Consider the following 144179-nt stretch of genomic DNA (forward strand, 5'->3'; position numbering starts at 1 on the left):
AACAGTGGACTCCTCCATTGTAAACTACTCTCGACTAAAATAGATTGGTATTGAATACTTCGCTCACACCTTGAAATGATGATATTCCCCTAGATTCATCAAATGCTGGGCTTATGTCAACTTTGGTGTGAAGGGAGTTTTGTAAGTGAGTGAATTTTTTGCCTGAATTTGGATATTTATTTATCCTCATTTTTTCAAAACAGTATTTGTAACTATTATAATTCTGTTATTGAAATGAAGTGTAATTGTTGGGATAGATATGTAATGACACTTTTTTTGTGGACCATCTTTTCCCTTTTGTCAAGTCCCAAGAGCAGGATATAATGTGATTGCTGTATTTTTGGGGTTAAATTGCTTTTCTCAACATAATTAGTCGATTAAACATTCTCATCTTTCATAGAAGAGCACATGATTCTCAATAGCCTAGCAAAGCTGCAGCAGAGTTCTCATATCTATAATATCTCTAAGTGCTATTGAAACCAAGCCTATGTAAAAATACATTGTTTGGGTTTCTTTGTGGTTTCCTAAATAATAATTTTTCCCCTTGAATCGCCAACATTGACCAGTATGTGTCATTATTAGGAAAGGGCACCACATGCACAATGGAAACCTAGGTTTGTGGTTGTTAATGGTTCTAAGAATTATTTCATTGTTTCTGTTACTGCTGGAGGCACCAAGAGAAAACTGTTGACCTGCCTCCTTCGTGACTCTTGGCTGCTAATTTATATTTTCTGTGCATTTTTCTAATTTGGATATTTCAAGCTGGTACCTAAATTTGGCAACTGTCTTATAGTTAGATTTAGTATGTTTCTAAAACTGTCTTTATTTTGATACATTTCCCATGTATGTAATTCAATTCTGTTTATTATTTGAAAGTCTGCAACTGAGGTATGAACACATTGTCAGACCTGGAGTTTTCGGACACATCCTCCCACAATTGATATACAGAAAAATAGCTAAACAAGAATCCAGTGTCTGTGAGTTATGACTAAATTGTGCTAATTTATCCATGCCAAACTGGAAGAGTACCAGTGCAAACTTCCCTCACTCTCACCCATGTATACAGCAAGATAAACATACTCTCTCCCAGCCCTTGGCTCAGGTACCCTGCTGATAAATGCCCAAACATCTCTTACTTCAAAAGTCAGAAAGAATTCTCACATAACCTGGAAAGAGTAGAAGGCAAATTAGAGAATGGAAATCAGTGCAGGACCTGACCTTTGGTGAGGGAGCAGTAAAGGGGAAACTGTGTTTTACTGGAATGCACACTCTAAAATGGACAGGTCATTTGAGATGGAAGACAATGTGCTGAGGGTTAAAAGAGTGCATAGTGGACGTTTGGCTGACATATCTGAAAGCAATAATCACAAAATTTCTCTGCAATTCATTCCCAGACCAATACTCCACCTGTTAATTTTGAGCTAGGAGTGCCTGTGGAATCTGTGTGTTAGGGCTGTGGCTGATGTCACAAATTTATTCCCAGGGATTTGGAGATTGTTTTGGTCTGTGGTTGGTACTATCTAGAGAAGAGATCTGCCTGGGTCCTCTCTTAATATTAAATCTGCTGGCATATGTGTTGTGGATTAGCTTAGTAACCCAGGGCTTTAGTCACAGTCTTTCCACATCCACGGTATAATTGCTCACTTTCTCCATAAAGGAGAAATGGGTCTCATTCAGAGCCATCTTCATCTAGTTTCTAGAATCCAGGGCAATTTATTGTTGAAATCAGATTCTATAGCCCAAGGATCTGCAACTTTCATAGGCAGGATTGAAATTTCTTATTGTCCAAAGCAGAGGTTTTTGAAATGCCCCATGCTTGCCTTTGAGTTCCAATGCCTTATTGCAAGAGTTCTTGGAGCAGAGATCTGCTGAACAATAGGTGAATTTGAAGCCTTTCCATCAGCCTTGATTACCACATGCTAATGAAACAATAGTTGTGGTGCTGACCCAGTACTACACTAAGGACCCAACTGTGGCACTGCACGCTTCAACAGGTTCTAATGTGTGACATCAATAGATTTGTTTCCACTTTTGTTTTTGTTTGCAGAGAACCTGAGGGAACCCATTATAAAATTTTGACTTTTCCGTGGCAATAGTAAGGACGAATGCACTTTCATGAGAGTGTATTGGAACCATTCCCTATCCACATATCCAGCCGGCAGCCCAGAAACCATTTGGAAGCCTGTATTCCAGCAAAAATTACTAGTCCTAGCACTATCAGAGCTATGATAAGCATTTAACCAAAATGACACTGCTAACTTTACTAGAATAGGTTGTATTCACCACAACAAAAACCATACTAGCAATCATAGATATAACAGGCAACAGACACAGAAGGAATGCATGGCATCATTACATACCAATAACAATCCTCACAGCATTAATACTAAATGTGCACAGAAATGATTTCACCTACAAAAGCTGTTCAAGTCTATAATAGATAAATGATAATCCTTAACCCATAGCGATAGAGAGATATAATAAAGTTAAAAGAACCATTCCAAATTTTCAAAAGACAGGAGTCTCCTGAAAGAACATCCAATGTATTAGACCACCAAAATTTACTAGAACATGACTTGAAAAGGGAGGACATAAAAACACTGAAGGAAATCTTGAGTCTATGAATACAAATGCAGGCTAGTATAAATGGAAAGAGAAACACTTTAGATGAGCCAAATAGAATCAGAAAACTCAATGGTGAGAATAGCTAAGCTAAAGACAGTCCAAATCGGACTAGATAATGCAGAGGAACAAATAAGTGACTTCAAAAGCAGGATAACCGCAATCACTCAGTCAGAACACGACATAGAAAAGCAAGTGAAAACCAATGTAAGCAATGCAACTGAAACCTGGGATAAGAGAAAACATACCAGTCTATGACTCATAGGGATCCCACATGGAAAAGAAGAAAGACAAATGGTTTGAAAAGGTATTTGAAGAAATCAGACTAAAATTTTCTTAAACCAAAGATAGAACCAGCTATCTCAACACAGGAAGCACAGAGCGTCCAAGCATAATGAACCCCAGTAGGCCTACAACAATATATATCCTAATTTAAATGGCCAAAGTTGATAATAAAGAAATGATTCTAAATGCACCAAAATAGAAACAAGTGCATTACAAGAGAACTTTCTAATGTCTTCAGCTGATTTCTCAATAGATAGATTGGTAATTTTTTCTTCCCTCTTTCATTTTGTGTTGATCTCTATTCCAAGAACTGATGAAAGGCAGATTCCTTCAGTCTAAACAAGATGAGTTGGCAGAGATTCTAAAAGTGTTCAAGTTCTTGGAAGAGGTCATCATAATCAACACATCTCAAGGGGCTTTTTCAGACAATACAAGAGACCATGCACCAAGCCCTGTTTATACTTTTCTCAGGAGTGGGCCAATGTATTAAGACTTGCTGTTCCTTCACACTAAGCCAGCCATGCAGGTATACCCTCAGTCTGCTACTGCACTTGAATTAGAGCCAGGTCCAATTTTACCAACACTGTAGGGAGAACCTGAGCCTGCTACTGCAGGAGACACAGCACTGTGTCCCATTTCACCAATCTTTCAAGGAGGCCCTGAGCCTAATCCTGCAGGAGACTCAGAGCCAAATCACATTCCACCAGCTGTGTAGGAAGACCCCCAAGCCTTCACTTGCAATGGATCCAGGAATGTGTCCAATTCCACTAGCCTTGTAGGGAGACTTTGAGCCTATTCCTGCAGGAGAACCAGATCTCTGTCATATTCCACCATCCCTCCAGGAAGATGCAGGGCCTCCACCTGCAGGAGACTCAGGAATGGGTCCAATTTCACCAGTCCTGCAGGGAGACACTGAGCCAAATCCTGCAGGAGACCCAGGACTGGGTCCCATTCCATCAACCCTGCACTAAGACCTTGAAGTGGGTCCAATTCCACTAGCCTTGCTGGGTGACCTACAAGCCTGATCCTGCAGGAAAATTAGAGATATGTCATATTCCAGAAGCCCTGCAGGAAGACTGAAAACCTGCTCTTGCAGGAGACCCAGGAATAGGTCCAAATCCACCAGCCTTGCTGGGAGAGCACAAACCTGATCCTGCAGGTGATACAGAGCGAGGTACAATTCCAACAGCCCTGCAGGGATATCCTGAGGCCACTTCAGCAGGAAACACATGACTGGGTCACATTCCAATATCCCAGAAGGGAGACTGTGAGCCTGCTACTCCAGGAAACCCAGGACTTCGTCCCATTCCACCAAACCTGCAGTCAAACACTGAGACTGCATCTGCAGAAAACAGAGCGGGTCACATAACACCAGCCCTGTAGTGAGACTACAAACCTGCTCCTGGGGGAGACCAACCCCTTCCCAGAGAACATGAGCCAGCTCCTGCAGAAGAACAAGAGTTGTGTGATATTCTACCAGCTCTGTAGGTAATCCCTAGGCTTGCTCCTGCAGGAGACAGACATCCCAGTCCAATTTCATCAGTCTTTCCAGGGAGAACCCCAGCTTCCTCCTGTAGGAGAGCCAGAACTAGATCTCATTCCACCAACCCTGCACAGAAACACTGAGCTTGCTCCTGCAGGATACCCACAGCCAAGTCATATTCCACAAACCCTGCAGGGAGACACTGAGCCTGCAATTGCAAGAGACCGAGGACTGGGATGAATTCCACCAGCTCAGCAGGGAATCCCTCAACTGCTCCCATAGGAGACTAAGAGCCATCAGTTCTGGTGGGGTCCCTAAGCCTGCATCTGCAAAAAATGCTACAGAGTCGAGTCACATTCCACCAGCCTTGCAAAGAGAACAGAACCTGCTGCAGCAGGAGACACAGAACTAGGTCCCATTCCACCAAACTTGCAGGGATACCCTGAGCCTTGGACCAAGGAATGGGACAAATTCTGCTAAACTTCTAGGGAGACCATGAGCCTCTCCTGCAAGAGAACCAGAGATGGGTCATATTACAGTATTCTTCCAGGAAGACCCAAGGCCTGTTCCTGCAGGAAATGCAGGAACAGGCCCAATCCCTCCAGACTGAAGGTAGAGTCCAAATCTGTTCTGGCAGGTGACCCAGAGATGGGTCCCATTCCACCAGCCCTGCAGGGAGACTCTGAGCCTACTTCTACAGGAGACCCAGGAATGGGTCCCATTAAACCAACCCTGAAGGGAGACACAGAACCTACACTTGCAGGAACCACAGAGACAGGTCACATTCCATCAGCCCTGTAATGACCCCTGAGCTGGGTCCAATTACACTATCCTTGCAAGGAGACCCTGTGCCTACTCCTGAAGCAGAACCAGTGACGGGGTCATGTTCCAACAGCCCTGCAGGAAGACCTGGAGCCTGCTTCTTCAGAAGACCCAGGACAGGGTCTGATTCCACCATCCCAGCAGGGAGAAAACTAGCCTGCTCCTGCAAGTGACCAAGGTCTGAGTCATATTCCACTAGCCCTGTAGAAAGAACATAAGACTGCTGTTACAGGAAACTCAGAGCCATGTGCCATTCCAGCAACACTGCAAGGAGACTCTGAACCTGCCCCTGCAGGAAAGAGAAACCCAGTCACATTCCACAAGCCCTGCAGGGATACCTGAGCCTGCACATGCAGGAGACCCAGGCCTGGGGCCAATTCTACCAGCCCTGTGGAAAGACCCTGAATCAGCTCTGGCAGGAGACTAAGAGCCATGTCACATTCCACCAGCCCTACAGGTAATTTATCAGCCTGCTCCTGCAGAAGACCCACAGCCAGGTCACATTCCATGAGCAATGCAGGGAGACTTAGAACCTACACCTTCAAAAGACCCAAGAATTGGACCAATTCCAATGGCACTGCAGGGAGACCATGAGCCGTGTCCAATTCCACTAGCCCTGCAGGAAGGCCCCGAGCCTACTCCTGCAGGAGAACCTGAGATTGGTCATATTGCAACAGCTCTAAAATGACCCAGAGCCTGCTCCTCCAGGAGACCCAGGACTATGTCCCATCCACCAGCCCTGCAGGGAAACCCTGAGACTGTTTCTTCAGGAGAACCACAACTGGCTCACATTTCACCAGCAATGCAGGGAGACTTAGAGCCTGCACCTTCAAGACACCCAAGAATTGGACCAATTCCAACAGCACTGCAGGGAGACCATTAGCCAGGTCCAATTACACTAGCCCTGCATAGAGACCCCGAGCATGCTCCTGTAGGAGACCCAGCACTGGGTCTCATTCCACAAGGCTTGCAGGGAGAAACTCTGCCTGTTTCTGCAGGAGACCAACAGCTGAGTCACATTTCACCAGCCCTGAAACAAGACCCCAATCCTGCACCTGCAAGGGACCAAGGACTGGAACAAAATTGACTAGCCCTGTAGAGGGACCCTGAGCCTGCTTCTGCAAGAGAATCAGAGATGGGTCATATTCCAACAACCCAGCAGGGACAGTCTGAGCCTGCTCCTGCAGGTGATACAGAGTAGAGTCAAATTGCAAAACCTTGTAGGGACACCATGAATCTGCTGCTGCAGGAGAAAAAGGATGGGGTCTCATTCCACAAGCCTTACAAGGAGACCCTGAGCCTGGTCTTGCATGAGATCCTGAGCTGGATCCTGCAGGAGACACAGGACTGGGTCCCATTCTACCAACCCTGCAGGGGAACCCGAACCTGCACCTGCAAAAAACACAGAACCGTGTCACATCCCACCAGCTCTGCAGGGAGACTGTAAGACTAGCCCTACAGGAGACCTAGAGCCAGGTTACATTACCAGTCCTGCAGGGAGACCCTGAGCCTGATCTTGTAGCTCCTCCTGCACCTACACACACACTTCTATGAGACCCAGAGCCAATTCAGGCATCACCACCCCTACGGGCTGAGATGCCTCTGCAAACACCAACACTGTCATCTAATTCTCAGAATCAACCCACTCCCAGACCCGAACTTTACTTCCCTTCTCCTGGCATCATTTTTGTTTGTTTTTTCTGTAATTTCCTTGTTTACTTTCATGTCATTTAGAGTATCATCTATTTTTATGTTTTAAGTTTACAATAATAAAATTTAGATATTTTTCCATTTTAAATTGTGCAATTCAGGAGCATTAAGTGCATTCACAATGCTGTGTAAGCATCATCACTGTCTAGTTTCAGACTGTTTATTTCCTCATAATAAAACCCGGTATCCAAAGCACACATTCCTTTTTCTCCCTCCCCCAGCCCCTGACAAGCCCTAATCCTCTTTCTTTCTGTGTGTCTTTCCCTACCCTGTATGTTCCCTATCAATGAAATCATACAAAAGGTGGCTGTTTGTGTCTGCTCTCATATTTTAAAAAGGGAGTGGTGTTTTAGGTTTTTTGTTTTTTTTTTTTTTACTTGAAGTAGCATTTTGGTTATTTGAAAGGGAAACCCAGGTGGATTAAACATGAGATGTACAAAATGAAAATTTTTAGTAACTATGTGCATAATCTCGAGATAGGCACTGCTATTATATGTGTGAAACCAGAGCCAGAAGGGAGATGCTTAGCTCTCCCTGTGGCAAAACATAACCTACAAAATAAAAAATAAAAATATTCAAAAGCCATGAAAGTCAAACCACAACCTGGAAAAATCATTTTTCATAACCTAAAGTCAGAGAAAGGTTTCACAGCCCTGTGGTCCAAAAACTTCTTGAAACACTGTGTTCTAAACAGAAACAGAACAAACACATGCAATTCCAACAAGAGGAAATGCAGGTGGCCAGTGTATATTAGAGGTGCTTGAACTCTCAAGTGAGGATGCAACAGATGTACACACTTTGGAGACAGCATTGGTCACCATCACACTGGCAGGGCTTTAGCTTGGTGACAACCAGCTCTAGTGACAACATGAGGAGGCAGAGGCCACAGTAGATCCCCTGGAGGGAAGAGTGAGCAGACACTCCTCTCTGGGAGAACAGTATGCAGGATGAATTACAGTTCCACAAGTTCACCCCTTTCCGAGTAGTGCTGATGCTTAGTGTTGATCATACTAAAATTCTTGCACAATTTTTCAAAGATGTCTTTTCAAGGATGTTCATCCCAGTTCTGGTTTAACTGGTAGGAGATTGGAAGCAACAGTAATGTTCATGGAGAGGGGGTGGGATTCATCAGTTCTGGTTCACATGGAGGAATGATTGTTGTGCAGCTGGAAAAATGACTGCTAGGTCTTTACCTGATGTCAAGGAAGCCCTCAGTTTGGATGCTTGTTAATCCATCATCTACATCCCAGATGCCACCTATGACCACATATGTGTCAAATCATCATAGATGTAAATGAATCTTGTGGTGTGTGAGAGACAGAGGCAGAGAGAATAAGAGAGATAGAGACTGAGAGATGTTCACCAAGCCATTCATGACGGTCACTTCTGGGGGTGGGATTTGCAAATCTCTGCACTTTTCCTTTAGGCAACATTTCAAGTGTTCATAATGTATCTATATTGCTTTACTAATTCTAAGGTATTTAAAGCATATGTTACTTGAGATTCATTCATATTGAATCCACAGCATAAAGTTTATTATTTTTATTTAAAGTATTTGTTACAAGTACAATCAGCATTTATGAGAGTAAAATGATAAATTCTAAAGAATTAAGAATCAGATAAAGAACAAAACCTTTTGGTGACTCAGACACAGGCCAGCAAGTTGGCAGCAAATGGCAGGGTGGGACAGGTTTCTCTAGAAGGTTGTGTATGTTCTGAATCAGCATCCAATAGAGGCAAGGAAAAATTACAAGACATGTATGCTGGAAACTACAACAGCTTGTTGAGAGTAATTAAGAAAGACCTAGCCCTATTTTAAAATTTGAAGGAGCCAAAGTGACAGAGTAGACAGACTCACAGCTTGACCTCTCCCACAAATACACAAAGAATTACATCTACAAAAACATTGAATTGCACAGAAACCTCCTGAACTCTGGCAGAGTGTCTCTCATTTTGAAATACAGGAAGATTCTCACAAAATATGGTAAGGAATAAAAAGAAAAAACACAAATTCAGTGCAGGACTGATCCTGCAGGGAAAAAGTAGCATAGGAAGAAAGGCACCCTCACACTGGGACACAACCTCTCTAGCTGGGAGATCAGCTAGGAAAGAAGCAGAGCTTCCAAGTTTTGGAGGAGACAGTGGCAACTGCATGGCAGGCAGAACTGGGGAATACTGACACAGAGGGTCCCTGTGATGACCAGCCCTAGACATGAACTAGCAGGGATGAGCCAGGACTGGCTACTGGAGTCAGTGAAGAGCCCAGGCACAGGGCTGGGTCACACTGCAGAGAGGCAGCATCAGGAAACTAGAGGGCAGTGTGAGCTCTGGCTGTGTGTGTGTGTGTGTGTGGAACAGAACAGACTGAAACTCTCATAAAAAAGCACCAATGTTGGTATAATGGGGGAGGAATGATGCATGGCTGTGCCAAAGTCACTTTCTCCACTTGGCTCCATTGTTGGTGTGTTCTCATGAGAAGAGAAATGGGGCTTGGTCATAGCCAACACTGCTGCACAAAGGCAGAGCTGAATGTTGAATCCATATCCTGTGCCATTGCAACTTCACAGGCGGGACTGAGATTTGTTTACAGCCCCAGGCAGAGAGGGTGGATTTGCTCTCTCTGGTCACTTTGTGGATCCACACCTCTGGGACTTACAGGCAGTGAGTGGAGTTGTGACTCAAGAAGGGTGGCCAGTGAGGGTATTTACAACAGGGTGGTGTATGGTTCCATATGTGGATGCGGGATTGGGGTTTGAGCTGAACCTGTAGTGGACCACAAATTCATGTGTGTGACTACACACTTGCTAAGGCAGGTCCAAGGGACTGACACTGCTGGATCTGCACTGATGTTTCCTGGGGCTCAGAACCTGAGGGGCACCAGAGTAGGTGGCTCACATTCCCATAGCTGAGGCAGGGATAAAGCCAACATCAACAAATAGTACTTTGTAAGACTGCATAACAAGTGACAGACAACACCACAGAGGGAACTCCCCAGTGGACACCTCCTGCCTATTTTTCTTCACAACTGAAGTGCTCCCACCCTGCCTACTACACACCACAGCTCAGAAACGGGTCTAGAAGAAATACATAGAGCCAGAGAAATATAAGTAAATAAAGAAGCCGAGGAACCACTTTCAATTAAAAGAACAAGAGAAATCCCCTGAAAGAACAATCAGTAAAATAGACTGATAGTCTACTAGACTTCAAAAAGGGAATGATCAACGCACTGAAAGAAATAAAAGAGACTATCAATAGAGACAGAAAACTTTGAAAAGAAAATTTAAACTATAAAGAAGAGCTAGTTAAAAAGAGAAAATTCAACTACAGGCAATCAAAAGCAGACTAGATAATGCAGAGGAATGAATAAATGAGTTAGGAGACAAGATAAAAGAAATAATCCAATACAGCAGACAGAAAAGCCAATAAAAACCAATTAAAGCAAGATAATATACAGTGTGCCAGCCTATGCATAATAGTGGGTCCCAGAAGGAGAAGAAAGAGAAAAGGGGATTGAAAAGATAGTTAAAGAAATTATGACTGAAAACTTTCCAAACCTTAAGAAGGAAAGAATTATCCAAGTACAGGAGGCACAGAGGGTTCCAAACAAGAAGAAACCAAACAGACCTACACCAAGACATATTATAATTAAAATGGTTAAAGTTAAAGATAAAGAAAATATTCTAAAGGCAGTGAGAGAAAAACAAAATATTAGTTACAAGGGAGCCCCATAAGCATTCAGCAGATTTCTCTACATAAAAACTTCTGGCCAGAAGGGAGTGGCAAGTTATATTCAAAGTCCTGAATGAGAAAAGGCTGCAAACTAGGATATTCTATCTAGAAAGACTCTCCTTTAGAACAGAAAGAGAGAGAAAGAATTTCACAGACAAGCAAAACTAAAAGAATTCAGCAGTACTAAATCTATGCTAAAAAAAAAAAAATTGAAAGTTCTAATCTAAATAAAACATAAACAGGAAGCTATAGAAATTAGGAAACCATAATTGGAAATGCAATAAATACAGTGAATTGCAAGGGAAAACATGAAGATATAAATTAGTCAGCAAGTCAATAAAGACAGCAAGAAAGAAAGAGAGAATATCAAAATCATAAAAGGTGAAAGAGGAGAGCAAGAGAATATAGATTTTGTTCCCTTTCTTTTTTTTTTTTTCTTTCTTTTTGTCTTCTTTCTTTTTAGGATGCACTTGAGCCTACATGACTAACAACTAAAACGAAACAGATGAAGTAAGAGGTTACCATACTTGAAAGACAAGATAACCACAAATCAGAAGTATATAAAGAGTCATAAAACCCAAAAAGAAACCAAGCTTATAGAAAAGAAATTTATCAAATGACAAAAATAAAAAAAATTAAAAGAAAGAAACAAATAAGAAATACCAAATCAACTGGAAAACAAATTTCAAAATGGCAATAAAACCACATCTATAAAATAACTACTATAAATGTCAATGGACTAAGTGTTCCAATCAAAAGAAAAAGTGAAGGAGGAGGAAAGATGGTGGAGTAAAAAAGTTGCTCAGAGCTCACCCTCTCCCAAAAATTAACCAAGAGTGACATCCACAGACACACCCACCACCCAGAACACCTGCTGAACTTTGACAGAATATTGCCTTCTTCAAAAGATAAAATTTTCCACAAATCTGGTAGGAGAAAAGGAGAAAAGAAGAAAAAGGAAAATAGTTCAGGACCATTCAAATGAGGAGGGAGCTGCAAAGGAGTAATAGCATTAATACACTGGGTCTACCCAACTCCAATGGCGAGTTCAGCAAGATGGAGAGGGAACATCTGCGGCTCAGATCTGTACAGAATAAACTTTGACTGACAGAACTAAGTTAATTGGGCACAAAGAGCCCCAATGATCCCCAGCCCTAGACTTGAACCAACAGGGGTGGGATGGGACAGGATGTCTGAGTCGAGCAGAGGACTCGGGCTGACTGTACAGAGGAAACATTGGAGGACTGCAATGTTCTGTGTGCCATGGCTGGGAGAGTATACAGATTAGAACAGCCTGGGTCCCCCATAAAATCAAAAAAAAAAAAAAAAGGCAAAGCAACACTGCTGGTGTGCCCTGGGGGGAAGGGGATCTGTAGCCTTTGTGTCCACAGACCCACAGTGCCATTATTGGAGACTTCTTGGGAGAAGAGGGTCAAGGCTCAGCCATAGCCACCATATTTTCTGGTTCATGGTTCCCAGGTGAAGGAGGGGTCAAAACCCGAATCCCTACCTAGGGGCTCCACAACCTCATAGGTGGCACTGAGATTTGTTTACAGTCCCAAACAGAGGGGACCATTACACACCGATGCCTCTCTGAATTGGCTCTTCTAAGACAAATGGACAAGAAGCAGTGTTCTGGAACAGAGCAGGGTTGAGAGCTAGTGCAGCTGTTTTCTCTGAGTCCACCTATGAAGCATGGACCTAATGCGGCAGGGGAGCTACCTGCCAACAACCTTGCATGAGTGTGGTGCTGGGACCAGGCATCTGGTGGGGGTGAAGACCACCCACTTACTGATGCTGGGACACAGACCAGGAGCACGACTGGAGGGCCTCTGGAACCAGCAAGTGGAGTTTTCACAGCAGGATATGGGCAGGAGTGTGAAAACCACAGGAAAAAAAGGAGCTCCTGCTCAATAGCCAGGGCAGACTCGGGCCACCAGAACACCAGCCACACCACCAACAAAGGGGATAACAGGCAAAAGGCATGGAAGGAAGACTTGGCATCCACCCATAATTTAAAAACAACCTTATGACAAAATTATTAAGAGTGCATATTCTTGGAGAAAGGCCAACTTAGTGGAGTAGAAGGATACTTGTATCTTATCCTCTCCAATAAATACACCAAGATTGACATTCACAGACACACCCATCCACTCAGAACATCTGCTGAACTTTGATAAAACATTGCTATCTTCTAAAGACAAAATGTGCCACCAATCTGGTAGGAGAAACGGAAAAAAGAAGGAAGAAAATGCAAAATGGCTTGGGGTTGGTCCTTTGAAGAGGGAGCAGCAGAGGAGGGATAGTGCTGGTTGACTGGGTCTCCCCTTTCCAACGGAGAGGTCAGCAGGATGGACAGGGAACCTCTGAGGCTCAGATGTGTACAGAACCGCCCTTGACTGACAGAATTAAGTTACATGGGCACAAAGTGTGTCAACAACCCCCAAACCTAGAAGTGAATCAGGGATGGGAAGGGACAGGCTGCTGGATCCAGGCAGACTCTGGTTGACTGTACAGAGGTAAACCTGGGGGACTACAGTGTGCTGTGGACAAATGCTTGGATTGTATACAGAGCAGAACAGCCTGGGCCCCCCATAAAATAAGAAAAAAAATAAAGCAAAGCAACATTGCTGGCTTGCCTGAGGGAAGGGGAATTTTGTCCTTTGTCTCTGCTGACCCACAGCAACATAACTGGTGATTTCTCAGAAGAAGAGAGATGAGGCTCAGCCACAGCCATCATACCCACCCAGGCAGAGGTGGGGTTGAAACCTGAATATGTACCTGGCAGTTCTGCAGCCTCATAAGTGGGACTCAGACTTGTTTACATCCCCAGACATATAGGAAGGTTCTGTCCTGGTGCGTCTATGAACTTGCACCTCTAAGATAAATGAACAAGGAGCAGAGTTCTGGCAAAGAGCAGGGACTAGGGCTGGTGTGGCCATTTGCCTCAAGCCCACCTACAGAGTGTGGAACAGATGTGGAGTGGGGAGTAGCACTGAACAGGGGAGCAACCAACCCAACTACTGTGCAGGACTGCTGCACCTGGACATGGCATTGGGAAGGGGCACACCCTGCCCACCTACCATGCAGGAGAGCAGCACCAAGATGCAGCATTGGGAGGAGATGTGACACGTCTACCTACAGGCACTGGGAGCAGCACAGACCAAGGGTGTGACCAGAGGGTCTCTGGAACCAATGAGCTGAGTTCATGAAGCAAGGCAGGGGCAGGAGCCATGACAACCACAAAACAAATAGGAGTCCCAATTCAATAGCCAGGGTAGGCTCTGGTTAACAGGTTAATGGCCACATCTGTAACCAAAGGGATAACAGACAAAAGGCACAGAAGTAAGACTTGGCAACCACACTTATTTAAGAAAGACCTCTTGATAAAATTATTAAGGGCACACAATCTCCACGGGAACATCCTCACTTCTTTTTCTGTTCCATTTTCTTTTACTTTTTAAATGTTACTTCTTAAATATTTTTTATATTTATATTTATAATCCCTTTTAAAATTTTCTTTTAAAATACTTATATTATCTTTCAATTTGTCCAATTTCATTTTTATCTTTGTTTTGTTCTTCTGTTTTGATTATACTCTGTTCTCAAATATTTTTCTTCCTTTAATATTTTAAAAATTCATCCCAACTCAATTGTTATCTTGTTTCAATATGTTCCTCTGTTATTGATTATACTGCTTTTAAAACTAATTTCTTTGTGCTTAGTTTTATTTCTGCAACCAATTTATATAAATAAATAAACTTCTAAAGGACCACAGTAGATAATTGATACTCCATAAGCCATAGTGCCAGAGAGATATAAGCAAGATGAAGAAGCAGAGCCACCTCTCTCAATTAAAAGAACAAGAAAAATCCCCTGAAAAACAATCAATGAACTAGATATTGATAGTCTACTAGATGATTTCAAGAAAGGAGTGATCAAAGTACTGAAGAAACTAAGAGATTGTCTATAGAGACAGAGAATATGTCAAAAAACGAAATTGAAACTCTAAAGAGGAGCCAGTGTAAATTGGAAAACTCATTTGCTGGGATGAGAGTTGAGTTAAAGGCTGTAAAATGTAGGCTAGATAATTGAGAGGAATGAATATGTGACTTAGAAGACAGGACAACAGAACAGCTGAGAGAAAACAAATAAAAACCAATGAAAGCAATATAAGAGACCTATGGGATAACATAAAGCATGCCAACCTACTCATAATGGGGGTCCCAGAAGAAGAAGAAAGAACAAAGGGGATTGAAAAGGTATTTGAAGAAATCATGACTGAAAACTTCCCAAACCTAAAGGAGGAATCAGATATCCAAATAGAGGAAGCACAGAGCGTCCCAAACAAGGAGGACCCAAACAGACCCATACCAAGACATATTACAATTAGGATGACCAGGGTTGAGAATAGGAAATGATTCTAAAGGCAGCAAGAGAAAAACAAAGAATGAGATACAAGGGAACCCCCATAAGATTTTCAGCTGATTTCTCTACACAAACAGTACAGGCCAGAAGGGAGGGGCAAGGAATATTCAAAGTCCTGAATGAAAAAATGATGCAGCCTAGGATACTTTATCCAGCAAGGCTATCCTTTAGAATAGAAGGAGAGATAAAGAACTTCACAGACAAGCAAAAACTAAAAGAATTTAGCAACACTAAACCTATGCTAAAGGAAATATTGAAAGACCTACTCTAAATAGAAAAGAAGCAGGAGGCTACAAAAAGGAGAAAACCATAATTGGAAAGGTGATTGCTACAATGAATTACAACAGAATAAACATGAAATCATAAAACAGGACATCTAAATCATTAAGGGTGGGGGAGGCGAGCAAGAAAATATACAGGGTTCTCTATCTCTATCTCTGTCTGTCTGTCTCTCTCTCTTTTTTGTTCTTGGTAGGATGGGTTTGAGCTTATATTACTGTTTTGTTTAAAACAGATATAGTAATGGGTTAATATATGTACAAAGTAGGGTAACCACAAGCCAAAAATTTACAATAGAGTCACAAAACTAAAAAGACACAGAGATAATAAAAAGGAAAATTATCAAACCACAAAAAGAAAAAGAAAGGAACAAAGAGGAAATACAAAATCAACTGCAAAACAAAGTTCAAAATGTAATAAACACATATCTATCAATAATTATTATAAATGTCAATGGACTAAATGCTTTAATCAAAGGACATAGAGTGCAGAGTGGATAATAAAGCAAGTATCTACAATACGCTGTATACAAGAGACCCACGTTAGGGAGAAGGACACACATAGTTTGAAAGTGAGAGGATTGAAAAAGATATTCCACAAAAATGGAAATGACAAGAAAGCAGGAATATCAACAGTGATTTCAAATAAAATAGACTTTAAAACAAAGATTATAAAGAAAGATTAAGAAAGACATTTTATAATGATTAAAGGAGTCATAGATGAATATATTACACTCATTAACATATATGAACCCAACATAGGAGCACCTAAATACATAACAGATAAAAAGAAAATACTAACAGATAAAAAGGGAAAATTTGATCAGAATACAATCATGGTAGAAGACTTTAACTATCCATTAACATCACTGGACAGATCTTCCATACATAAAATTAATAAGACAACATAGAAATTAAGTGATAAAATAGAACAGTTTGTCTTGGTTAATAATTTCAGAACATTATATTTCCCTAAAATAGAATATACATTCTTCTCAAGTGCACATACCACATTTTATAGGATAGATCATATACTTTGGCACAAGTATTTGGCACAAAGGAAGCATTAACAATTTGAAGACGATAGAAAATATTTGAAGCAACTTTTTCTGACTACAATACCATAAAACTAAAAATTAACTACAGAAAAATAAAGGAGAAATAAATGACAGCATGGAGATTAAACAACATACTACTTTAAAAAAAATGGGTGGATGATAAAATCAAAGAAGAAATAAAAAAACACAGTGAGACAAATGATGATGAAAACACAACCACACAGAACATATGGGATCCAGAAAAGGCAGTGCTTAGGGGGAAGTTTATAGCGAGAGAATCAGGTCTACCTCAAAAAAGAGGAACAACTGCAATAAACAATCAAACTTACCTAAAAGAATTAGAAAAAGAAGAGCAAAAAATAACAAAAGTAAGCAGAAGGAAGGAAATAATAAAGATCAGGGAGGAAATAAATAAAATAGAGATATTAGAAACATTTGAAAAAATCAAGCGAAGAGATGGTTTCTTGAAACAGTAAACACAATTGACAAAATTATGCTCTATGCTGGAAATTGACACAACAATGCAAACTGACTATAACTCAATAAAATAAAAATTAAAAAAAATATATTAACAAAAGAAAAAAGAAAAGGAAGTTTCTAGTCACCAGACTGGAGGAGGGGACTGCACCCAATGTGGGGTCACACCCCATGGGAAAGCCTGGGGTCAGGATGGGAAGAGAAGGCTGCTGTGGACAGGATCTGTCACAGGGTTTCTGCAGGAGGGGAGGGTGAGGCATGTGAGCAGGCTGAGGACTGGCCATTTGAGTAAGTTCATGGGCTCTGGGGTGGAGGGGCTCCCCCAAGTTTCTGGACTTGACTCTGGGTGAGTTGGGCAGGTGGACAGTGGCTCAGTGTGAGTCCAAGTCCAGTGGAGGGGGTAGTGCGTTAGATCTAGAAGGACTCCTTCTGGGGTGGGAAGGCCCATAATGGAGGCAGGAGGCCAAGCCCAGGTGACTGAGAACAGGGTGTGTCCTGCATAGGCCTGCAGGGCAGACGAAAGCATCCAGTCTACAGAAGGTGGAAACATGGTCCATACAAGGGCTCAGCTCAGATGTCACCCCCTCAGAGGAGCCTTCCTTGCCTGCACAGTCTACAGGGACAGCCTCCTCCACGCACATCTCCAAAGCAGACACCTGCTCCATCTCCTGCATAGCATTCAGGAACCGGGCCCCTGCTCCACGCCCAGCCACGGTTCCGCTGCCCTGAGGAAAAGCCCTCACAGGAGCCATCAAGCCCTTCACGACCTGGGCCCCACCTCTCTGTCTCTTCTGCCACCACTGTCTCCACCTGGCCCTCTTCTCCTCCACTCCTGCACTCCCCCAGCCCTGTGTGCTCTCCAGAGCACGTGTCCCTCCTAACATGCTGTGTATGCTCACTGTGTCTTATCCACTGCATGCCTCCCACCCAGGTCAGTTTCCAGTGCACAGTAGGGCTCAGTAAGTAGAGAATGAATGACTCTTACCATCACTGCTGGGAAGACCATTGTCTGTGGCCTACAGTGATCACACATCCGTCACACATTCGCTGAGGTCCTACTGTGTGTTGGGCGGGTTCCATATACCGGGCACAGCAGGGAGTGAAGCAGGCAGGTCTCCATTCTCATGCAGCAGACAGCCTGGTGTGGGACACAGAGAAAATTAAGTAAAATATACAGAATGTCCGGAGGTGATATGTTTCATGGAGAAAAATAAGGTCAGGGAGGACATTTGAGCAGATTCCTGGAGGTGTTCAAGAAGCAGGCGGAGAGAGATCCTGGCTGAAACAGCAGCCAGCGCAAAGGCCCTGAGGCCACAGTGGGATGCGCGTGGAGGGTCTTAGTTATCCGTGTGAGTTCTTAGTCCTGCCTTGAGTACGTATGTTGCTTTTATTAGTAAACCTTGATTTCACCTTTAAAGCAAATTAAACTGCATCATCTGCATAATTTAGCCAATTCTGTTTCAGGTGTTGTGGGCACAATGGCGGGCTAGTTACTTGGGTTGGTAAAGAATTACCAGCGTCGGAGAAGGGTCTAGGAAAGTTTAATAGGGACACTGCTATAGGCAACATCAGGCCACACAGGCAAGAGGTGCCTACACGAGCGCCAAGGTTGAGTGTGTGGGGTCTGTTATTGGGGGGGGTGCTGTTCACACAAGAAGGAGGGGGCTGCATGATCAATTCATGCACAGGTACCTGGTTGGTTGTGAGATCTGTCAGGGGCTTCTCTGAACAACAGGCTTTACCAATTTAATAAGGGCAGGATGTGAGGCCTCTCTTCCTTGGGCAATGAGTTTTCATAGGGTAAACACACAGCAAGAGAAGATGTTTTATAGCTTGTGGAAATGCAGGTGTGCAAAGGGTCCTGCAGTGTGGAGTGGGAGGTAAGGTGCCACTGGGCTCTAGGCACACAGAGAGCCCAGGGGTGAGGGTGTATGACTCTAAAGAGTGCCACCTGGCTTCACACCAGGGAATTTATGTGAAAACAGGAGAATCTTGGTTGTCAGCACGTGTCTACTCAGTGACCTCCCTAAGCCTAGCTCTGTCAGGCACCAGGTGGCTGTGAAATGAACATGAAGGTCCCCACCCTGAGGACCCCAATGAATGAACATCTTGACATCCTCAAGCCCCTTCCCCTGCACCAACACCCCACCTCATCTGGGTCTCAGGCTCTGACCCTGATATCAGTGGCACCTTTGTTCCCTATATCCAGCTCTTCTGGACGTCTCTGTGATGAGCTGTTCCATGTCAGTGAGCCCCAAACTGAGCTCTGCCTTTACCCCATGAATGCTTCCTCCCTGTGAAGCCCCTTGTGAAGGAGCCATCACTAGCAGGATCCTTCAGCCCTGAGTCTCTGCATTCCCCACCCCTCCGATTTCCCCCAGCCCATGATCCCCTCTGGAGGTCCCTATTATCCTCTCCTTCCCACTTCAGTCTTGGGCTGCACACCAATTCCCTCTTCACAATCTCCCACAAGAGAGGTCCAGGTCCACTTGGGGACACTGAGGTGACACAGGCGGGTGTTGCTGGGAATGAAGAGAAGGATCCGGGAGCAGAGGAGAGGCAAGGGCTCCCAATCCACCAGAACACAGGCTAAAGTGGGGGCAAGACACCCATAAAGGGTGAGGCAGGCATCACACTGCAGCCCCGCCCTCTGCTCCCCCAGGGTGCCCTGTGTTTCCTGCTTTGGCCTGGGGGACTTCCCCACTCACTCTCTGTTAGAGGGGTGCCCATTCATTCATTCACACCCTCATTCAACATGTACATGGGTCCTGCTCAGTGCCAGGCTTCAGCTGGATGACAGCTCATCCTTGGTGACACAGCTCAGATCTCACCTCCTCCATGAAGCACTTCTGGATTCCCACCCCTTCTGAAGTTCCTCTGGCCTCAGTTGGGACCACTAGGGCTGAGACCACACTCTGATTACCTCCCAAGTCTGTGATCTCTGTGAAAGCCCTGGGCCCAATGTGGAAAGAGACTCAGAAAAATGGGGCCAAAAGGGGCTAAGAAAAATGTTACTAGTTCTCTATTACAGAGAAGGGCACTGAGCAGAGAGAGGGCAGTGTCCAACCAAAGCTACAGAGGAGGGTCTCAGTGAGCCCTCCCTTGGCCCTGTTACTAGTTCTCTGTTACAGATGAGGACACTGAGCCACAGAGAGGGAGCAGAGCCCTGCTATAGTCTTGGCCCCACTGCCTGTGTCCTTTATGAGTAGCTCCATGCTGCCAGCAGGGGTGTGGGCCTGGAATGGAGGTTGAAAGCAGCCTGACCCCCAGGACCCCTTCATACACAATGTCAGTCTCAGGAAACAACCCTCAAGACCTACTCTACACCCCTGGGATTGGGACCTGATTGCTGTTCCTGGAAGCTGGCTGGGCTTCCCTGTGAATTGGCTCAGGAGATGCTTGGGACAGCCACAGGGCCCCTGAGGCTCCCTGTCCCCAGATGAGCAGCTCTGGTCCCCTTTACTGTCCCTGGCAGAGGCCTGATGAAACGAGGTGTTGGTCGGGCAGCCAGCTGTGGAGATGAGGAAATGGGAGCAACATGCAGGTACATTCAGAAGTTCAGGTATTAACTCAACAATCATTGATTCACGGTTTGCAGTGTGGCCGGCCTGGGGCCAGGCCTGGGTTTCCAGTAGTGAATAGTCAACCCCTTGAGACTTCTGGGAAAGCAGTGCTCGGAGAAACGGGCCCTCAGTGCCCCCCTCCTGCTCCCCATGAACAATCACACTGAGATGAGGCTGCAGCCATGGGTCCCAGTGGAGGGTGAAGGGAGGAGGGAAACCCAGAGTGGGCACTGACCATGAGCCTGGACACTGGAAACAGATGGCCTGGGCTCTGTAATCTGGGGTGGTCACCTCCCCTGTTCTCTCTGTGCCTCAGTTACTTCTGCAGAAATGGGTGATAACGCCTGTCCCTGCCCCACAGATTTTCATGGGGAGACAGTGAGCTTCCCTTATGCTTGTAGGACAGTGCTTGGCTATGGGTCAGAATCCTGCTCACCTCACAATAGTCTGTCCCACTTTAAAGATGAGAAAGCCAAGGCTAAGGGGGTTATGAGACCAGCCTGGGCTAGCCCCCTTCTCATGCTCTGCTGTCCAGGTCTCCTGCTTTTATATCATACCTCTGCCCCCATATCCACCCAGCAAAGTAGGTGCTGAGAATCTGAGCAAATCAGAATATGAACGGAGGAACACCCTGTCCCCAACTTGGGATCTTGGGGCGGTGGGCAGGATGGGGATATCCGGCTCCCCCAGACTGTCCAGGAGGCCCAGTATGACCGTCACCTCATTTCCACTCAACACGGAGTAGGTGTGTGTCCAAGGGCCAGAGGGCGATGGAGTAACCCAGGGTGGGTGGATGCTAGGTAGGTGTGGGTGGCACAGAGTGGCCCCTGGAATACAGTGTCCAGGCAGCCAAGGTGTGGGGAGTGATGGTGCCCAGAAGGGGCAGAGGAGAGTCCAGCCTGGACACCACCACCTTCTGGACCCTGATCTGGGGTGAGAATTGGGACAAGCCAGGACCCTGCTAGGACTCCTCATCCAGCAAAGAGGTGAGGAAAAGTTAATGAGACAATGGAGGCTGACACCACCGTGCTCCCTGTGTGAGGGCACTGCTTCCAGGATCCTGGAGGTTCCTTAGACCCTTGTGAAGTGGCTGCTGTTTCCAGCCCCATGTGGGCAGAAGAACTGAGGCAGGGAGGAAAGAGTGACTCAGGACAGAGCTAGGATTCATCCAAGAGTGTGTGCTGGGCCTCTCGCTGAGAGCAGCTTCTGGGCATCATGGACTCAGGATGTGTCTTGTCCTCCCTCTTAAGGCTCATGGCATGTTAGGCAGGAAAGGTCCCAGTGCCCATACCTGGGCCTCTCTGGGTGATGCTGACATGTGGGATCATGATGGTCCTGGGAAAGGAGAGAGAATATGGGCTGGGCGTCAGGTCTGCATCAGAACGTAATGATGCCTCTAATGTTGTGTGACCTGGAATCTCCCTGACCTCTCTGTGACTGGCTTTCCAGCCCTGACTCAGAGGACTGCTGTGCTTGGCATACATTAGGACCTCAATCAGAGGAAAAAGCCAGCCCTTCCCCAGGAACCTCTCCTAATACATGCCCAAAGCTAAGCCCATGTGCCACACATCACCAGAGCTGATACTTGACAAACAGGGCAAGTGAAATCCAGCAACTCCTCCATCCTGCCTGAGGCCCTTCCCTCCTCAGTGACAGTGGCTCAGAGCAGGTCTCTGCATCCCAGAAGTCTGAACTGAGCCTTGTGACCTGGAGGAGTCCCTGTTCCACACAACTCTGTTTCCAGTTCCTTCCAACAAGACACAAGAGCACATGGTCAGTCTCTTAACTGCAAGGTCCTCCCTTTGCAAATTCCCCCATCACATCCGGGCTAGAAGATGTGAGTTCCAGGGCACATGTACATCCAAATGATGACTTCAGGGAAACATCCCTGCCCACACTGCCCTCTTCAGAGCCCACCTTCTAAAAGAAGGGGTAGTGACCCACGGTTTTGCACAGTTTTATCAGAACAAAGCCCTCACCCACTCACCATTGGAAACACGCGAGAAGCAGAGATTCCCAAGTGCCTGGACCCCTGTCATCCAGAAAGCAGAGGTTAGGGTAGCAGACAGAAGGGGAGAAAGTACTTTCAGACTGTATATCTGATAAGGGGTTAACACCCAAAACATATAAATAACTCTTACAATTCAACAGCAAAAAAACAAGCAATCTGATTTAAAAAGAGGGCAGAGGAACTGAATAGACATTTTTCCAAAGAAGGCACACAGATGTCTAACAGGTACATGAAAAGTTGCTCAACATCACTCACCATCAGGGAAATGCAAATCAAAACCACAATGAGATATCCCCTCCCATCTGTCAGGGTGGGTGTCATCAAAATACAAGAGATAAAAAGTGATGGTGGTGGTGTGAAGAAAAGGGAAACTTCTGCAATGTTGGTGGGAATGTAAATTGGTGCCATCACTCTGGAAAAGAGTAAGAAGACTCCCCCAAAATTTAAAATTAGAACTTCCATATGATCCAGCAAGTCCACTGCTGGGAATAAATCCAAAGGAAATGAAATCACTATGTCAATGAGACAACTGCACCCTCATGTTCACTGTATCATTATTTACAATAACCAAGATATGTAAACAACCTAAGTGTCCATCAACAGATGAATGGATACAGAAAACGTGACGCATATATATGTATATATAATGGAATCTTATTCAGACATTAAAAAAATGAAATCCTGCCATTTGTGACAACTTGGATGGACCTTCAGTGAATTATGCTAAGTGAAATAAATAAGACAGTGATAGACAAATACCTATGATCTCATTTACATGAGGAATCTACAAAATAATCCGAAACCAATAGAAACAGAGATCAGGTTGGTGGTTGCCAGAGGTGAGTCAGGGGGTGATTGAAATTCGGGAAGATAATCAAAATGTACAAACTTCCACTTAGAAGATAAACAAGTCCTGGGGACATAGTGTACTGCAAGGTGACTGTAGTTAACAACACTGCGCTGTGCATTTGATAGTTGTTAAGAGAGTACCTCTTAAAATTTCTGATCACAAGGAAAATAGTTTGTGACTATGGGTGATGACAGACATCAAGTAAACTTAAAGCAGTGATCATTTCACAATATGCACATGTAATAAATCATTATGCTGCACACCTAAAGCCAACAAAGTTATGTGACAATTGTATCTAAGGAATACTTATCCCAGGAAGCGGGGGTGCAAGCCTGGACTACCAAATGCAGGAGCTGCCTTTGCCCTCCAACAGCAGAGGGTGGTAATTGTGACAGGGAATGTAGGTCCCTCAAAGCCTAGAATGTTAGCTGTCTGGACCTTCACAGGGAGAGTGTGCAGACCCTGCCCTGGAAGACGGTGGTCATGGCAGCAACGACGGCCTGCCTGTGTGCAGGCTCAGCCCAGACAGCTCCTGTGCTCTGCTGTCACCGCATTTACTTCCCTCCCCACCCTCAGAGGGAGAGGCTTCAATGTTGCGATTTTACACATGAGAAAACTGAGGCTCATTTGCTTTCAATTATTGACCAAGTGGTGGGGGAAGCTTTGAACCCCAGTGTTCGGATTTCAAAGCCACATCTCAGCCCTGATTTTTACAAGGTGGAGTTCCAGGCACTGGGGACCCTCCACCTTCCTCACTTGTAGTCTTACTCCAGGGCTGCCATCCCCGAGGCGTCTGGGTGAACACATTTAATCCGCTTAATCTGCACCAGCTGAGCCCTTGGCTGCCAGTCTGTTGTCGCTGCCTGACACCAGCTGAGGTTTTACAAGTAAATCATCCCACCTGCCCTGCCAGCCCACCTGCCCTGCCATGTGGGGCAGACCCTTCCTAGCCTGGTCATTCTAAACCTTTAGCTCACACATTTGCACAACTGCATCGAAAGGGCCCTACTCCCTGTGTGGAGGTATCGACAAGGGGAAGGGAGGGGAGTTTTTGGTGGCCGCTTACTGTGAAGGTGACACATGACAGGGACATATTCATGTCCATAATTGCACTCAATTTGAATCTAAGTACATGGTCACAGCGAGGGGTAAAAGCTGAGGGGCTACAAGGCTGCTGAGAAAGGAGCTTGACTATTGAATTGTAAATGTGTAATTTAATTTAAAAATTAGCCTCCTGGGGGATAAGAATTTGCCCTAAGGCCAGAATGGGCCACCTGACAAATGGGAACCCCTCAATTCCAGGATGTAAACATCTGAGCATGGAGGGGGCTTAAATTGGGGTGCTGTCCTCTCAGTCATGGTGCACCTGCCCACATGTGCACCAATGAACTGCAGTTCTCACACATCAAGGCACCTCTCATGCCCTGCCAAGGAGGTCCAGGTCATAAGGAAGGGATGACAGACTGTGAGGTCACACGTGTGCCCCAGCAGGTGTGAATTTTGTATAGGGCAGAGCCCCCCACTCTCACCTCCAGGAGGGGTGCTGGAGGGAGCAGGAATCCTGAGCCCCTAGGCTTAGCAAGCATCCTGGCTGAGGGTGGGGAAGCTGTCCACTCTGAAGTCATAAGTCAGATGGTAGATTGGGGTCCCACCCCCACAGCTCACCAGTGAGACCGTCTAGTCTGTTTTCTCTGTAAACTGGAACCCAGTCACCCTCACCCTCAGAAGTGGGGGCAGCCTGTGTAAATTACAACACAAAGCCCTGGGCTGTTTCAGGTGCCCGGGGGTGTCCAGCCCCCCTAGGCCGGGCAGGTGGGAGAGGAGATGTATGAGTTAGCAGGTGTGAGAGCAGGGCTGAGACTTGGCTGAGTGCATGCACTCTAATATCCAGGAACTGCGAGCTACCACTAGCAAATCTGTTCACTGAGGCCATGTGTACTCTCCCTTGTCATTTACAATCCCCTGTTTGAACAGAGGCCTCTGGAGTCTATTAGCCACATTGTTGCCTGTCACCACACTGTTGCAGGTCCAGGGTCTCCATTTAGCCAGCTTGAAGGAATAGTCAAACTTTTTCTTAAAACCAGTGACAGAAAACCAAAGTGGCTTAAAGAAGCAAACAGGGCAGGAGAGAATGACTTAACTAACTGAGACATCCACAGGGAGATAGCTTCAGGCAGTGCTGTACCTGGTGCTCAGTGACATCAGCAGAAGTCATCCTTCCCCACCTCTGGGCTCTGCCACTGGTGTCATCTTCACATGGCTCTGCCTTTATGAGAGCAAGATAGTCACCAACTGCCACAGGCTGACATCACCACCCCTCAACTCCCAACTGAAATAGAACTTCTCTGCTCCCAGGGTTCCAGCAACTAGGCCTGACCTCCGTGGAGCCTGATTGGGCTGGTGCCCAGCCCTGAGCCAATCACAGTGGCCAGGGAGGATGGAAAATGCTGATTGGCCAGATCAAGGCCATGTGACCATCCTCTCCGGGAAACCTGTGAGCTATTCACCTGTTTTCAGGTTGGGAGAGTGTGATGTCTCCCAGAGGATCCTGCTACTAGCACAAACTGCAGGTGGCACAATGAGCTGAAATGAGCCTGTCTGCTTGGTGACAAGTGACAGGTCACTTAGTGGTTCACTGTTCCATGGAAGGAGGCTTGTCCACACAGTATTGGGGCTTCAGAGCCAGAATGTAGTAGAAAAGCCTCCCAGTCTCCCAAAAGGTGGGAAAGTGAGCAGTGACACAGGAAAGACACTCCTCTCTGTGGCCCTTGGCTTTCTCCTTGTTATAGTGGAGAGTGCAGTGTTGCCCCTGACAGCCCACTTCCCTGCTGGGAGGCCTTTGCAACAGGTGGAGAGTGCTTGGAAAAGCCCACTTATTCTGAGGAAATGTTATTGCTCCTGTTTGCATTATTATTTTCATGTCACTTGTGAGGTGGGCCCTGAGGGGTCCCTGATCTGGGGGCACAGACACCCACAGAAACTTGGCCCACTATTACTGTTCATTCAACAATGACTTACCGAGCACCTACTGTGTGCCAGATTCCCAGGGTAGAGCAGTGGTGTTGACAGCACAAGCCCCTGCCTCACCTCATCTCTGCATCCCAGGTGGGGTCAACAGAGTGGGAGTTCAGGAAGCAGAGGTCCTGGCCGAAGCCTTGTGGGAACCCCTGGGTTTTTCTCTGTGCTGAGGGCACTAGCAGCACACCGATTGTGGGACTCAGTACCCGCAAGACCCAGCATGATGGGTAAAGGAGAGGGGCATTTCTAAAAGCCCATCCTCACTAACCCAAGGCTCTGGAGGGCAGCTCCACTCTGCTCAAACCCAGGGGGCATCTTCCACCATCCTGATCACCCTCTGGTATTACTCCCCGCTCAGATGCACTTTTCACTGTGGCAGCTACACTCAGAATATGTGTTTGTTTCTCTCCTATGTGGTTAAGTGGACTTCAGATACATAATAGTGATGGAGTGGCTAAGCGTCTGGGCAGATTGCTGGGTGACCCGCGGAAATTGCTGCAAATGGTGAGCTCCCTTCTGCCAACCAACGGACCAGGGCCCACCACTGTTCTGTCTGTTCTACCTCACTTAATCTGCACAGACACTCTGTGCAGGACCTCCTGTTATCCCCCATCTCTGCTGACCTTGGGTGGACAAAGCTTGGGTTTGAGAAAGTTGCCCAGGTCACATGGTTGACAAGTGGAGAGCTGGGGATTTGCACCCTGGTCCCAGCAGTCTGGATCATGGAAAGGCCTGGGTGGGGCAGCTTATTGCCAAGGGAAATCCTGCCCAAGCCTCTCCCATGAGAGCCCAGCCAACAGCACATCTAGCAGAGTCAGCATTTCCTGGACCAGATGGACAGAACCTCAAAACTTCTTTGCAAACAGATTGTTTCCATGTTCTATTGCAAACACAGAAAGGCCACAGGCCAGGGAAGGATAAGGCCAAGAGTTATTTCATTGGGGAGAGTGAAGGACAAGTGTGAAGACACACAGCACTCCCAGCAGGACTCTCGGCAGAGCCTGCCACTGGGTGAGCAGCTCCCATGACTACTTACCATAACACTGTAAGGTTCATGCCTGTACAAGCCTGCCTGTGAGAAGAGCAAACTGAAGCTCAGAGAGGTGTGGGGACACTCCAAAGACAAACAGATAAGGTGGGATCATCACCACCATGCTGTGCTGGGACAGGCAGTCACCTGTCACACTCCTCATGCATGGCCTGCTGGGAGAAGTGAAGGCCTGACAGGAGCACAGGAACACTGTGGTGAAGGTGATGTTTCTACCTGGGACAGATGGTACCGGGAACTCTAGCTGATTCTTCATTGTGCCTGCTTTGAGTGCCAGCATGTTGCAGCCTCATGTAGGGGAAGGGCTGTCTCCTTTCCACAATGGTGGACAAGGAAAAGCATGTACACACTGGCATCACCATAGACCACCGGCAGGATCAGGATCTGGAGCTAAGAACAGAAACTGCCAACACCTCAGGAACTGGTGCAAGAGGAGGACCTGAGTGCCCCCTGAAACATTTCTAGTTTTAAAAACATACTTAATTAGGGGGAAGTGATAAACAGTTGATCCCTTCAAAATATTCGGTTATCCAAGGAACAACAGCACCTCAGCATTGTAAGAAGATTAAGTCAGTCATCAATAACCATCACTATAGGTATGAGTAAACAGTGTTAGGAGATACAAAAGGGTCTCAGGATCATGCAGGTCAGAACTGAGAACCGTCCAAAGCATGGGCTGCATGATAGCCTCTCTAAGCTACCTGAGGCTTGGTCTGCTCCTGACACAGGGCAGATGGTTTTGAGAAAACTACACTACTCAGGGGACCCCAGGGAGTTGAAAGAGTTGAGTTTGGATTCCTGATCATCTTCTAAGTTTGGAATTTTGAGATTCTTCTGCACCTGTCCTTCCTCCAGAACAGAATCTGATTCAGGCGGGATTCCAAGGACTGAGGCATGTGCCAGGCAAGAGAGCAGGCATGGCTGAATGAGAGCATCGCCAGTTCCATCAACAAAGAGGCCAGGGCACTGAGATTTCCAGTGATTTAGCATCCTGGCTGGGAGGGGTCATGTGTTCTACAGTGAGTACTGAGTATCCTGCACCGCCCTCGAGGACCTGCAGGGGGCGCGCGAAGCCAACGTGTCTTAGGTGGCAGTGCGCATACGCAGTTCGCGTCAGCAACTAGCGTCTTCTCTGGGGGCGGAGCTTGTTTTCCTCAGGACTGAGAGGGCGGCGACAGGGAGGCTCCGGGACAGCGCTGCCTGCGTGTCCGCGGGAGAAGGACGCTCCCCGCCCGCTGTCTGAAGATACGCCGGTTTCCCACGGCCTGAGCCCGCTTCCTGCCGGGGTGTGTGTGGACCTGACCGAGCTGGGGCCCCGGCCGGCTGGGCAGGAGGGGACGGGTGCGCTGGCGGGCCCACTTCGTCTATTCTCCTCGCCCGCAGGGAGCGGGTGAGTGTCCGCGCCCCTGGTCCTCACCGCCCGGGTCCCCCTCCCCCGTGTGATCGGAGGTGTGTACACAAAGGGTCAGGAGCGGGGACGCGGGTGTAATGGGAAAGGGGCTGAGAAAGTACTGAAAGGGTTAAAGAGAAGTGTGTAAAATCACATTATGTTAATTTTTATATTTTAAGTGTGTCAAAGTCGGAGTTTATCATGCTTTTACTTTCTTGTCTTTAAAGGAATGCAATCATTTATTTTATACTTAAAATATGTTTCTCAGCTTACCTCGTTTTCAAGTCAAAATACTGCCACGGTTGACATTTTCTCATAATATAGTGACAATCTTAAACATGTGTGAATATAAACTCATTGAAAAAATCTTGCAGCATTCCATGCTGAGTAGTCTTGTTAAAAATAATATCCGGGCCATTACTAAATCATTACAAAAATATAAATTTTTTTGAATCACTTTTAGAACTTCCACAAACAGTGGTACTTTTAAAACACCAACCACTGCATAGTGCTTAAGACCATTTAAGATGAAACATATTCAAACCTAAAACTTTAGAATACTCAAAAGGCAGGATGTCTGCTTTTTCATTGCAAATACATGTTTTCTTCATAAGTGCAAAATACGACAGTATTCAGCTAAATATTGTATATATTTATTCAAAAGGTGAAATTAGAATATAATCTCCTTATTTTTTATTTTAAGGCTATTTCCCATAAAAATTGGTATTTTTATCTGTAGGATCTTAATTGTCCATTCATGTTTTTTCTTTTGGTTTATTTTCTTTAACAGAGTACATTCTTGTGTCTTTTTAGAGTTTTTAATTCTGCTAACTTATTCCCAGAGACATTCTGAAACTGATAGTAAATAATGGGAGAGGCCTTATAGTAACTGTGCATCTTTTATGTCAGCACAGTGCGCTTGCTGATATGATTTTACATTACATTATAATATAATTATTTTATTTGATTTACATATATACTAATACATATTTTATATATGTACACACATATATGAATATCTACTAAATGCCATTAATTTGCATGGGGTGATAGCTGATAACATGTGATCTTTCTGACCACTGGCTATTCTTATGTGTGTCTAACGTACTTCTTAGAACAGATGCTAGAATATCACACCTCTCATTATACAGTATATTAAAGGTTATATTTTATTTTACTTACTTTTAAACACTTTTTATTAGGTAATAGTCATTTTACAATGTTATGACAAATTCCACTGTAGAGCAAAATTTTTCAGTTATACATGAACGTACATATATTCATTGTCACATTTTTTTTTTTTTTTTGCTGTGAGTTACCACAAGATCTTGCATATATTTAAGATTCCACACATGAGTGATCTCATATGGTATTCCTCTTTCTGTTCTGCTCAACCTAGAATAACATTCTCCAGGAGCATCCATGTCTCTGCAAATGGCATTATGTTGTCAGTTTTTGTGGCTGAATAGTATCCCATCATATAAATATCCCACGTCTTTATCCAGTCATCTGTTGAAGGACATTTTAGGCTGTTTCCATGTCTTAGCTGTTGTAAACAGTGTAGAGAAATCAGCTGAAAATCTTATGGGGGTTCCCTTGTAACTCACTCTTTGTTTTCCTCTTGCTTCCTTTAGGATCATTTCTTTATCCTTGACTCTGGTTAACTTGATTAGGATGTGCCTTGGTGTGGGTCTGTTTGGGTTCTCCCTGTTTGGGACCCTCTAAACCTCATGTGCTTGGATATGATTCCTTCTTTATGTTTGGGAAGTTTTCAGTCATGAGTCCTTCCCACACCTTTTCAATCCCATTTGTTCTTTTTCCCCTTCTGGAACTCCTATTATGCATAGATTGGCACACTTTATATTACCCCATACGTCCCGTATATTGTTTTCATTGTTTTTTATTTGTTTTTCTCTCAGCTGTTCTGATTGGGTGCTTTCTGTTGTCCTGTCTTCTAGATCACATATTTGTTCTTCTGTATTTTCTAGTCTGCTTTGCACAGCCTTTAGGTCAGCTCCCATCTCAGCCAATGAGTTTACTAATTCTACATGGTTCTTCTTTATAGTTTCTATTTCATTTTTGACATATTTTATATCCCTAAACCCTATTTCTTTTAGTTCTTTCAGTACTTTGATCACTCTTTTTTTGAAACCTTGTTCTAGTAGGCCATCAATGTCTTTTTCCTTGATCATGCTTTCAGGGGGTTTCTCTTGATCTTTTAATTGGGAGTGGTTACTCTGCTTCTTCACATTGCTCATATCTCTCTGGCACCGTGGCTTAAGGAGTATCAGTTACGTACTTAACCTGGAGATGGTGTGCCCTTAATGATTTAATCAAGAGGTCTTTGTGTCTTCACCCTGCTTCGCGAACTCAGCTTGCTGTTTCATAGGCCTTCTGTTGGTGCCCTCATCTGTGCTGCTCTCAGTGGCTGTTGGCTAGCAGATTGTGCCCCCTCCTAACACTAGGTCAGGAGCTGAGCTCTTACCCAGTGGGCGGGCAGGTCACTCCCCCTCCTGATGCCACAGTCAGATGCTGTGCTCAGGGGGAGGCAGGTGGGCAGATCACACCCTATCCCAGCACCGTGGTCCGGTGCTGTGTTCCTTCCAGGAAGGTGGGTGGCTGCCCATCTGCCCTCTCCTGGTGCTGGTCGCTCCACTGCTCTGTGCAGCTGCCTGCTCTGCCTCGAGTAGGCGGTCTGTAGGTGGGCACGGGGAAGACTGCAGAACAGCCCCACCTACTCTCTGTGCCAAGTCTGAGCTCCTTGTTTCTCTTGGCAGCACAAGTTCTCTGAGGTGTCAGGGTAGAAAGATCCTCTCTGCCTCAGGCTATAAACAAGTCTCAGTCCTGCCTAGGAGGTTGTGGAGCCCCCACGTGCAGATAAAGGCCTCAGCCCTGCCCCCGCCCAGGCACTATGCACAGGAGGAGATGGTAGCTGTGGCTGAGCACTGCCTCTCTTCTTGCGAGATGTGCCAGTAATGGCACAGGTCTGAGGAGACAAAGGCTACAGCAACCCTCCCCCCAGGGCACATGCCTGTTTACAGTTTTGTTTACCTTCTGAGTTAAAATTTACCTGACAATGAGATGTATAAATTAGGCTTTTGAGGTTCATCCTTGTATCAGTAGTTGATTCTTATTTATTGTTGAATAGTATTCCATTGTTTGAATATACTATCATTTGTTTTATCCATCCTCCTACTAATAAATACTTAGGCTTTGGATATCTTTTTTTGCAAGCAAACATTTTTTTAAAAAATGCAAATATAATATACATGCTTAAATGTGAACACATCTTAAGTATACAGCTCAGTGATTTTTCACAAAGTAAACACATCTAAGTAACCTTCATCCAGTCAAGAAACAGGACATTGCTGTTCCACTTTGGGTTTCTTCCCAGATACTACGGCACCCCTTTGATGGATTAACCATCCTAAATTCAGCCACCATGGATTGGTTATTTTGCTTTTGAAATTTTTGGTCCCGTACTTTCCACTCAACATTATGTAAGATTCATCCACTAGTGTTTTCTGTTAACTAGTATATTTATTTTTATTGCTTTAAAGTATACAACTTGTATGCATGTACCACCACTTATGGTCATGTATTGCTGACAAGTGTTTGGGTCATTTTCTATTTGGGGGTATAACAAATAGTGATTATGAGAATTTTCTGCATGTCTTTTGGTGCTCAGATGTAGAAGTTTCTGAAGGGCACACACATGGGTTACCCTTGGTAATAGGGTGTGTGTGTGTACATATATATACACACACATATACATATATAACTTTCATTCAAAAATCCTTTTCCCAAAGTATTTGTAAGAATTTATATTCCCACTGGCCATGTGTAAGAGTCCCCATTGCTTGTTGCACTCAATAATGCTTCATATCACTTAACAACTAACTATTCTAGTGGATGTCTAATGGTGTTCCAAGTGTGGGTTTAGTACGTATTTCCATTATTACTAAAGAGGTCAGCCTCTTTTCATAGCTTATTTGGATTTTTGTGTGTGAGTGTGTGTGTGTGTGAAGCACCTGTTCAATTTTTTTGCACATTTTAATATAGAGGTTCTGCCTTTTTCTCCACTGGTTTTTGTTCTTTATATGCCCTAGATACAAGTCTTTTGTTGGATAAAGGTATAGCAAATATATTTTCCCACCGTGTGGCTTATCTTTTCACTTTCTTAATGGTATCTCTTGATAAAAATAATTCTTAATTTTACTGAAGTCCAACTTAAAACTCTTCTTTTATGTTTAGTGCTGTGTCCTGTTTAAGAACTCTTTGCCACTTCAAAGTCATTAAAATATCTCCTACACTATTTTCTAGATGCTTTGTTTTGGTGGGGGATTAGGTTATTTATTTTAATGGAGGTACTGGGAGTTGAACCCAAGACCTTATGCATGCTAAGCACACATTCCACCTGAGCTTTACCCTCCCCCAGATGCTTTGCTTTATGTTTCAAATTTATTAGATTTATAATCTACCTAAAATTACTGTTCATGTATGGTATAGGGTTTAATTCAATACTGTTCCATTGGTCTATATATCTAACTTTAGGTAGTTATCACATAGACTTAATATTGTTTTATAATAAGTCCTTTAACATTGTTCTTTAATATCATCTTGGCTATTGTTGGCCCTTCACGCTTCTCTATGTATTTAGAATCAGCTTGTCAAGTTCTACAAAAAAACAGTAACAACAATTAACTTTTGGGGATTTTGATGTGCACATATAAATATTTGAATCAGTTGAAGGGGAACTGACATCTTTAAAATGTTGAGCCCTCCAATCCATAAATTTGGATTATCTCCCCTATACTTATTTTTATCACTGCTGTAACAAATTATCACAAATTTTGCAGCTTAAAGCAACACAAACTTATTAATTTATTGTTCTGTAGGTCAAGTCAGGAACAGGTATCACTTGGCTAAAAATCAAGATGTCATCAGTTTTATGCCCTTCTGTAGGTCAAAGGAAGAATATATTTCCTTGTCTTTTTCAGCTTCTAGAGTCCACCCACACTTCTTTACCTATGGCCCTTCCTCTATCTTCAAATCTAAAAGCTTTACAGCTTTCTAATCCTTCTTCCAAAGTCATATCTTTCTGACCAGAGCTGGGAAAATATTCAATTTTTAAGGACTCTTGTTGTTAGACTAGGCCCATGTAGATAATCCAGGCAAATCTCCCTGTCTCAGAGTTCTTAACCTGATACATCTGCAAAATCCCCTTTGCCATGTAAAATAATATATTCACAGATTTCAGGATTACAGCATGGATATAGGTAGGGGTCAGTGTGGTGCAATATTCTGTTTATCAAACTGTTTAACATTTGACACTTTCTGACAAACGTACAAGATAGAAGATCCTGATCATGTTTAGAATGCTTCCTCTGCAAAATATTGGGCACTGAGTTTATTTGAAAGGACTGAAAACAATATTACCACAGGAATGGTTTCCTAATTCTACTGACATTTACTTACTTTATAGTTAAATACCCAAAATGGTCAGCCAGGAGTGGGATCTTGGCAAATAAAGTAAAAGTATTATTCAAGCATTTATCACTGAATTTACTAGCTAATTCTATTTTAGAAACAGACAGAAAATAAAACAATTTAGAGTAAGTCTGCTTACTTATATATTAAGTGAACATAAAGTTTTAAAAGCATGTCTGAATATGGGATAAAGAGAGCATCATGAAATGTAATGTTAATATTTAGTACCTGCAAATCTGAAACTCCCAATTTATAAACAAGTTCATGCTGTATAGCACAGGGAACTATATCCAATACTGTTTTGTAGTAACTTATGGTGAAAAAGAGTATGAAAATGAATAAATGTATGTTCATGTATGACTAAAGCATTGTGCTGTACACCAGAAATTGACACAACAGTGTAAACTGACTACATATATATATATATTTGAAAGGACTATATATACCAAGAAAAAAATTAGATTGATAACCAACAAAAAATCTGTCAGGAATATAATGCTAGAAACACTGAGACACAAAAGAAAATCTCAGGCATACATCTGTTTATAGAGTCATAGAAAAAATAGTGCCTATGCAAGTCCCTGATAAGCATGAGAAAATAGGAAAGGCGATATAAAAGTTCAAAATGCTTTGCTGTGTAAGAGCTGCAAGACGACACAGACACAAAATTAAGTGGTCAAAATGTTTATATAATTAATGATAACAAAGTAATTGAGGACATCATTTTAAATGAGATAAAAATAGCTGCTCAATTTTCATATTACTAAGCAAGTCATTTCTGTTTGCAGTAGGTTCATATTATTTTTATATGTATTTGTATTTTATAAAGACATCAACTTAGATCCTGGCTGATAACTGACAGTGGAGCAACTGATTGATATAAATGGGTATCATAGGCTTATCAGATTTCATATGCTTTAAATATACATTAGTTATTAGCTGTCAGGAAGAGTTCAATTTTCATTTATTCTAACATAGTTGTGTCACAGGCAGGTTACTCTGTATTTACAATGGAGGATCATGATAGATATAAAGATATCAAGCCTTATTGATCTTCATAGGGTTGCTTTTATAAGAAAAGGAGAATAAAATAGGAAAAATCAAAAATACTACTTTTTTAATAGTGTTCTAACAGTTTTATCTTGATTTTTATTTTTTTACTGAGTTATAGTCCGTTTACAATGTTGTGTCAATTTCTGGTGTACAGCACAATTTTTCAGTCCTTTATGAATATACGTATATTTGTTTTCATATTTTTTCACCATGAGCTACTAAAAAATCTTGAATATATTTCCCTGTGCTATACAGTATAAACTTGTTTATCTATTCTATATATACTGTCAGTATTTACAAATCTTGAACTTCCAGTCTGTCCCTACTCACACACCTCCCCCCTGTAAAATACTATTAAATCAACATATATTTATGAAGAACTATGAAAAATGGGAAACTATAAGTTGTTTCTTTAAATTGGAGCAAAGAGAACTCCTTTAACTGGGAAAAGAGTTAAAATCTGGCAAGTTTTATGATTTCATGTTCACCCCTGACAGCTTTTCTTTCCTCATTTCTCCTTCAATCTTTCTTGGGCTTTCTAAAGAATTAAATTAAAAAAAAGAAAAAAAAAGTAAATTAAGAAACAGCTTTGCATCTAAAATAACCTCCTAACTGGAAAGATTGTATACTTTGTGAAAAATTTACAGCTACCGACTTATGATCTATGTCTCTGTCCACACTGCCTTACTTGTTAGGAAGGGTCTTAAAAAAAAAAAGTAAAGAAAAATAGCAAATTATTATGGCTTTTACATTTTAAATTCTTTTCTATGAGTTTACAATCTGCTCTATCATGAGTTATTAAGATAAACATTATCAGCTATACTCTACTTTCCTATCATGCACATTGTGACTCTGAGAAGCTCACACACTCTAACTTAACATCTGCAGGTGGTGTACAGGTTAATGCAGTTCTTTTGACAATATATGGTTTTGTAGTCTAGTTGTCTAACTACTACATAATGGAAAATATGTAGAACTACTGGTACCACTGCCCTCGGTCTCTGTCATTTACCTTAAACATACCTGGAAAAGTAGATTCAAAAACTCATTGGCAAGAACATTTTTCACTCTCCAGATCTGATATTCTTCGAGTTAAGATGGCCACTCTGAAAGAGAAACAATGTTTAAGATTATTTTAAATCTTCATTTTCTTATATTATTTGAATAAAATCTGTTTTATTAAACTTGCAATGGTCATTTGTCTGAAAGAAAACTAATGATTTAATGTAGATGCTATGTGTTCATCTAAAAGTAGGCCAGCAAAAATAAGTTCAAAAGTAACCAAACTCTGAAGTAGTGAGTCATAACGTGGGCAATTTATCACCAAAAATCTTCCTCGAGTAAGACCTGGGAAATAACTCACAGTATCTTCTGGTTCAAGGGGAAGTTTACTAACAGAACCAACAAAAGGTTCTGGGTAGAGAAAAAGGATTATTTACTAACTTTGAAAGAATTCTTCCAAACTCTCTGGATTATGCCGTTTGACCCTAACAATTTTCTAAGATCTTCTTTAAAACATCTGGCAATATTATTAGACTTCTTAAGAGATTTAAAAGAACTAAATATATATAATAAATGAGTATCTATATTAACATTTCCTCAAAATAAAATTTAACATTACTTTCAAAAGTTGAATAAAGCAGTATTTTTTTGGGGGGGAGTCAGAGTGTACCAAAAATTACATTTATATACAGTAGACAATATTACTTGGGAGGCAAAAATATAACCAAATGCTTCTTACTTCATGTTTTGAACAATCACCTTAACAATCCTAGATGAATAATAATGTTCTTAGCTTTTATTACTTAATTATATTTTTATTATCTAATGATTTATTATTTAATGATACTTAATAATATTTACTATTAATGATATTCATGTATTCATTCAATATATAATAACATTTATTATAAGAAAAGATTTTAAAGCACTGTGATGGTAATTATTGGCTTTCAGGATGCAACTTCCATTAAAGTATATTAATACCAATGTAATGGTACAAAATAATGGGTAATATTGTCACAGTCTATTCACCAGTGAATATGGGTAATAGGTTTGGTTGAAAGGTCCAAATTGTATTCTAAATTTTTACCATTTCATTATTATGGTTACACGGAGATGAAGCAGCTAAATGATCTTTTTTTTTAATGTTCAAAAGTACAGCCATAAGAAGAAACTCGGTCTTACATAAAAATAGACAGCAATGATAACATCCATACTTATCAAACACCCAGAAAAAAGGCGATGGAAATTGTATCTCTACATAAGGTATTTCCTAAAAGAAACTTTCCTATGTTTCTGTTTTCATATATACCAAATAGAAATGGCTACCTTAGTTTTGGGCAGAAAAGTAAATGAAGACGGTTATCTGAATTGCCAAACAAAGATCAAGCCCTGAAAAATTAATTTCTATTATTTATTTCTATTGAGTGTCAGTTAATAAGACTATGATGATTTCTTCTGGATTTGTGATTGAAAAAAAAATGTTACTTATTTTTCTATGCCTGTATAAGACCACTATGGTCTACACCCTACAATCTGCTACTTGGTACATGTCAGCATTTGAATAGAAAGAGTCAAATTAACTCATATGTGTCTCACATATATGGATTATCTTCAGTTTCACAGGAATACATAGACATTAAGGCAAACCTATTATAATATCTTTAATAAATGTTGTGAAAATGAAAAAAAATTCAAGGCTTTATTCTTTGTAAAGTACATGCTTGTTTCTGTTATTATACACTAATTCTGGCTGCTATTAAAGAACTTAGTACAGACCTTCACCAATATTATTGAAAAAAAATTTTTTTTAAACTATATACACCACTCAGATTGAGATAAAAAATAATTTCCATCATCCCAGATATCCTATGGTCCTTCCCAGTTAAATCACCCATCTCCAAAATCACTATTGTAACACATTAACATTAGTTCTGTCTCTGTTCTAGAACTTCATATAAATTGAATTGTACAATGTGTTCTTTTATTCTGTGGCTTCTTTTGCTCAATATAAGTTTTGTCTTACCATAATGTATTAAAATGGGTGAAGTAAAGATTATAAACTACAGATGGCAAGGGCTGTCTCTACTTAATTTTTATAAAATGCCTAGCTTATAAAATATAATGTTTTTATGTAAATAACACTTAATGGAGTTGTTTAAAAGTGGAATGGGCTTTCGTTAGGGACAACTTGGAGGTATTGTAACGACAGGTCCAAATAAGCATTTAGCAGGGATGATGTAGAAGAGATTCAAGTATGTATACGTAAGGTATGTATAGCAATTCAGAATATAATGTATTTTTAGAAAAGAATAAATTAGTCTCTGCTAGACTCACCTTTGTGGTATCATGCGCATTCTATGTGTCTTCTACAATGTTGGATACATCCATGTGTAATTCCTTTAAAACCAGAAACCCAAATCAGTAGTTAGGAAGGAGAAGGTATCATTATTATAAGCCAGTAGCTGAAGTATAAAGTATTTTGGGTCAACTTTTTTTTTTTTAATTACAGAAATATATTGCTTGATTACCTTAAAGATTATGACAATTTTCCAGTGGTTTCATTTTTTTTTTACATAATACATTCAGTTTATTAAATTTTCTAAGGCAAATTCTCTTCCCAATTTTGCATCTTTGGCTATGAATATTTTGAGTAGCATAATATAGAACCTGGAAGTAGTAAGAAATCTTTTTCTCAACCTCTTTTAAAAAATTCTTCACTCTATGTTCCTGTTGGAAGTTTACATGCAAGAAGATGTATACAATCAGACTTTACCAGGGTATCATCGGTGCAGTTGTCCTTCCAGACCTCTAAATGTGCAACCACGTGTCTCTCAGTTCAACCCTAGAAAGAACTCCGTCACCGTCAACATCAAATACCTTGAAGCAAACTAAAGAAAAGAAACTCTTATGGAGGGAAATTACTTTCATATTCTGAAGTATAATACATTTTATTACAAGCTGCCCTAGTAAAATTACTTAGTTCCTCAAACAACTACATTCTGGATTAAGTTCTTACTTGGAGGACACTGTGTCCTTAAAGTCCTTTGAACTTGTAGGCATTCCTGTACACTTCACAAGTCTCTCTCCTTATATCATTAGCCAGCTTAGAGAACTCTATCATTCACCTAAATCTAAAGTTAAATTTCTTGCAAACTGAAAAAGGGCCAAGTTACTATACAATATCTCACAGGTTTTGAGAAGGTAATTCAAGCTTTTAAATTAATTTCTAATATTTAAAACTGATCACTTCACAGTTGATTCTTACAATGTGGAAAATATTCCATCTACATTAAGAATCAACAAAAAGCTGGTACAATAAGCCCCCTGTATCCATTGGTTCTGCATTCACAGGTCTAAAGAGTAGATCAAAAAAATATATATATATAAAATATATATATATATATATATAACTTTCCCAGAAAGTTCTCAAAAGCAAAACTTGAATTTGCTATACACTGACAACTATTTACATATCATTTACATTTTATTTACAAACAATTACATTGTATTAGGTATTACAAGTAACCTAGAGATGATTTAAAGTATACAGGACGATGTGCATAGGTTATATGCAAATACTGTGCCATTTTACACAAGGAATTGAGCATCCATGGATTTGGTATCTGAGGGGGTCTCAGAACCAATCCTCAGCAGATAATGAGAGATGACTGTATAAAGATTTTGCCTCTCCAATGTAATTAATGTGCACCGTATATTTTTGCCTAAGAACAATTTCAAATCTTCAATGAAGTTTATATACAACAAGCTAAAAATCCGAAATATCAGCACTTTGCTAATTAACATCAATATCAGCAAAATTGCTAGTTAGTCTAGTTGGTTAACTTCCACTAGTCCACTGGCAAAACATAAACTTAAAAAAATTTAAGACAATAATTAAAGTCAATTGAGAAACAAAGACTTCACCCTCTTTAATATCAGAACTTTAATGTGAACAAATAATCTATAACAAAGCCAGGTTAGAGTAATGGTATACTATCAGGGAAGATAAAAGAAATCTAAATTCTTAAGATTAAATAATTATCTACTTCACACACCTGTGTAACAATTATGCTATTAAATTAACTGAGTGCATCACAGTACAACATTACCAAAGAATATTGAACTATTAAGTATCATACACAAAATATGCAGTATTTGTGAAGCTGTATTTTAGAAAGATGCAGCGATAATGACCCTAGTGAATATATAAGAATTAAGTTCCAATTAAATGTAAACTGCTGCATTTTCCTAAGCAAATATGGTTAAGATTTATTAATGTAATATGCTTATAAATTAAGCTACAATATTTTAGCTAGGTTTAAAAGATAAATTCAGTATTTAATAAAATTGTTTTATCATAAATATAATTTTGCTAATAAAATATCAATATACACAGTAATAGAAAGTAAGTTGGAATTCAAGTTAAGCAAGATATATTTTCTATATAGGCTACTAGAAAATATTTTCTATATGCTTAACATTTTCAAACACATCATGAATGTTGTAGTTCATTTATCATGAATTGTACATTCATCTGGAAAATCAACCATTATTAATAACAAAGATCTTAAATTACTCCACAGTAAAAAGAACAGATGATTGAACCTTTACACTGACCTCAGTAAAACCTCAGCAAGAGACTGCTATTTGCCAAAAGGATGAAAATTCAAGCTTTAATCAGATGATTTTTTACATGAATGGATGCTAATTTTTTTCTCTGTATAGCTTCCAAATTTTGTGATATTTAACACACTTACATTTCTGTCTTTCAGCCAGAGGTCCTCTGCAACAAGCTGATAACCCACAGGATATCTCCTTAAAATCTATGTGGCTGTCATGATTTTCACCAAAAGCATTAAATAAACCTGTAAAATAGGAACACAGAATAAATCACAGCCAACAAACTTCCTGTTAATAATGACACGCTTATGAAAGGAGGCATGACTCGCATAAACTAACTTAGTTTTTAAAAGTTATCAGTAGTTTCCACTGTCTTAGGAAGTTTTTTCTTTTCCCCTGGCATAATTATAAACAAAATTTAACTTCCTAGAAGAAAATACTATCATTTAATGTTTGGTTTTGTCTGCCTACCTGTCTCTATCTTTTATTAATTCCAAAAGTCAAAAGTGATTGTAGAATGTAAAAAATAAAAATATATTTCAAAAATTTAACTGGAAAAAAGCCAGAGACCACAATTATCCTAATTTGGAAAGACTAAGGAGAGAAAGGAAAAAAGAAGAAGGAAAGTTGAACTCTATCAGAGATATACTGTGTTGTTATTAACAAGCTTCATAGAGCTCCTTCATGAAGCAAAGAAAACACACTATATTATAAGAGAAAGAAATTCTGTACTGCAGTCTTCATTGTACCACTTAATCTGTATAAATAAATATATTAAATTTCAGAAATAAAGGGCAATTTATAATCTAATCCTGTGGATTTTAAACTTTTCATAAAAAACAAATGGAATCATTTTGTTTTCAAATGAAATGATTTCTCAATCTCTAATTCTAAAAAGGTAAAAACATAACTGCTCTGCTGAAGTGGAAGCCCTGTCTGTTTTAGCTCCCCTAACAAATATTTCTAAAACACACTAGAAACCTGAAGAATACAGACTATTTCAAGAATCTAATTCTGTGTCCTCAAAGAGCAGAAAATTGAAGCTAAGAAGTAGTTAAATGACTTGCTAAAAGAAATTTTTTTAAAAAGGTCTGAATCAGAAGCAGAACCCAAGCTTTCACATTTCAAATACAGTTTTTGTGATTATCACCCACAACTACTCCTTGTAAACCCCAATATATATATATATATATATATATATATATATATATATATATATATATATATAGTAGTGAAAAGTTTAGAGCTAAGTGGGGACCTTAGAGATGGTCTAGTCCATTGGTTTCTTAATTTTTTAAATTTGGGGGAAGGATACAGCAGTGGAACCTTCTATATAAAAGATACACAATACACACTCCTCATCTGAGGAAGAGGTGGGGTCATGTGTGGAAGCTAGAGCTTTGCCTATTCAGTGTCCACCACCCTGACCCTGCACCAGATGCTGAGGCACCGCACTGGAGCACAGTTTCATAATGATTGTCTTGGTCAAACTGATTTTATATATGAGAATATTCAGGTGCAGAAAGGTAAACCAACATACACAAGGCTCCAAAGGTGGAACAAGGCTCACGTGTTTAGCAAAGAACATTTGTAGAAAATAGAAGGATTCCCAACTTCAGTCAGGGATGGACGAATTGGTGGTGAAGCCAATGGGCCAAATGTCTCTAAATCAAATCATCCAGTTCGGGATTGAGCCCTCAGCAACCAATAGCATTTCTCCAGATGAATGATGTCTGATTCTTGCACTAACAATCAAATCAAACAAGATTATAAAATCTCACTCTTCTCTTCTGGACAATTAATTAGTTCATCCTGATAATGTAACTACTAAAGATACATTTTAATTTCCCAGTTAAACTGTTAAAAAAACTACCTAAAACAAAAACTCTGAAAGACAGATATATTGTATCTAAAGTGGCATGAAAATTAAATTCAAATTAACATAAAAGAGGCTTTAAAATGGGAAAAAAATTTGCAATTTCCCATTAAGCAAGCTGTTTAATTCCATCATGTAAAATAATAAACTAAGATATTTATTTTTTGCTTCCCACACTTTTATCTGTATTCACTTTGGTGATTTTAATCTCTATCTTGGATTTGAAAATTCTTGATCATAGTCTACCCTGGCTACACTGGTAACACACTAATAGCAGAAACTATGTTTGATTTATCCTGTCACTATTGTAACCACTTACACATTTAATACTTATTAAATAAATGTACAAATGGGATAGACCTAAGCTTCTCCTTCTTGGCCCTAAAATTCTTACTACCCCTCCTATAAATGCAGAAGCCTCCTCTGTAGGACAGAGTGTAAATGTATCTCCTGAGAAGGATTCCCCAACAAGGGCTGTCTTTACAGCGTGCTTTTAGATAAGATGTTTCTATGGGACATTTCAATAAAAGGATGAAGGACCTAAGCTTCCCAGTATGGTGGGAGTTGTGATGGGCATGGGAGGATGCTCACTTGGGAGGATGAGATGTTAAAGACACTAACAGTGAAAAGGACAGGGCAAGATGAAAGGCGATTGGGATACAGGACCACAGAGATGTGACATCTACTTCCCACTGTCATCTAAGTGATACCTACTTGAAAGAAACATTTCTACAGTTAAATTCTATAATGGGGGGTTATTTAAATGAAGCACACATATTCTCAATGAGTAGATCACATAATTTTTACAGATTCAGAGTGCATTAGCATTTTCAGAGTACTTTTTACATCAATAACTAGTATTTATAAATTCCTGTGTGCTAAATAAGTGTGTGAAATTTTTTCCATTTTGCTTTTAGACTTACTACAGCTTAACCTATTCACTGCACTGATACAGAGTAATTTTTCTAATGAATAAAAATGATAATGTACAAACTTGTTAAAGATTCTTTAATTTCTCCATCACCAGATTTATGAACATTTAGGCCTATGTGTCAGGCCCCGTTTCTTACCAGCTTTTTCACCAACACCTTACATTTAGGTTATATTGCATTACCCAGAGGTCGGGAAATGTTCTTTCACACATCCACGTCTTTATTAGGTCCTGTGTCCTCTGAGGAGAAACCTTCTCCCCACTTTCACATCCTTCCATTTTACAGCCTAACCACTAATCCTTCTGTGAACACCTTCTAATGCTTTCCAACCTCACCAGCTACCCCAGGGTCTTAGTTTCTCTCTTCCGCAACTGTCATCCACTGTATATAGTATCCAATATTCAAGTGAAGTATGAGTCCTCATTTACAGGTCTGTGGCCTCTCTAGATTACAAAGTATTTGGATTCAGTAACCTTGTCCTTTTATCGCTGTTGCTGCTAGAATTCATTTCATAGGACCTGATACATAGTAACCACACAATAAATACTTGCTGAATGAAGGAATGAATGAATGAATGAATAGCCAAAGCAATCTTCACAGCCAAGGCTTCCCCATCCCAGCTCAGTATTGTTTCTGTTATATCAAAGAGACTCTGCCTCATGAAACAATAGACCCTGCATATTTTAACAAATGTATACAATTATTAGGAACTATTATTAGAACAGAGACTAGCACTACTGTTCTCATAGTTATGTCACATAAGTAGTGTATTAAAGCTCGTTCTGATTTATTATTTATACAAATCAGCTATGTCTGTCACCAGTTTAAATATTAGTAATTTAGAAAACAAAAGTTATTGATTTATCTACTCATCAGAAAACATTATGACAGATCTATTTACATACCTCTTTTGTCAGTTTATATACCAACTGGAAAAGAAGGGGTGTACAGTCAACTCTGAGAGTATAATTGCCTGCAAAATAAATAAGAGAGTATTTTAATACCTCCAAATGGACTTCATACCTGTATTTAATTCTAACTTTATTTTCTAATTATAAACAAGATATAACAGATTTCAATATGAAGGCATCATTCCTGGAGAATTAAAAGTAGGGTGGACCCTACAGATTATCATATTCAGTGAAGTATGTCAGACAGAAAGGCAAATATCAAATTATATCACTTATATGTGGAATGTAAACAAACAAAAAAATGATACAAATGAACTTATTTACAAGCCAGAAATAGACTCACGATATAGAAAAGAAACTATGGTTACCCAAGGGGAAATGGGGAAGGGAAGAGATATGTTAGAGTTCAGGAATAAGATATACACTATTATATATGAAACAGATAAACAAGGACCTACTGTATAGCACAGGGAATTATATTCAGTATCTTATAATAACCTATGATGGAAAAGAATCTAAAAACAATGTATATGTATATGTATATGTATATGTATATGTATATGTATATAACTGAGTAACTTTGCTGTACACCTGAAACTAATATTACACATCAAATGTACTTCAGTAAAAACAAATAAATAAAATTTTAGAATAGATAGGTAGGTAGATAAATAGACAGACAGACAGACAGTCTGGCTAAAACTAAAACACAAGGTGGAAATAACTCTTCAGGAGCCAGAGAGGCTGCAGCACACACTCGGGATAGGAGACTGCAGAGGCGGACTCTGCTGCTAAGGCCGCAGCTCCTGCAGTAACAGGGTCATTGCTCATTACGGCAGCAGTACCTAGGGGTCTTTGGCAAAGGAAGTGGTAAGGCCATAGTGTTCATGTTTTTATTCATTCATTCAATTCAATATCAAGACTTTAGACTAGAGCGTGTCAGTAACTAACATGTGTCCTGTGACACTTACCTAGAAATAACCATAATATGATGAAAGCCTACAGATGCACATGTCACATGTCAGGGTCAAAAGGAAGTCTGTAGTGGGTGATTATTTCAGAGTTGTTCCAATACATACAGGAACTATTTCTGTATGAAATATTTTAGCCCAACTTTTAAAAATAGCTCCACAGGAAGAATGTCAAAAGTACTAAAGTTTTAAGTAGTAATCCAAGATAGGCCAATGGTAAATATACTAAAGGAATTAGGATCAATACCTTAGTTATGAATCATATTGATTCATTTGAATCATAATAATGTTCTCTCTGGTAAAATGGAGAAATGGAGGTATTATTGAGGCATCTCATAGAAAGAGGATAATCCTAGTTTATGAGTTGGAGTTGATAGAATTAAATACTGGTATACTATTTAATGACAATCTGAAATAAAATTTACCTTCTGTGTATGAGTCTGCATTGATATATGCAACCTCTCTCTCCTGGAGTGTTTTCACATTCTCCTGTAGTTGAAGCAAAGCAGTCACTTAACTCACAGCATTTACAATTGTGGATATACAAGCAAAACAAACAAATTAATTCAGTAAAAGAGTGGTTTGCAGATACCATTATAAATCAAATGCCTATGCCTTTGACCATCATTTTAAGAAAATGCTATTAACTGCTTGATAATATTAATGCAATTAAAACAAGAAAGAAAAATATTAGTGATGCTGTAGCCACTTTTCATAGCAACAGCAGGGAGACCCAGAGGAAAACTGCCCCTGATCCCCTGCACCATAATATGAAGGGGGAAGGCTCGGAGATGCTCAGCCTCACCCTGGATCTACTGGAAGAGAACTGCTTAAAGTAAGGCTTGGAAATCTGTATTTTTAAAAGGTGTCCCTGGCAATCCTTAAAGACATTAAAGTAAGAGATCCCTTGACGTTGGGGATCCAAGTAACTTTACCATATTAAAAGTGAGGAAGCTGGAAATTTGATTTATCAAGAATTTTTTGAAAGAGAAGATATTGATGAAAAAGAAAAAGAAAGGAGGGGAGGATAGAGAAAAAACTAGAGGGAGAGAAGAGTGGCTATTAGGACAAAGACAAGACATTTCTCTCTCACACATACATGCACACATGCACACACATTCTAGAAAAATACAGCAGAAGAAGACTAATGCCATCACACACATGGGAATATGCAGAGAGAACTCTTTTCTTCTCTCTATTTCTCTCTCTCTCTCTATCTTGCTACCTTATAAGAGCAGTTACAGTAAAAACATTTAAAGCTGTGAGTAGTCATCCCACAAATGAGAATTCTCACCTCTGCACTTGGCCACACGGGATAGATGACAGCTGATTCTGCTGCAGAATTTCCATTATGACAGAGCTACAGTAGAAATAAAAGATTCCTTAACTATATGTAAAGATAAATGTGCTGCTGAACATGATCAAGAAGCTAGTGGAAAATGGGAAACAATATTCAAATTGTCTTTTAACTCACATGAATTTAAATTAATGAAAGGCATATTATCTTGTATCTTGGATTTATTTTATCTGTATTTTAAGCTGCTTAAATTATAGAAAGACACATGTATTTCTATATACATGTATTCACAAGAAATTACATATTTCTAAAAGTAAATGACCTTAATGAATAAGATCTGATTCATCTAAATACGTGTATTATGAAATGCATGTTCATAACACCAACATAATAATAAGACTTTGCAATATAAATGGAATCAAATGTGATACAAGTAACTGTGATTTTATTCCCATACTTATTTGATTCATATTATTATTTTAAAGTATGCGGAAATGAGTCAGAAGGAAAGCATTTTAAAAACCAGACACAACGATAAGAAAGATATGACATTCTTCAAATCAATTCTATAAAATTGGGACTCATAAATGATGAACAAAACAGAGGATAGTCACAGGAAAGTGCTTTTTGGTGCACCTGCTTTAAAAAAAACACACAAGCCGACCATGAACATGTAAGAACTTAGAGTTACTGGACAGAGAGCCTAAGGGAAGAAGATGAAAGAAGGGGGTCTATGAAAGACACTTTAAAATAAAGCATTAAGAGCCAGTGACAAATGAAAATTAATCATAATTGAATTAAAAATAAATCCTTGAAATTTTAGAGTAATACAATTAACAAAATCATTGTATTATACTTCCCAACCAGGCACTTTTGTAAATGGTAAAATATACCTATGGTTACAATTTAGTACGGAATCCATAAAGGAGAGACTATAATCAGAGTATAGTCATCTTAAAAGAGCATGTTGTTTTCCTAGATAGAAGAAATCCAAGGAAACTGTAAAAACTTGAAAATTAATGCCAAGGATCTATATCAGATTTTCAATAAGCTAATTCACTTGTCAGAAGCAGCTTCCTAGGTTTGACTATTTTCTGAGCTTACAGATTTTACTTACTTATCACAAAACAAATACAAATAGAAACTAAAATATTTTAAAAATAATGAAAAACTTGGTTTGTACTTAGTAATTAAGAGGTTGTTCTGTTTTACCAAACTGATGTAAAAGCAAAAGCAAACTCTATTTCTTAAATTTTCTTGAGTATTTATCCAAATTAAAACAATATCAGGTAATGGAACACATCTGTGATTACCCTGAGATACATGTTGACCAAGAAGATACGTTTTCTGTCTTAGTTACCTCAGCCCATTTGTGGAACCCAGAAGTCCAAATTTTTCTGCATCCCAGCTGGCAAAAATGGTAGTTCTTCTCGGTCTCCAGCCTGTAATCATTGTTAACATACATGGTTAGGTACACCTGCCTAAAAACAAAGGAAAATTCACTCAAGTCACTTTCTGTCATCACTTGCCAAGGAAACATTTTTTACCTCTACTAATCAGTTTTCCAAAATTCTGGACAACTTCTTATAAATCAGCAGTTCCACTGGTTAGGTCAGTACCTCCAAATACCCAGAAGTCCTGATGATCTCCCAGAATAACACACCTGTTTGGAAAGGAAGGCATTCAAAAGAATGACAACTTAGAATGTATTATAAAGAGCAGTAATTTATGTTTTTAAATTAAACTTCTTCCTGCTTGAGTTTCCTCCATAGAAAACCATCAAGGTAGTGTCTCCTTTTAGAATTTACCTTTTTTCCCCACATTTAATTATATCACATCAACCAGGAGAAAAATATTAAGAGTTGATTAAAATTTATCTTCTCTTACTCCTGTAATCTTTGTAAAAACAAAATGTTTTAAGACATTTTAAAAAATTCACCAACTCACCAAGTTTCACAGATCCTCAGGTAGTTCTGATTAAATCGTAAATGCTTGTGATTTTCTTGATGTTATGAACATGCATTTTAACCTTCCTAGAATTTCACAAAGGGAACAAATTACTTCACATAGAGCATTATGTCTAACAGGTTCCTTCCAATGTTTTATTCTAAGTCTCAGAAGTACAGAAAACTGTTTAATAGGATGATAAATTCCCATATGCCAACCATCTAAATTCAATCATTGTTAATACTGTTGAACTATTTGCAAGCGAGTTGCGCAAATCATGACAGTTCTCTCCTATGTAATTAAGAATGCACCTTACGGTGAGATTAAAAAAAAAAAATCAGTATTTTATATTTTTCCTCCCTCATAGCTCTATTGTTGGTATTTATTTAAACTTCAAAATCATTATTCAACATGAAAAAGAAACTTGTTCTTAGCAATTTAAAAAAAAAATTGTGTATTTGTCCATTTAGAGCTCAAATCAATTAAAGGATATAAGCCCCAGGTGCTTTTATTGATATTTTGACCAGGGAAAATTTCTGTTTCTGACTTTTCTCTTAAACTGTTACTGAAGCTAAATGCTCTGTTTTCCTTGTGTCTGTATGTGTCTGTTTATAAATCACATTTGTCATTGTGTACCTCTAGCAGGTATTAATACATGAGATAATAAAGTCTATGTTAAAGGAACTCAGTTCTAATTGAGTTAAATAAACACTTTTTAAAAAATTCTTATAAAATAAAACTGAACTTCTAATATCTTAAGAGTTTTGAAATTTTAAAACAAGCTTCTTACAGAACTTATAAAATACTTGCAGAATCCAAATTCACATTGCTAAGGCAAATCATTAACCAACAAGGCTCATTTAACCATTTTAGTTTAATAAAAAGAGCTATCTCCTCTCTGATTCATCAGTGTGAAGTTTCCCTTTCCCTCTACATTTCAAGCCAGTCAAACTAAAGTTCTGATCATGCCATGCTGTTCCCCAACCCTGCACAAGCTGTCCTCTGCAGCTGGCGTTTACTGCCTGTCTTGATTCTGTGGAAATCTTAGTTTGTGTAAAATTAAGCTCAATGAGCACACGGTCCGTGGTCATGCCTCCTTAACACCAGTGCTGTCCGGGGTTAGTAACAGTAACGACTATGCTGGTAAGCGCACGGGGCCATGTAGCAGTTAAGCATTCACCACTGTGACCATCTAACCCACCACCACAGAAGTGACCGGTGAACTTCCCTCCTTTCCCCCTTCTCTCCTACTCCTTCCCTTAAATTAACCTAGGGTTTTGCATGCATAGCGTTTTGACAGTTATCTGAAACACTGTTTTAAACCCTCAGTTGAAAAGGGAAGATAAAATGTTACACCTGGCCCGGACGAGGAGAGGGGTGGGAGTGGCCCAGAGGAAGCTGAACAGGACCCGCGGCCTCGGATCACAACACAGCCCCGTTCCTTCCCGAGGTTCGCAGCCGGGAAAGCAGAGGCCTGGGGACCGGACCGCCTCGGGGCCTTTGGGGGAGGCCGAGGGAGGGACGGAGACCCGCGCAGGGCTGGGGAGGGGCCCGCAGGGACTCACCGTCTGTGCAGCGGCTCCTGGCCCACGGCTGGGTGGGCGTCGGTGGCGGTTGAGGCTGCGGTGCCGGCTGAGGGCGCTGGGCGGGCGGCGGCGGCGGCGACGGTTGAGGCTGCGTTGCCAGCTGAGGGGGCTGAGGCGGCGGCGGCGGGCGCGGAAAGGACTTGAGGGACTCGAAGGCCTTCGCCAGCTTTTCCAGGGTCGCCATGGCGGCCTCCCGCCCCGCGGGGTCAGCCCCCGGTGTCGCCGTGCCGACCGGCGGCTCTGGTCAGCAGCGGTGGCAGTGAACGGGGCTCGGGGCCGCCAGCAGTTGCGGACCCCAAGCGCGCGGCCATCTTGGAGCCGTCCGGATATCCCCCGCGGCCCTGCGTCTTGCCACGCTCCGCCGGTGGGGCGGGGCCTGGCCGCAGGATTGACAGCCGGAGGCAGCGGCCTCCGCCAATGGCTGCCGCGCCCTCCCCTTGGGCTCAAAGAGCCGCCACAGCTGCTGGAACCACTGCGTTCTTCCCGGCGAGGGGTGAGGGGTACTGCACGGAGATCGGGAGGGCGGTTCGGGGGCGGGGTTGCGTGGCACGGCGAGGACGGTGGGGAGGGCGGGGTGACTTGTGATTGAGGGTCTCTCTTGGCGACGGGCGTCCCCGGACGACGCCTAGCAGGTGGCAGTGAGGCGGGGCAGTGGGCTGGGAGCCCGAGACCCCCACGGGGTGCTTGCCCACCCCGCGGCGCGGGCGGAGGGCCGGCTCGCCGGACAGCCTGCTGTAATAAGCTGACTGTTATATATTTGGCCTTACCCTTGTTAGTTGCCTCAAATCACTCCTTGTTCACCTTCATGATCATTACCATAGATACACTTCTTACAATCCTCGTACTTACTATGTTCCCTCATGCTACAGGGCCATACACATGCTATTCTCACTCTTAGAAATAACCTTTTGCACATCAATCCCCTACTCCCCTCAAGAGATTTGCCTATCTAATTCCAATCACTCTCAGTGCTCAGCTAATTTGTGAATTCATAAAGCCCATTACATTAACATAATTTCTTAACACCATGTAATTCTCCTTTATCACATTATTAAAGTATACTTTATAATAACATAAAAACTCTTCCATGCATGAAGGTAGATATTAAACAATTAAGTTCACAGTATAAAGTTGTAAGTACATATACTGTATATTTTGAAAAATGTTAAGGAATAACATACTATAGTTAAATTCATTCATAATTTTTCATAGAAATATGGAAATATTTATTCCAAGTAGGATCATCATTATATGTGTGTGTGTATATATGTATATATCTCTCATCCTTCATTCACATTAAAAGTTCTGATAAATTATTGCCAACAATTAACTTTTATACCCAAAATTACCAATAAAGGAATAGGAAAGAAGGGAGAAAAGAAAGAAGGAAGGAAAGAAGGAAATTGAGGGGTTTTAGAACTCTTGAGGTTGAGACATATTACAGACTCAGATTTGTACACTTATATATGATAATTACTTTCCTGAAATGATATAAAAACACAAAGAAAACTGAAAGCTAAATATAAAGTTATTTACAACCCAAATTTGAGGTTAATTTATATCTTCAATTGATTTGCATTTTTAAAAATTTAATATTACACTGTTCCATTGCTATAATATAATCAAATTCATAAACAGAAAACTATATATGATATATACATCCTCTCACCATTTATAACATTTCTGAAACTATTTTTGAAGTAGAATATTTTATATTTAAAGTTTTTATCATTGGAAAGGCTTTGAATGTTTTAGCACTATTAGATTTAATTTACTTGATCATAATATTTTTTCCAATACATGAGAAATAATATCTTACATGGTTTTGATCATTCTTTAAGTAGTTTGTTAATATTGTGTAATAAGTGAATTCATGGAATGTTATTATAGACTTAGACATTTTTTATTTGAAGATGTCATCTTTTGTAGTATAATAATAAGGCCATTATTGTAGGAATGTGAAGGAGTCAGACATTGCTTTTAGTAAAAACATCACTCTAAAGGGCATATTGGCAATAGCAGCATGTGGTTAAGATCATGTCAATTTTTTGTAAATCTTTAACAAATTCTGAAATCACTCTGGTTGCTTACAAATTTATAAAACACAATTACTTGCAGGAAGAACAAGGCTATAGTCACTGCATGACAAAGGAATGCTGCTTAATAAATAAGTGAGGAGAAGAATTAAGTTTAATCCAAGGAAAGCAGCATTCTTAAAATATTTTGGATTGATTCGAGGAACAGGGATTTTATGATTATTTATTTAGCAGAGTTTATATAGACATTTATGTGTGTGTGTGTATCCTTCATGTCTGTATCAATTCAAATAAGATTTTGCCACAAAAATAAATTTTAGAGCCAAAAATACCAATCAAAAAGAAAGAAGAGGGAAGGAAAGCAGGAAGGCAACTTAACATCAAAAAATTTCGTCATTATTTAGAGTAAAGATCTATATCAACTAAACATTTGTATTGTGATCTCCACATTCCACTAAAACTTATGCCATTTACCTATAAATATAAGCTTTTATTTGCTTCTAAAATAAATAATACATAAATTTAATGAAACTGCAGCTCAAAAGAAGGAAATAGCATTAGAAATTCAGTCATCTAGTGCAGTAGCTAAAGCATGGGTATGACCAGACTCTTAGCAATCAGAGAACAACCAAGAAAATGTGCCAAAGTGTTGGATAGCCAGATTTGTTCCCAGGGCAGGGAAATAGGCATATCAAGAAAAGTAAAAGAATATACCATGTTTAGAGCTTAATTATAATGCAAAATAGATATATACCTATATCTATTTCAAAATGTTAAATTTAAAAGTGGACCAGAAAAAAATATAAACAAAATTACTTCTATAGAGAAAACAAAGAATAGCCTTGTCTTCTTCTATTAAAGACTGACTAGCCACAAAATATTATGGAAATAGCTATAAAGCTTTGAGGAAAAATATTATAATTCTATAATTGTGTTACCACTAAGGTTGTTATGTTTGTAGTTAAGCCAAAGTAATACCAAGACATTCAAAGAATCAGAAGGAATGGTAACTATATATTTATCCTAAAAAGTAATAATAATACTAAGAAAAGGATACATTTTTTAAAATGTAAGAAGTAAGATATGATTATATAAATGCTATGTTAAAGGGTATTGAATCTACAAGTAGACAAAATAAGGATCATGTCTATTTTGAAAATATTTCAAAATAAATGCCAATAAATAAAAATAATTCTTAAAATGATATTTCAGTCTAACTTGTTTGACTTTGTAAATGCATGTTACTTTATATCAATTTGCATTATTATTATATGGTTAATAACACAGATACAATTAAAAGAAAGTGTATAAAAAGTTGAGATAGCAAAAATAACTTTCTTTTCTAATATTTACAAATAAAAGATTTAACAGTGAATTTTTATCAATCATAAGTCTTTATATTTTCAGTAAAATATAAAATTATAATGGAGAAAAATGTAAGCAAAACTAACATAACTTTGTAAATCAACTAAGACTTAAATTTAAAAAAATGCAAACTAGGTTTTTTTTAAAAAAAATTCATTTATTTCAGTTAAAAAATAGTCACTGTTTTATTTCAAGACGTTGCAGAGATGATGTACTAATATGCTGGTGCTTTAATACCTCAAAGTTCAGAAATCACTGCAGGGAGAGGCTGACGTGTCTACAGTCAGGAGGAAAAAGCCAAATCCTTCCCCTGTGTCCCAGCACCCTGCCAGTGTCCCCTTGGCCCAGGGGTGAGGAGAGGCAGGAAGCCTGCAGAGCATGCTCTGTGCTCGCAGCCCCTTCAGCCAGTCTCGGAACACTGCCCCCTCCTGGGTGTGAGGTGTTTCGGTGCCACTTGCTGTGTGGTCCTGCCTGGCTCCTCTCTGAGGTCACGTCCTCAGAGGTCAGTGCAGGCCGAGGTCAGGGTCTGTGCCTGTGGGTCTGCTTCCTGGCCTCCCCTGTGCATCTGAAACAAGTTTCACACTACGTGCAGGCCCACAGAGAAAGTTGTTGTTCAGATTTTTCTGTTTCTTAGTGCAGTTTTTTCCCCCCTATTTATAAAAATTACATTTACTGTACAAAATTTAGGTAAAATGGAGAAATGTAAAGAAGAAAATAGACTGACCCACAAACCTGCCCAGAGGACTGTGCCACACTTTTTCGGTATAGTCTACTGAGCTCTTTTTCTTAGACACACGATACACGTTTTAAGCACAGTTGGGATACCCTCCATCTGATTTCGTGTTCTAATTGTACAATGTGCTCCTGAAGTTGTATTTTGCATATTGATTTATCCCTGATGTATCTTTATGGTTAAATACTCTGTGGAAAGATATTTAGTAACTACCTGACAGCCCATCATGTGGGTGTAGCACAACTCACTTACTTGTTTTCCTACCATTGGCTGTGGGTTATTTTAATATATTTAATCTGTGATGAAGCTGATACTCAACATGGGTTGAATTAATTTTAGAAAATGTTATATGTAATGTATTGAGTATAGAAATTGTGAATAGTTTCTGTTTGCGAGAGCTACTGTTCTTATGATTTTAAGTTTCTGATTTTAATAATGTGTACATATCTTTTATCTTGATCTTAAATATTCTACAATTGGCTTGGTCTCCTGAGAAAGGCTACACACTCTCTCACTTCTAGAAGTTGTGCACCTCAGAAGACATAAGAGGAATTCAGTCACCTTTTCTTGCAACTTCACTGGTAACTGTCTGTGATTGTACTCGGTGGAACTGATACATCCATCAGATGGATGAGGATTCGCTCCAACCTTCTGTCTCCATGAGTGTGTGACAAGCAGCCAGTGCCATCAGGGTGCTCAGAAAGCCTCCTCTACCTGGTGCAGGTGGGGATTGTCCACTCTGCCCGGCTGCTCCCACCAGCATGAGCTGGACCTTCCCAGCCTGTGGCCTGCATGTTGAGTGGCACCCCAGGGGGCTGGTGAGGCCCTGGGGCCACACAGCAGCTCCTGGCCCTCTCCTGCTGGTGACGGCTGACAACCAGGTCACTGGCCCGGGAGGGCAGCTGGGTGAGCAGATCCAAACTCCCCTCAGCATGGATCTCACATAGCATAGGGTTGAGGGGAACCTGCCAGACTGTTCCTTCCTACCAAGTGCAGCCCTTACTAGAGTGAGCAGGTCAATTACTGAGTCCTTAATGCATGCCTAAACCATGCTGTGTGCTTGACCTGCTGCCTGTCACTGGGTCTCTTCTGTGCACCCACTCGCCGCATATGATAGGTGAAGGTGCCAAGGCTGAAACATATGTGTTAACAGGTGTGGCCATGGTTACTCTGCCCACAGATGTAGAACCAGGATCTGAGTCCAGGTTGTCACACCCTAAGTCCCGCATGCTAACCAGGTTGTTGACTTTTAAATGCAAGCCAATTTGTAGTTGGTTTAAAAATTAATAGTTAAACAGCAAAAAAAAAAAGTGACAATGAATATATATATGTTCATGTATAACTGAAAAATTGTGCTCTACACTGGAATTTGACACAACATTGTAAAATGCCTATAACTCAATAAAAATGTTAAAAAATTAATAGTTAAAACTTCTTCCTTTTTGTTAGAGGAACAATAGTGACCCATTGTTTGGACAGACAACAGCATTTTGGAAATTAAATGCCTTCTGCGGTTTTCTCTTCACATTCCTAATGGAAAGGCCACTTTGCTTACAGAGCATCTGGAATTGCATGCATGGTCATTTTATTCCCCCTCCCCCAGTCCTGAGCTTTGCACAGAGTGGAGATTCAGTAAATGCTTGCATTGCCAGGGCAGGTGGGGGCAGGAGTCTAACTTAGAGTCCAGGGAGGGCTTCCCTCCAGGAATTACTCACATGTTGTTTTGCCTCTCTGTCTCCCCAGGTGGAAGATTAGGTAATTGGAAGCTGCATCAAACACATCCCTATTGCAGGTAGAGATATTATGTATTTCATTCAACAGCTGCCAAGGGAGAGGGAGGTGGGAATCCCTCCTGAGCAACCACTGGAGACTGCAAAGGCCATTAAGGTAAAAACAGATGGGAAATTGGCCAGTTTGGGGGTGAGAGAGAAACAGTGTTTGCACACTTCCCCTTGTGGCTGCCACCCCTGCTCCCACCGTGCCTGTCCTCCCCTCCCCATGAATGTGGGTCTCCATCTGTTTACCAGTTGAATTAAGGGGCTGAAAGCTTAGCCTCTTCTCTGAACAGGGATGCTTGTGGAGGTTCCAGCTGTAAGTGAGAGCAGCTTGATAACTGGTATTGAGCATCCTGTGTAGTATGATGTCATTTAATTGGAGCCTGATTAGACAGAACCTTCAATTAGCCAATGTGTCTTTCACCTCTCCCTCCAGGCTTCATTTCCAGAGTAAGGAGCAGACAGCAGCAGCAGTGACTGTGAGGAGTCCTGTGCAGTCAGCCAGAATTCAAACTCATTTCCAGCTCTTGCTGTGTGTGGTTCTGTACCCTGAGAATTACCATTCAGAGTGATGCTGTTCTAGCGTGAATCATTGAACAGAGTCCTCCTGTGTTTTCTAGACTCCGTTACCATGCTGGAGGAGTTACAGGAAGCTCTAAAATTAAATCAGTAAGATTCGGAGGAAAATGTCTCATTGGCCTTTATTTAAAATGCCCACTTGACTGATCCATCAGTTTTGTCTTTGTGTCAGTCTGTAGGTAGCAGTTGACAGACCCCTTTCAAAGCAATTTTCTCTTCAGGTTGCAAAATCAGGACAAATTACTGTTTTGTTCTTGTTTTGTTTTAGTCAAAATGAAGAGATTCTTATTAATACAAGGATAATTATTATATAAAGAGCAAAGATTTTGTTTTTGGAGAAAAATTTAAGCATGGAAGTGACATGTGACCTTGAACACATAGTTTCTGAGCTGCAGGGGAGTTTAAGGGAGGTTAGCCTCCCCCCTTCCCTCCCACTTTTGCACCCAGTAACAAGCTGGTTGAAGGAAAGCTAGTGCCTGGGGGGAGTCCCACATTTTGCATGACACTCTTGGTGGATGGAGAGGTATTTTTAGGACAGGGTGCACAGGTGCGAGTCAGGGCTCCTGTGAGTAGGGTGGCTGGGTGCTCTGGTGTGCCCAGGACTAGAGTTTCCAGGGCTGGGGCACCTCAAAACTTGGGTGTGTGGTCCTGGGCAGCCCATGGGAGTCAATACTTTCCCCCTGGGGGAAGGTTTACAGAAGTAGCATAAGACATTCTTTTTATGTTAAAATATTTCCTAGAACTTCCCCTAGTCCTTTCCTTGTGTTTCTTCAAGGAAATAAATTTGGATGGTTGACCGAAGTTCCCTCGCCTCCCCACTCCTGTTACCAATATGTCTCAAAGCCTCTGGCTCCGGACCGTCGGGGTGGCCATGCAGGTGAGCAGGGCCCTGAGTATGCTGACTGTGACAGAGGCTGCTCTCCTAGTCCTCGTGGTGGATTTTACCTTCCTCACTGGCTCTCTGGGGTCCATCTCTGACCCTGAACCAGGTTTGGCCCATTTGGTCGGTGACAATGTATCACTCAGCCATGAAGGTCAGGAAGTGGAAGAGCTCCTTGTGTTCCCTGCAGGTCAGCCGCCCCAACCCTTCTGTCAGTTAGTTCTTGCCCCACTTCTCTCTGTGGGAGTGGGTCAGAGTTGCCCTGTGTCTTGTTGCCCCTGTGGGCAGGAGTGGGCCTGAGGATGTGTGGATCCTGTTGGTGGGGGCAGTGGTGGTCCAGGTCTTGGGGCTGACACACTGCACACCATCAACTCTGTGGAGGCACTTCCTGCCTTCTGTTAAGCCTCTGAGATGCTGCAAGACTTTGACCTGGTGTCTTAGGACAACTTACTGTTTCTGCCCTCAGCCTGGTAGATTTGAAGTTGTATGGAGTGACCCACTCACTCAGTTATCAGTGAGCACAGGGGTGTGTAGCAAGTCTGGCCCATCAGTCTTACAGTTGTGCAGAGTATACCAAGGGTGGTATTAGGTTTCGTTTCAGGGATTCTAAGAAATTTTGAACTTAGTATTGTGAAAATGCCTTCAGAGGTCCTCCTGAGCACCAGCTTTGGGCCTGACAAAGTGCAGGCATTGAACAAAGCCCACTTGGCCCACAGGAAGCTGACTTTCAGAATCTGGTACCCAGGGGCCAACTGCTGTTCTTGTGAGGTTAGCTCTAAGGTTGATCTGGATGATCAACCCAGAGACCCCCAGTCAGGCATCACCAGCTGAGGAAACACTTTGCACAGCACAGGCTGGGGCTGGCACTGAGCGGGTTCTCATGCCCCAATGTGTGGCAGCTCCATTCAGTCAAAGTCGGGCTTTCCTTTGGTTCATGGTCCCAGCACCTTACAATGTGCTGTTCCATTTACTTATTTATCACCATCACTGGTTACTCTGACTCTCAGCCAGTGTATGGGCCAGTGGGCAGGGGTCTGTGTGTGTTTTATTCACTTGTGCATCCCACGTGCCTAGGCACTCACTAACTCTCTGTCATGGAGCCACTGAGTGTGCTGTGTCAGACCGCAGAGCAGGTTAACCACCTGCCAATCGGATGTGGTGACCACAGGGCCAGATCTGCTGCCTTCAGATCTGGGTTGGGCTGCGATGCGGGTCTGCTTGTCCCAGTGGGTGGCAGCGAGTGCCTGGGCAGGTGCCACGTGGGGGCATACAAGAAGTAAGAAGAGAGGAGATGGAGACTAGGGACTTGATAGGCACCGTCAGACATCATCTCAGATAGTAGGCAGCAACATGTGACACAGTGACGCTGGGACTAACATCAGAGCTGGAAAGAAAGCAGAGTACATGGCCAGAGCATAGCTGTTAGACATCACTGAGCCCAGTAAGTGTCCCTTGGAGCTGTGGCATTGGGCAGGACTGATGTCGGGGGTTTGTGGTGCTGGAGTTATTGGGTGTTTGCCGGAGGGCAGACAGGGTGGCGGCTAATGCCTGGTGATATCTCTGTGTGTCTGTGTGTGTGTCTGCAGGAGAAGTACTGTCACATTTGCCCCAATATAGTCAAGGAGTTTGCCAAGTATGTCATGGATCCACGGAAGTGGATCAAACAGCACACAGGGAACAATGCCATCAGCCAGAAGAAGTTCATTATCGATGTTGGCTAGGAAAGGTTCCCAGGCCCTGAAATTTTCTTTCACCCAGAGATAAGACATTTGCTTTCTGATTGTGCAGAGAATGACGTGTGTGGAGCAATGCTGCCACCTCGTGTGTGCAAGGGTGGCTTTCCGTGGGGCTCCCGAGTGAGGTGGCCACCTTTTAGGGAGGACCTTGGGAGTGTAGGCTGCAGCTTCAGTGGCTGCTCTGGCTCCTGCGTGGTCCACGCCGTTGACTGGGTGTTTCATCGTGCTCCACTTTGGGTCTGGCTATCTGTTAAACAGTTAATGGTTGGTTAAACCAAGAGTGGTTAGGAAGCAGCTTTAAGAACAATAGAAGATAATGGATTTGAAATTCATCTCCTACTGATATGAAAACTAGTTAATCTCGAGGCTTGATTGGAATTTGCCTCTGTATAAGAGTACGATATCGTACATATAACCTTCCCATCACACATGACGATCCGTCCTCAGTCCAACTTTTAACCCAGTACAGCTGGTCCTGCTGTGTTCCCTGCTGCAAGTTAAAGCTTCTGTTTGAGGACAGCCTTGGGAAGAAGAATTAGAGATATCATCAGTTTAATGAGTAGTCACAAAGAATGATTACTGCTTTTGCAAAAACAGTAACTAAGAGGCAATATTTTAAGGTTTAAGTAAATTGGATTTTACTTCTATTTTGGTATAATTTTCTGCCTCATTCAGTTTACATTTAATAGGTAAATACAAACCACTGCCTGTTCTTCGATGTGTATGACTGTTTGTTCAGGGAAATGGCACACAATGCATGTCTGACTGTACCTGATATCACGGCACTCATTCGCTCTTGATAGTCTTCAGTTAAAATAGACATAAACCAACAATGTCCAGTGAACAGCTGCATGGCGCCTTCTTCTTCCCTCGAGCAACACTTTCCATGATTTTTAAAGCATATTTCAGAATTTTGTAACTGAATTACTTATACTTTAGCTTATTTCACTTATGGAATTGAATGTAAGATTTTTTACTCAATAACATGATTGTTACCATATTGATTGTTTCACTTAGAAGCCACCACCATTCCCCCTTCCCAGTCTTCTAGCTCAGGTTTACAGTATGAGTCACTGACTAGGTTTTTTCTTATATCCTGGCTAACTTTTTCATGACATTAGTGTCTATACATCACATGCTCAATATCTACTCACAATATTTTTCACTACATGTCACATACACTGAGCACTTGCTTTTTACAATCTCATATAAAGTGTGAGTCACTGTGTACTCTAACACAGGGCTGGTCTGTCTTTGTTACTGTTTGATTTTTTCCCTCTCTAAACCCACACATTTCATCTCTTGAGGGGACATGTCACCATCACTCCATGCACAGAGTCACTTGGATTTATTTGACACATTCATTCCAATGTGACAGTTTTAAAGGCATAGTGAATTCTGTATTTGTTAAAGTTACTTTTTTAAAAAAGTTGCTGAGAGAAATGTGTATTGTTTCTTTTATATCTGTACAAAATTCTGTTCACCAACCTGGATTTTATGCAATCCATCTCAGATGTTGTTGACAAAGTAACACAGAACTGTCCCATTGATGTCCACCATCTCCTGTGTAAGGTATAAGCTGCTTGGGTAACATGCTTGGATTTCATTCTGGAATTAAAGGCCCAGCATTCTGAGAATAATAGACTCTTACCGTCACTCTGCAGACAGTCCTATTTGACTTCTGTTTTATAGGATTTGTTAAGGGCCAGATTCCTGATAAAATATTTTTCTTGGAGTGAGGATGACTAAAATGCTTGGCAATATGACTCAGTTAACCACAAGTATTTGATTTAAATATTTTAGTATCTCTTATTCTTATCTGCCCAGCTGTATTTTTAAATTGGACAATTTTAACCCTCCATGTTGACTGAAAGATCAAGGGGGTCCTTCCCCTCTTGCTTTCTGTGAGTTCGCTGGTCTTGCTTCATGAGTATTTAGATTAGTGCCAGATGTGTTGTTGTCAGAGAGAAGGAGGAATCTGAAATGAAAAATCGGAAAATGCTCATGTAATGTTTCTCCAAAATTCTTTGAGTGCAGAGAATTTTGAAACTTGAAAGGAGAAACAGGCAGTTCATGTAACTGTAGGATGAAGGAAGTGTTGCTGAAAGCCAGAGGGGAGGGGCAGAAAGTGGCAGTCAGCTGGCCCTGCTTCCCTGCCTGCTCACCTCTGTCTGCACATCCTGCTCTTCCCCCAAGACCACGTCTCCCCTTCACAGATGCAGGGGCCTGCACCTTAGGGGGGAGAGGACCAGGCTCAGTAGGGAGGGCTTAATACAGTTTAATTCATCTGGACAGTAGAATACTATTCAGCCTTTAAAAAGAATGAGGTAAAGCAATGTAAATTCAAATGAAAGGATGTCTACAGTATATATTGTCAAATGAAAAAGCAAGTTGTAAAATTTACACATAGTATTATTTCATTTTACTTAAAATATACTTTATGTATATATATATAAGAAAAGGTTTTGAATGATATGTGTTAAACTCCTTAATGGAAATAAAATATATCTTGGCAAGAGATGGATAACTCTTACTTTCTACTCTTTGTGTTTTAAAATTATTTGAAATTTTATGGTTAATAAATGTTATTTTATTATTGGAAAACATTTTCTATATACACAAATTTGATGGGTAAAAGCAAATTATAATTTGGTTTTCATTGGTATATAACCTTAATTAAACACATCTCACCTCCAGTAAATGTGCAAGGAAGGGAAAGCAAAGGCAGGTGAAAGTATTAAGTTTAGTGCAGTATGTCTCTTGTTTTCCCTACTTCTTAAATCTCACATAACATTAGCTGTGTCTTCCTGTTCATGAAAGCAAGGAACAAGTGCACACTATTTAGTCCTCATTTCATCATGGTGGAGATGAAACTTCTGCCAGCAGTAAGGATTGCTCATGCTGGGGTTGAGTTTTCTCATTTGATCATTTAGTTTGTTTTCAGTAGATTTACGGGATTCTTGAAGTAGAGCTGGCCTTCTAGCCTGAGTACCTTATTTAACAGATGATGACACTGAGCCCTACAGATAGGAAAAGGAGGCAAAACTGGAGGGACCTGGGTCATATGGGGCAAACTGGTCTTTGACGTTTTTCTAACTGAGGTAGGGTTGATGTACAATATTATATGTTTCAGGTTGCAGTTTTTAAAGGTTATACTCCATTTATAGTTATTATAAGATATCAGCTATATTCCCTGTGCAGTACAACATATCCTTGTAGCTTATTTATTTTATACGTAGTAGTTTGTACCTCTTAATCCCCTACCCCAGTCTTGCCCTCCCCTCTTCCCTGTCTCCATGGATGCCCATTTGTTTGTTCTCAGTACCTGTGAGTCTGTTTTTGTTGTTGTTGTTGTTGTTGTTACGTTCACTAGTTTTCTTTTTCAGAGTTCATATATAAGTGATATTCTACAGTATTTGTTTCTTCTGTCTGACTTATTTCACTCAGCATAATACTCCCCAAGTCCATCTATATTGCTGCAGATGGCAACATTCATTCTTTTTTATGGCTCAGTAATATTCCATTTTATATATACCACAACTTCTTTATCCAGTCATCTGTTGACGGACACTTAGTTTGCTTCCATATCTTGGCAATTGTAAATAAGGTTACCATGAACATTGGGGTGCATATATCTTTTTAGGTTAATATTTTCATTTTCTTTGGATGAATACCAGGAAGCGGAATTGCTAGATCATATATTAGTTCTATTTTTAGTTTTTTGAGAAGCCACCGTCCTGCTTTCCATAGTGGTTGTAATAGTTTGCATTTCTATTGTTCCTACTGTTCCTAGTTTGGGTATATAAACTATACTGACTAAACCCAGAGTGAACTAGTTGCTCACAGTGTCTCTCAATGTGACTACACTTTGAATCAAGTGGGAAGCTTTTCAAATCTGGTTGCCTGGGCCAATTGTATCAGAATCTCTGGGTGGGGGTGTGTGATGTTGGGGGACTCAGCTCCTGGGGAGACTGATGCCTATGGAAAGCCAGGGCTGAAAACTGGTTTCAAGCACCACATGCTGCCTGCAATAGCTTGACGTCCTGGATAAATCACAGGCCTCCAGGACTCAGCTCTCACACACTAGTCTCTGTATAAACTATACACCAACAGTATATATGGGTTCTCTTTTCTCCACATTGTTGTTACATGTTTGTGTTTTTGTGGTCTTTTTGATGATAGCCATCCTGATGGACACGAGGTAATATCTCACTGTGGTTTTAATTTGCATTTCTCTGATGATTAACAATGTTGAATGTCTTTTCACTGCCTGTTTTCTCAGCTCAGTGGCAGGAAATATAGGTCGATTTTCTTTTGATGAAGCAAGTAGGAGGAGGCTTGCTTTAGGTCCTGCTGACAACACCTGAGATCTTCTTGGTCACTGAGTGAACACCTAACTCAGGCTCATTGACAAGAAAAAGGTGGTGGAGAATATAAAATGTGGCTTTGAAAATTCATACATTTTAGAAAACCAAAACTTTTTTTAAGAAGTAGTCATAATCTAACTTTTATTTCAGTCTGTTCTGTAGATAAGGGTGTTCACATGCTTCTTTTTTTAATTTATTTTTTGTTCAGTTTCCAAGTGTGATGGAGGTTGGGTCTGGGAATGGTTCTTCTTTTTCATTTTATTATATCTCTCAATTTTTATGGGTTAAAGATTGTCAGTTATCTATTGTAGACTTGAAGGGCTTTTTGTAAGTGGAAGATTTCCTATGTTGGCTGTGCACATTTCCATGATATTGCTGTGAGATCTGTTTTTGGTATGGTGTGATGCCATGCCATTCTTTTGTGTGCATTGCCTGTTATTTCTATGATTGCCGATGTGGTTTTTGTTGTGGTAAACACAATCTACTTTTGTTGTTTCGCAGAGCCTCATTTTGGTTAGGTGTTTATCACAGATTGGAGAGTGGCTAGGGCTCCTCCTTGTATTGGAATTGAGACTTCCACACCATTTCTGGGGTGCAGGCTGTGGTATGTGGTGTTGGAATGTCTCCAATACACACTCATGACAGTTCTTTGTCCTTTCAATTGCCATGGGAATGTCCAAATTCTACACAGAGACACCAGTGGAAACAAATCCAAAGATCTCATTCATTAGGGCTTGCTGCAATGATCTTTCAGTCCACCAGCTGGGTCCTCAGTGCAGTACCAGGTCAGTGCCATCCCTATTGTCACATATGCATGTGGTAGACAAGGCTGATGGAAAGGCTTCAACTTCCCCTTCTGTGCACCCAGATCTCTGCTCTTGGCTCTCTCTTCCTTGTGGCATGGGACCACCAAGACAACCACAGAGCGTATCCACACTGTCTGCCTTGGACCCAATAAAAATCACAGTTTTGCCTATGAAATGTGCAGATTCTTTGGCCATGGATTCTGATTTCAACTACAACTTCCCCTGGGTCCCTCAAACCAAAATTATGATGGTTCTGATAGAGCCCTGCTTTTCCTCTATTGCAAAAATGCCAAATTGGGCCCTGTATCTTCACAGATAGTGAATATGTCCATGAGATACCTAGATAATCCACACTATGTGCATCAGGAATGTTGCTTTTTGAATTCATGTCCCAGGCAGTTCTGTTCTGTAGACACTACCAATCACAGAAAACAACACACTCCAACCCCATGAGACTCAGTCTGTGCCATCAGCCTCAGCCCTCTCCCTCAGCTTCAGCAGACATTCCTAGCTCAGCATCAGCAGCTCAAGTCAAGGTCTGGGGATTGATTGCAGGGATATTTTGTGCTGGTTTCTTTCAGTTCTGTCAGCCAAGCATCTGCTGTGCACTCCTCTCACCATCATTGGATCTCCTTTAATCCCAACTGATCTCTCTGTGTTTGTCCCAGTAAAAGTGTTTTCCCCTTTTTGGCTCCCTCACCAAAAGTCAGGTCCTGCACTGATTTCCTTTTCTACTTTTCTTTTTCCTCTTTCCCAATTTTGTGAGGACCCTTTCTGTCTCTTGAAGTAAGAGATGTTCAACCAACGTCCAGCAGGTGTCCTGAGCAAAGGGGTGGGTAAATGGAGGTTTATCTTGCTGTGTACATGGATGATAGTGAGTTAAGAATGCACTTGTAAGGTAATCAATAAAAGATATCAAACATAAGATTGTTATATGGGAATTAAATTTTATAGGAGGAGAGGAATGAAATGAGTTCCACAAGGGAAACAACTATGTAAAATTCCTGGATTTTCTAGAAGAGTTTGTTTATTATGTGTTTTTTATATGGATGACACGGTAGATACAAAATCACTTTGGTATTTAATTTAGCTCCCATTGTGTACATTAAAAAGAGTGGTTTTTGTAAATCAGTATTTATAATATCAGAAGCACAATCTTTTATAATGATTTAAAGTCAAGATAAAAATTTTAGTTATTTTTAAATGGATGAGGAAAGGACACAGTGTTTCAAATTCCTTTTAGAGGGTAATGGTTGAAAAAACATTCAGGCACTTTGTTCTAAAGTGCCTGGAAGCCAAGAACCTTTGCTGACCATTTAACGTTTTGACCGAATAAAATGATAAAGCCAGAGTCATTTCAGAAATGTCCAAAAGCTATTTCAAGAATCCCCTGCAAATGGCCAAATCCAGAACTCTGAACACAGTAAATGTTCAGTTAACACTAGCTCTTTGACAAAATATTTTGGCCATTCAACTGATATCTATTAACAGCATAAATACAATATTCCTTCTTCCTACCTCTAACCTTCAAGGAGATCTTTCAATTTTTCAAATATCAGTCAAAAGTATGCTATTGAACAAAGCCCTCTACTAGATAATAAGTACACTGAATTTGGTTGTTTCATTCTTTTCCGGATATTGTTTACATGCCAAGTATAATGCCTGGCCCAGGAAGCTCAGGAGATGAATCAAATAACTTGACCATGAAGGAGCACTGAGGAGGAGGCAGAGATGATCTCTGGCATGGGTATTATAATACATGTAATACAAGGCTCAGAGGCAGTGTAGAGAAAGAAATGAGAAGCTCTTGGAAGTGGTGGGCAGAGGACAAGTGTCTGGAATGGTCTTTCAGAATAGATACATTTGAATTGACTCTTGAAAGATGGGCAGGTGTTTGACAAGGCAAGGTGGACACCACAAATAGTGGGGAGTGAAGCCATCTGGCAACCTAGTACCTTCCTCTCTGCACTGCAAACAGTTTGAGATGGCTAGTGCATGGCAAGTGACTGTGCACATTGTGTCCATGGTGTGTGCACTGATGATTTAGAAATGACAGAGGGGCAAGAGGTGAAGCTTGAGAGTTGCAGAAGCACACAGAGAAAGACTGTCTTACATGGCTTTCCAAGGCATTTGGACATGATCCTGTGGCAAAGCAAGTCATTACATGATTATTAAAACAAGCAGTATTGGTGTGGAATTTGCTTTCCACAACAATTATTTTCCTGCAGTGTGAATGACAAATTTGGGAGGTGGAAGAGGGGAAAGAACACAAACTGAACTACTGGTTGGAAGACAATTAGCAGTGGTCCTGGAAAGACTTAAGGCAATAAAAAGGCTGCGAAGGAAGGGCGCTGAAGGGAGGGACCTTAAGGATATGGCCTCTGGACAAACTGATTACTATTGTTTAAAGAGTAGTTTAGTGGGAAACAAAGCAAAGAGAAGCACAAAATGTGTTCTAAGTTTTTTGGGGTTATGTAGTTGGATCAATGGTATTAATATTTGCTATATATATATATATATATAATATATATATATATGGAATCAAAAAATTAATCACAATTTTCTGGGAGAAAAAGTATCTTCAGCACCCTAACTCCAGGTCCTCATTTTTTCTATGAGGCAGAAAGCACAGGTGATGTTATCCCAATTTTATGTCCAAAGGGGTAAACTTTTTGCCTACTATCACATGAAGCAGGTTGGGAAGTTAACTCTCTACCAGGCTTAAGAACATGTAAACAAGGGAGACAAGATCCATGCTTTCACAGAACTTATATTCTTGTGTCTGTGTTGGGGGGAACAGAATATGAACAAGTCAGCAAGCAATGAACCCAGGTCTGAAGGACTATGATGGTGGCAGGCAGTGGTACTTTATCTAGATATTACGGAAAGTATCCCTGAGGTCACGCTGGAGCTGACCTTCCATTGAGAAGGAAGCAGTCATTCAGATTCTTAGGGGAAGAATGTTCTAGGCAGAGAACAGCAATTGAGAAGTCCCTGAGGTCGAAACAAGTTTGCTGCACCCTGAGGGAGGAATTCCAAATACAGAGCGATTGAAGAGCTAGGGAAATTCCTAGTTCCATTGGCATTCCTGGGAAGGTGAAAGTGAAAGGCTTGTGACTCATTAGGGTAAATACCTAGCACAAATACTCTTGGGGAGGGCTGGGAACCTGCCCACCATGCACAACACTATGCCTTTAGAAACTGCATCATGACTCACAAATGCTTTTGGAAGACAAGTCCTTGCTCAGTTGCCTATTTTGGTACCTCATTTAACTAAAACTCATTTAGGTTTGCCTAGAGAGATGAACTTAAAAATCTTTAGATGAATGGAATTCATCTTAAATTTATCAGCTCAGAACAAGAAATCACCTACAGTCCAATGGCAGGCAGCTCTTCCCCCGAGGCTCAGTCATGCCCTAACATGTTACATGGGAACAGAGCCTCCCAGCCAACTTCCAAAGCCCTAAAAGAGACCAGAGAGGCAACATTTTCCCCAAAGGATGCCCCGTTAGCTCAGCTGGACAGGACAAGGAGAAATGGTACCCCACTGCCACGGTGCCAAGCTGGGTTCTTGTCTATGTGAACCTAGAATGCCTTGGAGAGATGGGACATTGGGGCGGCCTGCTGGCTCTGAGATGGGCCATCCCAAGCACAGCCCTGCCTGCTCTCTGGAACACACTGCTCACACCTCTCATCCTGTGGTCATCCTCCATTGCTACTTTGTGGGCTACCTATTCTCCTGCCAACAGTGTTTCTTATGCTACCCCATTCAGCCAAATGGCTTCAAATTCAAATTCTCACTACGGGTAATGCAGATCAACACTCTGACACTCTCTGAAAAGATTCTACTTTACAGCCAATTTTCTCAGATGCCTCTGCTTGGTGTATCTAAAAGAAAAAGTGTGTGAATTTAATGTTTATCAATATAGCATGAATAAATTATGAAATAATTAAATTATTCCTAAATTATGTAGTTCCTTCCAGAGTATCATATTGAGAAGTTATATATCATGGGCACTTATTTTAAAGAAGGCTCCAAACCATGAAATGCATTCTTTGGAGTGGTGCTGGAGACTGTGGCATGTTCTGGTCCATGCCGAGGGCAGGCTCACCTTGTGTCTGAGCTCATTTCAAACCATATGCCCATAACATCTCTTTACTTCAACTCACTGGCCAATTTTTTGTTCCTAAATTCAACATTCAACTTCGGATCATAAGAAGTTTGCACATACTTTCACAGCACCTGTATGTCTCCTTCCTAACAACTTTAATAATGGCAATTTTTCATTTATTTTCAGTGATAGACTCACTTGTCTCCCTCAGTAACTACAACTTCCACAGCAGCAGGGACCATGTGCATTTCTGCTTACCAATATGTCCCCAGAAACTAGCACATCTTCTGGCACACAGTAGGGCCTTAACAACTAGCTACTAGGGGAAAAATACTATGAAGTAGACTCATTGGTGGAAATGTTTCTGCTTCTAAGAATGGATCTGCTAAAAATCATTCAAATCAAGGCTAAATAAGGTTAAGGCTCAGCTATGCTGTGCTGTTTTTTCCTTAAAAAAAAATACAAGAAAGACTTTGCTGCTATTTGAGTTTAAACTGATTTTGGAGACAATTATCAAAAGGTTTGACTAACAATTTAACAACACTCATTTGGATATGTATGGAGATGACCAATTTTAAAACTTTTTTTTTAATGGAATAAGAGTTCATTTTCAAAAAGTTCACCCAGATTCGGCCAAATTTAAAAAGATAAGAAAAACTACCACTTACTTTGTCAGGCACTCTCTCTCTATTATTTTCATTTAATCCTCATATCTGAATTTACCCCAGGTCACAGATGAAGAAATGGAGGGAGCAAGAGGCTGGGGTTAGACACTGACTAATCGGCAGAGCCAGGATGCACATCTAGGTCTATTTGATTCCAAGAGCTATGTCTTAAATCTAAGCCAAACTTTAAGCTAAAAAATAAATGCTGACATTGAATAATAATGTTTGTTGCTTCCTCTCATGAAAAGGTACAAGACTACAGCTTAGTACCATCAACTGGGGCAAGTATTTAAAATAGAATTTGGATGCCAATGATGGGGTAGCAGGGAAATGAGAAAATTCACAAAAAAGAATAAGGAGGGGATTCAGAAGTTGGCGGAGTAGAAGGACGCTCGCAGGTCACCCTCTCCCACAAATACACCAAGACCCACATCTACAGACCCACTCAGCCAACCAGAGCACCTGTGGAACTCCGACAGAACATCGCCCTCTTCTAAAGATAAAGACACCAAAAATCTGGTAGGAGAAAAGGAAAAAAGAAAGAAAAAAAGGCAAAGCAGCGCGGGATGGGTCCCACGGTGAGGGAGCGGCAAAGGAGGACTGGCGCTCGCTCGCTGGGTCTCCCCTCTCCAACTGAGAGGCCAGTGGGACGGAGGGGGAGCCTCCGAGGCTCGGATCTGTACAGAGCAGCCCTTGACTAAAAGAACTAAGTTAAACGGGCACAGAGTGTCCCCCAGACACCCAGCCTGAGTCGCGGGCTGGCAGCGGTGGGCAGGGCCATGCTGCACAAGCCGGGCGGAGGACGGGGGAGGCTGCACGGAGGCAGCCCCGGGGGAACGCAAGGGGCTGCGCGCCGTGGCTGTGGCTGCACAGGGCAGAACAAACTGGGCCCTCCATAAAACAGCAAGGTTGATGTGCTCTCGGGGGAAGGGTGCACACCCCCATCTCTGAAAACCCGCGGAAAGTTTTCGGGGGAAGAGAGGCGGGGCTCAGGCACAGCCGCCATATCCTCCGCGCTGAGCACTCAGGTGGGGGCGGGGGCGAAACCTACATCCGCACCGAAGGGTTTAGCAGCCTCAGAGGCCAGACTGAGACTGGCCTGCAGCCCGGGGCAGATAGGATCCTTCCATCCTGGTCCCTCAGAGAACTTGCTCCACAAAGACAAACAAGGAGCTGGGTTCTGGCTCAGAGCAGGGACAGGGCTGTCCCTCGGTCTTCCCCGAGCCCACCTGCGGAGCGCCGACCAGGGCGGAGCGCGCAACCGCGCAGAGCAGCTGAGCTACCGGCGGCGGCGCAGGTAGAGCGAGAGCGGCCCCCCGCCTTTCGGGCAGGAACACAGCCCCTGACCGAGGTGCTGAGAGGGGGCACGACCCACCCTCCTACCCGGCCAGTCTGCAACATCTGACTGCGGCATCCGGAGGGGCAGCGACCCACCCGCCCACAGCAGAGGAGAGCTGCACCTTACCCAGTGTTAGGAGGAGGCGCGATCAGCTTGCCGACAGGTGCTGGGAGCAGCACAGAAGTAGGCGCCAATGGAGGGCCTCTGAAAACAGCAAGCTGAGCTTCCAAAACAGGACGAAGACAGAAAGACTTCATATTAAAAGCACACAGACTCCAGGAGAACACCGACAAAACCCCCCCTTTTTTTTTAAATCTTTTTTTACCTGTTCTATTATCTATTAATCTCTTAATCTTTACTTCTTAATTCATTTCTATTTCTCTTGGGTTTTGATGTCCTGCTATTGATTAGACACAGGTCTCAAATACGTCTATTCATCTCCCCCCCCCTTTTTTTGTAAAGGTTTCAAAAGGACGTATCAACCCGATTAATACTCTGCTTCAACTCACTCTTCTATTATTCATTATACACTGTTTTCAAACCCTATTTCTCCCTTCTTTTAAAATTCTTTCTCTCTCTCTCTTATTTTTTTTTCTTTTTTTCCTAAGTTCTATTCCTAAATAGGCATCAGATAGATAAAATGCTTAAGGACCAAAATAAACAACTGATACTCCATAAACCACAGTGCCAAAGAGGTATGAGCAAGATGAAGAAGCAGAAAAACCTTTCCCAATTAAAAGAACAAGAGAAATCCCCTGAAAGAAAGATCAACAAAATAGACATTGATAGCCTACTGGATCAAAATTTCAAAAAACGAGTGATCGAATTGCTGAAGGAATTAAAAGAGATAGTGTTTAGAGATATAAAATATGTCAAAAATGAAATTGAAGCTATAAAGAAGAGCCAAGTAGAATGGTTAAACTCATTGACAGAGATGAGGAATGATCTAATAGCTGTGCAAAGCCGACTAGATAATGCAGAGGAACGAATTAGTGATCTAGAAGACAGGGCAATAGAAAGCACCCATTCAGAAAAACTACAAGAGAAGCAAATAAAAAATAATGAAAATAGCATAAGGGACCTATGGGATAATATAAAGCTTCCCAATCTTTGCATAATAGGGTTCCCAGAAGGAGAAGAAAGATCAAAGAGGATTGAAAAGGTTTTTGAAGAAATCATGACTGAAAACTTCCCAAACTTAAAGAAGGAATCAGATATCCAAGTACAGGAAGCTCAGAGGGTCCCAAACAGGAAGAACCCAAATAGACCCACACCAAGACATATCATAATCAAGATGGCCATGGTCAAGGTTAAAGAAATGATTCTAAAGGCAGCAAGAGAAAAGCAAAGAGTAAGTTACAAGGGAACCCCCATAAGGCTCTCAGCTGATTTCTCTACACAAACACTACAGGCCAGAAGGGAGTGGCAAGATATATTCAAAGCCCTGAATGAAAAAAAGATCCAGCCTAGGGTCCTTTATCCAGCAAAGCTATCCTTGAGGATAGAAGGAGAAATAAAGAGTTTCACAGACAAAAAAAAAAAAAAAAAAAAAAAAAAAAGCTGCAGGAGTTTAGCAACACTAAACCCATGCTAAAAGAAATATTGAAAGGGCTATTCTAAATAGAAAAGCAGCAGGATGCTACAGAAATGAGAAACACACAACTGGAAAGGTGATAACTCATGAATTACAAATAAAGTAAACATGAAATTATAAAAGAAGACATACAAATCACTGAGAGTGGGAGAGGGAGGCAGGGAAATATGGAAAATATTTTTCTTTCTTTTTAAAATTTTTTTAACAGTAGGATGGGTTTGAGATCATGTTACTATCAGTTTAATAAAAACAGTTATAGTAATGGGTTGACAGATTTACAAAAAAGGGTAACCACAAGCCAAAAATTTACAAAGGAGTCACAAAAATTAAATAAAATCCATGATAATACAAAGGAAAATTACCAAACCACAAAAGGAAGAAGAAAGGAACAAAGAGGATATACCAATTCAACTGCAAATATAAGTTCAAAGTGGCAATAAACACACATCTATCATTAATTACTGTAAATGTTAATGGACTAAATGCTCCAGTCAAAAGACACAGAGTGGCAGACTGGATAATAAAGCAAGAACCTTCAATATGCTGCATACAAGAGACCCACTTTAGGGAGAACGACACATATAGATTGAGAGTGAAAGGATGGAACAGGTTATTCCATGCAAATGGAAAAGCCAGAAAAGCAGGTGTTGCAGTACTGATTTCAGACAAAATAGACTTTAAAACAAAGGCCATAAAGAAAGATAAAGAAGGACATTTTATAATGATTAAAGGAGTGATACAAGATGAGGATATTACACTCGTTAATATATACGCACCCAATATAGAAGCACCTAAGTAAATACAAGAATTACTAACAGAGATAAAGGGGGATATTGATGGGAATACAATCGTAGTTGAAGATTTTAACCCTGCATTAACATCACTAGACAGATCTTCCAGACAGAAAATAAACAAGGCAACAGAGAAATTAAATACTACAATAGAAAAACTAGATTTGGTGGATAATTTCAGAGCATTACACCCCCCAAAAATAGGATATACATTCTTTTCAAGTGCACATGGAATATTTTCCAGGATCGATCATGTACTTGGGCACAAAAGAAACCTCAACAATTTTAAGAAGATAGAAATTATCTCAAGCATCTTTACTGACCACAATGCCATGAAACTGGAAATCAACAACAGAGAAACAAAGGAGAAAAAAAGGAAAGCATGGAGATTAAACAATATGTTATTGAAAAAACAATGGATCAATGAGGAAATCAAAGCTGAAATTAAAAAATACCTTGAGACAAATGATAATGAAAGCACAACCACTCAAAACCTATGGGACACAGCAAAGACCAGTGCTAAGAGGGAAGTTTATAGCGATACAGGCCTTCCTCAAAAAAGAAGAACAATCTCAAATAAACAATTTAACCCGCCACCTGAATGAATTAGAAAAAGAAGAACAAAAAGCCCAAAAAGCAGCAGAAGGAAGGAAATAATAAAGATCAGAGAGGAATTAAATACAATAGAGTTTAACAAGACCACAGAAAAAATCAACCAAACCAAAAGCTGCTTTTTGAAAAAGTAAATAAAATCGAAAAACATCTGGCCAAACTCACAAAGAATAAAAAAGACAGAGCACAAATTAGCAAAATAAGAAAGGAAAATGGAGAAATTACAGCAAACAAAATAGAAATACAGAATATCATACGAGAATATTATGAAAAACTATATGGAATCAAACTGGATAACCTAGAGGAGATGGACAAGTTTCTGGAAACATACTGTCTACCAAAACTGAATCAAGAAGAATCTGAACAGTTGAACAATCCGATCAGTAGAAAGGAAATAGAAATAGCAATTAAAAACCTTCCTACAAATAAAAGTCCAGGACCGGACGGCTTCACCGGGGAATTCTACCAAACATACAAAGAAGAACTCATACCAGTCCTTCTCAAACTCTTCCAGACGATTGAAAAGGAGGGAATACTCCCAAACTCATTCTATGAAGCCACCATCACCCTGATACCAAAACCAGGCAAAGACACTACAAAAAAAAAAGAGAATTATAGGCCAATATCACTGATGAACATAGCCGCCAAAATCCTCACCAAAATTCTAGCAAATAGAATCCAACAACACATAAAAAAGATTATACATCATGACCAAGTGGGGTTCATCCCAGGGACACAAGGCTGGTTCAACATACGCAAATCAATCAGTGTAATACATAAGATCAACAAGAGAAAGGACAAAAACCACATGATCATCTCAATTGATGCAGAAAAAGCATTTGATAAAATTCAACACCCATTTATGATAAAAACTCTTGCCAAAGTGGGTATAGAGGGAACATATCTCAACATAATAAAAGCTATATATGACAAACCTACAGCCAGCATAGTACTCAACGGTGAAAAACTCAAAAGCTTCCCACTAAAATCTGGGACAATACAGGGATGCCCACTATCACCACTCCTATTCAACATAGTCCTGGAATTCCTAGCCACAGCAGTCAGGTAAGAGAAAGAAATAAAAGGGATCCAAATTGGAAAAGAAGAGGTAAAAGTGTCATTATATGCTGATGACATGTTACTATATATAGAAAACCCTAAAAGGTCCACACAAAAGCTACTAGAGCTGATTGAAGAATTCAGCAAGGTAGCAGGTTACAAAATTAACGTTCAAAAATCAGTTTCATTCCTTTACACTAACAATAAAACAACAGAAGAAGAAAGTAAAGAAACAATCCCCTTTCAAATATCACCCAAAGTAATAAAATATCTGGGAATAAATCTAAACAAGGAGGTGAAAGAATTATACACAGAAAACTATAAACCTTTGATGAAGGAAATTAAAGAAGGCTTTAAAAAATGGAAAGATATTCCATGCTCTTGGATTGGAAGAATCAATATTGTTAAAATGGTCACACTGCCCAAGGCAATCTACAGATTTAATGCAATCCCTATCCAATTACCCAGGACATATTTCACAGAACTAGAAAAAATCATAATAAAATTCATATGGAACCATCAAAGACCTAGAAATGCCAAAGCATTACTGAAGAGAAAGAAAGAGGCTGGAGGAATAACTCTCCCAGACTTCAGACAATACTATACAGCTACAGTCATCAAGAAAGCATGGTATTGGTACCAAAACAGACATATAGACCAATGGAACAGAATAGAGAGCCCAGAAATGAACCCACAAACTTTTGGTCAACTCATCTTTGACAAAGGAGGCAAGAATATACATTGGAATAAACACAGTCTCTTCAGCAAATGGGGTTGGGAAAACTGGACAGCAGCATGTAAAACAATGAGGCTAGAACACTCCCTTACACCATATACAAAAATCAACTCAAAATGGATTAAAGACTTAAACATAAGACAAGATACAATAAACCACCTAGAGGAAAACATAGGCAAAACATTATCTCACATACATTTAAAACTTTTCTCCTAGAAGAAATAAAAGGAAGAATAAACAAATGGGACCTAATGAAACTTACAAGCTTCTGCACAGCAAAGGAAACCAGAAATAAAAGAAGAAAACCTAAGGAATGGGAGAAAATTTTTGCAAGTGAAACCGACAAAGGCTTGATCTCCAGAATATATAAGCAGCCCATACTACTCAATAAGAAAAAAATAAACAACCCAATCCAAAAATGGGCAGAATACCTAAACAAACAATTCTCCAAGGAAGACATACAAATGATCAAAAAGCACATGAAAAAATGCTCAATATCACTAATTATCAGAGAAATGCAAATCAAAACTACAATGAGGTCTCACCTCACACCAGTCAGAATGGCCGTCATTCAAAAATCCACAAATGACAAATGCTGGAGAGGCTGTGGAGGAAGGGGAACCCTCCTACACTGCTGGTGGGAATGCAGTTTGGTGCAGCCACTATGGAAAACAGTGTGGAGATTCCTCAAAAGACTAGGAATAGACTTACCATATGACCCAGGAATCCCACTCTTGGGCTTGTATCCAGAAGGAAATCAACTTCAGGATGACACCTGCACCCCAATCTTCATAGCAGCACTATTTACAATAGCCAAAACATGGAAACAGCCTAAATGTCCATCAACAGGTGACTGGATAAAGAAGAGGTGGTATATTTATACAATGGAATACTACTCAGCCATAAAAACCGACAACATAATGCCATTTGCAGCAACATTGATGCTCCTGGAGAATGTCATTCTAAGTGAAGTAAGACAGAAAGAGAAAGAAAAATACCATATGAGATCGCTCATATGTGGAATCTAAAAAACAAAAACAAAAACAAACAAACAAACAAAAACAAAGCGTAAATAAAGGACAGAAATAGACTCACAGACAGAGAATACAGACTTGTGGTTACCAGGGGGGTGGAGGGTGGGACGGGATAGACTGGGATTTCAAAATTGTAGAATAGACTACACAGTATAGCACAGGGAAATATACGCAAAATGTTATGATAACTCAGAAAAAAATGTGACTATGAGTGTGTATATGTCCATGAATAACTGAAAAATTGTGCTGAACACTGGAATTTGACACAACATTGTAAAATGATTATAAATCAATAAAAAATGTTAAAACTTTAAACCTAAAAAAAAGAAAAAAGAAAGAATACTGAGCTAGAATGGGGAAGCCTTGGCTGTGAAGATTGCCTTGGCTATTCATTCATTCATTCATTCATTCATTCAGCAAGTATTTATTGGGTGGTTACTATGTATCAGGTCCTATGAAATGAATTCTAGCTGCTACAGTGATAAAAGTACAAGGTTTCTGAATCCAAATACTTTATAATCTAGGGAGGCCACAGACCTGTAAACGAGGACTCATACTTCACTTGAATATTGGATACTATATACAGTGGAGGACAGTTGCGGAAGAGAGAAGTTAAAACCCTGGTGTAGCTGGTGAGGTTGGAAAGCATTAGAAGGTGTTCACAGAAGGATTAGTGGTTAGGCTGTAAAATGGAAGGATGTGAAATTGGGGAGAATGTTTCTCCTCAGAGGACACAGGACCTAATAAAGACATGGATGTGCGAAAGAACATTTCCCGACCTCTGGGTAATGCAATATAACCTAAATTTAAGGTGTTGGTGAAAAAGCTGGTAAGAAATGGGGCCTGACAAATAGGCCTAAATGTTCATAAATCTGGTGATGGAGAAATTAAAGAATCTTTAACAAGGTTGTATATTATCATTTTTATTCATTAGAAAAATTACTCTGTATCAGTGCAGTGAAAAGGTTAAGCTGTAGTAAGTCTAAAAGCAAAATGAAAATAATTCCATATACTTATTTAGCACACAGGAATTTATAAATACTAGTTATTGATGTAAAAAGTACTCTGAATCTCTAAAAATTATGTGATCTACTCATTGAGTATATGTGTGCTTCATTTAAATAACCCCCATTATAGAATTTAACTTTAGAAATGTTTCTTTCAAGTAGGTATCACTTAGATGACAGTGTGAAGTAGATGTCACATCTCTGTGGTCCTGTTTCCCAATCGCCCTTCATCTTGCCCTGTCCTTTTCACTGTTAGTGTCTTTAACATCTCATCCTCCCAAGTGAGCATCCTCCCATGCCCATCACAACTCCCACCATACTGGGAAGCTTAGGTCCTTGATCCTTTTATTGAAATGTCCCACAAAAACATCTTATCTAAAAGCATGCTGTAAAGACAGCCCTTGTTGGGGAATCCTTCTCAGGAGATACATTTACACTCTGTCCTACAGAGGAGGCTCTTGCCTTTATAGGAGGGGTAGTAAGAATTTTACGGCCAAGAAGAAGCTTAGGTCTATCCCATTTGTACATTTATTTAATAAGTATTAAATGTGTAAGTGGTTACCATAGTGACAGGATAACTCAAACATAGATTCGGCTATTAGTGTGTTACCTGTGTAGCCAGGAGAGACTATGATCAAGAATTTTCAAATCCAAGATAGAGATTAAAATCACCAAAGTGAATACAGATAAAAGTGTGGGAAGCAAAAAATAAATATCTTAGTTTATTATTTTACATGATGGAATTAAACAGCCTGCTTAATGGGAAATTGCAAATTTTTTTCCCATTTTAAAGCCTCTTTTATGTTAATTTGAATTTAATTTACATGCCACTTTAGATACAATATATTTGTCTTTCAGAGTTTTTGTTTTAGGTAGGTTTTTAACAGTTTAACTGGGAAGTTAAATTGTATCTTTAGAAGTTACATTATCAGGATGAACTAATTAATTGTCCAGAAGAGAAGAGTGAGATTTTATAATCTTGTTTGATTTGATTGTTAGTGCAAGAATCAGACATCATTCATCTGGAGAAATGCTATTGGCTGCTGAGGGCTCAATCCCGAACTGGATGATTTGATTTAGAGACATTTGGCCCATTGGCTTCACCACCAATTCGTCCATCCCTGACTGAAGGTGGGAATCCTTCTATTTTCTACAAATGTTCTTTTCTAAACACGTGAGCCTTGTTCCACCTTTGGAGCCTTGCGTAAGTCGGTTTACCTTTCTGCACCTGAATATTCTCATATATAAAATCAGTTTGACCAAGACGATCATTATGAAACTGTGCTCCAGTGCGGTGCCTCAGCATCTGGTGCAGGGTCAGGGTGGTGGACACTGAATAGGCAAAGCTCTAGCTTCCACACATGACCCCACCTCTTCCTCAGCTGAGGAGTGTCTATTGTATATCTTTTATATAGAAGAAGGTTCCACTGCTGTATCCTTCCCCCAACTTTGAAAAATTAAGAAACCACTGGACTAGACCATCTCTAAGGTCCTCACTTAGCTCTAAAATTTTCACTACTATATATATATATATATTAAATGAGGTTTACAAAGAGTAGTTGTGGGTGATAATCACAAAAACTGTATTGGAAATCTGAAAGCTTGGGTTCTGCTTCTGATTCAGACCTCTTTAAAAAAATTTCTTACTTTTAGCAAGTCATTTAATTACTTCTTAGCTTCAATTTTCTGCTCTTTGAGGGCACAGAATTAGAGTCTTGAAATAGACAGTCTGTATTCTTCAGGTTTCTAGTAAGTTTTAGAAATATTTGTTAGGGGAGCTAGAACAGACAGGGCTTCCACTGTGCATTCAGCAGTGCAGTATTTTTTTTACCTTTTTAGAATTAGAGATTGAGAAATCATTTCATTTGAAAACAAAATGATTCCATTTATTTTTTATGAAAAGTTTAAAAACCACAGGATTAGATAATAAATTGCCCTTTATTTCTGAAATTTAATATATTTATTTATACAGATTAAGTGGCACAATGAAGACTGCAGTACAGAATTTCTTTCTCTTATAATATAGTGTGTTAGTTTTCTTTGCTTCATGAAGGAGCTGTATGAAGCTTGTTAATAACAACACAGTATATCTTTGATAGAGTTCAACTTTTCTTCTTCTTTTTTCCTTTTTCTTCTTAGTCTTTCCATATTAGGATAATTGTGGTCTCTGGCTTTTTTCCAGTTAAATTTTTGAAATATATTTTTAATTTTACATTCTACAATCACTTTTGACTTTTGGAATTAATATAAGATAGAGACAGGTAGGCAGACAAAACCAAACACTAAATGATAGTATTTTCTTCTAAGAAGTTAAATTTTGGTTATAATTATGCCAGGGGGGAAAAAAAAAACTTCCTAAGACAGTGGAAACTACTGATAACTTTTAAAAACTACGTCAGCTTATGTAAGTCATGCCTCCTTTCATAAGCATATCATTATTAACAGGAAGTTTGTTGGCTGTGATTTATTCTGTGTTCCTATTTTACAGGTTTATTTAATGATTTTGGTGAAAATCATGACAGCCACATAGATTTTAAGGAGATATTCTGTGGGTTATCAGCTTGTTGCAGAGGACCTCTGGCTGAAAGACAGAAATGTAAGTGTGTTAAACATCACAAAATTTGGAAGCTATACAGAGAAATAAATTAGCATCCATTCATGTAAAAAATCATCTGATTAAAGCTTGAATTTTCATCCCTTTGGCAAATAGCAGTCTCTTGCTGAGGTTTTACTGAGGTCAGTGTAAAGGTTAAATCATCTATTCTTTTTTACTGTGGAGTAATTTAAGATCTTTGTTATTAATAATGGTTGAATTTCCAGATGAATGTACAATTCATGACAAATGAACTACATCAGTCATGATGTGTTTTAAAATGTTAAGCATATAGAAATTATTTTCTGGTAGTCTATATAGAAAATTTGTCTTGCTTAACTTGAATTCCAACTTATTTTCTATCACTGTGTATATTGATATTTTATTAGCAAAATTAAATTTATGATAAAACAATTTTATTAAATACTAAATTTATCTTTTAAACCTAGCTAAAATATTATAGCATAATTTATAAGCATATTACATTAATAAATCTTAACCATATTTGGTTAGGAAAATGCAGCAGTTTACATTTAATTGGAACCTAATTCTTATATATTCACTAGGGTCATTATCACTGCATCTTTCTAAAATACATCTTCACAAATACAGCATATTTTGGGTATGATACTTAATAGTTCAATATTCTTTAGTAATGTTGTACTGTGATGCACTGTGTTAATTTAATAGCATAATTATTACACTGGTGTGTGAAGTAGATAATTATTTAATCTTAAAAATTTAGATTTTTTTTATCTTCCCTGATAGAATACCATTACTCTAACCTGGCTTTCTGATAGATTATTTGTTCACATTAAAGTTCTGTTAGTAAAGAGGCTGAAGCCTTTGTTCCTCAATTTAGGTTAATTATTGTCTTAAATTTTTCTTTAAATTTATTTTTTGCCAGTGGACTAGTGGAAGTTAACCAACTAGACTAACTAGCAATTTTGCTGATATTGATGTTAATTAGCAAAGTGCTGATATTTCGGATTTTCAGCTTGTTGTATATAAACTTCATTGAATATTTCAAATTGTTCTTAGGCAAAAATATTGGGTGCACATTAATTACATTGGAGAGGCAAAATCTTTATACAGTCATCTCTCATTATCTGCTGAGTATTGGTTCTGACACCCCCTCAGATACCAAATACATGGATGTTCAAGTCCTTATGTAAAATGGCATAGTATTTGCATATAACCTATGCACATCCTCCTGTATACTTTAAATCATCTCTAGGTTACTTGTAATACCTAATATAATGTAATTGTTTGTAAATAAAATGTAAATGATATGTAAATAGTTGTCAGTGAATAGCAAATTCAAGTTTTGCTTTTGAGAACTTTCTGGGAAAGTTATATATATATATATTTTATATATATATATTTTTTTGATCTACTGTTTATACCTGTGAATGCAGAACCAATGGATACAGGGGGCTGACTGTACCAGCTTTTTGTTGATTCTTAATGTAGATGGAATATTTTCCACATTGTAAGAATCAACTGTGAAGTGATCAGTTTTAAATATAAGAAATTAATTTAAAAGCTTGAATTACCTTCTCAAAATCTGTGAGATATTGTATAGTAACTTGGCCCTTTTTCAGATTGCAAGAAATTTAACTTTAGATTTAAGTGAAGGATAGAGTTCTCTAAGCTGGCTAATGATATAAGGAGAGAGACTTGTGAAGTGTACAGGAATGCCTACAAGTTCAAAGGACTTTAAGGACACAGTGTCCTCCAAATAAGAACTTAATCCAGAATGTAGTTGTTTGAGGAACTAAGTAATTTTACTAGGGCAGCTTGTAATAAAATGTATTATACTTCAGAATATGAAAGTAATTTCCCTCCATAAGAGTTTCTTTTCTTTAGTTTGCTTCAAGGTATTTGATGTTGACGGTGACGGAGTTCTTTCTAGGGTTGAACTGAGAGACACGTGGTTGCACATTTAGAGGTCTGGAAGGACAACTGCACCGATGATACCCTGGTAAAGTCTGATTGTATACATCTTCTTGCATGTAAACTTCCAACAGGAACATAGAGTGAAGAATTTTTTAAAAGAGGTTGAGAAAAAGATTTCTTACTACTTCCAGGTTCTATATTATGCTACTCAAAATATTCATAGCCAAAGATGCAAAATTAGGAAGAGAATTTGCCTTAGAAAATTTAATAAACTGAATGTATTATGTAAAAAAAAATGAAACCACTGGAAAATTGTATAATCGTTAAGGTAAACAATCTATTTCTGTAATTAAAAAAAAAAACTTGACAAAATACTTTATACTTCAGCTACTGGCTAATAAAAACGATACCTTCTCTTTCCTAACTACTGACTTGGGTTTCTGGGTTTAAAGGAATTACATGTGGATGTATCCAACATTGTAGAAGACAGATAGAATGCACATGACACCACAAAGGTGAGTCTAGCAGAGACTAATTTGTTCTTTTCTAAAAATACATTATATTCTGAATTGGTATACATACCTTACATATACATAATTGAATCTCTTCTACATCATCCCTGCTAAATGCTTATTTGGACCTGTGGTTACAATACCTCCAAGTTGTCCCTAAGGAAAGCCCATTCCACCTTTAAACAACTCCATTAAGTGTTATTTACATAAAAACATTATATTTTATAAGCTAGGCATTTTATAAAAATTAAGTAGAGACAGACCTTGCCATCTGTAATTTATAATCTTTACTTCTCCCATTTTAATACATTATGGTAAAACAAAGCTTATGTTGAGCAAAAGAAGCCACAGAATAAAAGAACACATTGTACAATTCAATTTATATGAAGTTCTAGAACAGAGACAGAACTAATGTTAATAAGTGTTACAATAGTGATTTAGGAGATGGGTGATTTAACTGGGAAGGACCATAGGATATCTGGGATGATGGAAATTATTTTTTATCTCAATCTGGGTGGTGTATATATTTTAAAAATTTTTTTTCAATAATATTGGTGAGGGTCTGTCCTAAGTTCTTTAATAGCAGCCAGAATAAGTGTATAATAGCAGAAACAAGCATGTACTTTACAAAGAATAAGGCCTTGAACTTTTTCAGTTTCACAACATTTATTGAAGATATTATAATAGGTTTGCCTTAATGTCTATGTATCCCTGTGAAACTGAAGATAATCCATATATGTGAGACACATATGACTTAATTTGACCCTTTCTATTCAAATCTTGACATGTACCAAGTAGTAGATGGTAGGATGTAGACCATAGTATTCTTATACAGGCATAGAAAAATAAGTAACATTTTTTTTTAATCACAAATCCAGAAGAAATCATCATAGTCTTATTAACTGACACTCAAAAGAAATAAATAGTAGAAATTAATTTTCAGGGCTTGATCTTTGGCAATTCAGATAACCGTCTTCATTTACTTTTCTGCCCAAAGTAAGGTAGCCATTTCTATTTGGTATATATGAAAACAGAAACATAGGAAAGTTTCTTTTAGGAAATACCTATGTAGAGATACAATTTCCATTGCCTTTTTTCTGGGTGTTTGATAAGTATGGGGTTATCATTGCTGTCTATTTTTATGTAAGACTGAGCTTCTTCTTATGGCTGTACTTTGAACATTAAAAAAAAGATCATTTAGCTGCTCCATCTCCGTGTAACCATAACAATGAAATGGTAAAAATTTAGAATAGAATTTGGACCTTTCAAACAAACCTATTACCCATAGTCACTGGTGACTAAACTGTGACAATATTACCCATTATTTTGTATCATTACATTGGTATTAATATACTTTAATGGAAGTTGCATCCTGAAAGTCAATAATTACCACCACAGTGCTTTAAAATCTTTTCTTATAATAAATGGTATTATATATTGAATGAATACATGAATATGATTAATAATAAATATTACTAAGTATCATTAAATAATAAAACGTTAGATAATAATAATATAATTAAGTAATAAAAGCTAAGAACATTATTATTCATCTAGGATTGTTAAGGTGATTGTTCAAAACATGAAGTAAGAAGCATTTGGTTATATTTTTGCCTCCCAAGAAATATGTCTACTGTACATAAATGTAATTTTTGGTACACTATGACACCAAAAACAAAAAATACCACTTTACTCAACTTGTGAAAGTAATGCTAAATTTTATTTTGAGGAAATGTTAATATAGATACTCATTTATTATATATATTTAGTTCTTTTAAATCTCTTAAGAAGTCTAATGATATTGCCATGTGTTTTAAAGAAGATCTTAGAAAATTATTAGGGTCAATGTGCATAATCCAGAGAGTTTGGAAAGATGATTTCAAAGTTAGTAAATAGTCCTTTTTCTCTACCCAGAACCTTTTGTTGGTTCTGTTAGTAAACTTCACCTTGAACCAGAAGATACTGTGAGTTATTTCCCAGGTCTTACTGGAGGAAGATTTTTGGTGATAAATTGCCCACGTTATGACTCACTACTTCAGAGTTTGGTTACTTTTGAACTTATTTTTGCTGGCCTACTTTTAGATGAACACATAGCATCTACATTAAATCATTAGTTTTCTTTCAGACAAATGACCGTTGCAAGTTTAATAAAACAGATTTTATTCAAATAATATAAGAAAATGAAGATTTAAGATATTCTTAAACATTGTTTCTCTTTCAGAATGGCCATCTTAACTCTAGAGGAATATCAGATCTGGAGTGTGAAAAATGTTCTTGCCAATGAGTTTTTGAATCTACTTTTCCAGGTATGTTTAAGGTAAGTGACAGAGACCGAGGGCAGTGGTACCAGTAGTTCTACATCTTTTCCATTATGTAGTAGTTTGACAACTAGACTACAAAACCATATATTGTCAAAAGAACTGCATTAACCTGTACACCACCTGCAGATTGTAAGTTAGAGCGTGCGTGCTTCTCAGAGTCACAATATGCATGATAGGAAAGTAGAGTATAGCTGATAATGTTTATCTTAATAACTCATGATAGAGCAGATTGTAAACTCATAGAAAAGAATTTAAAATGTAAAAGCCATTATAATTTACTATTTTTCTTTACTTTTTTTTTTTAAGACCCTTCCTAACAAGTAAGGCAGTGTGGACAGAGACATAGATCATAAGTCGGCAGCTGTAAATTTTTCACAAAGTATACAATCTTTCCAGTTAGGAGGTTATTTTAGATGCAAAGCTGTTTCTTAATTATCTTTTTTTTTTCTTTTTTTTAATTTATCCTTTAGAAGGCCCAAAAAAGTTTGAAGGAGAAAGGAGGAAAGAAAAGCTGTCAGGGGTGAACATGAAATTATAAAACTTGCCAGATTTTAACTATTTTCCCAGTTAAAGGAGTTCTCTTTGCTCCAATTTAAAGAAACAACTTACAGTTTCCCATTTTTCATAGTTATTCATAAATATATGTTGATTTAATAGTATTTTACAGGGGGGAGGTGTGTGAGTAGGGACAGACTGGAAGTTCAAGATTTGTAAATACTCACAGTATATATAGAATAGATAAACAAGTTTATACTGTATAGCACAGGGAAATATATTCAAGATTTTGTAGTAGCTCATGGTGAAAAAATATGAAAACAAATATACGTATATTCATAAAAGACTGAAAAATTGTGCTGTACACCAGAAATTGACACAACATTGTAAACGGACTATAACTCAGTAAAAAAATAAAAATCAAGATAAAACTGTTAGAACACTGTAAAAAAAGGAGTATTTTAGATTTTTCCTATTTTATTCTCCTTTTCTTATAAAAGCACCCCTATGAAGATCAATAAGGCTTGATATCTTTATATCTATCATGATCCTCCATTGTAAATACAGAGTAACTTGCCTGTGACACAGCTATGTTAGAATAAATGAAAATTGAACTCTTCCTGACAGCTAATAATTAATGTATATTTAAAGCATATGAAATCTGATAAGCCTATGATACCCATTTATATCAATCAGTTGCTCCACTGTCAGTTATCAGCCAGGATCTAAGTTGATGTCTTTATAAAATATAAGTACATATAAAAATAATATGAACATACTGCAAACAGAAATGACTTCCTTAGTAATATGAAAATTGAGCAGCTATCTTTATCTCATTCAAAATGATGTCCTCAATTACTTTAAGTTATCATTAATTATATAAACATTTTGACCACTTAAGTTTATGTCTGAGTCATCTTGAAACTCTTACATAGCAAAGCATTTTGAACTTTTATATTGCCTTTCCTAATTTCTCATACATATCAGGGACTTGCATAGGCACTATTTTTTCTATGACTCTATAAACAGGTGTATGCCTGAGATTTTGTTTTGTGTCTCAGTGTTTCTAGCATTATATTACTGACAGATTTTTTGTTGGTTATCAATCTAATTTTTTTCCTGGAATATATAGTCCTTTCATATATATATATATATATATATATATATATATATATATATATATATATATATAGTCAGTTTAAAATGTTGTGTCAATTTCTGGTGTACAGCACAATGCTTCAGTCATACATGAACTTACATTTATTCATTTTCATACTCTTTTTCACCATAAGTTACTACAAAACCGTATTGGATATAATTCCCTGTGCTATACAGTATGAACTTGTTTTTAAATTGGGAGTTTGAGATTTGCAGGTACTAAATATTAACATTACATTTTATGATGCTCACTTTATCCCATATTCAGACATGCTTTTAAATCTTTATTTTCACTTAATATATAAGTAAGCAGACTTACTCTAAACTGTTTTATTTTCTGTCTGTTTCTAAAATAGAATTAGCTAGTAAATTCAGTGATAAATGCTTGAATTATACTTTTATTTTATTTGCAAAGATCCCACTCCTGGCTGACCATTTTGCGTATTTAAGTATAAAGTAAGTAAATGTCAGTAGAATTAGGAAACCATTCCTGTGGTAGTATTATTTTCAGTCCTTTCAAATAAACTCAGTGCCCAATATTTTGCAGAGGAAGCATTCTAAACATGATCAGGATCTTCTATCTTGTACGTTTGTCAGAAAGCGTCAAATGTTAAACAGTTTGATAAACAGAATAGTGCACCACACTGACCCCTAACTATATGCATGCTCTAATCCTGAAATCTGTGAATATGTTATTTTACATGGCAAAGGGGATTTTGTAGATGTATCAGGTTAAGGACTCTGAGACAGGGAGATTATCCTGGATTATCTACATGGGCCTAGTCTAACAACAGGATTCCTTAAAAATTGAAAAGCTTTCCCAGCTCTGGTCAGAAAGATATGACTTTGGAAGAAGGATTAGAAAGCTGTAAAGCTTTTAGATTTGAAGATAGAGGAAGGGCCATGGGTAAAGAAGTGTGGGTGAACTCTAGAAGCTGGAAAAGACAAGGAAATATATTCTTCCTTTGACCCACAGAAGGGCATAGCGCTGCTGACATCTTGACTTTCAGCCAAGTGATACCTGTTCCTGACTTGACCTACAGAACCATAAAATAATAAGTTTGTGTTGCTTTAAGCTGCAAAATTTGTGATAATTTGTTACAGCAGTGATAAAAATAACGGAGATAATCCAAATTTATGGATTGGAGGGCTCGACATTTTAAAGATGTCAGTTCCCCTTCAACTGATCCGAAGATTTATATGTGCACATCAAAATCCCCAAAAGTTAATTGTTGTTACTGTTTTTTTGTAGAACTTGACAAGCTGATTCTAAATACATAGAGAAGCGTGAAGGGCCAACAATAGCCAAGATGATATTAAAGAACAATCTTAAAGTACTTATTATAAAACAATATTAAGTCTATGTGATAACTACCTAAAGTTAGACATATAGACAAATGGAACAGTATTGAATTAAACCCTGTACCATACATGAACAGTAATTTTAGATAGAGTATAAATCTAATAAATTTGAAACATAAAGCAAAGCATCTGGGGGAGGGTAAAGCTCAGGTGGAATGTGTGCTTAGCATGCATAAGGTCTTGGGTTCAACTCCCAGTACCTCCATTAATAAATAACCTAATCCCGCACAAAAATAAAGCATCTAGAAAATAATGTAGGAGATATTTTAATGACTTTAAAGTGGCAAAGATTTCTTAAACAGGATACAGCACTAAACATAAAAGAAGAATTTTAAGTTGGACTTCAGTAAAATTAAAAATTATTTTTATCAAGAGATACCATTAAGAAAGTGAAAAGCTAAGCCACATGGTGGGAAAATATATTTGCTATACCTATATCCAAAAAAAGACTTGTATCTAGGGCATATAAAGAACAAAAACCAGTGGAGAAAAAGCAGAACCTCAATATTAAAATGTGCAAAAAAATTGAACACTTGCTTCAAAAAAAAAAAAAAATCCAAATAAGCTATGGAAAGAGGCTGACCTCTTTAATAATAATGGAAATATGTACTAAAACCACACTTGGAACACCATTAGACATCCACTAGAATAGTTAGTTGTTAAGTGATACGAAGCATTGGTGAGGGCAACAAGCAATGGGGACTCTTACACATGGCAAGTGGGAATATAAATTCTTACAAATACTTTGGAAATAGGCTTTTTGAATGAAAGTTATATATGTATATGTGTGTATATATATGTACACACACACACATACACATACATACACACACACACCCCCTATTACCAAGGGTAACCCATGTGTGTACCCTTCAGAAACTTCTACATCTGAGCACCAAAGGACATCCAGAAAATTCTCATAATCACTTTTTCTTATAGCCCCAAATAGAAAATGACCCAAACACCTGTAAACAATAAATACATAACCATAAGTGGTGGCACATGCATACAAGTTGTATACTTTAAGCAATAAAAATAAATATACTAGTTTACAGAAAACACTAGTGGATGAATCTTACATAATGTTGAGTGGAAAGTACGGGACCAAAAATTTCAAAAGCAAAAAAGCCAATCCATGGTGGCTGAATATATGATGTTGAGTCCATCAAAGGTGTGCCGTAGTATCTGGGAAGAAATCCAAAGTGGAACAGCAATGTTCTGTTTCTTGACTGGATGAAGGTTACATAGATGTGTTTACATTGTGAAAAATCACTGAGCTGCATACTTAAGATGTGTTCATATTTAAGCATGTATATTATACTTGCATTTTTTAAAAAATGTTTGCTTGCAAAAAAAGATACCCAAAGCCTAAATATTTATCAGTAGGAGAATGGATAAAACAAATGATAGTATATTCAAACAATGGAATACTATTCAACAATAAAAAAGAATCAACTACTGATACAAGGATGAACCTCAGAAGCCTAATTTATACATTTCATTGTCAGGTAAATTTTAACTCAAAAGGTAAACAAAACTATAAACAGGCATGTGCCCTGGGGGAGGGGTGCTGTAGCCTTTGTCTCCTCAGACCTGTGCCATTACTGGCACATCTCGCAAGAAGAGAGGCAAAGCTCAGCCACAGCTACCATCTCCTGTTCATAGTGCCTGGGTGGGGGCAGGGCTGAGACCTGAAACTGCATGTGGGGGCTCCACAACCTCCTAGGCAGGACTGAGACTTGTTTATAGCCCGAGGCAGGGAGGATCTGTCTACCCTGACACCTCAGAGAACTTGTGCTGCCAAGGGAAACAAGGAGCTCAGATTTGGCTCAGAGTGTAGGTGGGGCTGTTCCGCGGTCTTCCCAGAGCCCACCTACAGACCGCTTACCTGAGGCAGAGCAGGCAGCTGCACAGAGCAGCAGAGTGACCAGCACCAGGAGAGGGCAGGTGGGCAGCCACCCACCTTCCTGGCAGGAACACAGCACTTGACCACGCTGCTGGGATGGGGTGTGATCTGCCCTCCTGCCTCCCACTGAGCACAGCATCTGACTGTGGCATCAGGAGGGGGAGTGACCTGCCCGCCCACTGGGTAAGAGCTCAGCTCCTGACCTAGTGTTAGGAGGGGGCACAATCTGCTAGCCAACAGCCACTGAGAGCAGCACAGATGAGGGCATCAACAGAAGGCCTATGAAACAGCAAGCTGAGTTCGTGAAGCAGGGCAAAGACACAAAGAACTGTCAATAAAATCATTAAGGGCACACCATCTCCAGGTTAAGTACATAACTGATATCCTTAAGCCACGGTGCCAGAGAGATATGAGCAATATGAAGAAGCAGAGAAACCACTCCCAATTAAATGATCAAGAGAAGTTCCCTGAAAGCATGATCAAGGAAATAGACATTGATGGCCTACTAGATCATGGTTTCAAAAAAAGAGTGATCAAAGTACTGAAGGAACTAAAAGAAATAGGGTTTAGGGATATAAAATATGTCAAAAATGAAATAGAAACTATAGAGAAGAACCAAGTAGAATTAGTAAACTCATTGGCTGAGATGAGAGCTGACCTAAAGGCTGTGCAAAGCAGACTAGAAAATACAGAAGAACAAATATGTGATCTAGAAGACAGGACAACAGAAAGCACCCAATCAGAACAGCTGAGAGAAAAACAAATAAAAAACAATGAAAACAATATACGGGACCTATGGGGTAATATAAAGTGTGCCAATCTATGCATAATAGGAGTTCCAGAAGGGGAAAAAGAACAAATGGGATTGAAAAGGTGTGGGAAGGACTCATGACTGAAAACTTCCCAAACCTAAAGAAGGAATCATATCCAAGCACATGAGGTTTAGAGGGTCCCAAACAGGGAGAACCCAAACAGACCCACACCAAGGCACATCCTAATCAAGTTAACCAGAGTCAAGGATAAAGAAATGATCCTAAAGGAAGCAAGAGGAAAACAAAGAGTGAGTTACAAGGGAATCCCCATAAGGTTTTCAGCTGATTTCTCTACACTGTTTACAACAGCTAAGACATGGAAACAGCCTAAAATGTACTTCAACAGATGACTGGATAAAGACGTGGGATATTTATATGATGGGATACTATTCAGCCACAAAAACTGACAACAATGCCATTTGCAGAGACATGGATGCTCCTGGAGAATGTTATTCTAGGTTGAGCAGAACAGAAAGAGGAATACCATATGAGATCACTCATGTGTGGAATTTTAAATATATGCAAGATCTTGTGGTAACTCACAGCAAAAAAAAAAAAATGTGACAATGAATATATGAACGTTCAGGTATAACTGAAAAATTTTGCTCTACAGTGGAATTTGTCATAACATTGTAAAATGACTATTACCTAATAAAAAGTGTTTAAAAATAAGTAAAATAAAATATAACCTTTAAAATACTGTATAATGAGAGGTGTGATGTTCTAGCATCTGTTCTAAGAAGTACGTTAGACACACATAAGAATAGCCAGTGGTCAGAAAGATCACATGTTATCAGCTATCACCCCATGCAAATTAATGGCATTTAGTAGATATTCATATATGTGTGTACATATATAAAATATGTATTAGTATATATGTAAATCAAATAAAATAATTATATTATAATCTAATGTAAAATCATATCAGCAAGCGCACTGTGCTGACATAAAAGATGCACAGTTACTATAAGGCCTCTCCCCTTATTTACTATCAGTGTCAGAAAGTCTCTTGGAATAAGTTAGCAGCATTAAAAACTCTAAAAAGACACAAGAATGCACTCTCTGTTAAAGAAACCAAAAGAAAAAACAAATGAATGGACAATTAAGATCCTACAGATAAAAATACCAATTTTTATGGGAATTAGCCTTAAAATAAAAAATAAGGAGATTTTATTCTAATTTCACCTTTTGAATAAAGATATACAAAATTTAGCTGAATACTTTCGTATTTTGCACTTATGAAGAAAACATGTATTTGCAATGAAAAAGCAGATATTATCTTGCCTTTTGAGTATTCTAAAGTTTTAGGTTTGAATATATTTCATCTTAAATGGTCTTAAGCACTATGCAGTGGTTGGTGTTTTAAAAATACCACTGTTTCTGGAACTTCTAAAAGTGATTCAAAAAAATTATATTTTTGTAATGATTTAGTAATGGCCCGGATATTATTTTTAACAAGACTACTCAGCATGGAATGCTGCAAGATTTTTTCAATGAGTTTATATTCACACATGTTTAAGATTGTCACTATATTATGAGAAAATGTCAACCGTGGCAGTAATTTGACTTGAAAACGAGGTAAGCTGAGAATCATATTTTAAGTATAAAATAAATGATTGCATTCCTTTAAAGACAAGAAATTAAAAACATGATAAACTCTGACTTTGACAAACTTAAAATATAAAAATTAACATAATGTGATTTTACACACTTCTCTTTAACTCTTTCAGTACTTTCTCAGCCCTTTTCCCATTACACCCGCGTCCCCGCTCCTGAACCTTTGTGTACACACCTCCGATTACACGGGGGAGGGGGACCCGGGCGGTGAGGACCAGGGGCGCGGACACTCACCCGCTCCCGGCGGGCGAGGAGAATATTCGAAGCGGGCCCGCCAGCGCACCCGTCCCATCCTGCCCGGCCGGCCGTGGCTCCAGCTCGGTCAGGTCCACACAAACCCCGGCAGGAAGCGGGCTCAGGCCGTGGGAAACCGGCGTATCTTCAGACAGCGGGCGGGGAGCGTCCTTCTCCCGCGAACACGCAGGCAGCGCTGTGCCGGAGCCTCCCTGGCGCCGCCCGCTCAGTCCTGAGGAAAACAAGCTCCGCCCCCAGAGAAGACGCTGGTTGCTGATGCGGACTGCGTATGCGCACCGCCACCTAAGACACGTTGGCTTCGCGCGCCCCCTGCAGGTCCTCGAGGGCGGTGCAGGATACTCAGAACTCACTGTAGAACACATGACCCCTCCCAGCCAGGATGCTAAATCACTGGAAATCTCAGTGCCCTGGCCTCTTTGTTGATGGAACTGGCGATGCTCTCATTCAGCCATGCCTGCTCACTTGCCTGGCACATGCCTCAGTCCTTGGAATCCCGCCTGAATCAGATTCTGTTCTGGAGGAAAGACAGGTGCAGAAGAATCTCAAAATTCCAAACTTAGAAGATGATCAGGAACCCAAACTCAACTCTTTCAACTCCCTGCGGTCCCCTGAGGAGTGTGGTTTTCTCAAAACCATCTGCCCAGTATCAGGAGCAGACCAAGCCTCAGGTAGCTTAGAGAGGCTATCATGCAGCACATGCTTTGGACGGTTCTCAGTTCTGAACTGCATGATCCTGAGACCCTTTTGTATCTCCTAACACTGTTTTCTCATACATATAGTGATGGTTATTGATGACTGACTTAATCTTCTTACAATGCTGAGGTGCTGTTGTTCCTTGGATAACCGAATATTTTGAAGGGATCAACTGTTTATCACTTCCCCCTAATTAAGTATGTTTTTAAAACTAGACATGTTTCAGGGGGCACTCAGGTCCTCCTCTTGCACCAGTTCCTGAGGTGTTGGCAGTTTCTGCTCTGAGCTCCAGATCCTGATCCTGCCGGTGGTCTATGGTGATGCCAGTGTGTACATGCTCTTCCTTGTGCACCGGTGTGGAAAGGAGACAGCCCTTCCCCTACATGAGGCTGCATCATGCTGACACTCAAAGCAGGCACAATGAAGAATCAGCTAGAGTTCCCGGCACCAGCTGTCCCAGGTAGAAATATCACCTTCACCACAGTGTTCCTGTGCTCCTGTCAGGCCTTCACTACTCCCAGCAGGCCATGCATGAGCAGTGTGACAGGTGACTGCCTGTCCCAGCACAGCATGGTGGTGATGATCCCACCTTATCTGTTTGTCTTTGGAGTGTCCCCACACCTCTCTGAGATTCACTTTGCTCTTCTCACAGGCAGGATTGTACAGGCATGAAACTCACAGGCTTATGGTAGGTAGTCATGGTAGCTGCTCACCCAGTGGCAGGCTCTGCCGAGAGGGCTGCTGGGAGTGCTGTGTGTCTTCACACTTGTCCTTCACTCACCCCAATGAAATAACTCTTGGCCTTATCCTTCCCTGGCCTCTGGCCTTTCTGTGTTTGAAAAAAGAACATGGAAACAATCTGTTTGCAAAGAAGTTTTGAGGTTCTGTCCATCTGGTCCAGGAAATGCTGACTCTGCTAGATGTGCTGTTGGCTGGGCTCTCATGGGAGAGGCTTGGGCAGGAATTCCCTTGGCAATAAGCTGCCCCACCCAGGCCTTTCCATGATCCAGACTGCTGAGACCAGGGTGCAAATCCCCAGCTCCCCACTTGTCAACAATGTGACCTTGGCAACTTTCTCAAACCCAAGCTTTGTCCACCCAAAGTCAGCAGAGATGGGGGATAACAGAATGTCCTGCACAGAGTGTCTGTGCAGATTAAGTGAGCTAGAACAGACAGAAGAGTGGTGGGGTCTGGCCCGTTGGTTGGCAGAAGGGAGCTCACCATTTGCAGCAATTTCCGCGGGTCACCCAGCAATCTGCCCAGAGGCTTAGCCACTCCATCACTGTTATGTATCTGAAGTCCACTTAACCACATAGGAGAGAAACAAACACATATTCTGAGTGTAGCTGCCACAGGGAAAAGTGCATCTGAGCGGGGAGTAATACCAGAGGGTGATCAGGATGGTGGAAGATGCCCCCTGGGTTTGAGCAGAGTGGAGCTGCCCTCCAGAGCCTTGGGTTAGTGAGGATGGGCTTTTAGAAATGCCCCTCTCCTTTACCCATCATGCTGGGTCCTGCGGGTACTGAGTCCCACAATCGGTGTGCTGCTAGTGCCCTCAGCACAGAGAAAAACCCAGGGGTTCCCACAAGGCTTCGGCCACGTCCTCTGCTTCCTTAACTCCCACTCTGTTGACCCCACCTGGGATGCAGAGATGAGGTGAGGCAGGGGCTTTTGCTGTCAACACCACTGCTCTACCCTGGGAAACTGACACACAGTAGGTGCTCGGTAAGTCATTGTTGAATGAACAGTAATAGTGGGCCAAGTTTCTGTGGGTGTCTGTGCCCCGAGATCAGGGACCCCTCAGGGCCCACCTCACAAGTGACATGAAAATAATAATGCCACCAGGAGCAATAACAGTTCCTCAGAATAAGTGGGCTTTTCCAAGCACTCTCCACCTGTTGCATAGGCCTCCCAGCAGGAAAGTGAGCTGTCAGGGGCAACACTGCACTCTCCACTGTAACAAGGAGAAAGCCAAGGGCCACAGAGAGGAGTGCCTTTCCGGTGTCACTGCTCACTTTCCCACCTTTTGGGAGACTGGGAGGCTTTTCTACTACATTCTGGCTCTGAAGCCCCAATACTGTGTGGACATGCCTCCTTCCCTGGAGCAGTGAACCACTAAGTGACCTGTCACTTGTCACCAAGCAGACAGGCTCATTTCAGCTCACTGTGCCACCTGCAGTTTGTGCTAGTAGCAGGATCCTCTGGGAGACATCACACTCTCCCAACCTGAAAACAGGTGAACAGCTCACAGGTTTCCTGGAGAGGATGGTCACATGGCCTTTATCTGGCCAATCAGCATTTTCCATCCTCCCTGGCCACTGTGATTGGCTCAGGGCTGGGCACCAGCCCAGTCAGTCTCCAAGGAGGTCAGGCATAGTTGCTGGAATCCTGGGAGCAGAAAATTTCTATTTCAGTTGGGAGTTGAGTGGTGGTGATGTCAGCCTGTGGCAGTTGGTGACTATATTGCTCTCATAAAGGCAGAGCCATGTGAAGATGGCACCAGTGGCAGAGCCCAGAGGTGAGGAAGGATGACTTCTGCTGATGTCACTGAGCACCAGGTACAGCCATTCCTGAAGCTATCTCCCTGTGGATGTCTCAGTTAGTTAAGTCATTCTCTCCTGCCCTGTTTGCTTCTTTAAGCCACTTTGGTTTTCTGTCACTGGTTTTAAGAAAAAGTTTGACTATTCCTTCAAGCTGGCTAAATGGAGACCCTGGACCTGCAACAGTGTGGTGACAGGCAACAATGTGGCTAATAGACTCCAGAGGCCTCTGTTCAAACAGGGGATTGTAAATGACAAGGGAGAGTACACATGGCCCCAATGAACAGGTTTGCTAGTGGTAGCTCGCAGTTCCTGGATATTAGAGTGTATGCACTCAGCCAAGTCTCAGCTCTGCTGTCACACCTGCTAACCCACACAACTCCTCTCCCACCTGCCCGGCCTAGGGGGGCTGGACACCCCGGGCACTTGAAACAGCGCATGGCTTTGTGTTGTAATTTACACAGGCTGCCCCCATTTCTGAGGGTGAGGGTGACTGTGTTCCAGTTTACAGAGAAAACAGACTAGACTGTCTCACTGGTGAGCTGTGGGGGTGGGACCCCAATCTACCATCTGACCTATGACTTCAGAGTGGACAGCCTCCCCAACCTCAGCCAGGATGCTTGCTAAGCCTAGGGGCTCAGTAGTCCTGCTCCCTCCACCACTCCTCCTGGAGGTGAGAGTGGGGGGGCTATGCCCTATACAAAATTCACCCCTGCAGGGGCACACGTGTGACCTCACAGTCTGTCATCCTTTCCTTATGACCCTGACCTCCTTGGCAGGGCATGAGAGGTGCCTTGATGTGTGAGCACTGCAGTTCATGGGTGCACACGTGGGCAGGTGCACCATGACTGAGAGGACAGCACCCCAATTTAAGCCCCCTCCATGCTCAGATATTACATCCTGGAATTGAGGGGTTCCCAATGGTCAGGCGCCCAATTCTGGCCTTAGGGGCAAATTCTTATCACCCAGGGTACTAATTTTTAAATTAAATTACACATTTACAATTCAGTATTCAAGCCCCTTTCTCAGCAGCCTTGTAGCCTCTCAGCTTTTAGCCCTCGCTGTGACCATGTTCTTAGCTTCAAGTTGAGTGCCATTATGGACATGAACATGTCCCTATCATGTGTCACTTTCACAGTAAGCGGCCACCCCAAACTCCCCTCCCTTCCCCTTGTCGATACCTCCACACATGGAGTAGGGCCCTTTCGATGCAGTTGTGCAAATGTGTGAGATAATGGTTTAGAATGACCAGGCTAGGAAGGGTCTGCCCCACATAGCAGGGCAGGTGGGCTGGCAGGGCAGGTTGGATGATTTACTTGTAAAACTCAGCTGGTGTCAGGCAGCGACAACAGACTGGCAGCCAAGGGCTCAGCTGGTGCAGAGTAAGCGGATTAAATGTGTTCACCCAGACGCCTCGGGGATGGCAGCCCTGGAGTAAGACTACAAGTGAGGAAGGTGGAGGGTCCCCAGTGCCTGGACCTCCACCTTCTAAAAATCAGGGCTGAGATGTGGCTTTGAAATCAGAACACTGGGGTTCAAAACTTCCCCCACCACTTGGTCAATAATTCAAAGCAAATGAGCCTCAGTTTTCTCATGTGTAAAATCGCAACATTGAAGCCTCTCCCTCTGAGGGTGGGGAGGGAAGTAAATGCGGTGACAGCAGAGCACAGGAGCTGTCTGGGCTGAGCCTGCACACAGGCAGGCCGTCGTTGCTGCCATGACCACCGTCTTCCAGGGCAGGGTCTGCACACTCTCCCTGTAAAGGTCCAGACAGTAATCATTCTAGGCTTTGAGGGACCTACAGTCCCTGTCACAATTACCACCCTCTGCTGTTGGAGGGCAAAGGCAGCTCCTGCATTTGGTAGTCCAGGCTTGCACCCCCGCTTCCTGGGATAAATATTCCTGAGATACAATTGTCACATAACTTTGTTGGCTTTAGGTGTGCAGCATAATGATTTATTACATGTGCATATTGTGAAATGATCACTGCATTAAATTTACTTGATGTCTGTCATCACCCATAGTCACAAACTATTTTCCTTGTGATCAGAAATTTTAAGAGGTACTCTCTTAACAACTATCAAATGCACAGCGCAGTGTAGTTAACTACAGTCACCTTGCAGTACATTATGTCCCCAGGACTTGTTTAACTTCTAACTGGAAGTTTGTACATTTTGATTATCTTCCCGAATTTCAATCACCCCCTGACTCACCTCTGGCAACCACCAACCTGATCTCTGTTTCTATGGGTTTCGGATTATTTTGTAGATTCCACATATAAATGAGATCATAGGTATTTGTCTTTCACTGTCTTATTTATTTCACTTAGCATAATACCCTGAAGGTCCATCCAAGTTGTCACAAATGGCAGGAATTCATTTTTTTAATGTCTGATTAAGATTCCATTATATATACATACATATGCATCACGTTTTCTGTATCCATTCATCTGTTGACAGACACTTAGGTTATTTACATATCTTGGTTATTGTAAATAATGATACAGTGAACATGAGGGTGCAGTTGTCTCATTGACATAGTGATTTCAATTCCTTTGGATATATTCCCAGCATTGGACTTGCTGGATCATATGGAAGTTTTAATTTTAAATTTTGGGAGAACTTCCTTACTCTTTTCCAGAGTGATGGCACCAATTTAAATTCCCACCAACGTTGCACAAGTTTCCCTTTTCTTCGCACCACCACCATCACTTGTTATCTCTTGTATTTTGATGACATCCACCCTGACAGGTCTGAGGGGATATCTCATTGTGGTTTTGATTTGCATTTCCCTGATGGTGAGTGATGTTGAGCAACTTTTCATGTACCTGTTAGACATCTGTGTGCCTTCTTTGGAAAAATGTCTATTCCGTTCCTCTGCCCACTTTTTAAATCAGATTGCTTGTTTTTTGCTGTTGAATTGTAAGAGTTCTCTATATGTTTTGGGTGTTAACCCCTTATCAGATATATAGTCTGAAAGTACTTTCTCCCCTTCTGTCTGTAACCCTAACCTCTGCTTTCTGGATGACAGGGGTCTAGGCACTTGGGAATCTCTGCTTCTCACTTGTTTCCAATGGTGGGTGGGTGAGGGCTGTGTTCTGATAAAACTGTGCACAACCGTGGGTCACTACACCTTCTTTTAGAAGGTGGGCTCAGAAGACTGCAGTGTGGGCAGGGAATATTTCCCTGAAGTCTTCATTTGGATGGTCATGTGCCCTGGAACTCACATCTTCTAGCCTGAATGAGATGGGGCAATTTGCAAAGGGAGGACCTTGCAGCTAAGACACTGACCAGGTGCTCTTGTGTCTTGTTGGAAGGACCTGGAAACAGAGTTGTGTGCAACAGGGACTCCTCCAGGTCACAAGGCTCAGTTCAGACTTCTGGGATGCAGAGACATGCTCTGAGCCACTGTCACTGAGGAGGGAAGGGCCTCAGGCAGGATGGAGGAGTTGCTGGATTTCACTTGCCCTGTTTGTCAAGTATCAGCTCTGGTGATGTGTGGCACATGGGCTTAGCTTTGGGCATGTAATAGGAGAGGTTCCTGGGGAAGGGCTGGGTATTTCCTCTGATTGAGGTCCTACTGTGTGCCAAGCACAGCAGTCCTCTGAGACAGGGCTGGATAGCCAGGTACAGAGAGGTCAGGGAGTTTCCAGGTCACACAACATTATGGGCATCATTAGGTTCTGATGCAGACCTGACGCCCAGCCCACATTCTCTCTCCTTTCCCAGGACCGTCATGATCCCACATTTCAGAATCCCCCAGAGAGGCCCAGGTATGGGGACTGATGGGGGCACTGAGGGCCAGTTCCTCTGAGCACTGCTTTCCCAGAAGGCTCAAGGGGTTGACTGTATGCACTGCTGGACACCCAGGCCTGGGCCCAGGCAAGCCACACGTCAAGGCCTGAATCAATGATTGTTGAGTGAATACCTGGATCCCTGCATGTACATGCATGTTGCCCCCGTTTCCTCATCTCCACAGCTGGCTACCCGGCCAACACCTCATGTCATCAGGCCTCTGCCAGGGACAGTCAAGGGGACCAGAGCTGTTCATCTGGGGACAGGGAGCCTCAGGGTCCCTGTGTCTGTCCCAAGCATCTCCTGGGCCAATTCACAGGGAAGCCCAGCCAGCTTCCAGGAACAGCAATCAGGTCCCAATCCCAGGGGTGTAGAGTAGGTCTTGAGGGGTGTTTCCTGAGACTGACTTTATGTATGAAAGGGTCCTGGGGGTCAGGCTGCTTTCAACCTCCATTCCAGGCCCACACCCCTGCTGGCAGCATGGAGCTACTCATAAAGGACACAGGCCGTGGGGCCAAGGCTATAGCAGGGCTCTGCTCCCTCTCTATGGCTCAGTGTCCTCATCTGTAACAGAGAACTAGTAACAGGGACATGGGAGGGCTCACTAAGACCATGCTTTGTAGCTTTGGTTGGACACTGCCCTCTCTCTGCTCAGTGCCCTTCTCTGTAATAGAGAACTAGTAACATTTTTCTTAGCCCCTTTTGGCCCCATTTTTCTGAGTCTCTTTCCACATTGGGCCCAGAGCTTTCACAGAGATCACAGACTTGGGAGGTAATCAGAGTGTGGTCACAGCCCTAGTGGTCCCAATTGAGGCCAGAGGAGCTTCAGGAGGGGTGGGAATCCAGAAGTGCTTCATTGAGGAGGTGAGATCTGAGCTGTGTCCCCAAGGATGAGCTGTCATTCAGCTGAGGCCTGGCACTGAGCAGGACCCATGTACATGTTGAATGAGGGTGTGAATGAATGAATGGGCACCCCTCTAACAGAGAGTAAGGGGGGAAGTCCCCCAGGCCAAAGCAGGAAACACAGGGCACCCTGGGGTAGCAGAGGGCGGGGCTGCAGTGTGATGCCTGCCTCACCCTTTATGGGTGTCTTGCCCCCACTTTAGCCTATTTTCTGGTGGATTGGGAGCTCTTGCCTCTCCTCTGCTCCAGGATCTTGCTTTTCATTCCCAGCAACACCAGCCTGTGTCACCTCAGTGTCCCCAAGTGGACCTGGAATTGTCTTGTGGGAGATTGTGAAGAGGGATTTGCTGTGCAGCCCAAGACTGAATTGGGAGGGAGAGGATAATAGGGACCTCCAGAGGGGATCATGTGCTGGGGGAAATCGGAGGGGTGGGGAAGGCAGACACTCAGGGCTGAAGGATCCTGCTAGTGGTGGCTCCTTCACAAGGGGCTTCACAGGGAGGAAGCATTCATGGGGTAAAGGCAGAGCTCAGTTTGGGGCTCTCTGACATGGAACAGCTCATCACAGAGACGTCCAGAGGCGCTGGATGTAGGGAACGAAGGTGCCACTGATGTCAGGGTCAGAGCCTGAGACCCAGATGAGGTGGGGCGGTGGTGCAGGGGAAGGGGCTTGAGGATGTCAAGATGTTCATTCATTGGGGTCCTCAGGGTGGGGAACTTCATGTTCATTTCACAGCCACCTGGTGCCTGACAGAGCTATGCTTAGGGAGCTCACTGAGTAGACACGTGCTGACAACCTAGATTGTCCTGTTTCCACATAAAGTCCCTGGTGTGAAGCCAGCTGGCACTCTTTAGAGTCATACACCCTCACCCCTGGGCTCTCTGTGTGCCTAGAGCCCAGTGGCACTTTACCTCCCACTCCACACTGCAGGACCCTTTGCACACCTGCATTTCCACAAGCTATAAAACATCTTCTCTTGCTGTGTGTTTACCCTATGTAAACTCATTGCCCCAGGAAGAGAGGCCTCACATCCTGCCCTTATCAAAGTGGTAAAGCCTGTTGTTCAGAGAAGCCCCTGTCAGATCTCACAACCAACCAGGTACCTGTGCATGAATTGATCATGCATCCCCCTCCTCCTTGTGTGCACAGCACACCCCCAATAACAGACCCTACACACTCAACCTTGGCGCTCGTGTAGGCACCTCTTGCCTGTGTGGCCTGATGTTGCCTATAGCAGTGTCCCTATTAAACTTTCCTAGACCCTTCTCAGACGTGGGTAGTTCTTTACCAACCCAAGTAACTAGCCCGCAATTGTGCCCACAACACCTGAAACAGAATTGGCTAAATTATGCAGATTGATGATGCAGGTTAATTTGCTATAAAGTTGAAATCTAGGTTTACAATTAAAAGCAACATACATATTCAAGGCAGGACTAAGAACTCACATGGATAACTAAGACCCTCCAAGCGCATCCCACTGTGGCCTCAGGGCCTTTGTGCTGGCTGATCTTTCAGCCAGGAACTGTCTCCCTCTGCTTCTTAAACACCTCCAGGAATCTGCTCAAATGTCCTCCCTGACCTTATTTTTCTCCATGGAACATATCACCTCCGTATATTGTGTATATTTTACTTAATTTTCTCTGTGTCCCCCACCAGGCTGTCTGCTGCATGAGAATGGAGACATGCCTGCTTCACTACCTGCTGTGCCCGGTATCTGGAACCCGCCCAGCACACAGTAGGACCTCAGCGAATATGTGAAGTGTCTGTGATCACTGTAGGCCACAGAGAAAAGTCTTCCCAGCAGTGATGGTAAGAGTCTTTCATTCTCTACTTACTGAGCCCTACTGTGTGCTGGATATTGACCTGGGTGGGAGGCATGCAGTGGGTGAGACACAGTGAGCACACAACATGTTAGGAGGGACACGTGCTCTGGAGAGCACACAGGGTTGGGGGAATTCAGGAGTGCCGGTGTGAAGGAGAAGAGGGCCAGGTGGAGACAGTGGTGGCAGGGGAGACAGAGATGTGGGGCCATGGTCATGCAGGGCTTGATGGCTCCCGTGAGGGCTTTCCCTCTAGGCAGCGGAAACATGACTGGGTGCGGAGCAGGGGCCCGAGTCCTGAATGCTATGCAGGAAATGGAGCAGGTGTCTGCTGGGGAGATATGTTTGGAGGAGGCTGTCCCTTTAGACTGTGCAGGCAGGGAAGGCTCCTTTGAGGATGTGACTTCTGAGCTGAACCATTGTATGGACCACCTTTCCACCTTCTGTAGACTGGACGCTTTCATTTGCCCTGCAGGACAATGCAGGATATGACCTGTTCTCAGTCAACTGGACTTGGCCTCCTGCCTCCATTGTGTGCCCTCCCGCCCCAGAAGGAGTCCTTCTAGATCTAACCCGCTACCTCCTCCACTGGACATGGACTCACACTGAACCACTGTCCAACTGACCAACTCACCCAGAGTCAAGTCCAGACACTTGGGGGAGACCCTCCACCCCAGAAAGCAAATCCCAATCCTGCCTATGAAATTGGCAAATCCTATGGCTTTGGACACTGAGTTCAACCTCAAGGCCCCCTGGAAATCTCAGACCTGATGCATGATGGCTCTGACTGAGCCCCACACGTGCTCGATTGGTAAAATAACCAATTGGTCCCTGAATCTCCAGATGCATTGGATGTGGCCATGGGACATTTCGATAAACACAAACTCGCACGCCAGATTGGTTGGTTTCTCATTTGTAACCCAGGCCGGTTTGCTCTCTTGATAGGACCAACCACAATCCAATACACCCTCCAGATCACTGAGATTCAGTGTGTGCCATTATCCACAACCATATCCCTCATCTTGCCCAGCTTCTGCTAGCTCAAATTTGGCCACTCGTATCTTGGTCTGGGAATCAACTGTGGGGATATTTTGTGCTGATTTCTTTGAGTTTTGTCACCCAAGCATCTGCTGTGCCCTCTTCTAACACGCAGCGCAGTGCTTTCAATCCCTTGTTTCCTGACCACCTGAGAGTGTGTGTCCAAGTAAACGAGAGTTTCACCTTGGCTGCTCCTTCACCAGAGGTCAGGTCCTGCACTAATTTCCATTCTCTACATTTCTTTCTGCTCCTTCCAGGTTTTGTGAGGCCTCTTCCTGTCTTTGTAAGTAAGAGACCACTCTTCACCAAGTGTCCCAAGCCAAGGGTTTGTTGAGTCCATATATATCTTTCTGAGCACATGTCAGTGAATGAGCGAAATTTGCACCAGTACTCTGCCAAATGGACATCAATAAATCAACATTTCACAGACATAACTCACAGAAATGTGATTCTTGTTTAGCTCAATTTTCTGTACAGACATGGTGGGACGGTTTGTCTGAAAACTCCATTATTGACATTGCGTTGATACCTCAGTGGCAGTCTTTCAAATGGTTAATGGAATTGATTTACATATTTTGGGAGTTGTATCAAAATGAAGTTAACTTTCGAAACATACTGAATCTAGCCCCAAAGCACATTTGTCATTTTCTGGTACTAATATGTCAGCTCAAAATAAAAATAGAAAGAATGTAAAATAGCAGTCCCAAGTGTTGAAGGGGACAGGTGAAAGCTTTATTATTTATGCATTCAACAACAGGAACAATGAGCTAAATATAGGAACCATGAAATAACCCCAACCCTGGGTTTCCCTTGTTGTTGTGCTGCCCTTTCCTCCCAATGACACGTAATTGTCAATGATGGCTAGTAAAGGGGCAACTTTTCTCTCGAGGTAAACACAAGGAAACACAAATAACATATTTACACATAGGCTTGGTTCAAATAGCACCTAGAAGCATTATATCTATGAGAAATCTGCTGCAGCTTTGCTAGACTATGGAGAACCAGGTGCTCTTCTATCAACCATGAGAAAATATACTCATCCGATCACGTTTGATAAAGCAATTTAACCCATCCAAGACTGCACCCCCATGATATCCTGCACCCGGAACTTGACTGAAGGGAAAAGACAATCCACAAAACATGTGTCCATTCATGTCTATGGTGACTTTTACAGATCATTTCAATAACTGACTTATAAGATTTACCTATACTCTCTTGAAAAACTGAGGCTTAGTACATATTCAAGTTCAGTCAAAGATTCCCCTCACTTACCACTCTCCCTTCACCCCAAAGTAGACAGAACCGCAGCATTTGCTGAATCTAGGGGAAGGTCATCATTTCGCTGTGTGATCTAAGTATTCAATTGCAATCTGTTTTACTCGAGAGTAGTTGACCATGGAGGAGTTCACTGTTGTTCACAGAATGTGAAGGTATTTGAACTCTGATTCTAGAAGCGGCTTGCTCTGCTCCTAATGGCTTCATTGCAGCTCACGTGCTGATGCCTTAAAATGGATGCCTGTGTTGGGGAGGGAAGAGAAAGTGCTTGATAGCTAGACCCCACCCTGGGCGAAGGCTTACCTGGGCTTGGTGCATGGTGGTATTAGTGTTTTGAAATTTTCCCTTGGGACGTGTGGATTCTCACGACCTGTTCCAAGAACATGAGCGCTTTTATGATCTCTGCCATCTCTTCTATTTTAGACGTCCAGAATCTTGGACCCGTTCTTGGAGAAGTGAACTGAGAACTTTTCAAGTGCACGTTGCCCCTCCACAGTTTTCTGCCAGTATCAGTGAGGCTCAATATGTCTCATGAATATCTTCCGAGCCTAGTATTCTGTACAGAATTCTCCATACCACTAATCTCCAGTGTAGCAGAACAGCAATCATCAAAGTGTTCACATCTCCCCTCAATCCGTGCATCCAGCTTTTCTGCCAACTTCTCTTCGTGTCTCCCTTAAAGTTGACTTCTACAGGACTGGACATGTGTCAAACTAACTCGGAGTCTCACCAGTAAGCTGAGGACAGGCAGAACTTCCACTGTCTGACCTTTCAGTTTCTGGAAACTGACCCGTGAACTCAGGCCATTGGGCAGCAGCAGTATCTTGCTCTTACACAGCTTCCCGAACAAGAGACATATCCCAAGCTTCAGAGAGGGCGGCAGCCCCTCCATGACACTGATCCACCCACCGTGTTCTGCCCAGTTACCTTGGATCCACCAGCCACAACAAGCCACGCGGGACACACCAGCATTCCACCTGGATTTCAACTGGTAACTGCCATCCCCAATGGTTGCTGCATCTTGTCAGTGTTCGGGGAGGGGCTGCATCCATCCAGAGTTTCCTAAGGTATGTGTGTTTCTCTCCATTTGTGTCCCATGTTTCTTATTTTCCATTCCTCTTTTCTTATGTGCAGTTTTCTATATAAAGTAGAAACGGAGGAAGTACGTCCATGTTAAGTTTATGGATTCACATGTCTATAAACTTTCTAACAGTTAACAGTACCCAAAGACTCACTACAGTAATCTTATATTTGTGTCATATACATTCACCGAGAATGCATATCTCTCTGTTGCTTTTCTGCTGAAAAACCCACACTCTCAGAACTTGGATTCGTTTGTTTCATTGGGGCTGAATTTCCTAGAAACGAAACCAGTCCCATTATACAATTTACTGTCTGTCTTTTTTACTCTTTTAAGATTTGGCAGAGCTACTTGTCTTTATTATAGGAATATGCCATTTATTCTCCTCGTAGTATTCAATATGCCATTCATTCATCCTAATGGAAGGCTTGTATTTCTATATCACGGACTATGGATCTATTTTATTCAAAATAGTCATTTGGGTTAGGTCACAATGTGCTCTTATGTATCAATATTTATTAAGATTTATGCACTCGTGTGTTTTCTTAATACAAGGGTGTTGTTTATATGCATTCAGCCAAACTGTGTCAAAGCGTGCTGAATGATCCTTGACATCACTTTTAGTATTTTCTTTTGAATTTTCTTGGTTTCTGCGGATATATGTCACTCAACCGTACGCTTTTGGTGATTGTTTGTTTGCTTTTTTGTTGTTTGTTTGTTTTGCAAACACATTATGCAATGTATCACTCCATTTGATGAAAATAGTCATATATAGTGATTAAGATACAAAATTGCTGAACATCACCTATGTTTCCTGCTACCTTCTCCCATCCATAGGATTTTGACGTCCTCTTTGCCTACTTCTCTTTTATTCTTTGCAACTTATATTGTATCTCCTGCATTTCCAATGATGGTTTTCTTATTTCCAGATCATCTTTCTAGTTTTCTATTCAGGGTAGAATTCACAATCTTTCTTTTATGATAAATTTTGAAGTTCTGAGATCTTTTAAAATTGGCCAGTCTGTGAAATTGTCTACATCGGCCAGTATTGTAAATGGCAGTCTTGTGGCATAGGCTGCACTAGACTGCAGCTTTTTCTCATTCAGAAATTTGTCTGTGTCTTGTCAATGCTAACTGTCCTGCAATGAATCTGTCGAGATATCAGCTGAAACCCCTCTGGAGGTTCTGTTGTGACTAAGTTGCTTTTACCTAGGTGCATTTAAAATCACTCGGTGGATCATGAATTTGATGATTTGAAAGATAAAACAGCTGCTTGTAAGTCTTTTGGGATTCCGCCTTCTTTGGACGCTTTGTGCCTCATCATTTCTTATACATGATTGTTTCTTGCTTTTCAGCAAGTTTCAGTCTGATATTTTTACAAATACATTTTCAGATATTTTTTTATATACATATCATGCTTTTCCTTCTTGGAATCCTATGAATCCTAGCTTTGCATGCTTTGTCTTATCCAGGATTCAGCAGAATTTTTTGCATTGGTTTTCATTTGCTTTTCTATGTCATCTTCTGATCAGGGTATTTCTGTTCTCCTGTCTTCGCAGTCACTCACGAGTCCCTCTGCATTATCTAGTCCGCTTAGGACTGACTTTATCTGCCCTATTATCCCATCCATCGAGTTTTCTGATTTATTTGTCTTGTATATAGATGTTCTCTTCCCTTTTTCTTGTATTCTGCCTTTTGAAATTCTAAGACAATACTGTTCTTCAGTGCTTCTCTCACCAAACTTTTCAAGGCTTGCTCTGGAATTGTTTCAGAGTCTAATTCTTTAAACCATTTTCTGGAACCTTCAATCCCTTTTGGAGTGAAAATGGTACTTCCTGTCTCTTTTACTATAGTTTTGTAACTCTACTGGTCAAGTATTTTCAGGTATATAATGTAGACTTGCTGGGCTTGTTTAAGTGAAAATTTTAGTCTCTTGGGTGTATGCAATTCCATGATATTTCTGTGAGGACAATATTTCCTAGACAGTGATGCAATGTTATTTTTCTGTGTGTGTAGTGTGGTATATCTCTAATTGCTGGTGTTGCAGTGGTTGTCATGTACAAAACCTACTCTTGTCGTTTAGTAGAACTTAATTTTTATTACGATTATATCACAGCTCTGAACGTGCATGGACCCTCTCCCTTGTGGAAACGAAGCTTCTATAAGGTTTCTGCTTGGCAGGCTGCTGTATGTCAATTTGGAGTGTTTCCAAAACACCATTGTGACAGTGCAATTGTCCTTTTTATTGCAGTGGTATGTCCCAATAGTACAAGGTCTTCCCAGAGCTTCTTTGTCTACAGAAACACCAGTGGAAACATATCTAAGGATGTCATGCATCAGGGACTGCTGCAATGATCCCACAGCCCCACCTTGATGTCCTCGTTGCCGTAACATGTCAGTGCCATCCCAAATGTAGCATCTGCCTTTGGGAGATAAAGCTGAATTAAACGCTTCATCTTCTCAAGCAGCGGACAGGAACCACTCATCTTTGTCCTCTCATTCTGGTGGCATGGGATCATGAAGACTACTACAGAGCTGACCTGCATCCACTGCCTCTTACCAAATCCTAATCCCAGTCCTAGCTATGAATATGGAAGATCCTATGGTACTGGACACCAATTTCAACCTCAAGGACCCGTAGATCATTGAAACCAGATGAATGATATCTCTCATTGAGCCCCACACTTGTTCGATTTGCAAAATTCCAAATTGGTTCCTTGGACTACAGATGCTGTGGATGTGGCCATGGGATATTTCAGTAAAGTCAAACTCGCCCGCCAGTTTGGTTGCTTTCTCATTGGGATCCCAGGCCGGTTTGCTCTCTTGATAGGACAAACCACAATCCAATACACCCTCCAGATCGCTGAGATTCAGTGTGTGCCATCATCCTTAGCCCTGTCCCTAATCTTGCACAGCTCCTGCTAGCTCAAATTTGGCAGCTCATATCTTGGTCTGGGAATCAACTCAGGCGTTATTTTGTACGATTTCTTTGAGTTCTGTCAGCCAAGCATCTGCTGTGCCCTCTGCTAACACTCAGTGCAGCACTTTCAAACTCTAGTGTCCTGTCCGCTTGAGTGTTTGCGACCCAGTAAAGCAGAGATTCACCTTAGCTTCTACCTCACCAGAGGTCAGGTCCTGCACTAATTTCCAATCTCAACATTTCTTCCTGCTCCTTCCAGGTTTTGTGAGGCCTCTTTCTGTCTTTACAAGTAAGAGACCACTCTTAGCCATGTTCCTTAGCAAAGGGCTGGGTGAGTCAATAATTATATTGCTCTGTATATGGCAGCGAGTGTGCGAAATTTGCACTGGAACTCTGCCAAATGGACATAGACAAATCAACATTTTTCATTATAACTCACAGAAAAGTGATTCTTCTTTAGCTCTATTATCCGTACCGCCATGGTGGGAGGGTTTTTCTGAAAACACCAGTATTGACATTGTGTTGATTCCTCAGTTACAGTCTTTCACATGGTTAATGGAATTGATTTACATATTTTGGGATTTGTATGAAAATGAAGTTAATTTTCAAAACATACTAAAACTAACCCGAATCCAGTCTAGTCATATTCAGGTACCAGTTTGTCAGCTCTAAGAGGAAAATAGACAGAAAAATGTAAAATACCAGTCCAAAGTGTTGAAGGGAACAGGTGAAACCTTTACTGTTGATGCCTTCAACAACAGGAAACATGAAATAAATATTGGAACCATGAAATAACCCCCACCCTGGGTTCCCCTTGTTGATGTGCTGCCCTTTCCCCCAATGACACATACTTGCCAATGTTGGTGATTAAAGGGGCAACTTTTCTCTCTAGGAAAACACAAGGAAACACAAACAACATATTGACATGTAGGCTTGCTTCCAATAGTACCCAGAGGCATCATAGCTATGAGAACACTGATGCATCTTTGCTAGTCTATGGAGAACAAGGTGCTCTTCTATCAACCATGAGAATACTTAATCATCCGATCATGTTTGGTAAAGCAATTTAACCCATCCAAGACTGCAACCCCATGATATCCTGCACCCGGGACTTGACTGAAGGGAAAGCAAAATCCACACAATATGTGTCCCTACATGTCTATGGTGACTTTTACAGTTCATTTCAATAACTGACTTATAATTGTTACCTATACTGTCTTGGAAAACTGAGGCCTACTAAATATTCAAATTCAGTCAAATATTCCCCTCACTTACCACATTCCCTTCACCCCAAAGTAGACAAACACCCAGCATTTGCTGAATCTATTGGAAGGTCATCATTTCGTTGTGTGACCTAAGAATTCATTTCCAATCTGTTTTAGTCGAGAGTAGTTGACCATGGAGGATTTCACTGCTGTGCACAGAATGTGAAGGTGTTTGAACACTGATCCTAGGAGGGGCTTGCTCTGCTCCTAATGTCTTCATTGCAGCTCAGCTGCTGATGCTTTAAAATGGATGCCTGAGTTGTGGGGAGGGAAGTGAATGTGCTTGATATCTAGGCCCAACCCTGGGAGAAGGCTTACCAGGGCTTTGTGCATGGTGGTCTTATTGGTTTGTTATTGCCCCTTGGGACGTGTGGATTCTCACCACCTGTTCCAAGAACATGAGCGCTTTTTTGATCTCTGCCATCTCTTCTGTTTTAGACGTCCGGAATCTTGGACCCATTCTTGGAGCAGTGAATTGAGAACTTTCCTCAAGTGCACGTTGACCCTCCACAGTTTTCTGCCAGTATCAGTGAGTCTCAATATGTCTCATGAATGACTTTCGAGCCTAGCATTCTGTACAGAATTCTCCATACCACTAATCTCCAGTGTAACAGAACAACAATCATCAAAGTGTTCGCATCTCCCCTCAATCCGTGCATCCAGCTTTTCTGCCAACTTCTCTTCGTGTCTCCCATAAAGTTGACTTCAACAGGACTGGGCATGTCTCAAAGTAACTCGGAGTCTCACCAGTAAGCTGAATACAGGCAGAACTTCCACTTTCTGACCTTTCAGGTTCTGGAAACTGACCCGTGAACTCAGGCCTTTGGGCAGCAGCACTATCTCGAACTTACACAGCTTCCATATCAGGACAGGACACATAACCCAAGCTTCAGAGGGCTGCACCCCTCCATGACACTGATCTACCCACATGGTTCACCTACTTATTTTGGATCCACCAGCCACAACAAGCCACGCTGTAAACCACAAGTTTCCACCTGGAATTCAACCGGTAACTGCCATCCCCAATGGTTGCAACTTCTTGTCAGTGTTGGGGGAGGGGCTGTATCAGATGAGAGTTTCCTAAGTTAAGTGTGTTTCTCTCCATTAGTGTCCCATGGATCTTATTTTCCATTCCTCTTTCCTTATGTTCCTTTCTGTATAAGTAGTACAAACGGAGGACTTATGTCCATGTTAAGTTTATATATTCACATGTCTTTAAACATTCTAACAGTTAACAGTACCCAAAGACACACTACAGGAATCTTATGTTTGCATCATATCTATTCAGCCAGAATGAATATCTTTCTGTTGCTTTTCTGCTGAATCACCCACGCTCTCAGAATATGGATCCATTTGCTTCATGGGGGCTGCATTTCCTAGAAACGAATCCAATCCCAATATACACTTTTCTGTCTGTCTCTTTAACTCTTAGTACTGTTTTGCAGAGCTACTTGTCTTTGTTATAGGCATATGCCATTTAATCTGTTCGTAGGGTTGAATATGCCATTCATTCATCCTGATGGAAGGCTTGTAAGTCTATATCACGGACTATGGATTCATTTTATTGAAAATAGTCATCTGGGTTAGGTCACGATATGCTCTTATGAATCAATATTTATGAATATTAGTGCACGCATCTGTTTTCTAAATACAAGTGTGTTGTGTAGATGCATGCAGCGAAACTCTGTCAAAGCATGCTGAATGATCCTTGACATCAGTTTGAGTATTTTGTTTTGAATTTTCTTGGTTCCGTCGGCTATATGTCAGTCAACCGTATGCTTTTGGTGTTTGTTTGTTTGTTTGTTTGTTTTTTGTTTGTTTGTTTTTCAAACACATTATGCCATGTATCCCTCCGTTTGTTTAAGAGAGACATATAAGCTGATTCACATAGTGAAGTGCTGAAAATCACCTATCTTTTCCTGCTTCCCTCTCCCATCTTTAGGATTTTGACGTCCTCTTTACCTTCTTGTTTATTCTTTGCAAGTCATTGCACTTCTTGCATTTCCAGTGATGATTTTCTTATTTCCAGATAATCTTGCTTGTTTTGTATTCAAGGGAGAATTCGCAATCTTTCTTTTAGGATAAACTTCAAACTGCTGATTTCTTTTACGATTGACCAGTCTGTGAAATTCTCTACATTGTCCAGTATTGTAAAGTGCAGTCTTGTGGCATAGGCTACACTAGACTGCAGCTTTTTCTCATTCAGAATTTGGTCTGTGTCTTTGTCCCTGCTTCCTTTCCTGCATTGAATCTGTCGAGATATCAGCTGAAACCCCTCTGGAGGTTCTGTTGTGACTAAGTAGCTTTACTCTAAGTGCATTCAAAGTCACTCGCTTGATCATGAACTTTGATGATTTGAATGATAATACAGCTGCTTGTAAGTCTATTGGGATTCCGCCTTCTTTGGATGCTCCGTGCTTCCTGGTTTCTTATAGATGATTGTTGCTTGGCTTTCAGCATGTTTCACTCTGATTTTTTTCGAATAGCTTTTCAGAGCTTTTTTCCTTTTTTCTTTTTTCTTTGATTATCTTGCTTTTTCATCTGGGAATCCTATATGTCCTAGCCCTGCATCCTTTGTCTTTTCCTAGGTTTCAACAGCAATGTTTGTATTGGTTTTAATTTGATTTTCTATGTCATCTTTTTACTGACGTTTTTCTGTTCTCGTGTCTTCTCAAACACTTCAAGTCCCTCTTCATTATCTAGTCTGCCAAATCCTTTCTTTAGCCGTTCTATTATGTCACCCATCAAATTTCTTTTTTTAACTTTTTATTGATTCATAATCATTTTACAATTTTGTTTCATATTCCAGTGTAGAGCAGTTTTTCTTTTATGCATGAGCATATATACATTCATTGTCTCTTATCTTCATTTTCAGCCAGCACAAAATCTTGTATATATTTCCCTGTGATACACAGTACAGTCTTGGATATATTTTCTGCATTTTGCTATCCCAGTCCTTTCCCACCCTCATTCCCTTTGACCAGAAGTTTGTATTCTATGTCTTTGATTCTGTCTCTGTTTATATACATGGCATTATGTTGTCGGACTTATGTCTGAATAGTATTCCATTTTATAAATATACCATATCTCCTTTATCCAGTCATCTGTTGATGGATGTTTAGGCTCTTTCCATGTCTTGGCTATTGTAAATAGTTCTGCTATGAACATTGGGGTGCAAGTGTCATTTTGAAGTAGGGTTCCTTCTGTATATATGCCCAGGTGTGGTATCCTGGGTCATATGTTAGGTCTATTCCTAATCTTTTTAGGAATCTGCATGCTGTTTTCCGCAGTGGCTGCACCAAACTGCCTTCTCTCCAGCAGTGTATGAGGGTTCCCTTTTCTCCACAGCCTCTCCAGCATTTGTCATTTTTGGACTTTTGAGTGATGGCCATTCTGACTTGTTTGAGGTGATACCTCATTTTACTTTTGATTTGCATTTCTCTGATAATTAGTGATATTGAGCATTTTTTCATGTGCCTATTGATCATTTGCATGTCTTCCTTGGAGAATTGCTTATTTGGGTCTTCTGCCCATTTTGGTTTGGGTTGTTTGCTTTTATTCTTATTAAATTGTGTGAGCTGCTTATATATTCTGGAGATCAAGCATTTGTCAATTTCATTTGCAAAAAAATTATTTCCCATTCCCTAGCTTGTCGTTTTGTTTTACTTATGGTTTGTTTTGCTGTGCAGAAGCTTGTAAATTTTATTAGGTCCCATTTGTTTATTCTTTCATTTATTTCTATTGCTTGGGTTGACTGTTCTAGGAGAATATTTTTGAGATGTATGTCAGATAGTGTTTTGCCTATATTTTCCTCTAGGAGGTTTGTTGTATCATGTGTTATGTTTAAGTCTTTGATTCATTTTGAGTTTATTTTTGTGTATTGTGTAAGGGAGTGTTCTAGCTTCATTGCTTTACATGCTGCTGTCCAGTTTTACCAATACCGTTTGTTGAAGAGACTCTCTTGATTCCATTGAATATTCTTGCCTCGTTTGTTGAAGATTAGTAGATCAAAAGTTTGTGGGTTCATTTCAGGGCTCTCTATTCTGTTCCAATGTTCCATGTATCTGTTTTTGTACCAATACCATGCTATCTTGATTAGTGTAGCTCTGTAGTATTGTCTGAAGTCTGGGAGAGTTTTTGCTCCAGCCTCTTTTCTTTTTCTTCAGTAATGCTTTGGCAATTCTAGGTCTTTTGTGGTTCCATATAATTTCTTCTTTGAATTTAATAGATACAGAAAAAGCATTTGATAAAATTCAATGCCAATTTATGATAAAAATTCTCACCAAAGTGGGCTTATAGGGAACATATCTCAACATAATAAAAGCTATTTATGACAAATCTATAGCCAGCATAAAATTCAATGGTGAAATACTGAAAACCTTCCTACTAAAATCTTGGAAAAGGCAAGGTTGTCCACTCTCACCATTTCTGTTCAACATAATCTTGGAAGTCCTAGCCACTGCACTCAGGCATGAAAAAGAAATAAAAGAGATCCAAATTGGAAAAGAAGCAGAAGGAGATAAAGATCCCTGTGCTATACAGAAGAAATTTGTTTTTTTAATCCAGTTTTTATATATTGTGGCCCAAATTTGCAAATCACAAACTCCCAAATTTATCCTTTCCTACTCGCTTTCCCCCAGTAACCATAAGAATATTTAATATGCTTGCAAGTCTGTTTCTACTTTGTAGATGAGTTCAGTACTGTCTTCCTTTTCTTTCATTTTTTAGATTTCACATATAAGTGATACCAAATATTTTCTTTCTCTTTCTGGCTTACTTCACTTAGAATGATGATCTCTAAATCCATCCATGTTATGATTTTATTCTTTTTTTATGGCTGAATAGTATTCCATTGTATAAATATAACACCGCTTCTTTATAGTGTCATATGTCAATGGACATTTAAGTTGTTTCCATGTCTTAACTATTGTATATTTTGCTGCTATTGACATTTGGGTGCATGTATCTTTTCAATTTAGAGTTCCCTCTGGATATGTGCCCAGGAGTGGGATTACTAGATCATATGCTTGGTGCAGCCATTATGGAAAACAGTATGGAGGTGTCTCAAAAAACTAAAAATAGACTTATTGCATGATCCACTCCTGGGCATATCTATTTCTGAATGATCTGAGTATAATTTATAGAAATCATGTCTCAAATTCAGTGACTGTTTTTTAAGATTTTCTCTTATGCAATCACAATATATTTATCAAAATCAGGATACTTATTACTGATTCAGTATTATTATGTATGCCACAGGTCATATTCAAATTGCACCAGCTGTTCTAATCATGTCCTACTTAATAATTTTTTTCTTGGTCCAAGTGCAATCCAGATATTTGTGGGAAGGTTTTCAGTTTTTCACCATTGAGTATTGTGCTGACTGTAGGTTTGTCAAAAATAGCTTTTATTAAACAAGATTATGTAAATTTTATTATGATTTGTTCTACTTCTGTGAAATATGTCCTGGGTAAATTGATAGGGATCACCTTAAATCTGTAGATTGCCTTGGGTATATGACCATTTCAACAATATTGATTCTTCCAATCCAGGAGCATGGGATATCTTTCCACTTTTTTAAAGTCTTATTTAATTTCCTTTATCAGTGTTTTATAGTTTTCTGTGTAGAAGTCTTTCATTTCCTTGGTTAGATTTACTCCTAGGTATTTTATTACTTTGGGAGCTATTTTAAAGGGGATTGAATCTTTACATACTTTTTCTGTTGATTCATCATTAGTGTAAAGAAATGAAATTTATTTTTGAATGCTAATCTTGTAACCTGCTACCTTGCTGAATTCTGTGATTATTTCTACTAGTTTTTGGGTTTTCTATATTTAACATCATGTCAATTGCATATAGTGACACTTTTACCTCTTCTTTTCCAAATTGGATCCCTTTTATTTCTCTCTTGCCTGATTGCTGTGGCTAGGACTTTCAAGACTATGTTGAATAGGACTGTTGATAGTGGGTAACCGTGTCTTATTCCAGGTTTTAGTGGGAAGATTTTGAGTTTTTCACCATTGAGTACTATGCTGGCTGTAGGATGTGTAGACGTATTTTTGATTTAGCGTTCCCTTTGGATAATTGCCCAGGAGTGGGATTGCTGCATCATAAGTTATTTGTATTTTTAGTCTTTTTAGGAATCTCCATACTGTTTTCCACAATGGCTGCACCAAACTGCATTGACACCAACAGTGTATTAGGGTGCTCTTTTCTCCACACCCCCTCCAGCATTTTTCATTTGTGGACTTTTGAATGATGGCCATTCTGACTAGTGTGAGATAATATCTCATTGTAGTTTTGATTTACATTTCTCTGATAATTAGTGATATTAAGCATTTTTTCATGAGCCTATTGGGTATTTATATGTGTTCATTGGAGATTTGCTTGTTTAGGTCTTCTGCTCATTTTGGGATTGGGTTGTTTGTTTTTCTTATTAAGTCATATGAGCTGTTTATATATTCTGGAGACGAAGCCATTGTCAGTTTCATCTTTTGCAAATATTTTCTCCCATTCCATAAGTTACCGATTTGTTTTGTTTATGGTTTCCTTTGTTGTACAAAAGCTTGTAAGTTAATTATATCCCACTTGCTTAGTTTTGATTTTATTTCTATTGTTTAGGTAGACTGCCCTAGTAGAACATTGTTGAGATGTATGTGAGATAATGTTTTGCCTATGATTTCTTCTAGGAAGTTTATTGTGTCTTGTATTATGTTTTAGTCTTTAATCCATTTTGCATTTATTTTTGTGTATGGTGTAAGGGAGTATTCTAACTTCATTGATTTACATGATGCTCTCCAGTTTCTCCAACACCATTTGCTGAAGAGACTGTTTATTCCATTGTATGTTCTTGCCACCTTTGTTGAAGATTAATTGACCAAAATTTTCTGGGTTTACTTCTGGGCTTTCTATTCTGTTCCATTGATCCATATTTCTGTTTTTGTACTAATACTATGCTGTTTTGATTACTGTAGCTTGTAGTATTTTCTGAAATCTGAGAGGGTTATTTCCCCAGCCTTATTCTTTTTCTTCAGCAATGCCTTGGCAATTTTGTGTCTTTTGTGTTTCCATATAAAATTTAATATGATTTGTTCTATTTCTCTGCAGTATGTCCTAGGTAATTTAATAAATGTTGCATTAAATCTGTAAATTGCCTTGGGCAGGTGCATGGGATATCTTTCCATTTTTTCAGGTTTACTTTAATCTCCTTAATCAGTTTCATTGTTCTTCATTTATAACAATTTCACCTCCTTGATTAAATTTATTATTAGATATTTTATTACTTTGGGTGCTATTTTAAAAGGGAGTGTTTCCTTACATTCTTTTCCTGATGATTCATTATTAGTATAAAGAAATGCAACCAATTCTTGTCCATTAACCTTGTATCTGCTACCTTGCCAAATTCTTTTATTAGTTTTAGTTTTGTGTGAAACTTTCAAATTTTTCTGTATTCAGTATCATGTCATCTGCATATAGTCACAATTTTACCTCTTCCTTTTCCTATTTGGATCCTTTTTATTTCTTTTTTCTTACCTGATTTCTGTGGCTAGGGCTTTGAAGACTATATTGAATACAAGTGGTGAGAGTGACAATCTTGTCCTTTATGAAGATTATACTGTATAGCACAGGGAAATATATACAAGATCTTTTGGAAGCTCACAGCAAAAAACAATGTGACAATGAATACATGTATGCTCATGTATAACTGAAAAATTGTGCTCTACACTGGAATGTGACACAACATTGTAAAATGACTATAACTCAATTTTTAAAAGTTAAAAAAAAAAGCTTTTATTATGTTGAGCTATGTTCCCTCCATAACCACTTTGGTAATGTGTTTTATCATAAATTAGTGTTGAATTTTATCAAATGATTTTTCTGCATCTATTGAGATGATTGTGTGTGTGTGTGTGTGTATGTGTGTGTTTTTTTCTCTTGTTGTGATGCATTACATTGATTGATTCATGTATGGTGCAGCATCCTTGTGTTCCTGGGATGAATCCAAATTGATCATGGTGTATGATCTCTTTTATGTGCTGTTGGACTCTGCTAATATTTTGTTGAGGAGTTTTGCATCTATGATCACCAGTGGTATTAGTATGTAATGTTGTTTTTTGGTAGTACCTTTGTTTTTGGTATCAGGCAAACGGTGGCTTCATAGAATGAGTTTGGGGGTACTCTCTCTTTTTCAGTCTACTGGAAGTGTTCAAGAAGGACTGTATGAGTTCTCTATATGTTTGATCGAATTCCTCAGTGAAGCCTTCTGGTCCTGGACTTTTGTTTCTAGGTAAGCCTTTATTTCTAATTCTATTTGATTTCTCCTGATTGGTTTGTTCAAGTGGTCAATTTTTCTTCATTCAGTCTTGGTGGACTCTATGTTTCCAGAAACTTGTCCATTTCTTCTAGGTTATCCACTTTGTGTCCTTATAGTTGTTCATAGTATTCTCATATTACATTGTGTATTTTGTGGTATTGTTTGTAATTTCTCCATTTTCCTTTCTTATTTTGTTTATTTCTGCTCTCTCTTTTCTCTTCTTCATGAGCTTGGCCAGAGATCTGTCAATTTTGTTTACTCTTTCAGAAAACCAGCTCTTGGTTTGATTGATTTTTTCCATTGTTTTTTAATCTTTATTTATTTCCTCCGTGATCTTTCTTATTTTTTTCTTCTGCTGACTTGCTTTTGTTTGCTCTTGGTTTTAGCTAGTAGGTTAGAATTTTTATTTGAGATTGTTCTTCTTTTTTGAGGAAGTCCTGTATTATTATGAGCTTTCCTCCTAGGACTGCTTTTCCTGCAAAGCATAGATTCTCTGTGGTTATGACTAGGAAAACATTAAATAGATGTTTTCCAAGAGCAGTTTTATGTTCACATCAAAACTGAGAGGAAGGTACAGAGATTGCCCATATGCCCTGTCCCCATACTTGCACAGCCTTCCCTATTAGGCCACTCTGGTGGGGGACGTTTCTATCTGTTACTGTTGATGAACCAATAATGACACATCTTTATCACCTGAAGCTCATGGTTTTTATTAAGTTTCACTCTTGGTGTGCATTCTGTGGATTTGGACAAATGTGTAATGACATACATCCATTATTATAGTATCAAGTGGAGTATTTTCACCAGCTTCAAAATCTTCATTGCTTGCCTATTCAGCTCTCCCACCCAAAATCCCTGGCAACCACCAATCTTTTTACTGTTCATATGGTTTTGCATTTTCTAGGTTGTCACATAGTTGAAATCATACAATATGTAGCCTTTTCCAATTGGCTTCTTTCACTTAGTAATAGCCATTCAAAAAAAAAAGGCATTCAAATTTCTTCCATGTCTTTTCATACCTTGATGGCTCATTTGTTTTTAGGATAGAGTATTATTCTATTGTCCAGCTGTACCACAGTTTATTTATCCATTACCTAATGAAGAGCATCTTGGTTGCTTCCAAGATTTGGATATGATGGATAAAGCTGCTCTAAACATCTATATATTGTTTTTTGTGTGGATGTAAGTTTTCAACTCCTTCTGGTAAATACCAAGGAGTGCAACTGCTGGATTATATTGTGCATGAGTGTTTAGCCTTTTAAGAAGTTGACAAACTGTCTTCCACAGATTGCCTACCATCTTGCATTCCCATCAGCAGTGAATAAGAAGTGCTATAGATCCACATCCTCACCAGGGTTTGGTGTTGTCTGTGTCCTTAATTTGGGATGTTCTAATATGTTTGTTTCCATTTGCCTAACGACATATGATGTGGAACATTTTTTTGATATGCTTATTTGCCTTCTGTGTATTTTCTTTGTTGAGATGTCTGTTAATGACTTTTGGCTACATTTAATCAGGTATTTTTGTTTCACTGTTGAGTTTTAAGTGTTTTGTGTATATTGAAGATAACACTCCTTTATCAGATGTGCTTTTTGAAAATATTTTCTCCAAGTAAGTGTCTTCTCTGTCATTCTCTTGGCATTATCATTTCTCCAGCAAGTTTTTAAATTCAGTTATACTTTTCAACTTCATGTTTTCCATTCCTTTTTTTTAAAGTAAGTTCTCTCATATTATTTTCTATTAGATGAAACATTTGCATATCTTCCTTTAAAATTTTTATCATGATTTTTTGTTCTTATAAGAGTTAAATGTCTAATATTATATCTATAATATCTAATATCTGTGCTCAGATATTGAAAAATAACATTCATTTGATTTGTACTTTTATTCTCCTTTAGTATGGAACAATTTTCAGCATTTCTATTCTTTCATGATCTTATGATTTTTGAAGAACATATATCATTAATTTTATAGTGTCCATTTTATATTTTTCTGATATTGCCTCATGACTAGTTCCATGTCATGTATTCTTAGCAGGAGCACAACAGGCATCAGTGATGCTATGTTCTTCCAAAGGTGTTATTTTAGATGGCACAAGATATCAATTTTTCCATTTATGGGTGATGCCTAAGTTCATCAATTCACTAGGTGGTGTCTATTAGGTTTCTTCCCTATAAAGTTCTTTTTTCCTTTGTGACTAACCAGTAACTTGAGATTATGTAAATATTCTGTTCTTCAGCAAGATTTCACCCACTGTTTTTAGCATCTATTAATTTGAGATTATGTAAATATTCTGAGATTATGTAAATACTCTGTTCATTTTTTAATACTTATTCAATTTCATTTCTAGTGATTGGTTTGTTCTAGTGGTCAATTTCTTCTTGATTCAGTCTTTGTGGGCTGTATATTTCCAGAAACTTGTCCATTTCTTCAAGGTTATTCATTTATTTTCCATAAAGTTGTTCACAGTATTCTCATATGATATTTTGAATTTCTGTGGTATTAGTTGTAATTTCTCCATTTTCCTATCTTATTTTAATTATTTGTGCTCTGTCTTTTCTCTTCTTTGTGAGCTAAGCCTGAGGTTTGTCAGTTTTATTTACTCTTTCAAAAAACCATCTCTTCATTTGATTGACTTTTTCTATTGTTTTTTTAAATCTCTATTTATTTCCTCCCTGATCATTATTGTTTTCTTCCTTCTGCTGACTTTAGGTTTTGTTTGCTCTTCTTTTTCTAATTCTTTTAGTTGGTTGGTTAGGTTGCTTATTTCAGATTGTTTATCTTTTTTGAGGAAGGCCTTTATTGCTATGAACTTTCTTCTTAGGACTGCTTTTGCTTCATCCCATAGATTTTGTGTGGTTGTGATTTTTGTCATTTGTCTCAAAGTATTTTTTTAATTTCTTCTTTGAATTTAACATTGACCCATTGGTTTCTTAGTATCATATTATTTAATCATTATCCTGTCATTTTTTTCTCCTACGTTTTGCTGTAGTTGATTTCTAGTTTCATGGCATTGTGTTCAGGAATAAATGCTTAAAATAATTACTATCTTCCTAAAATTGTTGAGTCTTCTTTTGTGCCCAAGTGCATGATCCATCCTAGAAAGGGTTCCATGTGCACTGGAAAGAATGTATATTGTAATTTTGGGGGATGTAATATTCTGAAAATATCAACCAAGTCTAATTGTTCTATTGTATCATTTAGTTGCTGTTTTGCCTTTATCTTTCTGTCAGGAAAACCTGTCAAGTGATGTGAATGGGGTGTTAAAATCTCCTACTATGATTGTGTTCCCATAGATTTCTCTCTTTATATTTGTTAGTATTCACTTTATGTATTTAGGTTCTCCTATGTTTTGTTCTTGTATGTTAACATGTATACTATCCTCATCTTGCATTTTGCATTCAATCATTATATAGTGCCCTGCTTATCATTATTTATGGCTTTAGTTTTTAAGTTATTTTGTCTGTAATCAGTATTGCTACTCCTACTTTGTTTTTTTTTTTTCCATTTGCATGGAATATCATTTTCCATCCTCTCATTCTCACTCTATGTCTCTTCTTCTCCCTAAAGTGTGTATCTTGTATACAGCATACAGCATGTTCTTGTTTTATTTTCCAATATACCACTCTGCCTTTTGATTGGAGCATTTAGTCCATTGACATTTACAGTAATCATTGATAGACTTGTATTTATTGCCATTTTGAACTTAGTTTTGCATTTGATTTGGTATTTCCTCTTTGTTTTTTTTCTTTTTCTTTTGGCGGTTTGATAATTTTCCTTGTATTATCTCTGTTTTATTTTGTGTGTGTCTCCGTTGTTAGTTTTTGTCATGTGGTTACTCTTTAATATATATATACTAGCCCATTACTATATCTGTTTGTTTTAAACAGATAGTGATATAAGTTCAAACCATCCTGCCAAAAACAAAAAAAGAAAAAGAATAAGAAAAGAAAAATACTCTTAATTTTCTTGCTCCCTTCTCCCACTCTTAATGATTTAGACGTCTCTCTTACAATTTCGTGTTTATCCTGTTGTTATTCATTGTAGTTATAGTCTTTCCAATTATGTTCTTTTTCCTTTCAGTGGAAACCTGGCCATCCTGATTATAATATGTCTTGGTGTGGTTATGTTTGGTTTCTTCTTGTTTTGGACCCTCTGTGCTTCCTGTACTTGGATATCTGTTTGCTTCTTTAGGTTTGGGGAGTTTTCAGTTATTTTTTTCTTTAAATGCCTTTTCAATCCCTTTTGCTCTTTCTTCTCCTTCTGGGACCCCAATTATGCATACATTGACACACTTTATATTAAACCATATATCACTTATATTGTTTTCATTGATTTTTTTTTCTCTCTCTCTGCTGTTCTGATTGGGTGATTTTGTTTTCCTGTCTTCTAAGTCACTTATTCATTCCTCTGCATTATCTAGCCCACTAGCTCTCATTTCAATAAATGGGTTTTCCAATTTTATGTGGCTCCTCTTTATAGTGTTAATTTCTTTTTTTGACAAATTCTCTGTCCCTAGGCACAATTTGTTTCATTTCCTTCTGTACTGTGATCAGTCATTTTTTGAAATAATGATGTAGTAGACTACCAAAGTCTGTTTTATTGATTATTCTTTCAGGGAATTTCTCTTGTTCTTTTAATTGGGAGTGATTCTTGGCTTCTTTACTTTTCTTATCTTTCTCTGGCACTATGGATTATAAAGTATCAGTTATCTACTCTGGTCCTGAAAGGTTTTATTTATTCATTTATTTATCTGAAGTGGATGGAGAAATAAAACTATAAAAGAGAAATGTAAAATAAAAAAATTGAAAACAGTGTATAATCAATAACAGAAGAACAAATCAAATAAAAATCAAGTTGAAATCAATTTAAAATTAATAAAAATATTTTAAAGAAAAATTTTAAGTTATTAATGAATAAAATATTTTTAAAAAGTAAAAATTATAGAAAATATGGATATATTTCTCTATAGACTGTTCCCTTATAATTTTGTTGAGAGTTCTTTCTTACTCACAGGTAGTTGCCAAGTCTTCCTTCCTTCCTTTTTGCATGTTATTACTTTGGTTGGGGATTTGGCCACTGTTCTGGTGGCAAGAGCATGCCCTGGCTATTTAGTGGGGCCTCCTTTTTATTCTGTTGTTGTCACCGACCCTATCCTCACCCTGCTGCCTGAATTCCACTCACTGGTTCTAGAGGCCCACCAGTCATGTCCCTGGATCAGGGAAAATGGTCTCACTAGCCCTTGTCCCTGCTCTGTGCCAAATCTCTTCTTCTTATTCATTTGTCTTAGAAGCACGAGTCCACAGAGGCACCTTTGCAGAAAGATTCCCTCTGCCTGGGGCTGTAAACAAATCTCAGTCTCACCTATGAGGTTGCCGAACCCTAGGTATAGCTTCAGGTTTCAACCCCACTTTCATGTGGGAGCTGCACACTGGAGAATATGGTTGTTGTTGTTAAGCCCTGCCTCTCTTCTCCCAAGGATACACGAATAATGGTGCCATGGGTCTGTAGAGACAAATGCTACAGTGCCCCTCTCCCTAGGGCACACCTGCAGTGTAGCTTTGTGTGTGTGTGTATGTGTGTATTTTATAAGGGACCCAGGCTTTTCTGATCTGTATATACCCCTAGCTATGGCACACAGCTCATTGAAGTCCCCCAAGCTTGCCTCTGTACAGTTGGCCCATGTCCTTTTCCTGGCTCGGGCAGCCTGTCCTGTCCCAACCCTGCTGGTTGATGTCTATGCCTGGGGATTACAGGGATCCTTTGTGCCCACTTAACTTAGTTCTGTCAGTCAAAGGCCATACCATCCAGATCCAAGCCTTGGAAGTTCCCCCTCCATCCCACTGACCTCTCCTTTGGAGTGAATGAGAACCAGCAAATGAAGGCTATTTCTTTTTTGTCTCTCTCTCCCTGCAGGACCGTTTCCCCACTATTTTCCTTTCTCTTCCTTTTTTTTTTTCCTTTTCTCCTACTCGATTGGCAATGTATTTTGTCTTTTGAAGAAGGCAATGTTCTGTCAAAGTTCAGCAATTTTTCTGTTTGGATGGGTGGGTTCATGGATATCAGTCTTGGTGTATTTTTGGGAGAGGGTGAGCTACAAGTGTCCTTCTACTCCACCATCTTTGCCCTTCTCCTCTGCTTATTTTCTATTTAGAGTAAACCTTTCATTATTTCCTTTAGCATAGGCTTAGTATTGCTGAATTCTTTTAGTTTTTGCTTGTCTGTGAAATTCTTTCTCTTTCTATTCTAAAGTACAGCCTTACTGCATAAATTATCCTAGTTTGCAGCTTTCTCTCATTCAGAACTTTTAATATATATTGCCACTCCCTTGTGGCCAGCAGTGTTGGTGAAGGGAAACCAACAGATAGCCTTATGGGGTTTTTCTTATAACTAACAATTCATTTTTCTCTTGCAGCCTTTAGTATCATTTCTTTATCTTTAACTTTCACCATCTTAATTTTAATATGTCTTGGTGTAGGTCTATTTGGGTTCTTCTTCTTCAGTACTCTCTGTGCTTCCTGTACTTGGATATTTGATTGCTTCTTTAGGTTTGGGATATTCTCAGTCATGATTTCTTCAAATACCTTTTCAATCTCTTTTGCCTTTTCTTCTCCTTCTGTGACCACTCTTATGCATAGGTTGGAATGTTATATATTATCCCATAGATCCCTTATATTGCTTTCATTGTTCTTTTTGTTTTTTCTTCCTGCTTTTCTGTCTGCTGTTCTTATTGGGTGACTTCTCCTATCATGTCTTCTAAGTCACTTATTCATTCTTCTGCATTGTCTAGTCTGTTTTTGACTCTCTATCGCTTGGCTCTTTTCATAGCCATTGAGTATTATGTTTTTAATTATCGCTTCTTTATAGTTTCAATTTCCTTTTCATAATGTTCTCTCTCTCTATTTATAGTCTCTTTTATTTCTTTCAGTGCTTTCATCCCTCCAGTTTTGAAGTCATGATCTAGTAGACTATTCAGATGTATTTCATTGACTGTTCTTTCTGGGGATTTCTATTGTTCTTTTAATTGAGAATCATTCCCCTCCTTCTTCATTTTACTTATATCTCTCTGGCACTATGGATTATGAAGTATCAGTTATCTTCTCTGGCCTTCAAGGGATTTTTTTTTTTGAAGTGGATGTGTTCCTGTGTAGACTGCGCACCCCTAATAATTTTTTCGCTAGGTCTGTTTTTAGTATGTATGGTAGCCATGTCTTTCTTCCATGTGTGTTATCTGTTTTCCTTTTCATTAGGGATGTGGCTGGTGTTGTGGTGACCAGAGCCTTCTCTGGTTTTTTAGTGTGGTCTCCTTTTTGTTCTGTGGTTGTCATTTCTCTGTCAGGGACTGAGTCTGTTTCCTTTTTGTTGGGAGTGAGGCTTCCAGACCTGGTTCTGAACCCTGGTGCATAATAGGTGGGGTTGGAGCAATTTAAGTACTTTTTCTTGACTCTGACCTTGTCCTAGCTTTAGTGACAGGAATGTCAGTCTGCTGCTCTGGTGTCCCCCAAGTTCTCTGCCCCCAATTCCACTGAATTCTGGGTCACACACTTGGTTGGTGATGCACTATCAGGTCAGTGACATCCCCAGCAGCAAACACTGCACCTGCACTTTCACTGATACACAAACTATGCTCACTTGTCTTAGATGCCTACACCAGTAGGGCTTCCAGCACTCAGTGACTGCATTCATGCTACCAGATCAGCACCATGCCAAGTCCCAAATGCTGCCCCTTCAATCACCCCACTTTGCAAATTCTGCTCACTTTTCCCAGAGACCCACAGGCCATGCTACTTGGTCAGAACTACTCTCAGTGCTGCATCCACTCAGGGTAGGTGGGCTCACAGAAAATGGCCACACCAGCACTCACCCTCACTCTGTACCAGAACTCTAGTCCTTGCCCAATTGTCTTAGAGGTGTGGGTCCGCAAAGGCACCTGCATAGCAAAATGGCCCCCTTTGCTTGGTTTTGTAAACAAATTTCAGCCCTGCCTGTGAAGTTGTGGAGCCTCTAGATATGAATTTGTGTTTCAATTCCACCTCTGCCTGGGAGCTGCACACTAAGGGATATGGTGGTTGTGGTGGAGCCCTACCTCTCTTCTCCTAAGAACACACCAGCAATGGTGCCACAGGCCTGTGTAGACAAAGGCTATGGCCCAGCCTCATTGTGCTCCTCCCTGCAATGCACACCAGCAGTATTGCTTTCTTTTTTTTAATTTTATGGGGAACTCAGGCTGTTCTGTTCTCTATACCCTCCCAGACATAGTTCATAGCATACTTCAGCCCCCTGAGATTGCCTCTGTGCAGTTGGCCCCAGTCCATCACTTGGCTCTGGCAGCCATTCCCAGCCCACCCCCTGCTGGTTTGTGTCTAAGGCTGAGGTCACAGGGAAATTTACTGCTCATTTTACTTATTGTTTTGTGGGCCAAGGGCTACTTTGCACAGATACAAGACTTGGAGTCCCCCCTTCCCCCCAGTTTAAGAGTGCAAATCTTCCTTTGTCACTCCTACACTGTGGGATTTGTCCCACGCTATTTTCCTTTTACTTTTTTCCTACCAGATTTGTGGTGAATTCTGTCTTTTGAAGAAGGAGATGTTCTGTTAATGTTCAGTAGGTGTTCTGAGTGAATGGGTAGGTCCCAGGGTGTCTCTCGGTGTATTTGTGGGAAAGGGTGAGCTACTAATGTCTTTCTACTCCACCATCTTGGCTGCTCCTGACTCCTCTTTCTTAGATTTGATACTGAAATTACTAATAATTGGCCAGAATTCTCAAACAATGTTTCCATGATCTATTCAGACAGATATTGTATACCTGTCTGAAAATTAGCATGACATTTCTTATTTTTAAAAAAATTGACAGCACATTCTGCAGGGAAGAAGTAAATATAAGTGTAATCCTATGAATTTTCAATAAAAGGATGAACTGATGGAAAGTCTGGTAGCCATGTACAGTGAACATCAGTTATCTTTGTTCTACCTTCCTTGATAATGCCTTTTCCTGTGGTACTAATTTCTTCTCTTCCCTCTACTGATCAAAACTTCTCCACTTGAAGTCATATAGTGGTGAGCATAGCTGCCTTCCAAAACTTCTCCACTTTCCCCTGTGAACAAAACTTAAAACTAAAATGTCTTAGCCAGACATCCAAAGTCCAACATAGTTTTATCTTAATTCCACTCCCCCACAATTCATATAATTCTAGGAAATAAAGGTGAACATGTCAGTCTAATACTGGAAGACACTGAATTTATTTTGAATGTTTATTGATGGATGTCTAATATCAGTTTTAGATTTTTTTTCCTCTTGGTCTAAATCTAATTCCCCAAAAGTAAATATTTAAGTATTTTCTCTGCTGGGTTTAAGCCTTGCAAGTTATTTATTAATTATAGACTAGAATCGTCCTTATATTATGAGATAATGAAATACAAAACACATTTCAAATTGCTTCTCCACTTACTCTCCTCTTTCATTTAAAGAATAAAAGTTTATTGTTGAATTTTAATGCATAATTAAAATATATTTATATATATTTATTTATATTTATTTATTGAAGTATAGTCAATTTACAATGTTATGTCAATATCTGGTGTACAACATAATGCTTCAGTCATACATTAACATACATATATTCTTTTTTATATTCTTTTTCACCATAAGTTTCTACAAGATATTGAATATAGTTCTCTGTGCTATACAGTATGGAATTGTTGTTTATATTTTATATATATATTAGTATCTGCAAATCTCAAGCTCTCAATTTAGCCCTTCCCACTCTCTTCTCCCTCTGGAAACCATAAGTTTGTTTTCTATGTCTGTGAGTCTTTTTTTTTTAATAATTTCATCTATTTTTTAGATGCTACATATAAGTGATATCATATGGCATTTTTCTTTCTCTTTCTGACGTCACTTAAAATGATATTCCCCAGGTCCATTCATGTTGCTTTAAATGGCATCATTTTATTATTTTTTTATGGATGTGCATTATTCCATTGTATAAATATACAACTTCTTTATCCAGTCATCTGTCCTCTTGTTAATCTTACTGGAGAAACCAAATCTTACTGGAGAGACCAATGCTCACAGCCTAGGTCACAAGTGGAATAGTCAATTTGTTTTGGCTTGCTTTGAACTGAAAATAGTTGTGTTAGAGGATTTCATTTCCTATGATGATGCCTTTTTCCACACAGTAATGTTCCCACTGTTTAGTCATACCTTTCCTGAATCTCCCTACATGGACAGAAATGTCAAGCTTCACCATAAGAGACACAAGCTCATAGACTTTATACTTCCAGAATGATTCAAGATTTGGATGTAAGACTCAGGTTAGAATCAGTGCATTAAGTTGTTCAACAAATAAACTACACAGACTTAGTGTATGCCAACCTCAGACACTGGCTGCAAGTGGAGTCATGGTATTCACAAACCAGAAGGCATCACTGAGTTTGATGTCCAGAGTTTTTACTTGGGCTTTATAATTTATTAAATCATTGGACACATGATTAATCTCCATCTCCAGCACCATCTCCTCTCATCTTCCCAGAGTTCAGCATGGCCCTAATTTTCAACCCTCTAATTATGTGGCTGGTCTTTCTGGGATTAGCCCTCATGCTGAAGTTAACTTGGGGCCCACTACCATGAGTCACCTCATTAGCATAAGAGACACTCTTCTCACTCAAGAAATTCCAAGAGTTTTGAAGTTCTGTGTCTGGTACCAGAAATAAAGGACAGATATTTTATTTACTATACCACTGGTAATAACTAAAAATGTGATATGCATGAGAACTACAAAGGAGATTGCTTAAAATTTTACCCTTTGTTGAACTGAATTGAGGCTCAGAACTTCCCAACTTTCAGGAGCACATAAAGAATGCTACAATGCTGATGAGCATGTAAATTGCTACAATCACCTGAGAAGCAAATATCTGTCAGTATCCACTTCAACCTGAACATACAGATAAACCTATTCCAGCAAATCTGCTTCTAGGTAAATACCTAATAAAAGTGGCCACTGTCAGGAAAAACTGAAACATTTTGAAACACACACTCAACCACACAAAAGATTACTTGGTGTCTCTCTAGATCACCCTTTGAATATTTCAAATTCAATGTTACTGAGCTATTTTCTAACTCTGTACATAGTAGGAAACATACAGTGATATAAATTATTATTTTTCTGTAGAAATGCTAATGTACTTAATCTTGTGGAATGCAATTGCTGGGTACCATTGCCTCAGTGTGCTGTGGTTTGTCTAGATTTCTTCTTTAAAGGAACCCTTCATCTCCTATCTAAGTCACCATTTCTAAGAGGGTCAACACTTAAATTGGTGTGAAATACGAGACATAAAATATGATAGCACATCTTAATTTGACCTTCAGGGACTTTTACTTTCTGGCCTCAAGCATCATTTCCAAATTCACCTTTTTATTTCCCTTTCTCAACTCATATCCAAAGATTGTTACTGACACTTCAGCCATCTTGCATGATGTCTTCATCCATTACCCAATTCCTCTCCCAGCACGCATGCTCACACACACACACAAAAACATGACCACTTCCATCTGCCTTCCTTTCCTCTTTGAACTTTTTGAGCACTACTGTGAGCCACTCACTTAAAGTTCAATTATACATCATCTTACATATTTACCTTAGTCCATACCAATCTATCCTTTTGCTTGGCAAGTTCTGAAGGCTTATCCTTCCTGTTATTAACTGATTTGTTATCTGGTCCTTGGGTGAAGTCTTTTATGCATATGAATTGAAAGAGAAGCAGTCAAGGGAATGGTTGATGAAGAAGTATAAAAATTGCCATGTTGGAAAATCTAGGACAGCAAAAAGAAAAAACAAACAAAAATAATTGGTCATGCAGAGAAACTGTGAAACCAATGATCTTTATGCTTTAAGTCCAGGATTACCTCCCTGCCTAGTTCATTGGAATTCAAACCTAGGAATTTGCCCATGTGGTCCCACACAAGCTCCACTTTCTGCTTCTGCTATTCATTCTTGTGGAATTCTTTTATGACATCTGCCTCCAGCCTGTCTTTGTCTTCTGGTTTCTGCTCATGTCCTTTCATCCCAGTTCTTAGTGACTTGTCAGATGTCACTGAGATCAGAGCCATGAAGTTCCTTATACCATGTCTGGTGCAGGGTAGGTGCTCAGTGAGGATTTTCCTTCTTCTTAAAGTAGCTCAGATTTGTTATTATGCTTCCCGTGGAAGTGAGCAAAAGGCTTTTATTAAATTAGGAAATAAAAGCAACCTGTGTTGTTTCTTGGTCAAAGATGTCAGCCTGAGGCAGAATTCTAAGTTGGATGCTTGGATAGTCAGTGGGAGCAGCACAGGGCCCTCTCCCTCCTTGTCTCTCTAGATGGACTCACTTGCTCATTGTCCTTTAGGGGCTTAAGGAGCAAGTCTGAACTCACAGCTCCTTGTTCACATCAGAGGCTGCCATCCAACCACTGTTGCCCTGACTCCACCCTCTCCTCCAGCAGCACCAGCTCAACTCTAGAGTAGAAGCTGAGAGCAGTGTCTGTAGATCAGAGTCCAGACATCTAGCTCTTCCTGCATAAACTGGGGTGCCCCGGCACTGAGCTGTGTTGAATGGCAGCAAGCATCCACTTTTTAGCAGGTAGGGCTTCCCCCTTCCCCACTCTCTCACCCTTAGAGTCTCTTCCCCCTCTCACCTTCCTCCCCTCCATCCTTCTCTAACACACCCTTGAATAGATGATGCTGGCTTGCAGCTGTTAATTAAGTTCTTTTTTATAAACCCAGTAGTTTATTTAAAAGTAGAAATTTTAGGTTTACTGGACAAAATCCCACTACAGTTGACACATACAGACACTAGACTACTGTACATTTAAAAAAAGAAAAAAATCAAGAAGGGCCAAGGTGGTGGAGTAGAATGAATCTCTTAGCTCACCCTCTCCCACAAATGCACCAAGACTGACATCCACTGACCCACCTATCCAATCAGAAAGTCTACTGAACTTTGACAGAACCTTACTTTCATCAAAAGACAAAACATGCCATTAATCTGGCAGGAGAAAAGGAAAATAAAAGGAAGAAAAAGGGAAATAGTGCAGTCAAGTCCCATGGGGAGGGAGCAGCAAAGGTGGTATTGTGCTTATTTGCTGGGTCTCTCCCACTACAATGAAGAGGTAAGCTGGATGGAGGGGGAACCTCTGAGGCTTGAAATTGTATAGAATAGCCCTTAACTGACAGAACAAAATTAAATGGGAAAAAAGTGTCCTCATGTTCCCTAGGCTTAGACACCAACCAGCAGGTGTGGGATGAAACAGACTGCATGAACCTGATGGAGGACTCGGGCCAGCTGTACAGAGGCAACCTCAGGAGATTTCAATGTGCTGTGTGCCATCGCTGGAAAGGTATACAGAGCCGAACAACATGAGTACCCTATAAAATATGAAAAAAAAAAGGCAAAGCAACACTGCTGGTGTGCCCTGGGCAGAGGGGTGCCATAGCTTTTGTCTTTGAATACTTGTGGCATCATATCTGGTGCCTTTTCTGCAGAAGACAAGTGGGACTCAAACACACCCACCATATACTCTAATGTGCACCTAGGTGGAGGCAGGGTTGAAATCTCAATCCCTACCTAGGGGCTCTGAAACTTCATAGGTGGGACTCAGATTTGTTTACAGCCCCAGGCAAATAGGAAAGTTCTGCTGAAGTACCTCTGTGAACTCATGCTTCTAAGAAGAACAAGAAGAGTTCTGGCACAGAGCAGGGGTGATGACTGGTATGGCCATTTTATCCAAGTCCATCTAAAGAGCATGGAACTGAAGTGAAGTTGGGAGGGGCACTGAAAGGCAGAGAGACCCAACCACCTCCCATGCACAAGTGCACCACCACAATACAGCATTTGGAGGAGACATGACCCATGGCACTAGGAGAAGCACAGATTGGGGGCAGAACTGGAGGGCCTCTGGAACCAGTGAGTGGAGTTCATGCAGCAGGGTGAGAACAGGAGCAGTGACAACCACAAAATAAAAAGGAGATCTCATTTAATAGCCAGGGAAGACTCTTGCTACCAGATCACAGGCCAAATCCCCAACAAAAAGGATAACAGGCAAAAGAGAGGAAGACATAGTAACCACCCATACTTCAGACAGAGCTATCAACAAAATTATTAAGAGCACATAGTGCCCACAAGAACACGTTCACATTTTTTCACTTTTTTCTTTTACTTTTTAAATTTTTACTTTTAAAAGATTTTTATGTTTCTGTTTAACCCCTTTTAAAATTGGACTTTAAAATATTTAAAATTGTCTTTAGTTTGTCTCAATTTCATTTTTATTTCTCTTTGCTTTATTCTTCTATTATCGATTAGACTATGTTCTCAAATTTTTTTCTTCTTTTAAGCTTTTTAAATTTCTTACAATTTGCTTTTTATGTCTTTGTTTTGTTCTCTTATTTATTATAATCAGCTTTCAGATATTATTTTCTAATTTTAAGACTTTTAAAATTGGTCTCAATTTTTATTTTTCTTTGAATTGTTCTTCTGTCATTGTTCATAATCTGTTTTCAAATCTTATTCTTTTCTTTTAATTTTTTTTAGCTTTATTTCTGCACCCGTTTTAGGTAAATAAGTAAAAAGAAAACCTTTAGAAACAGAAGAGATAACTGATTCTCCATAATCAATAGTGCAGGAGAGATATAAGTAAAATAAAGACGTAGAGGAACAACTCCCATTTAAAAGAACAGGTAAAATCCCCTGAAAGAATGATCAATGAATTAGACCTTGATAATCTATTAAATCATGTTTTCAAAAGAGGAGAGATAAAAGTACTAAAGACACAAAAAGAGATTGTATATAGAGGCACAGAATATGTCAAGTAGGAAATTGAAACTTTATAAAGAGGAGTGAATTAAAACAGGAAAACAAATTTGCTGAGATAAGAGCTGAGTTAAAAGTTGTAAAAAAAAAGTAGGCTAATTAATGCAGAAGAATTAAGTGGTTTAGAATACAGGACAACAGAAATCAACTAATCAGAAAAGAATAGAGGAAAACAAACAAAAACCAATGAAAGAACAAAATTCAATGAAAACAATTATCCTATGGGATAATATAAATCTTGCCAAAACCTACACATAGCAGGGGTCTCAGAAGGAGAAAAAAAGCAAAATGGATTGAAAAGGTATTTGAAGAAATCATAATTAAGAACTTCTGAAACATAAAGAAGCAATCAGATATACCAATACAGGAAGTACAAAAGGACCCAAACAAGAAGAAACCAAACAGACACACACTAAGCTATATTATAATCAGCATGGCCAGGGTTAAAGATAAAGAAATGATTCTAAAATCATAAGGAGAAAAACAGAGTTATTTTCAAAGGAAAACTCATAAGGATTTCAGCTGATTTCTCTACACATATACTACAAACCAGAAGGGAGTGGCAAGATATATTCAAAGTCCTGAATGAAAAACAAACAAACAAAAAAGATTCAGCCTAGGATAATTTATCCAGCAAGTCTATTCTTTAGAATAGAAGGAGAAATAAATATCTTCACAGACAAGCAAAAATAAAAGAATTTAGCAACACTAAATCTATACTAAAAGAAATATTGAACGGTATACTCTAAATTGAAAAGAAGTAGGTTGCTTTTGAAAGGAGAAAACCATAATTGGAAAGGTGATAACTACCATGAATTACAACAGAATAAACATGGAATTGTAAAAGAAGACATCTAAATCATTAAGAGTGGGAGAGGGGAGCAAGAAAATATAGAGTTTTCTTCATTCTTTAATTTGTTCATTCTCGGTAGGATGGGTTTGAGTTTATATTACTATATGTTTAAAACAAACAGATACAGTAATGGGTTAATATATGTACAAAATTGGGTAACCATAAGACAGAAACTTACAAGAGAGTCACAAAAACTAAAAATTAACGAAGATAATAGAAAGGAAAACTTAAAAAAAAAAACACGCACACACACACACACACAACAGGAAAAAGAAAGGAACAAGGGAAAAAATGCCAAGTCAACTGCAAAATTAAGTTCAAAATGGCAATAAACCAAAGTTGATCAGAAATTACTTTAAATTTCAATAGGTTAAATGCTCCAATGAAAAGACCTAGAATGACAGACTGGATAATAAAACAAGAACCTACAATATGCCACATACAAAAGACCCACCTTTGGGAAAAGGACACAAATAGAGTGTGAATGAGCAAATTGAACAAGATATTACACACAAACAGAAATGAAAAGAAAGCAGGAGTAGCAATACTGATTTCACACAACATGAACTTTAAAACAAAGACCATAAAGAAAGATGAATGTTTTACGATTTAAGGAGCAATACAAGATGAAGATATTACATCCATTAACATAACTATACCCAATGTAGGAGCAACTAAATACATAAAGCAAATACTAACAGATATAAAAGGAGAAATTGCTGGGAATAAAATAATGGTAGGAAATTAAAACATCCCATTATCCTCACTGGAAGATCTTCCAGATGCAAATTTAATAATGCAACAAATTAAATGATATAATATACAAATTAGACGTGGTTGATATTTTGGAACATTACATCCTAAAAAAATACAATATGCAATCTTCATAAGTGCACATGGAACATTTTCTAGGATAGATCATGTACTTGGGCACAAAAAAAGACTCAACAATTTTAAGATGATAGTAATTATTTTAAGCATTTTTTTCTGAACACAATGCATGAAACTAGAAATCAAATACAGAAAAACAAAGGAGACAAATGACAGCATGATAATTAAACAACATGATACTAAGAAACCAAAAGGCCAATGATAAAATCAAAGAAACTAAAAAATACTTTGAGACAAATGACAAAAATCACAACCACACAAAATCTATGGGATGCAGCAAAAGCATTCCTAAGAAGAAAGTTCATTGCAGTAAAGGTCTTCCTCAAAAAAGATGAAAAATCTGAAATAAACCACTAACCAACTAAAAGAATTAGAAAAAGAAGAGCAAACAAAACCTAAAGTCAGCAGAAGGAAGAAAACAATAAAGATCAGGGAGGAAATAAATAAAATAGAGATTTAAAAAACAATAGAAAAAGTCAATCAAACAAAGAGCTGTTTTTTTTGAAAGAGTAAATAAAATTGACAAACCTCAGGCCTAGCTCACAGAGAAAAGACAGATCACAATCAAAATAAGAAAGGAAAATGGAGAAATTACAGCCAATACCACAGAAATTCAAAATATCATATGAGAATACTGTGAACAACTTTATGGAAAGTAAATGAATAACCTTGAAGAAACGGACAAGTTTCTGGAAACATACAGTCCACATGACTGAATCAAGAATAAACTGACCACTAGAACAAACCAATCACTAGAAATGAAATTGGATAAGCATAAAAAAAAAAATCTCCCAACGAACAAATGTCCAGGACTGCATGGCTTCACTGGGGAATTCTATCATACATACAAAGAAGAACTCATAGTAGTCTTTCTCAAAATCTTCCAGAAGATTGAAAAGGAGGGGGTACTCCCAAACTCATTCTATGAATTCACCAGCACCCTGATACAAAACCAGACAAAGACACTACCAAAAAAGAAACTCACAGATCAATATCACTGAGGAAACATAGATACAAATATTCTCAACATAATATTAGCAAACAGAATCCAACAGCACATAGAAAAGTTCATACAACATGATCAAGTCGGGTTCATCCCAGGAACACAAGGATGGTTCAACATATGCAGATCAATCAATGTAATACACCCCAACAACAAGAGAAAGGACAAAAACCACATGATCATCTTAATAGATGAAGAAAAAGCATTTGATAAGATTCACCACCCATTATGATAAAAATCCTCACCAAAATAGGTATAGAGGGGACATATCTTAAGGTAAGAAAAGCTGTTTATGACAAACCTACAGCCAGCATAGAACTCAATGGTGAAAAGCTGAAAACCTTCCCACTAAAATCTGGCAAAAGGCAGGGTTCTCCACTCTAACCATTTCTATTCAACATAATCTTGGAAGTCCTAGCCACTGCAATCAGGCAAGAAAAAGAAATAAAAGACATCCAAATTGGAAAAGAAGCTAAAAAATCATCACTTTATGCAGAGGACATGATACTATATATAGAAAACCCTAAAAGGTCCATGCATAAACTACACGAACTAATGAAAGATTTTGGCAAGGTACAAGGATACAAGATCACAACATTAATGTACAAAACAATACAAGATTAATGTACAAAAATCCGTTGCATTTCTTTACACTAATGATGAATCAACAGGAAAAGGAAGTAAAGAAACAATCCCTTATAAAATTACACCTAAAGTAATAAAATATCTAAGAGTACATCTAACCAAGGAAGTGGAAGACTTATACATGGAGAAATACAAGGAAATTAAGGGAAACTTTAAAAAATGGAAAGATATCCCATGCTCCTGGATTGGATGAATCAGTATTGTTAAAATGTCCACATTTCCCAAGGCAATCTACAGATTTAATGCAATCTCTATCAAATTACTAAGGACATATTTCACAGAACTGGAACAAATCATTATAAAATTTATATGGAATCACAAAAGACCCAGAATTGCCAAAACATAACTGAAGGAAAAGAATGAGGCTGGAGGAACAACCCTCCCAGACTTCAGGCCATACTACAGAGCTACATTAATCAAAACAACATGGTATTGATACAAAAACAGACATATCAATGGAACAAAATAGCCCAGCAATGAACCCACAATCTTTTGGTCAATTAATCTTCAACAAAGGAGGCAAGAACATACAATGGAATAAAGACAGTCTCTTCAGCAAATGATGTTGGGAAAACTGGACAGCAGCATGTAAATCAATGAAGTTAAAATACTCCCTCTCACCATACACAAAAATAAACTCAAAATGGATTAAAGACTTAAACATAAGACGTCACAATAAACCTCTTAGAAGAAAACATAAGCAGAACATTATCTCACATACATCTCAGCAATGTTCCCCAAGGCAGTCTACCAAAGAAATAGATATAAAAGTAGAAATCAACAAGTGGGACCTAATTAAACTTACAAGCTTTTGCACAGCAAAGGAAACCATGGGAAAAAACAAAATGGCAACCTATGGAATAGGAGAAAATAAGTGCAAAAGATGAAACTGACAATGCTTGATCTCCAGAATATATAAACATCTCATACGACTTAATAAGAAAAAGACAAACAACCTTATCCAAAAATGGGCAAAACATCTAAACAAGCAATTCTCCCATGAAGACATACAAATAGCCAAAGGCACATGAGAAAATGCTCAATACCACTAATTATCAGAGAAATACAAATTAAAACTACAATGTGGTTTCAACTCACACCAGTCAGAATGACCATCATTCAGAAGTCTATAAATGACAAATGCTGGAAAGGGTGTTGTTCAAAAGGGACCCTCCTACACTGTTGGTGGGAATGTAATTTGGTGTAGCCATTATGGAAAACAGTATGGAGATTCCTCAAAAGACCAAAAGTAGACTTACCATATGATACAGTGTTCCCACTCCTGGGCATATACACAGAAGAATCCTTAATTCAGAAAGGCACATGCACCCTATTGTTCATAGCAGCACTAGTTACAATAGCCAAGACACGGAAGCAACCTAAATGTTCATTGACAGATGACTGGATAAAGAAGTTATGGTATATTTATACAATGGAATACTACTTGGCCATGAAAATTGAGAACATATTGCCATTTGTAGCCACGTGGATGTCCCTGGAGAAAGTCATTCTAAGAGAATTAAGCCAGAAAAAGAAATATACCACATATCACTTATATGTGGACTCTAAAAAATAAGACCAATGAACTTATATGTAAAACAGAAACAGACTCACAGACATAAAATACAATCTTGTGGTTGCCAGGGGAGAGGGGATTTTGAAAGGATAAACTGGGAATTTGAGATTTGCAGATACTGAGTGACATATATAAAATAGATAAATAAGTTTTACTGTATAGCACAGGGAATTATATTCAATATCTTGTGGTAGTCAATTTTTTAAAAAGAATATGAAAATTAATATATGTATATTTATGTATCACTGAAGATTTGTGCTGTGCACCAGAAATTGAGGCATTGTAAACTAACTATAACTCAATTTTAAAAAGTAAAAAAAAAAGTTGTCATTAAGCTAGCAAAAATGCTCAGAGAGCACATACAGATGAACCCACTGTCACTGTCAAAATGAAATCACAGTGGGTTAGGAGGAAACTTGCACTGATTTTGAGAAAAACTGGCAATGAGCCCAAACCAAATTTACTATCTTCCACTCTTCGTTTATCCCTTTGGGATTCATTCTCATGGAAATCCGACATGGAAGGGAAGGGTTAGGGACTTCAGGCTAGCTGATGCTCACTCCATGTTCTCTGATCAGCCATCTTAGCTGTGACAGGGGAGCGAGTGTCTCACTCCAAGTGGAAGAACACAGCACCAAGGCAGTGGGGGACCTCAAATACATCCAGAGCACAAAGAAACAGTTTCTCAAAACATTTTGAGATATGTGTCTACCAATCAGCATCATCAAAATATTCACTTGTATGTACTGTTTATGAAGCCATCACTATGGTCTCTGAGGGTACTAGAATTACAAGAGTTTACAAGATCTGACAAATAACATAATGAGTTTTTCTTCTGTCTTTAAAATTTAAAGAAATTGAAAACATTATTTTGGTGGGCTAGCTGCCTCTATTGAGAAAAATTTAAAGAAGCACAGCTACAAATATAAATATCAAACCAAGCTCGGTCTCTGTACTGATCACTGGTCCCTGGCAGACACAAGATGGAAATGTGTAGCTCAAGTTCTTGGCATGAATTACTTGCTATTAATTTCTCATTAACAGTAGATTCTGTCAAATTTAAATTTAATCATATTGATTTGTTTTCAAAAATAAAGACCTCTCACTTAAAAAATTAAAAATAAATCTTCAAAACCGAATAAAAACGGGCAACTTGCTATAGCCTGGTTTATATTAGACATTAGGAAGGTCTTTCATTTTCTTCTTATTTACACTTTCACGTGCAATAAAGAAAAACCAGGATGCAGTTTAATCTAGTTCTTTTAAAAGATCTTTGAAGCCACCATAGCAAGATAGATAGGTTGATTCACACACTAGCTTCTCCAAAGTTCAGATGATTTTTACATGTGTCATTTATTCCAAATTTGGAAACACCCTGGAGGAAGGTAGGGACAAATGGTGGTAGGAGACACAATGTAACTATAGGAAGGACCTTACCTCTTCCCTGAATGTGTAGAAGAGCAGAGTGAGTCATGCTTGTGGGGAGGGGAGAGGAACCGAGTGCAGGTTCCACTGTGGATCTGCTGAGGGTAGGGTTGGTGGGGTGCTGTTGATGAGCATGTGCTCCAAGGAAAGGTGGGGTCAGGGAGTCCAGAATAACTGGAAATGTTTTCCTGGGACATGTGCCTAGAACCAGATGGCCTGGAATGGAACTAGCATGAACAGAATTCCACAGTCCCACAAAGGTAGATTCCCAGGTCCATGAACAACCAGGACCACAGTTGTGGGGGAGATGAAGGCCACTATCTGAGAAAGAGGGAACAGGCCATGAATAGCAGTGAGGGTGTATGTGTTGGGGCTGGGAGGTGGGGTAATGCTTAAATCTTAGTTCACATGTAGACTACAAGAGACTGGGTGTGGAGAAGCCAGTCAGGGTGAGGAAAAGTAGTGGGATATTTTTGTAGAAGGACACACTGAGGCTTGGTGATCTGTTAAAAATAGGGGAGTACCCCTAGTTTTTTGTCTGGGAAGAATAAAACCGACAGCAGTGGAATGAGAGGTGGATTCGAGGAAAGAAAGGACATGGTGATGTAGTGAAGACACTCTTCTGGGGAGGTGAAGAGACTGGAACAGAAGTAAAATGTCTCTTTTCTCCAAAGGGATCCTCAAAGGCACAGAGTTCAGAAGTCCCCCATTCTGCTCCCATTACCTGTTGCTTTCAGAGACTCCGTGAGCAATAGGGAAACCACCTGCTTGATTATCACAGTAGAGAGCATCCTTGGTGGAGTGGAAAAACTTAAAAACTGTATTTGAAATTATATTTTCTGAAGGCATCCATTTAAGAAGTTGCCATTGGGATTCTTTTTTGAGAAGACTTGGGCTTACAAATAAGTGCAAAGTATCCATTGAGACCTGCCCTGTCCAAAGTGGCAGCTGCTAGGGGGGAGGGTATAGCTATGTGATAGAACATGTGCTCAGCATGCACGAGGTCCTGGGTTCACTCCCCCGTACCTCCATTAAATATAAATCAATAAAAACCTAATTACCCTCCCAAACAAACAAAACAAAACAAACAAACAAAAAAACCAAAACAAAGCACAGAAAAACAAAGTGGCAGCCGCTAGCCACATGTAACTATTGCTTGCTTGATACATAGCCAGCTGAAGTTGAGATGCATGGTACGTGTAAAATACACTCAGATTTTGAAGGTCTAGTATGAATAAAAGCATGTGAAATATCTCATATATTTTTCTGTTGATTATATGCAACAATGATAATATTTTGGCTCTATTGGATTAAATATAAATATATTGCTAAAATCAATTCCATCTTTTTTTTTTACTTCTTTAAAAAAGTTGGGGAGGCTTCTGGAAAATTTAAAATTACATGAGTTGTTTGCATTATATTTGGACATCACCTGAGTTGATTTACCAGAAACATATTTTTACCAGTCCTGTTCATTTTATGAAGTTTTGTTTATTAGAATTACGTTTTCATGCTGTAACCTTTACCAGGCTTCTGTTTGAAATCATGCAGTAAGGAGCTAGCATTTTTGGTTTTCCTTTGTGAATTTGATGAATGACTGCGTTACTGTTTTGTGTTTTCTTTTCCAAAATTTAATTTTGTGCTGGTTAATTCCAGGACGGTGATGTCTGAGATTTTTGTTTTTGGTTTTTTTCTCTTTCCCTTTTTAAAGGTAAAATTGCACCATCCTGGAAATAGTTATCTCAGGGTATTAGGAATTATTTTTTAAAACATTCACCTCTCAAAACTCCTTCACTGGGCCTGGCAGCACACACCATGTCTCTGTTGCTCGTTAGAGCTGCGTTTTCAGAACATTTTATTGATGTATATTTGATTTACAATGTTGTGTTAGTTTCAGGTGTACAGCAGGGTGATTCAGTATATATATATTTTTTTTCTTTTTCAGATTCTTTTCCACTGTAGGTTATTACAAGAAATTGAATATAGTTCCTTGTGATATACAGTAGGTCCTTGTGCTTATCTATTTTATATATAATGGGGTGTATCTGTTAATATGGCCTCTTTTTGGATGCAAAAAACATAGGTTGGGGCTCAGAGCCTTGAAAAATGAACACTACTAAGGCCATCCGCCCAGGCTTTGGGGGCTTTCTGAGTTTGTCTGCCCCCTCAGGGGAAGGGAATGGCTCCTGTCATGGGATGTGATGGTGCTTGGGCATCAGGGCTCTTTCCTGTAGCCACAGCTGTGTGTCCTCATTGAGCAGGGCAGAAAAATTGATGCCTATGCTGAAGTGGACGGGGGGTTCTGTGGACAGTGTGTTCTCACAGTATTACCTTTTTCTGAGTGGCAGGGGATAATTATTTGACAACTTCTGTGTGACTGACAAGAAATGTGTGTGGTAGAATAGCCTTTCACATCTTACATCTTGAAGCAGTCATTTTCCCTCCTTTTTTCTTACAAAAGAATTTATGTTGTTGGGAAAACTACTCGTTAGGTGGACTTACCATAGTCACAGCCTTATGCCACTTTACCATATTTTCTTCTTGTGCTTTCCAGAACATTGTAAAGCTGATAGAAAGAAAACAAGCAGGAGTGAATACTCCCAAACTCATTCTGTGAGGCCACCATCAGTCTGATAGCAAAAACAGGCAAAGACACCACCAAGAAAGATAATTAAAGACCAATATCACAGAAGAACACAGATGCAAAAAATCCTCAAGGAAATACTACCAAATAGAATGCAACAGCACATAAAAAAAATCATACATTATGATCAAGTTGGGTTCATCCCAGGGACACAAGTGTGGTTCAACACATACAAATCAATGTAATAATTCACAACAACAAGAGAAAGGACTAAAACCACATCATAATCTCAATAGATGCAGAAAACACACTTAATAAAATTCAACGGAGAACTATAAAACATTGATGAAGGAAATTAAAGAAGTTTCTAAAAAATGGAAAGATACCCCATGCTCCTGGATTGGAAGAATCAATATTGTTGAAATGGTCATACTGCCCAAAGCAATCTACAGATTTAATGTGATCTCTATCAGATTACACAGGACTTTTTTTTTTTTTATAGAATTTGAACAAATAATCTTAAATTTATATGGAACCACAAAAGACCCAGAATTGCCAAAGCAATAATGAAGAAAAAGAATGAAGCTGGAGAAATAACCCTCCCAGACTTCAGACAACACTACAGAACTACAGTCATCAGAACAGAATGTTATTGACATAAACACAGGCATATGGATCAATGGAACAGACTAGAAACCCAAAAATAAACCCACAGACCTACAGTCAATTAGACTTTGACAAAGATAGGCAAGAAAATACAGTGATTAAAGACAGTCTCTTCAGCAAATGGTGTTGGGAACACCGGACAGCGGCATGTAAATCAATGAAGTTAGAACAACTCCCACACGCCATACACAAAAATAAACTCAAAATGGCTTAAAGAATTAAATATAAGGCAAGACACTGTAAATCTCCTAGAAGAAAACATAGGCAAAACATTCTCTGACATAAATCTTAGCAATGTCCTTGTAGGGCAGTCTACCCAAGCAATAGAACACCTAGACACCTCTTCATTCCACGATTCCACAGTGTTCAAAACAGTAATTCACTTGTGCAGCTGGGTAATAAGCCACAGCTGCCAGACCAATGGGCTTTTCTAGATTTCTTGTAATGTCAAAGAAATCCAGAAAAGTCATTTGCTATTTGAAGAAATCTTTGGTATCTCATTTTACAGTTAAATTTTTTATTCCATTTTCTAAAATTCAAAACTTCTGATTATATTAATGCATAATCATACAGACACACTTGTCAAGTGTACACACTACACTTTTTTCTTATCATTATAAAGTTCAATTAATCAAGAAGTTACAATGAATTACAAATTGTGTCCTAGGACATGAAGCAGATACAAAACATGTGAAAAAGAGCAATCTTTATGATAGTTTGGAATCTAGCTGGAGACATAAGTACTATGTTGTGCCATCAAACAATTACTTGGTTTTGTGTGATATTCCAGATATATAAAGGAAGTACCAAGAGAAGAAATCTTGTGTGACTTGAAACATGACATAGCTTTGCACCTGAAGGACACTCAGTAAATACTAAATGAGGGAACAAATGAATGAAGAAGAAAAACCAGCATAGCGGTGCAGATACATAGGCTTGAGCAGGGTTTTCAACAACCAGCAACACAAAATCTGCTCCTCGCCAAAGAAAAGCCCTCAAGTCTAAATACACACCTGAAATATTTCATTGAGTCTAAAGGCACATATCTATTTTCATGTCTCAGCTTCTCAGAAATTGATGAGTTGCCATAATTTAAAGAGTAGCATTTTTTCTTTCTAATAGTTAAAATAAATGTGTATCTCAAGCATCTTAAATTTGATCAAACATATTGATTGACTCTAAACTAATGTTATTTTATGTAATATGATTTCAAAATTAGTCACTTAATACATGTAAATTTATATACCTAATTATAACTTTTATTATACATAGCAGCTCAAAAACTTAATGAAAGCCAATGTAAAATTGTGATGTCAAATCCTGTGAGATCTAATTCTTAAAGTTTCAAAACATAAAACAACAAAATTACAACCACTACAAACTCATACAGCACATCTTAAAATCTAGAGCATGCAGAATCTGCAATGTTACTGC

General features: G+C 39.8%; 1 protein-coding gene and 2 long non-coding RNA genes across 7 annotated transcripts; 1 reads left to right on the forward strand and 2 right to left on the reverse strand.

The window, feature by feature from the left end:
- Positions 1-29915: 29915 nt before the first annotated feature.
- On the reverse strand, positions 29916-50877 carry LOC141577167 (putative N-acetylated-alpha-linked acidic dipeptidase). Of its 4 annotated transcripts, none has more exons than XR_012505828.1 (12): positions 50440-50831; positions 48875-48960; positions 48475-48590; positions 48288-48369; positions 46925-46990; positions 46056-46119; positions 44654-44721; positions 42511-42685; positions 41078-41185; positions 39094-39208; positions 38655-38717; positions 29916-36421 (listed from the first exon to the last, which is right to left on the reverse strand). XR_012505828.1 is itself a non-coding variant. In XM_074361307.1 (12 exons), exons 1-2 carry the CDS (start codon positions 50642-50644, stop codon positions 48905-48907), a joined length of 261 nt encoding a protein of 86 aa, XP_074217408.1. In that variant the 5' UTR covers positions 50645-50841; the 3' UTR covers positions 29916-36421; positions 38655-38717; positions 39094-39208; positions 41078-41185; positions 42481-42685; positions 44654-44721; positions 46056-46119; positions 46925-46990; positions 48288-48369; positions 48475-48590; positions 48875-48904. The 4 variants fall into 4 exon arrangements, 3 of the variants coding, with proteins under 3 accessions (XP_074217408.1, XP_074217409.1, XP_074217410.1); XM_074361307.1 differs by having other exon boundaries at positions 42481-42685; positions 50440-50841; XM_074361308.1 differs by having other exon boundaries at positions 42481-42685; positions 48241-48369; positions 50440-50838.
- Positions 50878-61348: 10471 nt separating this feature from the next.
- LOC141577169 (uncharacterized) lies at positions 61349-94489 on the reverse strand. The gene is made up of 2 exons (XR_012505831.1): positions 92596-94489; positions 61349-61542 (listed from the first exon to the last, which is right to left on the reverse strand). It is a non-coding gene; the product is annotated as an uncharacterized LOC141577169 (long non-coding RNA).
- LOC141577168 (uncharacterized) lies at positions 76217-82612 on the forward strand. Of its 2 annotated transcripts, none has more exons than XR_012505830.1 (3): positions 76217-78890; positions 80175-80282; positions 82149-82612. It is a non-coding gene; the product is annotated as an uncharacterized LOC141577168 (long non-coding RNA). The 2 variants fall into 2 exon arrangements; XR_012505829.1 differs by having other exon boundaries at positions 76219-78817.
- Positions 94490-144179: the final 49690 nt, after the last annotated feature.

The sequence above is a fragment of the Camelus bactrianus genome, chromosome 3 (assembly GCF_048773025.1).
Source record: "Camelus bactrianus isolate YW-2024 breed Bactrian camel chromosome 3, ASM4877302v1, whole genome shotgun sequence".
NCBI lineage: Eukaryota > Metazoa > Chordata > Mammalia > Artiodactyla > Camelidae > Camelus > Camelus bactrianus.

Excerpts from the sequence above, each read along its gene's own strand:
- LOC141577167 (XM_074361307.1), bottom strand. The coding sequence starts at position 50,644 with ATGGCGACCCTGGAAAAGCTGGCGAAGGCCTTCGAGTCCCTCAAGTCC. Across the intron at positions 48,961-50,439 it reads CAGGAGCCGCTGCACAGACG|GAAGGTTAAAATGCATGTTC; the intron begins GTGAGTCCCTGC and ends GTGAAATTCTAG.